A 114,039-nucleotide genomic window follows, 5' to 3' on the forward strand; every position below is an offset into this window, starting at 1 on the left:
GCTGAGGACGATTGTTTATAATAACAAACCAAACCAAAGCACCCTCGGTGTGTCCCTGGGTAGGATGTGGCTGTAGGAGGACGGGGCAGGACCCTCTCAGCTCCCTGCCACTCCCCTCCTCTTCCCCTCCCCCCCCCCCCCCCCCCGCCAGGCTCTCCCTGCGGCTCCCCCATGTCTCCCTCTTTGAGATGGTGGTGGGGGAAGACCAGCCACAGGTAGGTAAACTGAGGCCCACAGAAGGGCAGGGGCTTGTCCCCTTTGTGACTCTCGCCCACGTCCTTGAAGAAACCCTCCAAGGAGGACATACTGCTAACCTGGAGGCTCTCCTGCCTTAGGGGTCTCATCCTCTGTGGGTGCCCAGCCCAGTGTTATCTTTCTAGCTTTCTCCATCACACAGGGCACCTCCTCCTGCACTTGGATCCAGCAGGGACCTGGGCTCAAACTGAGTCTGGCATTTCCTGATAAGGTGACCCCAGGACAGACCACCTCACCTCATGAGACTTGTGTTTTCTTCTGTAAAATGGGTATCATCCTACCCAAAGTGCCCCCCTAGAAGGGAAGGGGTGAATTCATCCCTCCTATTCCGGCCTCCCAGTAGCCCCAGGCCTGGCTTCTTTTCCTACTCACACACCACTTCCTCCGGGAAGCCTTCCCTGATGCCCCCCATTCACCTCTCAGATGGGTGGGCCTCTCACAGAAGGCTGTCTGAGAGCTCCCTGGACCTGGGTCCTCCCAGTGCCCACCCCAGGGCTCTGCAGATTCATCCGCATGCAGCTAATCAGTGTTCAGGGGCTGCCCTCAGCCAGGACTAAAAGAACAGCCAAAGGTGGTGGGGTGGGGACCAGCCCCATGCAATGACAAGAACTCGGGGTCTGACGGGGTCTCCTGGCTATGCTCCCAGCAAGAGCAGGAATCCCACCACAACATCCCTGACAAGCCTCTCCTTAAATACCTCTGGGGTTGGGGGGCTCACTACCTCCAAAGACAGCTCGACCACCATTCCCATTGCTAGGGTTTGTCATGCACGAAACTCTACCATCACCCCCTTCCTGGTGGGCTCTCTGGGGGCCAAGCAGACAGGGCTAATGCCACCTCTCCACGAGGACCCTTTTCGATGTTTGAAGACCACCCGAATGGCAGTGAGAAAGGTACTGGGTTGCACTCAGAGGACCATTGTTCAAATTCTGCCTCTGACTCCCCTTGTGCTCTTGGGCAAATCCCCTTCCCTCTCTAGGCCCGTTTTGGACTCGACGGCCTCAAGTTCCCTCTGTCTCTTACACCCAGCCCTGATCCCCAGGCCCCCCATTAACCCTCAGTTCATTTTCCTCGGACACGCTCTAGCTCGCCAGCGCCATCTTGTGGCCAAATGTGCATCCTCAGTGAATGAGGTGGAAGAGAACGCGCATTTATTAAACACCTACTGTGTGCCAGGTCCTATTAGGAGAACTTTGCAAACTTGATCTCATTGGGAGGCAGGTGCTATTATCACCCCCATTTTACAGGTGAGGAAACTGAGGCAGACAGATTAAGTATCTGAGGCAGGATTTGAACTCTGGTCTCTGACTCCTAGACCAGCTGCCTCTTCACCTCACAGGCTCATTGAGCCAGGGTGGACCTCAGGGATCATGGAGCAGGACCCCAAGCCCCCTTCATGGAGATGAGAACCAGGGAAAGAAAGGCCCGAGTGAGTCTGTGGAGGCCTCAGCCCCTCAGAATCTCCCAGGCTGGGCGCTGCCCCTTGGCCTGCCCTGCCCAGCCCAGGTCCCGTGCCTCCAGCACCCACCATTCCCCGACCCCAGTCTGACACAAGACCAGGCACTGGGAGAGACCAGAGACCCCACTCTTCATTCTTCCAGGTGCAAGAACCACGGCCCAGCGGGGGGGAGGGGCTGGCCCCTTCCCCCTCTCCCATGCCTGCTATCTCCCTGCAGGGCTGGCTTGTGGGCCTCCTCCCTTTGAAGCGGTCAGCCCAGCCCTGCCCATCCTCTGTGTGACCCCCGGGCAGAGGCGCTGGCTGCCCCTTCCTGTCTCTAATCTTCCTCCTGCAGGGGCCCCCAGCCCGGACTCCTGACCCTGGCCCCAGCCATCTGGTGGGGGCCTCCATTCCCTTCCGGCCCCCACCCCACCCAGGCTCCGAGGACTGCCCACGTCCTGCGGTCAGCCTCGGCCCTTTGTCCAGAGGGCCTGGCAGCCCTCAAAGAAGGACAGTAGTGGGGCGAGGGCCCTAGCCCCAAAATGAACTAGCTCCATGCGGGGAGCCCCAGGAGAAACCTGGCCTATGAAGGAGCGGGGGGGAGAGGGACGACGGGGAGCCAGGCCGCTAGAGACTAGACTCTTTATTCTCTTAAAAATAGACATTCTCATGTCAAGGGTGGGGGGCACCTGAGACCAGCCCTGGGGGGGCAGAAGTGGGGGAGGGTCAGTTGTTACGGAGCCGGCGAGAGTGCCGATGCACAGCCTCCACAAAGGCGCCAACATGAGCAGGATCCATGTCCGGGTAGATCCCGTGGCCAAGGTTGGCGATGTGCCGCTGGGGCCCAAAGGCATCTAGCATCTGTTCCACGCACTGTCCAATCTTCTCCTGTGGGGAGCACATGGAGGTCAGGTGGGCTGGGGGAGGGGACCCAGGAGGGCACGCTGAGGGGGGCACCTGTGCCCACAGACACAGACTTGGGGGATACCTGTGCCCATGGTCACACGTTGAGGGGGCACCTGTGCCCATGGACACAAACTGAGGGGGCACCTGTGCCCATGGACACAAACTGAGGGGGCACCTGTACCCACGGACACACACTGAAGGGGCACCTGTGCCCATGGACACACTGAGGGGGCACCTGTGCCCATGGAGCCCATAGACCACCCCCCTTACTTCCCCTACCTTGGAGGCGTAGAGGGCACAGGGGTCCAGATTGCCCTGCAAGGTCACCAACTTTCCCACACGTTCCCTGAAACCAGTCATTCAATCAATAAGCATTTACCAGAAGCCAGAGTCACGAAGGCCTATTCCTGGGGGGCTCCCCTACCCCAAAAGCCACCCCCCCCCAACAAATCCACCTTTGTCAGAGGGCCTCCCACTCATACATCATTACATGTGGGGAAGCTGAGGTACAAGAGGGGAAATGACCCATGGAAGGTCACACCATCAGTCCCAAGCAGAGCCTCGAACCCAGGCCCTGGTGACGGAGGCTCCTTGCTCACCGGGCCAGGGCAGGGTTCACTTTCCAGTCAATTCCAACCACTTCGTAGCCGGCCTGGGACAGCTCTTCCAGCGCGTAGTGTCCATCCTTGGCAAAGATGATCTGGGCAGGGGGAGGGCAGAGGTGTCCGTCCCAGGCTGGGACGGACACCTCCGACTTGTGGCTAGTGTGGCCCTGACCCCCCTGGGCCAGGTCTCTCTGGACCCCCCCGCATCTCCCCAGAAGTGCTTTAAGATTAAAATATTTTCCCCATAACAGTCCCAGGGGTCAGAGCAGATGGGGAAACTGAGGCCTGGGGGGCCGATCCAACCCCTGCCACACTCCCCCTCTCCCCCACCCGCCTCCTTTCAGACCCTTGTCCAAGGCGGCCTCACCAAGGGCACCGGTGCCAGCCCCGCCTCCTGCAGCCCGGCCTTCACCCTCTTGGCCACGTCACGGATGTAGGGCAGTGCAAACTCGGAGAAGAGCTCGGGGCCCAGGTGCCCCGCATGAGACTCAAACACCTGCAGGGCCTGAGGGGGGGGGAGGTCAGAGGCTAAGAGGGGGCAGCTCGGAGCTATGGCACCATATGGTCCTGGGAGAAAGCCCACCCTGGGCCTTCCCCTCCCTCCTGCCCCCCCCAGGGACCCTCCACCTCCCTTCCCTCCTGGCCCCCTCCGGGCCCCCCACCTCCCTTCCCTCCTGGCCCCCTCTTGACCCCCCCATCTCCCCTCCCCCCCAGGGGTTCCCCTATCTCCCCTCCCTTCTGCCCCCCTCAGGGGTCTCCCCCACCTCCCCTCCCTCCTGCCCCCCCAGGGACCTCCCACCTCCCTCCCTCCTGCTCCCCTCAGGGGCTCCCCCCACCTCCCCTCCCTCCTGGCCCCTCACCTGGGCCCCTGCAGCCACCTGGCCCACAAGATAGGGGACAAGGACATCAGTGAGGAGGCCCAGTAGGCGGTGACTGGCCTTGGGCCACTGGTAGAGCCACCGTTTGGCCTGGGCCATGGTGTTTGAGCCACCCCCCTCCACCATATAGGACATCAGCGTCCACGGGGCCCCTGAGAAGCCGATGAGGGGCACACGCCCGGCGAGCCGGTGGCGGGTCAGTGTGATGGCCTGGAACACGTAGCCCAGCTCCTTGTTCACGTCTACAGGGGCTTGGAGGCGGTCCAGGTCCTCCTCGTCCCGTAGGGGCGATGGGAAGGTGGGTCCTTTGCCGGGTACCATGGTCACCTGCATGCCCAATGCCTAAAGTGGGGGGCGAGAAGGGAAACCTGAGCCTGAGGGCTGGGCCAGGAGCCAGGATGCCCCTCCCCCCAGGGCCCCCATCATACCTGGGGCACCACCAGGATGTCAGAGAAGATGATGGCAGCATCCAAGGGAAAGCGTCGGAGTGGCTGTGGGTAAACAGAGGCATGAGCCTGGTCCAGGGCACAGCTGCCCAGCATGGGGCACAGAGACGTTCCCAATGGGCTCGGAGCCCAGGGCCAGGGCCCCAGGCCCAGAGTCAAGAGGCTGACCCTCACACGAGACTGGAGGTGCCCTGGGCTCAGTTTTCTCCTCTATGCAATGGGTACCACATTGCTGGCACTCCCTTCCCCCAGGGGGTCCTGGCTCCCAGCAGCCTTGCTCGCCTGGGATCCCTTGTATGACTTGGCCGGACAGGCCTCTGTCTTTGGAACAGGGTGGTGGCTGCCTGGGGGTAAAGGAGGGGCCCTTGGGGCTGTGCCCCTGGAGGACTGAACGTTGGCATCCCCTTCAGGGCATTTGCCTGCCACCCTCATTTCCCCCCACTCTCTTCCCTGAAGCCTCCCTAGATTCCTCCCCAGGCCAGTGTTTTCTGTCTCTGAGCTCTCCACCCGAGGTCCTCCTCACACTTGGCAGCGGCTTCATCCAGGTGGGGTTCACCTGCAGGCCCCTCCCCCCAGTTCTGCAGTGACTCCTCCTCCTCCCATTTTAGAGACACCAAAACTGAGGCTTGAGGAGGAAGAGGAAGCTCTTCTTCAGCTCTAGGGTCCTGGCCTGGGATCTGAGTTCCAGTCACACTCAGGATTGGACAATTTGGAGCCCCGGGCCTGGGAATGGGCAGGCTGTGGGACTCTGGGGTCCTGGCTCGGGACCTCACCTGCAGGGTCAGCTCGCAGCAGGTCTCGGGGGAGCGGCAGGTGACGAAGAAGTCCTGTCCAGCCCGGGTGGCCATGAACTCTGGGGGGAGAGGAGAGTTAAGGGGGTCCTGCCCTGCCGGTCCCCTGCTCCCCCAGCCCCAGGCCTCTTACCTGTCAGGTAGCGGCCTGCCTGGCGCATGCACCACACCGGCGTGTAGTCCGTGGCCTCCCCCCAGGCTGCCCGCAGGAACGTGTCATTCTGCAGCTTGGGGAAGGCCTGGCGGCAGTCCCCGCCTGGGCTAGGATCCGGGCTCTGGCTAATGCTGGGGCTGCAGCTGCTGCTGCGGGAGAGGGTGTGGGAGGGGCCTCAGTCTGGGGCGCCCCACCCCCCTTATCAGCCGTGACCATGCAATGCTCCCGCCTCCCTCCCCCCAAACCTGGAGGCCCAGCACTACCCCCATCCCTCCCCCATCCCCCATCCCACCCCTGCCCTGCCAGGGCCTCCCCAGCACAGCCCCCGGGACCCCTGGGCAGCCAGCATGGAAGAGGGGAGAGGGCTCAGGGGCTGGGGGGAGTTCTGGGGGAGGAAGATGGGAGGCCCTGAGTGCCGAGGCCAGGGCTAAGGTGGGGGGGGCGTCCTGGGGGGTAGGAGGACAGGGAGCCCTGAGTGCCGAGGCCAGGACTAAGGTGGGGTCCTGCGGGGTAGGAGGACAGGGATCCCTGAGTACCGAGGCCAGGGCCAAGGTGGGGGGGGCGTCCTGGGGGTGGGAGGACAGGGAGCCCTGAGGGCCGGGAGCTGGGACGAGGCCGGACTCACCTTACCCCGGTCTCCTCCATCGTGCGGACCCCACTCTCCTCTGCGGGGTCCTGGAGCAGCCCGGGTCTCCTCCGGAAGCCCCGCCCCCAGCCCTGTCGCCCGCCCCGGGGTCCGCCCCCACGCCAGCGAGGTCCCGCCCCACGCCGCTCCTGGGCGCCGCCATGTTGGTGGTCACATGACAGTCCAGGCTTGGGCTCTGGGGAGCTGGGGCTGCCCGAGCCGATGCCTGCAGGACCCCATTACTACCGTAAAGTCCAGAGCAGAGGCGCAGCAGAAGGTCCCAGTGAGGGATGGGCGAGGTCTCGCCAGCCCTCAACTGCTGCAGGTGGCAGTAGGGAAACTGAGGCCCAGAGCGGGGACCTGCTTAGGGTCACTCAGCAAGGAAGCCTCAGAGCTTCACCATTACCCACTGTGACCTCAATTTCCTCGTCTGTAAAATAGGAATTATCAGCACCTCCTTCACATGCTTTTTTGTTGGAAATCTTAAATGAGCTGGGGTCTGCACAGATGTTTCAAACCCAGCTTTGCTGTTCAGTTGTGTCTGACCCTTCGTGACCCCATCTGGGAGTTTCTTGGCAGAGATACTGGGGTGGTTTGTCATTTCCTTCTCCAGCTCATTTTACAGATGAGGAAACTGAGGCAAGCAGGGGGAAGTGACTTGCCCAGGGTCACACAGCTAAGAAGCGCCTGAAGCTAGATTTGAACTCAGGTCTTCCTAATTCTAGGACCTGTGCTCTGTCCACTGCACCTAATGAGTCTCTGGGAACCTTTCCTTCAGACAGTGCCCTCCGTGGAAGACTCCATCGACTCTGCAGATGTGCCCCGTGTCCCAGGGGAGTAACACGGGGATCCTTAGCCCTTCTCCAGCCACGCAAGCCTGGGCTTTCCCTCTGGTTGTCCTTTCAGTGCTAAGGAAAGTGAAGGATGCATGACGAAAGTGCTGGGAGTGCAGAGGGACTCGGTTGGTGGAGGCTCCTGGGAAATACAGTCAGACGTCTGGAGCAAGTCCAGTCAACAAGCATTTATTATGCACGTTGGGTTTGCCAGGGACTGTGCTAAGAGCTGGGGATACAAACACAAGCAAAAAGAAACAGTCCTGCCCTCAAGAGGCTTACATTCCAATGGGGGTGGGGAGGGAACTGCAGAGGGAGAGGGGGGCGCCCAGGAGTGATGGGGAAGCCCAGGGGAGTGTAGGAGTGTAGCCTGATGGGAAATGAGATGGCTGTCCAGGGCTCCCTCCTTGAATAAAGAGATCGCCATTGTTCAATCAGGGGAAGGGAAGGGGTGTGAGTTCCAGGGCGGAAGTGATCTTGCAGGATGAAAAGCTTTCGGGGGTCAGGATGGAGACATCCAGAAGAGGTCAACTTAGTAGAAAACAGGAACAAAGAGAGGCAACCTCTGGGGCAGCTGGACCAGAGTCTGGACAGAAACCAAGCATTGTCCCCAAAGGCAGAGGTTTGAGGAGTGAGTGCATTCCAGGCATGGAGATCCAAGTAATGCAGTTTGACCAGGCCAGTGCACAAAGGGCAGTCCCAGACCCCACCTCTCTTTTTTTAATTAAAAATTGTTTTAGTTTTCAACATTCATTTTTATAAGATTTTGAGTTCCATATTTTTCCCCCTCCCTCTCCTCTCTGCCCAAGACAACAAGCAATTTGCTATAGGCTATATGTGTACAATCGCATCAAACATTTCCACATTAGTCATGTTGTGAAAGAAGAATCAGAAAAAAAAGGGAAAAACCACAATAAAGAAAAAAAGAGAGAAAATAGAGAGCTTCGATCTGCATTCAGACTCCATAGTGAGTCTCTCTTTGCGTGTGGATAGCATATACCATCTTGAGTCTCTTTTAATTGTCTTGGATCGTTGTATTGCTGAGAAGAGCTCAGTCTGTCCAAGTTGGTTATCACACAATGCTGCTGTTACTGTGTACAAGGTTCTCCTGGTTCTGCTCACTTCACTCTGCATCGGTTCATATTAAGTCTTTAGAGGTTTTTCTGAAGTCTGCCTGCTCATGATTTCTTATAGAACGATAGCATTCCATCACACTCATATACCACAGCTTGCTCAGCCATTCCCCCTTGATGGGCATCCCCTCGATTTCCAATTCTCTGCCACCCCAAAAAGAGCTCCTCTCAATATTTTTGTACACGGGACCCCACCTCTCCTCACACAGCCTGAGATCATTGATTTGGATCTGGGAGTGGCTAGATTGTCCACACTCCTCATTTGGCAAATGAGACAGAGAAGTGGCATGGCCAGCCTACGGTCCCACAGACTGTAAGATGCAAAGTCAGGATTCAAGCCCCGGTTGTCCGAAGCCAAATCCAGACTCTGTCGACATGTCCCTTCCTATATGATGATGATGAGCCTCCATATACATTTATCTCATCGGACCCTGCAGTGTCACTTACCTCTTTACCCAGCCTTGACTCCAAACCACTTCCACTTCAATAATTCACTCTAGAATTCTTCGTTCCTTCCTGTGCCAGTTTTTGGACCTGGACGCCCTCGTCTCTGGGATGTATTTAATGATGTATTATTATGTGTCTAATCAAGGCCTACTGGATCGGAGTAGATCAAATCAAGCCTTTTTCAAATCACTGCCAGCTCCCAAGTCTGGCTCAGCAATCCTCATACCGCCCTCCCATAGGACACGTGACAAACCTCCTCCCTCCCCTCACCTGCTGCCTCTTCCTCAAGATCAACACCATCCACCGACCATGAAGTAGGCATCATGACCCCCCTCTCCCTGTCTTTCCTCTTATAAAGGTGGGGGGTCACTTGAATCAAGCAATCAAGTCTGGTAGGAATCGTCTAAACAATTGATCAAAGGCATGCTTAAACCAGTCTTTAATCAATTTGGAAGAAATGAAAGCCATCGGATGAAATAAAATAAACCTACACAAGAAGTGCTGTGGGATTGGTTGAGGAGACTAAGTCACACCAGTGGGGCTCATTTGGAATTCAGCGTGCAAGCCGCAGGCCAGCTCGAGGCAGAAGCAGTCCTGGCCAAGCTCTTGACTGGGAATCACTTGAGGAGAATCATATGGACTCGGTAAGCTTGATCCCGCCTTCCCTGGACTCTCTGTGTATTTGTGGGAGAGTGCGTAATGTTCGGTAAATACATGTTTCTATATACTAATTAAGTCTGACTAATTACTATCAAGTGATAGTGCGTTAGGGAAAGCACACTGGTGGTGTACCATGTATCTTCTGACTCCCTAGCTCAGAGATGGGCAGGCCACACCTGCCTCTCGGTGTTCTAGGGGTAACCCTGAGGGGTTGGGGTCTCTCTTGAGTTATCAGCTCAAGTCCTCCTGCCTCACTTATATTCTCCTCCATTTGTGGGGGCCTGTGACTAGCACCCCACTTCTGTTGAAACACTTAATATTAATTGGCAGAAGACATAGCAAGATCAAGTGTGCAAAAAATCCAGCCCCCCACACCCCAGGGGTATATTCCCTTGAGGGAGAGGTTGAGGATTGGTGACAGATCAGGGCTGATAAAGAGGGCGTGAAGATGGGTACATCTCAGGAGGTCCTCCTTGGCAAGGAGAAGCCCTGCCTCTTTATTAGAGACTGGGGGAGAGAATGGGAGGTGATGACAGGAGGTTTGGGGATGAAGAATAGGGGAGAAGTGGGAACTCTTGTGTGTGGCCTCTATTTTCTTAGTAAAGTAAGAGGCAGGGTGCTTAGGTGAGAGGGAGGGAGGAGCTTGAGGAAAGAAGAACCAGTTCAGAGGTCTCCATGGGAAGTGGGACAGAGCATTCATTCAGAGACCAGGATTGCCTTGCCAAGGTGAGAGCCCAGTTGAAGTTGAATGGATAAACATGTAGTAGACCCGTTCAGCTGCGTTCTATGACTTCTTCCAGCTCTGTTCAGCAGCGTGGGAGTAGGAGCTGAGGATGTCAACGGTGAGGCTAATTCAGGTTTGGAGTTTGACTAGGAATGGTCGAGTGGGTGAGGAAGTCAAAATGACATTAAACTGTAAGCTCCTTGAGGCAGTCACTGTCTTTGCCTTCTTTTGTATCCCCAGCACACAGTAGGCACTTAATAAATGCTTGAAGCCAGAGCAAAAGCGATGTCAGGACAAAGTACTGTGGAGTGGAAGCACGGAAAACGTGGAAGGGATGAAAAATGGGCTTAGGAGTGGTGGAGAATAGAGATGGAGGAGAGTAGGTTGGTCTTACATAAGGTCAGAGGTTTTGATCGAGGAATTGTCCATTGTATCGGGGAGTACCGGTAAGCCATCGTGAGCTTTGGGGATCATGGAGGAGCTTGGGGTTTCAGGAGGCTGAGTCCAGTCCAGGGGCAGGAGCTAGGCTGGACAGGGAGACCCGGAGGCGGGTCCAGGGGCTCCCCGAGGAGGGAGGCACTGACCGCATCTGTGCCAACGGAGGGTCCGAGCAGAGCGGACTTCGAAGGCCGAGGGGCTGCGGAGTGCTGGGGGACCCTCGGACCAGGGCGATGGAAGTGGGGCTGGACCGAGGGGTGGGGCTGGCCAAGGACGCGCAGGGACCCTGGGGAAGCCAGCAGTGGGGGAGCTGGAGAGGACGAGGTCCGGATGGAAGGAAGGGGATTCATTGGGGGGCGGGAGATGCAGGAATGGACAGCAGGCATGGCGGCCTGTCGGGAGGGCGAAGGGAAGGGAGGGGAGGGGCAGGGCCAGCTGGCCACTACGTGTCAGAGCACGGTGTAGCAGAGTCCCACACTCGTGGGCAGCGAGGCACCGGAGCCGTGCTCTGGGGGCTGCGGGACTACGCGGGGCAATACGGCCGTGCTGCGGCTCTACGCGGATCATTACGGGCCGAGCTCGGAGGTCGCCGGCTTTGCGTTGTCTCCTGGCACTGGGTCGGAGGTTCGAATCCCGCCTCCGCGCTGTTGCCCCCGCCGGCTCCCCCTTCCCGCGCCCGGCCATGGCAGGGGGCTCTGCGGCCGAGTCCCCGCACGGGCTGTTGGGCCGGGTGCGCTTCCTGCAGGAAGCGGCCCGCTGCCTCCGCGCCGCCCGCCCGCTGCCGCGGCCGCTGGCCTTCGTGCCCCGTGAGGTCCGCTACAAGCTGTGCAAGGACCCCGCAGGCCCCGGGCCCCCGCGCTGCGTGTTGCCCGTGTGGGCGGTGCCGGACCCCGCCGCCGCCGGCCCCGCAGCCAGGCGTGCCGGGCGAGGCAGCCTGGGCAGCATCGAGGTGCCGCGCGGGGGCTGCGTGCGGGCCACGGGCGAGGAGCTCTGCAACAGTCACGGGCTCTGGGTCAAGCTGACCAGGGTGAGCGGCGTCCGCGGGAAGAGGGGCGGCCCCGGACACCCGGCGTCGGCCCGTGCCCTTCGCCCTCGCCGAGCCGGCACCTCTCCCTGCCCTGGGCTCGGCCGCTTCCGGCTCTGCCCCGGGACCAGCCCCAGCGGAGGGGGGAGGGGAGGGGCGACCCCCCCTCAGGTCCTAGGGGCCCCCCGAAAGACAGAGCCCAGAGCAGAAGAGGCCGCCTTAGCATGTGATGAGCCCCCCACGCCCCGAGGTCTCTCCGCAGAGGCTCCGAGACGGGAGGGAGGAGGGAGGGATGAATGAGGGATGGGTGGATGATGGATGGGTGGAGGGCCCAGCCCCCCTCCTCCATCCCCGCCCCCCCCCCATGGCCCCTAGTCCCGCCCGGGCTGGCGCCTCGGCTCTGAGCCCCTGTCCGTCGCCAGGAGCAGCTGGCCGAGCACCGGAGCAGCTGTGACCTCCCCGAAGGCTGGCTCCTGGCCTGCAAAAATGCCGAGGGCGGGGACCGCCTGGTGCCCGTGGCCTCCATCGACCGCCTGCAGAGGCAGCAGCAGCTCTTCGGGGTGGACTACAGGCCCGTGGTCAGGTCAGCCGGCCGGCCCTCCGGACTGGGCGCCGAGCCAGGACCGGCCTCCGGGACTGGCCGGACCTTTCAGTGCAGCTGGGGCGGGGGGGGGGGGGGGGGGGGGGGGAGAGAGGAAAGAAGGGAGAGAGAGAGATGGGGCAGGGAGGGGGGAGGGGAGATCTGGGCTGAGCTGGGCACTGCCGCCTCATTTAATTCTCACCGCTCTGGGAGCTGCTGTCATTAATGCCCGTTTGCCAAGGAAGCTGGGGGTTCAGTGGCTTGCCTCGTGCCTCCTGAACGTACCTCAAATTCCCCCTGGAATGGAGGGACTAGGAGGAAGGAGCTTAGAGAGGGCGGTGGGCGGCAGCTGCTGAAGGGCCTTTGCTTCTGCTCTCCTCCTCAGGCACGGGGGAGCCAGTGAAGTGTCTTGAGCTGGGGATGGACCTGGTGGGGCCTTCTCCGGGTGGGGCCAGCCTGGGCTCTGGGGCTAGTTCTAGCTTTCACACTTACCCCTCCCCCCCTTGTGCCTGTAGGTGGGAGCAAGTGGTGGACCTGAAATACTCCCTCCGCCTGGGGGCCCAGCCACAGCCCACCGAGGAAGACTCTGAGGCTGTAGAGAGGCTGCTGTAAGTGTTGGAGGAGGGGAGCTCTTTGACTGGGGTGGGGGGAGGGTCTGGGGAGGGAGGAAGCTCTTTTCCTGAATATTTTTAGTTAGATTTGTCTAACTCTGAAAGAGCTTCATTGAAGGCCCCCACTCTTAGAATTTCCTGTCTTTTTCTACTTGTCACTCTTTGCAAGTTTTCCCATCATGGAGGGAGGTCTGGGTCTTCAGGGAGGCTCCAAGGTCTGGGGAATATGGGAATCCCACCCATGTTCCCATCCTTGGCCTGATCTGAGGTGGGGGTGGGGTGGGGCGGGCAGGTATGTGCCACCAACATGGACCTACGAGTGTGACGAGGACCTGGTCCACTTCTTGTATGATCACGTGGGCAAGGAGGATGAGAATTTGGGCAGCGTGAAGCAATATGTGGAGAGTATCGACGTGTCGTCCTACACGGTGAGGTTCAGCCGGAACCCAGAGCCCACTGGGGTGCTCCCATGGTCCCCCACTGTCCCAGGTCTCAAACAACCATGTCCTGCTCCCCTGGGACACAGAGGTAGAAAATGACACCAGCCTGCCCTCAGGGAGCTCCTGCTCGATTTGGCAGCTGGCATTCACACATAGGCGAGTAGAATCACCACAAGGTAGGATATGATGAGAGGGTCCCAGAGGGGTACCTGGGGGTCTGGGGCCTCAGCAAGACTGAGGTGACCCTGAGGCTATAGATCTAAATCAGGCAGTAGAGTGGACAGGCCTGGGATTAGAGGCAGAGGCCCTGGGTTCTCATCCTGTAGTATTACCCTCCACCTATGTAACCTTGGGCAAGGCCTTTCATGACTTCACTGGGCCTTGTTTTCCAGGCAGGATTGGCCTCAATCATGTCTGATTGCTCCAAGGGCCCTCTTGACCTTTCTAGAACAGGTTGGGATGGCTGATCTGGGAATTTCTCCCATTTTCGTGGTCCCCAACTCTCCTATAAAAGGAAGGAAGTCCATCTTCCAAGTTCTACTATATGGCTGCCATGTTTAGCCATCAGAAATGCCCAGGTCTGTTTTGTCCTGGTGGACTTTCCACATATTCCATAGTGTGGTGGCCACAGTGGACACCGTCCTGGTTCTGCTGTCTTCTCTGCATCAGTTCATGTGTTTTCCCCAACTTTCATGGGCATCACTTCTTATGGAGCAGTGACGGTTGGTGGCTTCGTCCCTTCTCCTGCCATAGACACTCGCCTTGTGTCTGGTTCTGTGCTACTACCAAAGGGACTGCTTTGAATATCCTGAGGTCCATGGGGCCTTCCTTTCTGATGGCAGTGCCCCAGGCCAAAGGACTATCATCCCTTTTGTGGGATGATAGTTCCCATTCGATTTCCAGAATGCAGACCCAGGTCTTCTGGCTCTTGGTCCAGGACAGAGTTAGGAGTAGGAGTGGGGGAAGCTGCAAATAGGTTGTCTGTCAGGGAGTTTCCCCACACTGAGAGCTCTTCCAGAATGGATGGGGCTGCCTGAGAGGTGGTGAGCTCCCCATCCCTGGAGGACTTCAAGCATGACTTCTATTTGGGGTGTTCTGGAGGGCTTCCTGTTCAAGCCTGGTTGGATGAGATGCCTCAGAGGGCCCCTCCAGCTCGGGGGGCTCTGACCCTTTCTACGACTCTTTGTGGCTTTGCCAGTTTCTCTGCTCAGATGCACACATAGCTAGCTAGTGAAGAGCCCAGCTGGGATTTGATCCCACAGCTTCTTACTCTGAGGCCAGAGTCATGATGTGTGATTCCCTGAGGAGGGACCTCAGGGGTTGTTTAGCCCACCCCTTTCCTTTACAGGCCCTAAGAGGAGAAGGGTTTTGGCCAAGGTCACACTTAGCCAGGGAATAACCAGGATTGTAACCTAGGGCCCCTGACTCCAGACCAGGTGCTCCAAGTGGTGCCCTTGTGCTGGGGTGGGCTGGGAAGGGAAAGCTGCAGCCTGGCTGCCCTCACCCATCCCTTCTCCTCAGGAGGAATTCAATGTCTCCTGCCTGACAGACGGCAATGCAGACACCTACTGGGAGAGTGATGGGTCTCAATGCCAGCATTGGGTTCGCCTCACCATGAAGAAGGGCACCATTATCAAGTGAGTGCAGGCCTTTCTCCCCCCTGGGCCCAGGGGCCACCCCACTTTCCCCCAGGAGGAGGTCACCTGTGGCCCTTCCTCCCAACCTGACCCTGCCTTCTGGATGAGGGCAGCCAGCCAGTTCTGGGAGGGCCCCCAGAGGAGGGCACCTGGTCAGTTCTGGGAGGGCTCCCTGGGAAGCCCCTCTTTAGTCCTCCTGGTCTTCTGCCAGGAAGCTGTTGCTCACAGTGGACACAACGGATGATAATTTCATGCCCAAGCGAGTGGTTGTGTATGGAGGCGAAGGCGACAACCTGAAGAAGCTGAGCGATGTGAACATTGATGAGTAAGTGGTAGCCCTGGGTGGGGTAGGGGTGGGCACAGTGTTGGGGGTGGGCTGGTGTAGCCCTTCCCTGAGCATCGAATGGAACATTTTTCTCTCCTTGCCCTCTGTGTCCCAGGACCCTGATTGGGGACGTCTGTGTCCTGGAGGACATGACCACCCACCTTCCCATCGTTGAGATCCGCATCGTGGAGTGTCGAGGTGATGAGGAAGGAGCCAGTCCACAGGCGGGGGGAGGTGGAGAAGGAGGGCCAGGCTGAGGGAGGTGGGCCCTGGGCTCTGGGAGTGAGGTGCTTTGGAAGCCCCGTTCCCACCCCTGGCTGCCCATAGCTGGCCTTCTTCCCCATTTTCTTCTCTATAAAATGTAGGGGTTGGACCAGGGGACCTCTGAGGTCCGTCCTTGCAAGCTACCAGACCTTCCTGGCTCATCTGGGAAAGCCTGGGGAGGGGAGGTCAGTGAGGCTTCCATAGGGCAGGAGAAGGACCCTAAGCTCTTCCAGGGGCAGAGGACTGAAGAGGGCAGGCTGGGCCATGGGACAGAGTGGGGGGAGGAGCAGGGCAGAAACTCCCCTGGGGGTCCAGGGGGAGATGAGGGTGGAGCCTGCAGCCAGCTCAGGGAGGGCCTGGGTGGGCCTGGAAGGGGAAGGGGAGAGATGGGGAATATGGAGTCAGTGGCCAGCTGAGAGGCTTTCCCTGTGGCCAGGTCAGAGGGGATGTGGATGTGCCCCAGGGCACAGCCCCTGGCAGTGGGCAGCAGGAGATTGCTGGCTTGTATTTGAGGAGTCAGCATTTGGCTTCAGGTACTGCCTGAGTGTCAGAGAGGCACCTTCCAGCCTCCAAGTTGGAGAGGCCTCGAAGGCCACCTCCAGCCAGGCCTGCCATGAGCACAGATGTCACTCCCCACTTCCCTGCCCCCGATATGTCTGCCTGAAAGAGGTGGGCTTGGGAGGCAGAGGGACAGAGAAGCCCGGGTCAGTGGGAGATAGGAGGGCATCTGGCCTCAGCTGGAGGCTTGTGCTAAACTGTCCTGTAGATAGCTTATCTATACCTACTGTGTTAGCAGCTGGAGATCCAGAGAAAAGCAAAAACCGCCTCTGCCCTAAGGGAGCTTACAGTCCAATGGGGGACAGAACATGTGAATGACTATACCTAAAAGATGCACACAGAGCAGAGAGAAGGTGATCACAGAGGGGCTGGCCCCGGCAGCTGGGGGCTGGGCAAGGCCTCTTGCAGAGGCTGGAGTTTGAGCTGAAGTGCTAAGGAAGCCCAGGATGTGTAGGGGCAACCCCAGGGGGACAGCCAGTGACCATGCCCAGAATTGAGAGATGGAGTGTCTTGTATGAGATGTAGCATGGGGGCCAGCATCACTGCTGCATCTTGGGCTTGTGGGGAGCTGCAGGGTGCAAGGAGGCCGGAGCCACATGGGATTTTAGATTCTATCCTGGAGGCGATAGGGAGTTTATTGAGGGGGGGGTGTGACAGGGTCAGTCCTGCATTGTAGGAAAACATGTTAGTGGCCCATGTTGGGTGGTCTGGAATCGGGGAGGCTCAAGGCAGGCGGACCCCCAGCAGCTACTAAAATAGTCCAGGGATGAAGTGATGAGGGCCTGCACCAGGGGGTGGTATTAGTGTCAGAGGAGAGAAGGGGCCGTATTGGAGATGTTAGGAAGGTAGAAAGTCTTGGGAACAAGATGGGGCCAGGCTGTCAGTGTTTACTCAGTGCCTACTCTGTAGCAAATGCTGCTAAGGGCTAGAAATGAGAGGGAGGGGTCCAGCGTGGCTGGGAGGAAGTTAGGAAGAGGGGGTGGGGGGTGCAGATGGGGGCAGGGAGAAGATAATGAGTCCAGTTCTGGACGTTGAGACGTCTGCTGGATAGCCAGCTGCTGATGTCTGAGGCGGGTGGGGATGGGGGCTTGGGGGTCAGTGCAGGACGGGGATTGTGGTTTGCAGGCCTGTATGTGTGTCACGTATCTCCTGCCTTCTCGGTGGGCTGGGGAGAATGCGACACTGAAAATGAAAATATTTAAATTAAAGAGGAGAGAAGCGTCAGCCTCGAGATGGTAATTCTGCCCTTGGTGCTGGTGAGCTCCCTGAGGGAGAAGGGGGAGGAGGCTTGGTCACCAGTGGCTCCTGCTCGGGTTTCAGCAGAAGAGGCTGCATTGAAGCCGGGGGCTCGGGAAGCTTCGGGGGTCACACTCACACCATCCCTCCCTGGCAGATGATGGGATTGATGTTCGCCTTCGTGGAGTCAAGATCAAATCCTCCAGACAGCGAGACCTGGGCCTGAGCGCCAGTATGTTCCAGCCTGCCAGCCTGGTACGCTACCCACGCCTGGAGGGCACAGCGCCTGAAATCCTGTACCGCCGGGCTGTGCTGCTGCAGAGGTGCTGAGGCTTGGGCCCCCTGGGTAACCCCCGAGCTGGCTCCGTCTGGTCCAGCGGCATCACTCCCCCCATCTTGGTGCCAGCAGCCATCGGAGCCTGGGTGGCTCCCGGGAGATTCCCCTTCCCTCCTCCCCACCCCAGCTAGACTGGGTCCCTCCTGCAGCTCGAATCTCTGCCACCAGGTTTATCAAGGTCCTGGACAGTGTCCTCCACCACCTCGTGCCTGCCTGGGACTACAGCCTGGGCACCTTCAGTTACATCAAGGTGAGTGCCCAGGCCTAGAGAGGAGGCAGAGCCTGGGGGCCTGGGAGACCCCCTCAGCGAAGGCCCCCGAGGCTGGATCCAAACAGCCATGCTGTCTCTGGCATATGCTGGGATACCTCCAGTGACAGGGAGCTTACTACCTCTCTTCCTCCTCACCCCCAAGGACTTTTACAAAGATTCTCTCTTGACCCTCACAGCAACCCCGGGAGTTAGGTGCTGGTGTCACCCCCATTTTACAGATGGGGAAATTGAGATAAACAGAGCTTGCCCAGGGCTGCACAGCTAGTATGTGCCTGGGGCTGGATTTGAACTCAGGCCTCCCCTACTCCCCTGGTGTTCTGCTCACTGTGTGCCACCTAGCTGCCCCTTCCAGGTCAGGGACAGAGATGGGCAGTGAGCTCACACAGTGACTGGGTGGCAAAGCAGGGATTGAGGATTACGGAATTTACAAAGGAGAAACTGAGGCACAGAAAGAAGGGGGTTGTCCAGTGAGCAGCTGCCCATTGTGAGCTCAGGCCTGTGCCTCTGCTCCAGACTTTTCTCCCCCACCACTGTGCTTGCCCAGGAGCTTTCCGGGGGGCAGCACTGTAGGGGGGGCATGGCCAGGGGGGCCTCATGCAGCATGTCTCCCCACCCTCCCCAGCAAGTGAAGCAGTTCCTGCTGCTGTCTCGCCGGCGCCCGGCCCTGGTGTCCCAGTGTCTGCGGGACTCAGAGAGCAGCAAGCCGAGCAGCATGCCCCGTCTGTACATCAACCGCCGGCTGGCCATGGAGCACCGCGACTGCCCGGCCCGGGACCCCAGCTGCAAGAACGCAGTCTTCACCCAGGTCTGCAGCTGCCTGAGGCCGGGGGTGGGGGGGGCATGCTGGCGGGCTGGGGTGGGGGGGCCTGCCAGAGGCCCCTCATGCTCTCCTCCCCTCCCTACCCCAGGTGTACGAGGGCCTCAAACCATCTGACAAATACGAGAAGCCTCTGGACTACAGGTGTGTCGTGGCGTGGCTGCTCCTGCCCTTCTCACCCCTGTTCCAAACCTTTCTGTGGCTCTCTGCTGCCGGCCAGACAACATGCAACCACCCCTTCTGGCCTGGCATTCAAGGCCCTCTTTTGCCTCCAGGGGCGTTTGCTCACACTGCTTATTTGCCCATCCATCCATCCATCCATCCATCCATCCATCCATCCATCCATCCAGTAAACAAAGCAAGCATTTATTAAGCACCTTCTGTATGCTGACCACTGTGCTGGGCCGGGAGGAGATAGGGTTTAGGGATGGACCTGGGCCCTCCTGACCTCAGGGAGATCCCTTTTGAGGAGGGGGAGACAGGGACACAGTCATGGATGGAGGGCTGTACTCATCACCGTCACAGCATGAGGGTGTTCTAGAGGGGCTGGCCTCTGGCTCTCTGGGATTCTCTGTCATGATCAGGAGCATAGAAGGGCCCTGTCACAGTGAGGCACTGACCGGCGCATCTGAGGGTGAGGCCAATCCAGACCTGCACGGGAATCCATCTGCAGCATCTCCAGCCAGGGAGTGTCCAGTCTGTGCTTGGATACCTCCAGTGATGGGGAGCTCACTCCCTCTCATAGCAGCTCATTCCTCTCTCTCGAGGACCACTCTTGGGACCATTGATCCTGAATTGGCTTTTCTCACCCGTTGTTCTTGGTTCTGTCCACACAGAACAAGGCCGATCTCTCCTCCGTGGCTCAGCCCTTCGCGTACTTGGAGGCGGCCTCCTCTGCCTCCCAAACCTTCCCCTGTCCAGGTTAAACATCCCTATCTTTGGTCGATTCTCATGGTCTTCACTGCCCTAGTTATCCCCCTGGATACTGGCCACCTGTCCCTGTCCTTCCCCTAGAAGGCGAGCTTTCCATCTGAACTGCCCCCCTGCTGCCCAGAGCAGAGACTTTGGTCTTGGTCATCTGACTTTGAACTTGACACTGTACCCCGTGGTCTTAGTCTTACTTCCCTGGTCCAGCCCCCTCTAACAGAGGAGCACACTGAAGTACAGAGGGGAGGGGGCCTTGCCCAGACACACAGGCAGTTCAGGGATTTCCTTGGTCCTGCCCCAGGTGCCAGTTGGGGCAAGGTCTTGTGGGATATTTCGTGGCCTGGTCTGCTCTTCTGCCCCCACCCTTACCTGGTAAATTCACATCTAACAATGCCAGTTCCTTCAAAAAGGCCTCCCTCACCAGTTCTGTCTCGAACTCCCCCGCCCTCCAGTGACCTGTTGTTCCTGGCCGTCTTAGCTCTGGGTGTGTGTTTCATCCCCGCGCTGGCCCGTGAGCCCAAGGGGGCAGGATCACATCTGTCTCGGCATACAGTTGGTGTTTAATACACGTGCATGGAATGAAGTGGATGGTGCCATGCATTTACTTCCCTACCCCAGGGCAGCATGTGCGGGGGGGGCCGAGGGCAGAAATCTGGCTCTGGATAGGCCCTGATAGAACCAGGCTGGACCAGCCAGCCACGTGATTGGGACCCCTCCTCTCCTGGCAGGTGGCCCCTTCGCTATGACCAATGGTGGGAGTGCAAGTTCATTGCTGAAGGCATCATCGACCAAGGTGAGGACAGGTTGGGAGAGCTGGGCACCGGCAGGGCCAGAGGGGGCTGTCGCAGCAGGTATCAAGCAGGGAGCCCCTCCACAACACATCCAGCTCATAGTTGGGTCCCTCTGAGGAGGGATGGGGAAGTCACTACCTACCTTTGGGACAGTGGAGAGGTTTTCCTTCAGCTGAGCTTGAATTTGACCTTTTCTGATCCATCCCCCCACCCCACCCCAAACATGTCCACATTGTGCCTGGTCCTGTCTTCTGAGGCCAAGCAGACCTAAGCTAAGCCCCTTGGGACAGCCCTCGGGCATCTTAGAGTCTAAATCTGTCCCAGAACAGACAGTTGTCTGGGTCAGGGCAGGTTCCAGGATTGTAAATGTATTATTTCATTTTTTTTTCGGGGGTGTCTATGACTCCAGGGGGTGGTTTCCGGGACAGCCTGGCTGACATGTCTGAGGAGCTGTGCCCCAGTTCAGCCGACACTCCTGTTCCCTTGCCTTTCTTCGTCCGCACAGCAAACCAGGTGGGTAGGATCAAGGCACGGGGAACAGGAGAGAAAGGCCCAGGGGCAAAGAGGGGAGCAGGGTGGCCTGGGTGGGAAGGTAGAAGGCCCACCCATGTGCCAGGTGCCTGGAGACTGGTATGAGCCTGCAGTGGGAGGTTGCAGCCAGGCTGGAAGAGGCTGGCCCAGGGGGGCCTGGGCAGATGAGGATGGGTGGGGTCCTTAGGACCCGGTGATGCTGACCATGCAGATGCAGTGTGTCCTGGTTTTATTGGGCTGACAGCAGCTATGCTGGGGGGATGCAAATATTAGCAGCCCTGTTTCAGCAGAGAGGCCGAGGCCGAGGCCTAGGCAGGGGAGGTACCACGACCAGTAAGTGGGTGGAATCAGGTCTCTGTCGGGCACCTACTATGTGCCCGGCAGAGGTGGCTAGTGGTCAAGGGACGAGACAGTGGGAGGTTATGGATGGATGCTGGGGCCAGAAGTCTTTTAATTCTGGGGAGCTCTGAAAGCAGAGCTGTTGGGATAGGCTTTAGGGGCAGGGAGAGCTTGGAGGCAGGAAGGGAGGAGAGGACCCTCCAGTCTGAAGCAGGAGGCCCAGGGCTAGGTGTAGAGGGGGAGCCTCTTGGGGCTCTGCCCTGGCCTGCCCGGGTGAGGGGTGGGAGCCATAGGATGGTAGGAGAGGCCCATGTTTGGGGGCAGGGAGGCACTGTCATAGTTTGTTTGCAAAGGTCCCATCTGGCCTGGTGCCCGCCCTCATTAAACCTTGTATAAGCCACTGAGGCGTATTTGACTCTGGCATGTCAGGGAGGTGTAGGAGGCGTCTCCAGAGAGGACCTGCCGAGGTCCCTCCTGATCCAGGGTCTGGGGCAGCTTCCTGGCATCGGGCTGAGTCTATGGTGCCAGGGGGCAGCACTCCCTCACCCCCACGGGCCCTTCAGCCTGACAGCCCCCATCTCCCCTGCCAGGGCAATGGAACCGGTGAGGCCCGGGACATGTACGTCCCCAACCCTTCCTGCCGAGAGTTTGCCAAGTACGAGTGGATTGGGCAGCTGATGGGTGCTGCCCTCAGGGGCAAGGAGTTCTTGGTGAGTGGGTGGCACTGAGGGATGGTGCTCTGGCCAGGGTGGTCCCAGGGAGGGAAGGAAGGCTGGGCCCTGGCTGAGCCACAGGGGGCAGGTTGGGGGGACCCTGGCTAATTGCCTCAAAGGGGCAGTGTGGTACAGGGGGAAGTACACTGGCTTTGGCGTCAGGGGCCCCAGGTTCAAATCCTGTCTCTGTGACCCTCAGCGAGTCACTTGGTTTCTGCTGAGACTCCTGTGAAGTAGGGACTAGAATCCTCAATCATTGGTCCATGGCATCCACACAGTGTGGCCCTTGTCCTGGCAGGTGCTGGCTCTACCTGGCTTCGTGTGGAAGCAGCTCTCAGGGGAGGAGGTGAGCTGGAGCAAAGACTTCTCTGCTGTGGACTCTGTGCTGGTGAGTGGCTGCCAGGAGACCATGAGTCCGGCCAGCCATCAGGACACGTTTCCTGATGGTGGGAGCTAGGCAGAGGGGGCCCGCTTCCTTGGGTGGTGAGCTCCCCAGCCCCTCACACTGTCTTACAGCTGCCCCTCCCTCTTCCTGGGGCCAGGTGAAGCTCCTGGAGGCCATGGAAATGATGGACAAGGAGACCTTTGACTTCAAGTTTGGGCAGGAGCTGACGTACACCACAGTGCTCAGCGACCAGCGCATGGTGGAGCTTTTGCCTGGTGGGGCATCCATGGCCGTGCTCTATGAGGACCGTGGGCGCTTCATCGAGCTGGTGCAGAAAGCCAGGCTGGAAGAGAGCAAGGAGCAGGTGGGTAGCCTGGAGGTCATGGGAATGGGGCAGGCCGGGAACAGAGGGGCAGTGACTTACCCAGGACCTCCGAGGACCACCCAGCACAGCATGTGGGGCGGAGCCAAGCTGCCCACCTGGGTCCACTGCTGGAGGGGAAGGCGGGGACCCCTGTCCCCAGGGCTGAGCTGTGCTTCCCCCTCCCACCCAGGTGGCTGCCATGCAGAAGGGGCTGCTGAAGGTGGTGCCCCAAGCAGTGTTAGACCTGCTGACCTGGCAGGAGCTAGAGAAGAAGGTGTGTGGGGACCCTGAAGTCACAGTGGATGCCCTTCGTAAGCTGAGTGAGTTGTGGCCTCAGACGTCACTGGGTTGGCATGGGGAGGGGGACAGCGGAGAGGGCTCTGGGCTGGGATGTCAGCTGCTTCCCTGGGTGGGGGTGGAGATAGGAACGCAGCTGATCTCTGGGGATGCTTTTGGCTGAGAATCCTCCAGTTCCAGGGCAACACCTCACACTCCTTCCCTCTTTCTCCCCTGTCTGTCTCTTTTTGTCTCTGCCATAGCCCGATTTGAGGACTTTGAGCCATCAGACACCCGTGTGCAATATTTCTGGGAGGCCCTCAACAACTTCACTAATGGTGAGTAGATGTGGGGCCAGTCCGACCTTTACTGTCCATCCTTATGGTTACCTCTTGTGCCCAAATGGAGGGGGCTGCTTGGATGGGGAGTGAGTTCCTGATCACAGGAGGGTTTCCAGTGATGTCTGATCTGGCCTCCTTCCTCAGAGGACCGGAGCCGCTTTCTCCGCTTTGTCACTGGCCGGAGTCGCCTGCCCGCCCGCATCTACATCTATCCAGACAAGCTGGGGTGAGTGGGGTGCATGAGGGTGGGGAGGAATAGGGAGTGGCTGCCTGGAGGAGGAGGAAACTGGTTGGGAATATCCTATAGTCCTGCCCAAGATGAGGTGGACCTGATGAGAAATCAGTGTGACGTTGAGAGATGCTGGCCCGGCTCTGCCTGGGGTGACCCCTCCCTGGATGCTTACTGCCTCTTCCATATCACATGGGGTCTGGGCTTGATGGCTTCCAGGGTCCCCTCCGGCTCTCAGCCTTGCCGCTCACTGGGTGCCCAACACTCTCAGGGTCCCAGGGATGATGCTAGATGTGGATGTCTGGGGGTGGCACCCACAGAGGGTAGACTGGGAAGGGACCCCCTTTCACTGCCTTGCCCGAATGGGAGTCCCCTGCAGCTCTGAGGGTTCAGGGGGCCCTGGTTCCTGACCTCTTGGCTTCTCGCCCCCCAGCTCAGAAACAACTGATGCCCTGCCTGAGTCTTCCACCTGCTCCAGCACCCTCTTCCTGCCCCATTACATCAGGTGAGTGCTCGCCTCTCCACTTGGCCCAGAAAGCCCCCTACAGGGGTTTGAGGGGCTGGCTTGGGGAGGAGGGAGCAGCCTCTTTCTGCAGCAGTGGGAGGGAAGCAGAGAGGGACATTGAGGCCAGACAGCAGGAAAAATGACTTTGTAGTCATCAACTGACCCAGAGTGAAACAGACCACTTTGGTGGGTAATGAGCTCCCCGTCACTGGAGGTTCCCAAGCAGGAGGCTGACTGACCAGAAGTGTTGTGGAGGGGATTCCTAGAAGGGAGCTGGGCCAGGTTGGACCCGGTGGACCCCCAGGTCCCCTGAGAGCCTCATGAGTGTGTCCCTCCCAACACATTCGTTTCTGTGCTTATTGATGGAGTTCAGGGCTGGGGAGCAAGATATTTGGGTCCTCCCCCCCACTACCCCTGCCTCATTTTCCTTATACGTGGATACCATCCCCTCTCTCTTTCCCTTCCTCTCCCCACATAGTGCCAAGGTGTGTGAGGAGAAGCTGAGATATGCTGCCTACAACTGTGTAGCGATTGACACGGACATGAGCCCCTGGGAGGAGTGAGCTCCCCAGCCTGCCCCCAGGCAGGTTGGCACTGGGCTCTGGACAGCAGCGAGTGCCTTCTCTACTGTGCCTCTGCTGGGGGGGCTGATGCCCTCTGCTTCCACCTCAAGGGGGACTGGAAGGCAGCTCCTGCCCCAATAAACCACTTCACTCCTCTCTTGGGCGCTCTGTGGTTTCTTAGAGTCCTGGGGGTGCCGGGGTCAAGCCAGCCTCTGGTCTGCCTGGTCTCAAGTGCCTTTGAGGGCCTAGAAATCATCAGCCCAGGGCATCAGGGCCTGGTGCTTTCCTGAAGGAGCCTAGTATGGAGTGGGCAGGACCAGGGGCTGGGTTCTGATACTACCTGGCTTCAAGTTCCATCCCCACCACTTGGTGCCCCTGGCACCTGGGAGATTCTGTTTTCTTCTCTGACAGACAGTTCTGCCTATCCTTGCACTCCCTCCCAAGGTACATTCTTAGGAGGTTACTTTAGGAGAAACAGTCATTACTTCTTTGCAGGCCTCTTCTCTTCTTGGGTTTTTCTTGGGGTGGAGGTGGGGGCTGGAAAGAGGCCTGAAATCCTGCTTTGGGGCTGTGAGCTCTCCCCACCAGACATAGCCCTCGCAGGAACCTCGTGAGAGTGGGACCCTGGGGGACAACCAGAGAAGCCTTGTGTCTCCCTTTAAGGCCAGAGGGGCCTGACTTTCCTTGTCTCACTGACCCCTTTGGTAGGCCAGAGGGTGAAGTCTGTGGACCCCTACTCAGAGGAATGCTTTTAAATGCTATATATACAATGCAGATAATTACAAAGGAAACCAGTTATAGTAAAAGACAGTTAGCATATGTTTAAAACAAAACAAAGACAAGCTTGGCAGACCCCAAATTAAGAACCCCTCCTTAAGAGATTGTCCACTTACGGGGCTTTTGGATTCTTCCCTGAGGGCACATGTTGGGGTGAGGGCTGAGTCTATCCTCACATCCAGGTCACCTTCTCTTTTGTCCACAGCAGTGGTGGAGAAGAGAGGGCCTTGGCCACACCCTCAGAGGGTTCACTAATCCAGATGTTCAGTGTCCTTCTAAAACACAGCTCCCAGAACTGGCCAGACTCCAGAGATGTGTGGTCTAACTAGGGCCGAGTAAGGGAGGGAAGATCACTTCCTTCCTTGTTTCCTGGAGCTTGGTTTCTTCTCATGGGCTTCCTTGGTCACCCCATCATGCTGTTGGCTCCCAGTGAACTTACAGTCAATCCACTAAAACACCTCAGATCTTCTCCCCATAAACTGTTCATTATGACTCCCTTATCCTATGCTTGTGATGCTGATTGTTTGAACCCAAGTGTAAAATTTTACATTTATTCCTCTTGTGTTTTGTCTGCAAAGACCCTCATGTCGAAGTTACTTGTGTGCTCTTCCATTAGATTAGAAGCTGCTTGAGAACAGGAGCTTAATGTTTAATATGATGGTGGTCTTCGTAGACTGGGGCTCCTTTTCCCAATTCCCACCCTTGCTGATGGATCATGTCCCCCAGGGGCCTGGCTACATCTCCCCTTTATGGTTCTAGGTGTACCCCTGCAAGGTGGTGGGGTATCTTATTAGTGCTTGCCCCCATTCTGGTGGGTTTCCTTCACCATCGATCACTAGCTTTCTCTGCAATGTCTTCTAACCAGTGCCAGTTAATACTTCCTCCGTATCATTGGTACCACTAATTAGCACCCTCAATATCAATTTGGCCAATTAACATCAAGTAGCTTTTACCAAAAAAAGTTTACTCAGAAGAATTTGCTAGGTTAGAAGTACAGAAACTTCCCCCAAACGGACACACTCTCCTGTATACTGCCTCAGTCCTTGGGGAAAAATGGGCTCCAGATGAAAGCTGGAAAATGCGCTGGATTTGCAGGCACAGGATGTGGGTTCAAGTCTAGGCTTGACCATTTACTACCAGGTCACCTGGCTAGGCCTCAGTTTCCCATCTGTAAAAAGAAGCGTTTGTCCCCTTTCAGCTTTAAATCGATAATCTCTGACCTCCTGCCTTTGAGGAGATTTGGGGAGATGGCAGAAGGGAGATATCTCCTTGTGTGTTAACCTTTTTCTACCCACTTTTGCTATGTTCAGTAAACTCTGGCTACAGTATGTTGACTGAGTTCCATGACTATGGGGGGTGGTGACTTACAGAGACAAGGTTCCAGGTGTAGGGTAGCTGCTCTAGAGCCGTGTATTTAATATTCATGATATTTTGAACAATTTTCCACATCCTCCCCTGGATAAATTCTGAACTTTGTTACCATGCTTGTAGCTATGGACCATGGAGCTGGGGGAATAAACTAGCCAGTTTGTAAGCTGAGCATCCTCTTGTGGCCAAACCTGATTTATTCTCTGTCTGACTCTTTGTGACCCCATTTGGGGTTTTTGTGGCAGAGATATTGGAGTGGTTTGCTCTTTCCTTCTCTGGCTCATTTTACAGATGAGGAAACTGAGGCAAACAGGGTCACGCAACTAGTAAGTACCTGAGTTGGATTTGAACTCAGGGCTTCCTGACTCTAGGTGCTCCATCCACTGTGCCATCCAGCTGCCCAGCCAGAGGGATACTGTAGCACTTTGGGATACTATCCCACTCATGTAACAGGAAAGGTATGTGGTGATCACTTCACTGGTGGCTGAAGGAGAGTGCCACCCACCTGCCACATAACTCGGATAGCATGCCTATTTGCTGGATATTTATTACAGTGACATGCTTCCATCACGTAGACTTAAGAAGGCAGTCCAGGAGCCAATTTGTATTGCCTACATTACAGTGTCATCGTAGTGTCCCAGGTGTCACATGAGGGACACACAGGGTATCATATGAGAAAAGTACTTTGTAAACAGTAAGTGACCAAAAACATGAAACATTTTTATTTGCGGAGGCCTGCATAATACTGATATTTGGGGTGACTTAATATTTCCAGGTGACTCAATGGAGCCACCGGGATGTAGAAAACTCCAGAGTGAAGATACAAGTATATGTTGGGAAAGGTTCTGTACTCAGAGTCAGGCAACCTCTGTAAACAATTTATGACTTTGGGCCAAGTGCTGACTGCCTCTGGGCTTCCTTTTCCTTTTTGCCGCCCCCTCCCCCCCATTAGAGCTCCTTGAGGGCAGGGTCCAGGGTTTTGCCTTTCTTTGTATCCCTAGCCAGTAAGAGCTTAACAAATGTTTGTTGATCGACTAGATGACCTCCAAGGGCTGGTTTGACTCCGAGGTTGGCTCACAATATGACTTCCAGCCCAGCTGACATATGTTCTAAATTCATAGCTGGGAAAAGTCACTAAGTCCATGAAGTTGCTCTATTTAGGACAGATCTCCCGTTTCGAGATGGCAGGGGAAACCACCAGCATCAAATTCACATGTGTTTACAGATTGTTCCTCACCCAGTTGATGAAGGTTTTCTTCCCCCAGTTCTCTTGGAAGCATTAAAGAAATACCAAGAATCTAGTTACAGCTTTGTGATGAATCCCTTAGGCCATTCCTGGGCTTGGGAACAAAACTCATAAAACAACAATGTTTGAGGGCTGGCATTTGGTTGACAAATTGGGCTTTTCCTCCTCCCCCCAACCCCCACTTTTTTTTATCCTTGATCCAACAATCTGAAAACTGATTTCTTTCCCACTAACTAGTCCTCAAACAACTGGTGCTTAGGGAATTACAGTGAGACGGTAGGGTGGACTCCAGGTCATCATAAGGGGTCAGGTCCACAGCCAAGGACCCTTGGGTCTATGACAACTTTCTGGCTGCCCCGGAGGTCCCCTGGCAGGCAAAGAACACCCCCCTTCCCGGCACTCTGGGGGAATGAGGAATGTGAAATACTCATGTAAATCAGAAACCTATGGAGTCAGTTCATTAACTGCCTGGAAAAGCTAATGGGTTTCATATTCATGCTAGCAGAGGCTGGAACAGAGGCCAAGCTCAGGCCAGGTCTGTTCTGCAGGGCTGGCCAGGTGTGGAAGCAGCTGGGGACCCTCCGGGCGACCCTTGACATCACAGCTTTGGCCGCCTTTCCTAGAGTCTGTAATGTTGAAAATAAAACAAAACTGTAGTACCATGGAGAAAATTCCCAAATGAAAACCTGGCTCCTCATTTTATTTCATAGACAGGTATATTATTTCATAGGCAGTGAGGCATCATGGAGATTGCTGGAGAGTTGGCTTTGAGTCCAGCCTCTCTGATGCTGAGAGCTTAACTTATCTGGGCTTCCCTTTTCCCCTCCTGTTCTTTTCTGTGCATTTTTTCTTTCTTTGATTTTTTTTTTTTTGTCAACCCTTTCCCCTTGCCCAAGTCTTCCTCTTCTATCACCGGAAAAAGCCAACAAAAAACAAACCACATCAAACATTCAATGTTTCTTGGGAAGGAAACTTGCTAATTTGTGGAACGAGTGGAGACCTCTCATAAAAGGGAACAAATTAGATAAATAGAAATAAGTAGGATAGTGAGTCCCGTTTCTCTACTTAGATATTTTCCTTTCTGTAAAGCCATTTCTCTACTTAGATGTTTTCCCCACCATAAGCCAAGCTAGTGACCATAAGGCCCCCGAGGTTAAGAATAGGACACAGGATGCTCACATCCTGTGTATTTACCTAATGATGAGAGGCCTGAAAGAAAGAAGGGCTGAGGTGAATAAGTCAGCAACCATAAAATCCTCTGAGAGTAAGGATAGGACACAGGATGCTCACCTGTTGTGCATTGACCCCAGGATAAGGGACCCTCGGCTTGGGAGAAAAATGGATGAAAAGCCGGAAAGCCAGGTGCAATGTAGATGTGCAAGACCAATTAGGTATAAGAATGATGGGAGACAAGGTGTAAGGGTGCTGGGGATATCCGTCACAGATGTATGGGTGATGGGAAAGGCTAGTTTGCCCCAGATGTGAAGATGAGGTAACCAACAACTGACTTCTGCCTGTCACAGATAACCAAACCATTTGTTCATTGTCATTGTCATTAAGATAGATTTATCACTTCAGATTGATGAGAAAATGGGATAAGAATGGTGGGAAGGTTATGTCCATCACCTGCTTGTCAAAAATAACCATACTATTTGTTCTTTGCCATTGTGCCTGAGTAGATTTATGGCGTCCAGATTGTACCCTCAAAGCTTACCTCTGCAAGCTGAGAGGAAGGAGGTTGGGAGGGGGAATTGCGGTTAGGGACCTATATAAACACTCCAATTCTCTGTGTCCAGCACGCTCTGACGCTGAGAGGTGCCTGGAGTTGCCCTTTCCCATGGGATCGTAATACATTTTCCTTTCTACTTTCACCTTGAGACGCCTCTGTTTTTAATTCTTGGATTCGTAAATCTGTACCGCACACTAACTACCATGTTTCATTATCAAGCACTACAGAAATGGGAGGTGTCATTCTTATTTTCACATCACATATGACTCAAGATTAAGGAATAAGAGTCCTAGGGCTCTTGGGAAAAACTGAAGCCTCAGTGTTTTGTACCATGAAAAATTTCTTTAAGAAGAAAGTCCAGGTATCTATATCCATATAGAAATATATCTGCATTTAATTGTAGCCTTCTGAGGGGGGCAAAGAACAAAGTAAAAAGTGCACAGCAGAGAACAAAAGAAAATTAACAAGGAAGCAAAGATGGACAGCTCTCAACACAATGTGTAGTATTTATTATATAGGCTTTCTTGAAATGGAAATTTATTGATGGATGTTTTGAATCCTCTCCTATGTTCTGCTGTGAGTATGATATGCTTTTTTCCCCTTTTCTTATTTTGTATTTAACTTTAAATATTTAAGTTTAAAATATGTTACTTTTTTCTTATTGTATATTTAAGTTTCAGTAATAAAAATGTAATTGGGAAATATTTAACACAATAAATGAAAATGTAAAAAAAAAGAAGAAAATCGGGAGCATTAGATGTGGAGAATCGCCAAATAACATCACAAAAAATGAAATTGACTATATCCAGAAAAAAAGGAAATGACTAGTTACCAATGTGGGAACCTTCCAAATCAGCTATGTATGTGCAATCTGACTAGCCATTTGTTAGAGCCAAGATAAAAATTAACACCAACCTAGGAGAATAAAAATGAGAAGATATAGTGTGCTCAAAAATAGCTCCAACCTGACCTATTTGAATAAGCATATTGACACTGAAAAATGAGAAGGGGATAAAGTAACAGAAATTGGCATAGGTTATCAATGTTTCCTAAGGAAGTCTCATTGATTTATGTAAATCAATCAATCACCATGATGAAGAAGCTCAATGATTTGAGAAACTATCGTAGCGAGTAAACATTTGCTCTTCTCCATCAAGAGGGGGCAGCTTGACGGCACAGTGGATACAGCATTGTCCCTGGAATCAAGAAGGACTAGAGTTCAAATTTGGCGTCAGACACTTACTAGCTGTGTGACCCTGGGCAAGTCACTTAACCCTGTTTGTCTCAGTTTCCTCCTCTATAAAATGAGCTAGAGAAGCAAATGGCAAACCACTCCAGTATTTTTGCCAATAGAACCCCAAATGGGGTCAGAAAAAGTCAGATATAACTGAAAAAAAAACCCAACTGAACAACCACATCCCCATTAAAAAAATCTGGCATACAGGGATAAGACAAGTTAGAATATAAACTCACTTGAAAAATCTTATGGAGGAAGACAGGAAAAGATTATGAATCGTATCACCTAACAAAATAGTGAGAAGGGATGGAGGGAAAATGAGTTTCTTTTTTTGTTTGTTTTTTGTTTGTTTTACATATTTTGTAATTAATTAATTTGTTTATTTTTAGTTTTCAACCTTCACTTCCATAAGTTTTAAATTTTCTCCCCCTCCCTCCCCAAGACAATGTGCAATCTGATATAGGTTCTACATATACATTCCCATTAAGCATATTTTCACATTAGTCATGAAAATGAGCTTCTAGAAAGCTTAGGGAGTAACCCAGTTCAGATAATCTTCCCTGAGAACATTTGAAAACTAGAAAAGATATGTCTATATTACTATAACAAACTGTTTTCTTTGTCAGGAATTGTGGAGCCACCACATTTGGACTCATATAGTGTGTCAAATCATTGACTTGGTGTGCTCCATACATAAAAAGGTAGAAAGAGCATTACCAGACCTATTCTCTAGAGAAATCAAAGAAAGAAGAAGAAAGACTGATAAGTACAAATACATTTATATTGGCTCTTTTTGTGGTGGCAAAGAACTGGAAACTGAGTGGATGCCTATCAATTAGGGAATGGATGAAAAAGTTGTGGTATATGAATGTGATAGAATATTATTTTGCCATGAGAAATAGTGAAGGGGATGGTTTCAGAGAAACCTGGAAGGATTTGTATAAATGGAGTCAGGGAAGTGAGCAGAACCAGAAGTGATACAGTGACAACATGGTAAAGAAAAACAACTCTGAAAGACTTCAGATCAATTCCAGAACACTGATGGTAAGGTGGGCTTCTCCCAGACATAGTCCTGACAGACACTGCCATTCTGCTGACTTGTGGCTGCTTCTGCAGCCCAATCTGGGAGCAGCAAAGGCAGAATCAGGATAGGTGCTGGAGAGCCTTTGTACAGGCAGAATGGACAAGAGGGGGTGGACAAGATGAGACCAAGGCTCTGCACTGGCCAGAGAGAACAGTGAGCAGGGAGGGAGGAGGCTGGATTGCCAGCTGCTAAGAAACCTCAGCCTGGTGAGATGAAGACAGGCATTTAGGGGGCCCTCTGGTGGGCAGTGGGACTACTGTAACATGTAACATGTAACATGTGAGGAGACCCAGGCCAGGGTCCTTTTGGCTGGTGCGTTGAATGTGCTGCCACCTGGTGGATAAGTCGGTCAATTATTGGTAAAGTGACGTCTGGCACTTCTATAGTCTTGCAGACAAGACACAAGCTGCTCACACTAGGGCAGCGCCCCGATTGTCACCTGGGACAGCCACCCAGTGTCCATCCAGTGTGTCACACTTACTACCAAACAGATTATATTTGCTGTGTTGCTTACGTGGAGCGTGGCTTGTTAGATGGGCCATGCAAAGGGGGATTCTGGCTGCTGTGGAAGCCAGGGATACGAGATGGAGCAAAGATCGAGGATCCTTCTCAGTGCCTGGCACGGAGTGGGTGTTTAGTGAAGGCTGGAGGACAAGGAAAGACCTGGAGTGGGGCAAAATCCTCCTCCTTCAACCTTCTCCTCCTTCTTCTTCCATCTCCTTCCTCTTCCTCCTCCTCCTTCCATCCCTTCCTCTTCCTTCCTCCTTCCACTTCCTCCTCCCCTTCCTTCCAAAGGGTTTCCTTTGGACCGTCAGTAGGTTGGCTACCAGGCTACCTGCTTCGCCATGCTGCGGTGCTCAGCTGCCTTAGAGCACAGTGAGCTCCGCAGGCTGCCGGTCTATGCGGGCGGGTGACTGCTCGGCTGCCCCTGAAAGCAGGGAGCTTCCAGGACCGCAGTTTGGGATGCGGAGGGGCAGGCAGCGCGATGGGGGCAACCGAGCCCTTGCCTGGGAAGTCGTGAGCTCCCCGACTCTGCAACTGCTTTCCTTGGGCCTGGAATGCTTGCTGTCTCGGCTGCTCGGAAGTTAGTGAGCTCGCTGTCGCTGCAGGCTGCCCTCAGCGGCCCTGCCCAGGTTTCCAACGATCAGCTCAACGAGCCCTCCTCAGCCTCCCTCTCCAGCCATCTCCTTTTCTTCCCTCAGGGATAGGGGATGCTGTGCTCGGCGCTCGCTTAGTTTGGGCTGGTCCTCTCTCCCGGCCCCGCCCCCGGAGGATCGATGTGCGCGGAGTTGGCTCTTTGCGCAAGCGCAGTAGCCGCGTGGTCGCCATTGGGCTGTCAGTCTGGCGTGCGACTGGAGGCTGAGGTAGAGGTGAGGCTAGGGGCGGCAGCGGGAGCGGTCTGTGTGGGAGGGCCCAGGGGCTCAGAGAGCCCGAGGGGAATGTCGGGGGCGGGGGAGTCCAGGGTCTGTGAGAGAGAGTGTATGGGGAGGTCAGGTTTCTAAGGGAGGGAGGGTCTGTGTAGGGGAACCCAGAATCTCTGGCCTGGGGGGAGGGTCTGCGTGTCAGCCCCGGGGTCCCTGGCCTGGGGGGAGGGTCTGCGTGGCCGCCCCAGGGTCCCTGGCCTGGGGGGAGGGTCTGTGTAGGGGGGACCCGGAGTCTCTGACCTGGGGGGAGGGTCTGCGTGTCAGCCCCAGGGTCTCTGACCTGGGGGGAGGGTCTGCGTGTCAGCCCCGGGGTCCCTGGCCTGGGGGGAGGGTCTGCGTGGCCGCCCCAGGGTCCCTGGCCTGGGGGGAGGGTCTGTGTAGGGGGGACCCAGGGTCTCTGACCTGGGGGGAGGGTCTGCGTGTCAGCCCCAGGGTCCCTGGCCTGGGGTTAGGGTCTGTGTGGGGGGACCCGGATTCCCTGGCCTGGGGGAGGAGCTGTGTGTGGGGGACCCAGGGTCTCTGGCCTGGGGGGAGGGTCTGCGTGTCCCAGGCCAGTTCTCCGTCAGTCAGGCTTGTTTCAGTGCTGGCTGGGGTCTGTCTGCCCCGCCCCCCCTCCCCCATCTTCCCGTTGGGGCTTAGATGAGTCCATGTGGCCTCTGTAGCCCTTGGCTGGAGTTGATGGAGCTCCCTTGGACGGGCTCCACACTCTGCCAGCCTCCCCAGGACACCTCCCCTTTGGGCAGACTTGTGTTTGCAGAGGAGTCATTGGCTGCTTAAGGCTCGAGCTGCAGAGGGATCAGGAAAAGTGGCATTTTAGCTGGGATTTGAAGGAAGCCAGGGAGCCAGGAGGCAAAGTTGAGGAGGGAGAGCATTCCAGGCACGGGGGATGGATGCCAGGAGAGATACAGAGGTTTGGGAGCGTCTTGTGGGAGAAACAACCAGGAGGCCAGTGTTGCTACAGGGGAGGAGAGGGGGTTGTGGGAGGTGGGAGAAGACTGGGAAGCTAGGGGCAGGGTAGGAAGGCCTTTAAAAGCAAAACAGAGGATTTTATTTTGTGATCTTGGAGGTGACAGGGAGCCACCGCAGTTTATTGAGGCTGTCTGTGTTTTTGTGACATGGTCAGACTTGTACTTTAGGAAGATCACTTTGTTACCTGAGTAGAGGTTGGACTGGAATGGGGAATGTGGCAGGGAGACCCACCGGCAAGCTGTTGCAGCAGTAGTCCAGGCATAAGGAGATGAGGGCCTATACCTAGTGTGGGGTGGGGTGGGGTGAGGTGGGGGTGTGTGGCATTGTCAGAGGGAGGAAGGAGTGCATGTTGTTAAGAGACATTAAGAAGAGAGAATTGACAGGCCTTGGCAACTGATTGTATATGGGTGGGGGGTGTGGTGAGTGTGAGGAAACTAGGGTGGCTCCTCAGCTGAGAACCTAGGTAACTAGAAAGATGGTGATGCCCTCAACAGTAAAAGGAAACTTAGAAAGAAGGAGGAATTTGGGGGAAAATATAATGAGTTCAGTTTTGGTCGTGTTGTATTTAAGATGTTTATGGGACCTTTGCAGTTTGAGATATCCAGTAGGCAGTGGGAGATGTGAGTCTGTAGTTCAGCCAGGAGGTTAGGTCTGATTAAGTAGATTTGAGAATCATTTGCATAGAATTGAATTCATGGGAACTGATGAGATCGCTAAGTAAAGTAATACAGATGGAGAAAAGAAGAAGGATGAAGATTGAGAAAAGGCCATGGGGGAAGGGGCAGAGCCAAGATAGTGGATTTGGACATTCAGGGATTAGACAACTGGTCAGAAAGGGATTATAGGGAACCCTTTGCTGGCACTGGGTACCACTGGCACTGATTGGAAACTCTGTTGCTTATAAGCAGTTCTGCATTGCAGTTTCAGGATGATGAGGAATGCTTGTGATTGGTCACAAGGTAGCAGGAGCCCTGATCACAGTTCCAGGGCTAAGAGAAGCACTAGTACTTATGGTTGCAGGGGTAAAGACTTCCTGGGTAAAGACTAGAGTGTAGACCAGGAGAGCAATGACTACACCTCTCCTTGGATCACATCATCTTGGAAGCACCGAAAACTTGCAGACCCCCCCAGAACTAGCTCTGAAAATAGTACCACAAAAAAGCCTAAAGCTTGGCACAGTGCCTCCTCACCCCAAGGTCAGCAGAGCACATTTTTAGTATAAAGTTTAAAGAGAGGAAAGAGTCTGGGAAAATGAGCAAACAACAAGAAAGGAACTTGACCATAAAAAGCTACCTCAGTGGCAGGGAAGATCAATATAAAACAAGATATAAACTCTGAACAAGAATCTGTGAATATAAGCAAAGCTTCAAAGAAAAATGCTAATCAGACTTAAAGCCAACAAGAAGTACTGGAAGAGTTAAAGAGAGAGATAAGAGTAGTAGAGGAAGTATTGGGAAAAAGAAATGAGAGTGATAAAAGGAAAGTATGAAGAGAATTAGCAGCTTGGTTAAAGAGGCACAAAAAATATTGAAGAGAACACCTTAAAAAACATAATTGGCCTAATAGTAAAAGAAGCACAAAAATTCACTGAAGAAAAGAACTCCTTAAAAATTAGAATTGGGCAAGCAGAAGCTAACGGCTCTATGAGACTTCAAGAAACAAAAATCAAAAGAATGAAAAGATAGAAGAAAATGTGAGGTGTCTCATTGGAAAATAGATCAAATAGATCAAAGAGAGATAACTTAAGAATTATTGAACTCTGAGAGCCAGGATAAAAAAAAAGACATCATATTTCAAGAAATTATTGAGGAAAATTGCCCTGATTTCTTATATCCAGAGGGTAAAATAGAAATTGAAAGAATCCAATGATCATGTCCTGAAAAAGATCCCAAAATGAAAGCACCCAGGAATATTATAGCCAAATCCTAGAGCTCCCAGGTCAAGGAGAAAATGTTGCAAGCAGTCAGAAACAATTCGAATATTATGGAACCACAGTCAGGATTAGGCAAAATTTAATGGCTTCCACATTAAAGGAGCAGAAGGCTTGGAATATGATATTTCAGAAGGCAAAAGACCTAGGATTTCAAGCAAGAATAACCTACGTAGAAAAACTGAGTATAATCTTTGGGGGGAAATGGACATTTCATGAAATAGAGGACATCCAAGCACTCCTGTTGAAAAGACCGGAGCTAAATAAAAAATTTGACATTCAAACAGAAGACTCAGGAGAAGCATAAAAAAGTAAATGTGGAAAAATAATCATAAATTTTCACATTCCTGTAAGGGAAGATGATACATGTAACTCCTAAGAACTCCTTATTAGGGCAGTTAGAAAGAGTTGACATAGACTGAGAACATGGTTATTAGTGGATTGTGTTGGGATGATCTCCAAAAAAAAAAAAAAAAGTAGGGGTGAGAAAAAGGGTTGTCCTGGGAGAAGGGGGAAGAGAAAAATAGAATGGGGAAAATTTTCTCACATAAAAGGCTTTCGAAGAAGAGCTTTTGTAATGGAGGGGAAAGTGGGGGATGGCAAGCAGTACTTGAATCCCACTTTCATCAGAATTGTTTCAAAGAGGGAAGAATATGTATACACACTCAGTTGGGTATAGAAATCTATCTTACCCAATAGAGAAATAAAAGAAGGGACTGAGAGATATGGGGGAAGGGGAATGATAAAAGGGAGAGTGGATTAAGGGAGGCAGTCAGAAGCAAAACAGACTTTTGAGGAGGGACAGGATAAAAAGATAGAGAAGGATAAATAGAAGAAAATAGGCTGGAGGGAAATACACAGTAATTATAACTGTGAATGTGAATGGGATGAGCTAACCCATAAAATGGAAGCAGATAACAGAATGGATTAGAAACAAGAATTCAGCCATATGTTGTGTTCAAGAGAAACACTCGAAACAGAAAGATACATGTAAGAGTTAAATTAAAGAGCTGGAACAGAATCTAATAGGCTTCAGCTGAAGTAAAAAAAAAAAAAGGCAGAGGTAGTAATCATGATCTCAGACAAAGCAAAGCAATAATAGACCTAATTAAAAAAGATGATCAGAGAAACTATAGTTTTCTGAAAGATACCATAGACAATGAAGTAAAATTTTTACAGCATGTTTCTCTGCTAAAGGCCTTATATTTCGAGTACATAAGGAAATGAGTCAAATTTATAAAAATAGGAGCCATCTCCCAATTGATAAACTGTCACAGGATATGAGCAGGCAGTTTTCAGAAGAAAAAAATCAAAGTTGTCTTTAGTCATATAAAAATGCTCTAAATCACTATTAATTAGAGAAAGGCAAATTAAAACAACTGAGTGACCACCTCACATCTATTAGGAATGACAAGTGAATGCCCTTTGATTCAGCAATACCACTACTAGGTCTGTATCCCAAAGAGATCAAAGAAAAAGGAAAAGGACCTATCTGTACAAAAATATTTATAGCAGCTTTTTTTGTGGTGGCAAAGAACTGACTATCAAGGACTAGTCCTCTAATTGGGGAATGGCTGAACAGGTTGTGGCATGATTGTGATGGAGTACTATAAGAAATGACAAGGCGGGGACGGGAGTGATTTTAGAAAAACATGGCAAGATCGATATGAACTAATGCAAAGTGAAGTGAGCAGAACCAGGAGAAATTGTGCACAGTAACAGCAGTGTTGTAATGATGAGCAGTGTTAAAGACTTGGCTACCCTGATCAATACAGTGATCCAAGACAATTCCAAAGGATTCATGATGAAAAAATGCTGTCTACCTCCAGAGGATGATGAACTCTGCAAATTAAAGTATAATTTCCTTCCTTTCTTTTTTTTTTTGCTTTGTTTTGTGATATGGCTAATATGGAATTATGTTTTGCATGATATCCCACGTATAATTGATGTACTGTTTGCCTTCTCAGTGGTTGAGGGTGGTGTAGGAAGGAGGGAGAGAATTGCAACTCAGAATTTAAAAAGAAAATGCTAAAAACAAATTGTGTGTGTGTGTGTATGAGAAAAGGCCATTGAACATCATCGATGACTAGAGAGAGCAGTTTCTGTTGAATGATGAGGTTCGAAAATAGACAATAGAGTTAAGAGTGAGAGAAAAGGAAATGGAGACACCTATTGTAGACAGCCTTCTCAAGGAGTGTGGCCACAAAACAGGGAAGATATGGGGCAATAGCTAGCAGGCATGGACAGATCAAGTGTGGGGTTTTTGAGGATGGGGGAGACATGGGTGTATTTGTAGGCAATAAGGGAGCATCTGGTAGACTAGGAGAGATGGATAATCAGTGAAAGAGTGGGAGTGATGGGGCAGGCAGTCTACTGGAGAAGTAATAGAATGGAATGGAATGGGATCACTTGTACATATTTACCTTGGCCAGGAGTAAGGCCATCTCTTCATGGGAGACAGGGGTGAAGGAGAGAGTGACAGAAGGAATCTGAGTGATAGGAGATGAAGAAGAGGGGAGAGGAAGCTCATGGCAAAATATGTAAAATATGGGGCAGGTTTCTCAGCTGAGAGAGTTGGGGGAAGGAGTGAGTAGCCATGGGAAGTTGGAGGAGGGATTAGAAGGTTTAGAAGAGCTGCTGTTAAGAGTGAGTTGATTAGAGAGGTCTGGTAGGATTGCTGAGCAGCAGGGAAGGCCCAGTGAGCAGTTTTGTGATTTTTCTCCAGCTTTGTATCGTAGCACATGTGTAGGATTAAAGGCAGCAGGTGAGTGATCCAGGGCTGGGGTTTGGCCAGGCAAGATCTTTGATAGGACAAGGGGGCAAAAGATTAGAGATAAAAGCCCAGTGTAGTGTTGGACTGGTTTGACAATGGGTCAGGATGGGGAAGGGAGGAGGAGAGTATAGCCATGTAGGGGAGATAGCCTGGGAAAGTTAAGTGTGAGGTCAGAGGGTTTGGAGATGCAAGGCGTAGAGACAGGTGGAAAGACAGATTGTGATAGATAGGGGATTTCAGAATTCATGAACATGGAAATGGTACAATTGTGGGTGATGACCAAGCCTGTGACCATCTTTGTGTCTGGTGAGGAGGTCATTTGACCTAAGTAAATTGACTAACTGTAAGGTTAGGAGTTTTGAGGGAGTATCGCTCTATATGAAGCCCTCTAGAATGAATGCAGGAGTTGGGGAACTCATTGAGGAAAGAAAGGGAGTATCCTGGGGGTCTGGAGATAATAGACTCCAGGATTTTGATTGGCTGAACCTCAGTGATGGTGGTAGAGGGAGAGCCTGGAAGTGGCCGTGGGGAACAAGGGAACTCGTGAGTGGGGTTGGGGGTGAGAGAGAGTATAACCAGTACAGGAAATGCCAGGGATACAGTGTTGTGAATGGAGCTGGGACTTAGTGAGAGCCAGAATTTGGAGAAATGAGTCAAGATGAAAGCAAATTTGTTAGCCGTGGAACTGGCAGCACCGTGCAAGGGGAGCCAGTTGCAGCGACAGTGAGGACAGCCATGGGCAAAGGTCCAAAAGCATGGCCTGGCTGTAGCATTTAGGAGTGGGCCTGTCCTGATCTCTAAAGACCCTTCTTCCAGTTCTCAGGACCTCCCTTTACACTGGAAAGGGCAAGTTGTCCTTGCATCTACCTAAGATAGGGACCCTCATTCCCCTCTTGGAGCAGAGGCTGCTAAGCCTCAGAGAGGTTGAGGGACTGGCCCAGGGTCACACAGCAGACCATACTCCTCTTTAGAGACAGGATTCCAGCCCAGATCTTCTCTGACTCCTGGATGGAACTTGAGAGCCCAGTGAATTCTATGCAAAGTTCTAGCTCTTATTTCCCATACTGGGAGTTTCAGGTGGCACCTATTGATTTAATAGGTTACAAATGGCCAAAAGGAAAACTGGGTGAGTACGTTCTGGTGTGCTTCAGATTTCATTACAAACTAGCCCTGCTGACTAATTCCCTCTTTGTATTTTCAGGTTGGAAACATGGAATTCCAAGCAGTGGTGATGGCTGTGGGAGGGGGATCCCGGATGACAGACTTGACTTCCAGTGTTCCCAAACCCCTGCTCCCTGTTGGCAATAAACCTTTGATCTGGTACCCGTTGAACCTGTTGGAACGCGTCGGATTTGAAGGTAAGCTCGCTGTCTACTGTGAAATGGTGTCATCTGGCCCTACGTGCTTTGGCCCCTGTAATTTGTCAGATTTATGAAGGGCTGGTGAGCAGGGAGTGAAGGGGGAGAGTGGAGCTTCACCAGCAGCTGAGTCACAGAGGGGGAGGCTAGCCCAGATGAGGGGGCTCAGGGGCAGAGCTCCCCAAAGACACCTCAGTGGCACCTGTTAAAGAAGCATCAGGAAGGGGCTGATGGAAGCCTCTGATGGAGGGCAGAAAATGCAGTTTTATCCTTTTCAGAGACCAGCCTTAAACTTCTCTTGGCCAAAGTGACTCTCCTCTCTGCCCCAGGGGAAGGCTTGGACAGCAAATGACAGTGACCCAAGAGACTTACAAGTTGGAGGCAAAGGCAGAGTTTGAGGAATGAAGTTTCCAACTTATTGGGGGGAAGGGGATGAGGAGTGCTTCAAAGTGAGGCTTGTCCTGAGGAGCAGGATTTCTCTGGTCACAGAACGAGTGTTCAGAGGCAGCTGGGTTGTGCAGTGGTAGGAGCGCTGGGCCTGGAGTCAGCACAGGCAGACCGCAGCTCACATCTGGCCTCAGGCACCTGTTCACTCTGCGACCCCGGGCAAGGCGCTCCACCTGTCTCTGCCTCGGTGTCCTCATCTGTCATGAGGATCACATGAGATAATAATTGTAAGGCACTTCACACATAGTGAGCATTCTCTAAATATTAGCTGCTGTTGTCATGATGATTCCTGGCTATGTGTGACCTGGACAAGTCATCGCTGCCTGCCTCAGTTTGTTCAACTGTACAATGGTATGATAGCACCTACCTTGAAGGGTTGTTGTGAAGATGAAATGATAAAAATATTTTTGTATCTGCTTGGTACAGTGGGCTCCTGGTGAGGATCTTTGCCTACCCATGGAAGTGGGGACCTTCTGTACAATTTAGAATCTTAGTAGCTTGGGGCACTGAGAGTGATGTCACTTGCCCAGGGTCACACTGCCAGAAGTGTCAGAGGCAGGATTTGAACCCAGGGCTTCCTGGCTCTGATGCCAGCTCTGCACCCACAATTGCATGCTGGCATTGCCACTCCTTATGGATGGTAGTCCCTTTGTGCTCTGCCCTGGTCAGACCAAATGCTCATGGATTGGCTGGAGAGCACTCAGGGTTGATTGACCAGCATGGTGGCTGGCTTTGGGATCGTGCCATATGAGGATAGGAGTTGTATAGACAGGAAGAGACTGAGGAATGATGTGGTAGTTGTCTTCAGGGATTTGAAGGGTTGTCATGTACAAGGGATGTGACCTGTGCCCCCCAGAACTCAGGGGAGCTGCATAGGGTCAAACCGAAGCTTCAGAGAAGGCCGGCTTCCCAAAGTTCTGAGCTGTCCCAAAGTGGAATGGCTGGATCAGACAGGGAGAGTCTGTGAGATGGAAATATAAGTGAAGCATTTCTGTCAATGCTGTCATTAGGAGAGGGCCCTGCCAGAGGCCAGAGGGAGGGAGTGGGGTCAAGCTTCAAAGGATGGAGGAGAGAGTGGGTGATGATGCAGAGGCTGGACAAGACAGGGAGGGTGGGGGCTGATGTGGCTGCTCCTCCGGAAAGTGGGAAGCTGGGAGGTCAGTGGCCAGGGCAGTGTCTGTGGGGCGTGGAAGGAGAAGGCTAGAGGAGCTGAGCAGAATCTGCTGGAATAGCCGTGCTTTCTTCATGTAGGTTGAATCTAGGAGCTGTCATTCGTAGCTTCTCATCGAAGACAATTGTCATTCAGTTAGCAATACACCCTTTAAAAACACATTAAATTTGTTAACAAAAATTAATTTTTCTCTTTCTCCCGTCCCACCTTTCAACACTGGGGAAAAATCCTACCAAATAAGCATAAGTAAGCAAAACAGCTCCTCACGTTGACCATGTGTGAACATGTATGTTGTGTGCTGCCCTGAGTTCAGGAGGGGAGAAGCATGCCAGTGCCCCCTCTAATGGCCGTCTTTGGGGATGAGAAAATGGCCTTTTGGAGGTACGGATAATCAGGCCCAACCACTGTGCACCTGTGAATAGAGTTCTGACAGATGCCCCCTGTGCCTAATGGAGATTTGTGGCATTGTGGCTAGTCCTCGTTCTCTGCTTCTTTGCTTGTGGAAATGTTTGTGTTTATCAATGTTTGTCAGGTTCAGAATGACAAACAGAACTGAACAATTCTTAAAATATCCCTGCTTGTTTTGTAGGCTGAGAAAGTCAGGGTATTTGTCAGAGTGAGACCCTCACCCTCAACTCACTGATGCTTACAGTGTGGCTAAAATCTGGGAGAAATAGCTGATCTGTTGTTTGAGAAAGTGGCTACAGATTTCTTTTTCCTTTTTTGTGACAGAGGTCATCGTGGTGACATCCAAAGACGTGCAGAAGTGTTTGCCGTATACAGATTTCAAGATGAAGCTCGATGTGGTCTGTATCACGGATGAGACCGACATGGGGACAGCTGACTCCCTGCGCCACATTTCTCAGAAAATTAAGGTAGACCTTTTTTCTTTGACATTCATTCTCACTCTACTTTACAGGGCCGTTTTAAGAATTCTCTTTCTGCCTGGTGAATCTGAAGTTCTTCTGCTGCTCACCTTGTGAGTAAGAACTTTTTTTTTTTTGCTGGTGGCTAAAATCCTCATGGACAAGAAAGTCAAGAAGACCGAGTAGATCTTCTTAGCCTGCACAGGAAGTGACTCTGTAGGGGAAGAAGGGGCCAGTGGGAAAGCTGACCGTAGTTTTGGTCATTTCACAAGTTGGTCACTGGATTTAGGTCAGCCAGCAGAGTAGAATTCTGAGAAAGTTGTGAGTGGTACCTAGTAGACTTGTGGCCTCACGTCAGTCCTCTTTTTCTGTTCTCTCTTGCCAAGTCTTCTCCTTCTGAGGCAGCCTCTGATTGGGCTGAGTCTGCCTCGGTACTGTTCCCATATTTTGTTTCAAGTTCAGTCCTCAGACACAGGTGCTGGGACTTGTGTAAGCCAGGTTAGCTAGAGGGATGAGTCTGTTGTAAAGGAACATCCCCACTCATCTTTCTGGTGTGTTTCCATGACTTCTGCCTGAAAATCAGGGGTGGCCATGGGCATTGTCTACTTGAGGACACACATTGGACATACCTTGCTAAATACAGCCCATGTAAATGCTGGTGGTCCTTAGACCATCTCCCAGGCAAATCCCAAGTCTAAGGGTACTCCCCAGGAGCTGAGAGGGACTCTCTGATGGGGCTGTCTGGAATCCCACCAGTGTGTTTCCCTTCAAGATGATCAGTTGAAAATCAATTAAGTCAGCCAGCCTTAAGTAGTTTTTAGAAAAGTTGGTATGAAGCATCCCCCCAAAAGTCTATGTTCCACTCATCTGCCAGCACACGCTTAGTCCAGGGGAAAGTGGGCTCAGGCTTAGAGACCATATATGGCAAAGGGGCAACACACAGTTCATGGATGCTAGAAGGTCTTTTTTTCCATTTGTTGGAGCTCTTTCCTTTAAGTGTGGGGAGTCAAGGTCCAGTCTGTTGGCTCTTGATGCAGAATCTCCTGCTGCCACCCCAGGAGGGGGATGCTAGGGTGCTGAGGAGAGGATGGGAATTCCAACATCCTCTGGACCTTTTGAAGCTTGCAAGGTCCTTCTAGTCTAGCAGGGTGTGTGTGTCTGTGTCTGTGTGTCTCTGTGTGTGTATTAGAATTCTCATTCTCTCTTTCTCTCCCTGTCTCCACACCCATCTCTCCCTCTCCTTCCCTCTCTTCTCTCTACCCCTCCCCACCAATGTCTCTGTTTCTGTATCTCTCTTTCTCTCCTTCCCTCCCTCTTTTTCTCTCCTCTCTCTCTCTTTTCTCTCCCCCAATCTCTCCCTCTTTCTATCTCCCTCTCTCTCCCCCTCCTTGCCCTCTCCCTCTCCTTTTCCTTCCTATCCTCCTCCCCCTCCTCCCTACTGATTAGAACTCAACAATTTGAGGTAACTTGAAACTATTCTCTCCAAAGCTACCAATGATCCCTCAGTTGCCAAACCAAATGGCCTTTCCTCAGTTCTCATCCTTGACCACTCTGCACCTTTGATGATTTTGACCAACCTCTTCTTGTAGATACTCTCTCCTTTCTTGGTTTTTGTGACACTTTGTGACCCTGCTCTCTTCTGATTCTCTTCCTACTCTTAGGATTATTCTTTCTCAGTCTCTTTTGCTGGCTCTTCATCCAGGCCATGCCCACAAACCACAGGTGTACCCAGGGCTCTGCCCTGGGCCCTGTTCCCTTCTTCTATGCCAGGGATTCTTAACCTTTGTGTGTCATGGACCCCCTTTGGCATCCTTGTTGACCTATGGACCCCCTTCTCTGAGTAATGTTTTTAAATGCACAAAATAAAATATATAGGACTACAAAGGAACCCAATTATATGGGAATACAATTATCAAAATATTTTTAAAAACAAACTCAGGGACCCCAAATTGAAAACGCTTTACACCAGAGGTGTCAAACTCATGCCTGTGAGTGAATCAAATTAAAATGTAATTGGCAAATGTTTAATAAAATAAAAATATAGTACAACACAGATAATGTTAGTTTGTGGTTTTCTAAATCAGTATGCTCCCTGGGGTCAGTTTCTATTTGAATTTGATGCCGCTGCTTTATACTGTCTGCCTTGGAGATCTCATCAGCTCAGTTATCATCTCTATTCAGATGATTCAGATAGATGGTAGCTGGAACCTCTCTCGTCATCACAAACATGAGAGATTGCCACTTGGAGAGCTTGAACTGGATGTCCCATAGGCATCTCAAACCCAGTATTATCATCTTCCCCCTCCCCACCCAGACCTTCCCCTCTTCCTAGCTTTCCTGTTATAAATCAGCCAATAACCATGATCTCATCCTTGACTCTTCCATCAAACTCACTCCAAAAATCCCATCTGTTATCTTTTTATTTCTGCCTGCACAACCTCTCATATTCTCCCCTTTCTCTCCATTCACATGGCCTGAAATACCCTGATGAAGCCAGCTTTTCCTCTCTTAACCGAAGAGAGCTTTCTGGTGGGTCTCCCCACCTCCAGACTCTCCCCTCTTCAATCCATTCTTCTCTTAGCTGCCAAGAGGATTTTTTTTTTTAGCTTTTGTTTAGTATTGTATTTTTACCCAGCTACATATAAACACAATTTTTCACATTAGTTTTTAAAACTTTGAGTTCCAAATTTTCTCCCTTCCTCTCTGTCTACCCGCCATCATTGACAATTCAATGTAGGTTATACATGTGTAGTCATGCAAAACATATCCCTGATAGTCATGTTGTGAAAGAAAACATAGGCAAAGAACTCAAGAAAAAATAAAGTAAAAAAAAGTATGCTTCAATCTGTATTCAGACACCATCAGTTCTTTCTCTGGGGATGGATGGCATTTTTTATCCTAAGTCCTTCAGAGTTGTCTTAGATCATTGCATTGCTGAGAATGGCTAAGTCAGTCACAGCTGATCATTTTACAGTGTTGCTGTCACTTTGTACACAGTACATTTCACTTCACATCAGCTCGTGGAAGTCTTTCCAGGTTTTTCTGAGAGCATCCTGCTCATCATTTCCTATAATACAATGATAGTCCATCATAATTACATACTACAACTTATTTAGCCATTCCCCAATTGATGGGCTCTCTCTCAACTTCTAATTCTTTACCCCCAGAAAAGAGCTATTATGAATAGTTTTGTACATACAGGTCCTTTTCTTTTTTGTTTTTCATCTCTTTTGGGATACAGACCTACTAGTGGTATTGCTAGGTCAAAGGCTATGCATGGTTTTATAACCCTTTGGGCATAGTTCCAAATTGTTCTACAGAGTGGTTGAACCAGTTCACAACTCTGCCAACAGGGCATTAAAGTCTTCATTTTCCCCCCATCCCCTCTAACATTTGTCATTTACCTTTTCTGTTCTTTTAGCCAATCTAATAGGTATGAGGTAGTACCTCAGAATTGTTTCAATTTGCATTTCTCTAATCAATAGCGAGTTAGAATATTTTTCCATATGGTTCTAGATAGCTTTGATTACTTCATCTAAAAAATGATTATATTTTTTGATCATTTATCAATTGGGGAATGGCTCTTATTTTTGTAAATTTGACTCATTTCTCTATATGTTTGAGAAATAAGACCTTTATCAGAGAAACTTGCTTCAAAATTTTTTCACAGTTACTATTGCTAACTATTTCCCTCCATACTATATCCTCCTCCCATTTATTCTATTCTCTCTCTCCTTTCACCCTGTCCCTCCTCAAAAGTGTTCTGCTTCTGACTACCCCCTCCCCCAATCTGTCCTCCCTTCTTCACACCCCTCTTCTCTTATCTCCTTCCCCTCCTACTTTCCTATAGGGTAAAATAGATTTCTATACTCAATTGAATGTGTATCTTTGAGCCAGTTCTAATGAGAGTAAGGTTCACTCACTCTCCCTCACCTCCCCCCTCTTCCACTCCACTGTAAAAGCTTTTTCTTGCTTCTTTCATGTGAGATAATTTACCTCATTCTACCTCTCCCTTTCTCTTTCTCCCAGTACATTCCTCTCTCACCCCTTAATTTTATTTTTTAGATATAATCCCTTCATATTCAACTCATACTTGTGCCCTCTGTCTATATGTGCTCCTTCTAACTACCCTAATAATAAGAAAGGTCTTATGAGTTACAGATATCATCTTCCTGGCTATTCCTCACACATTTCCTGGTCTGGGGCATCTTATCACTTAATTTAAATGGGTAAAAGAAGAGGGAAGGGGTATGTGTCACTTGACTAAGTAACTTCCAACCAGCTATATCCTTCCCTTTGCCTACTAAATGGAGGCTGCTCCTCTGCCTTGGTTGGCTCAGGGATGGGTCCAGGGCTGGTCCAACAGACACCCAAGCCCCTTGTTCTCCTCTGACACTCCCAGTCTGTTTCCCCATCGCCATCTCCCCTCCCTCACATCCCCATCTAAACTCGGCTCCATTTAGGTTCCTGTGACCTGTTCCCTATCTTTAAGGCTGTTTCTTTATCAATCAGTAAATGTTTGTTAATGTCTGCTAGGTGTCAGGCACTGAGCGAGGAAGTGCTGAGGAGGCCAGGAAAGAAATGAAATTGTCTCCTCCCCCAAAGAGCTGTGGACTGTTGGGGACGTAATTATGTAAAGTTAACACAGACTATACTTGTGGGGACCTGTGCTTTCTTTGGAGAGCTTCTGCTACCTTCTGTGTGGCCTCGAGCTGCTCAGAAGGTCAGAGGGTCTTGCCCTGGATGTGACAAAGGCAGCACTTGAACCTGTGTCTTCCTGGTCCTGAGGCAAGCCTCCATCTCATATGCTGCCTCTCCTACAAAATAAGATAAGGTAATAGAGTCAGGTGTGGGGAGAGGGAGAAATCAGGAAGGGTCTTCTGTAGAGGATGGGGCTTCAGCTGATTTGTGAAGGACACAGATTCTCAGATGGAGAGGTAAGAAAGAAGGGCATTCCAGGCATGGGGGCAGCCAGTACAAAAACATGGAGGTGGGAAAAAGTGCATCATATATGAGAAACAGCAAAAAAGTCCAGTTAGGCTGGGTCAGAGGTCCTTGATCTGGGGTCCATGGATTGGGAAAGGTTTCAGTGGGTCCGTGAACTTAGATGGGGAAAAAAAATACATCTTAATTATTAATCTCTAACTGATGGTTAGAATGTCCTGCAGTTATGAATTTCAGGAAACAAAGCGTTTTTCTGAGAAGGGATCCCTAGGCTTCAACAGACAGGATGCTATGGGGTCTGTGACCCCATGCTAGGCCATAAGGTGGGGGTCAGGAAGCTGTGGAAGAGGTCAGAGCCAGGCTGTGAAGTACCTTCAGTGTCAGACTTCCTTCTGGGCCGTTGTCCCAACTTTCTCAGTAACTTCAGGACCAGACTTGGGGGTCTTCTTGACCCTCCATTTTCTCCCTCTCACTCCCTGTACTCCCACCAGTTTCCAGGACTTTAGCATTTGTGTTGACTCCTCTCCTCACCCCTTCTCACCCTCCTTCTCTGCCTTTGCTTCAGCCACCTCTGCCCCCTCCCCCCAGCCCAAAGCCCACCTCAGATATCCCCCTTCCCTGGAATTACAGCTCCAACCACACATCAAGTGCTTCTTTCTGCCCATGGCTCCCTGCCCTTTCTCTTCCCACCCCCCTTACAGGAACTGTCTTTTTTTTCTTGCTGTGACCTTCGGCCCCTTGACCTCTCCCTCTGTGCCCCAGCCCCCAGACCTTTCCTTGACCCCCTCTTCTTCATTCATTTTAATGCTTCACTAACCGTACAAGCCTTTGTTCTCCTGCCCTTCTGTTTCTCACCTGAAAATCCTCATCCTTGAGTGACCACCAACCACACGTCTGTTTCCTGCTCCAGACTGCCAAGCTCAAGTCTGTTGCTGATCACCTCTCCGCACTTAGAGCTGTCCCATCCTGGATGCATGTGATGCCATTTAAAAGAGGGGTTAGTAAATGTCCTCTGGCAAGGCTTTTGTGGAGCCAAGCTTCGGGGTGTCTAGTGTATCCCCTTCTTTTGGCGATTTTGTGAACTATTTAAAAAAAGAAGAAATGGGGTGTTGGGGGGCAGGTATTGTTTGCCCATGTGATGCTCTTCATTCCTTCAGGTTCTCCTAACAGATAAGTGATTTGTTCTACTTTCGGAAATGATTCTTTGTCATTTTAAAAAATGCAAGCTTTTAAAAAAATTCTATTAATTACATTTTGGATTTCTTTCATATATTCTGTTTCTGAAGTTTGTTTCCCTTGCAGAATGTCAGCTTTCTGAAGGCAGACAGATAGGCAGGGACTCTTCCATTTCTGTCTCTGTGTCCCGACCCTGCAGTGCCTGCCCAGAACCAGGGCTTTGTAAGTGCTTCAGGGTGGATTGATTGATGGATTGCTTGCTCTGGGTCTGAGAGCAGCCAGTCCCTGGTGCCTGAGCCTCAGCTGGCAGCACCTCTGGCACTTGGCTTGGCCAGTGTGAATGAAGGCCCTGCCTCAGCCCCCACCCACTGTCACTCCAGCTGAAGCCCTTGACCCTTTGGGCCCCAGAGCACCAGGTGCTAACTGTGGATTTGCTGCCACCCATTGGTGGTCCTGGGCACCTGTCCCTGGTGTGCCAGTGCCAGATTGTTGGTGTTACATTCTAATTCTTCAAGTGGAGGGTCTGTTTCTGTTTCACTGGCTTTTTCTAGCTCATACTTTAGTGCTGCACAAAGACAGATAACCTCATAAATACTTGGAATAATGTACCAAGGACCTTTTGGACTGCTCAGGGACTGTTGGTGTCATGTAAGGGTTGAATGTCTTCAGGCACCCAGACTCATGGCTTCCTGGTGTGGCTGAGGACTTCCTGGACAGTGAGACTCACCTCTCAGGACTCAGTCCTGCCATTCCCCTGAGCCTGACAGCAGGCCCAGAATCAGTTGGCTATTTTAATCTGCTTAGTATTGGGGGGAATTTTCCTTGTTTTTCTTCATTTTGGAAGGACTCCTGTTTTGTGTCCTGGTGCTAGAGGCCATAACTTAGCCCGAGCTCCCTGATGTTTCTGATTGTAACGCAAGGGGAAGTTGGTCCCTTTTGTCGTGTGTTTCCACTGACTCTTCATCTCCTTGGGGGCTTGGTGCTCCTTGGCCCTTTCTCCTTTCTCTGTGGTGCCTGAAATTGTTAATGTGCAGAAGGAACTGGAGAAGAGGAAAATGCTTGCCTATCCTAGGAGCATTTTCCCAAACACCTGCACAGATTCCACACAAATAGGAGAAAGGAGCCTGGACTCTTACTTATCTTTGGTGTAGGATGCTCCTTTGTTGAAGGTGAGGATTATTAGTACCACAAGTGAAGGTGGAAATGGGCATTGAGCAGTCATTGGGGATTAGGGCTGCTTTCTCCTGACCAAAAGCCAGTATTTGTAAACAGAACTTTGCATTTCAGGGCTTGGTCCTGTGCCTGGCTGAGATCACATGTCGTGGGGCAGGGACATTCTGCCAGCCTCAGTGTTGTGGCAGGGGTTTTAGCCTCAGCTCCACTACCAGTTTGCTCTGGGCCTTTCCCTTCTCCTCTCCTCATATGTAAAACGGACAAGATTGATTAGATGAGCTCTGAGCTGCCCCCTCCGTGAAGCCTTCCCTGAACCCCTCAGATTCCTCCTCCTTCATAGTGATCCCACTTAACCTTTGTTTCACAGATTTCTTCCCCAACCACTCTGATTCTGTAGAATCTTTGGGGAGTGGGGGATGGGGGGCACGGGGCGTCCCCCACCGTTATCTCACATCTGCTGCCTTCTCCCCACCACTCAACATATGTAGCCAGCCACGGGATAACCCTGATGAGGGCTGGGGAGCCTCTGGACCACCAGGGGGCAGCATGAGAAGGGCCAGCAAAGATGACAAGCACAGGCTTCCTCTCATTCCTTTGTAATTTGGCGTTCAGTGGCAGTGATCTCTGATGTGTCATAGAAGGGTCTAGTTTGTGCTTGACCTCTGGGTCAAGCCTCGGCTAAGGTGGCAGGACTAACCAGGGTGGCTGTAATCCCAGACTCCCTCAATACAGCTTAGACCAGGGGAGTCCAGTTCACACCAGTGTTTCCCCTGCCTATTCTTCTGATGGCAGGGAGGGAAAGGGTAGCAAGAGAAAGGGACTCATAGTACAGGGAAAGAACTCTGGATTTAAAGTGAGTACAGCTGGGTTCAGATCCTGGCTCCGCTGCTTACACATGGTGTGACCTTAGGTGGGTCACTTTACCTCTTTGGGACTAAATGTCCTCATGTATATAGTAGGAGGCATTGGACTAGATGCCTTCTAAACTTCCCTTCCAGTTCTAAGTGCCATGGTGCTGTGAAGAACAGAGAAATGCCTCTGCTCCCATCGCCCCTCTCTCTTTGTTATGGCTAGACCCCAGACCCTGGCCCCAGAATGTCAGGGACCTGTCGAGATGACCTCTCACTCCTCTCACCCCTCTCACCTTTGCTTTCATTGGTCTCAGGTTGCTGCCCTTGTTGGCTCCTGACCATTGGCCCAGAGAAGGGAAATGGGATATTGTTTCCGAGGAGCAGGGAGAAGGCTGATTGGTCTGGATTGTCAGGTGTGGGAGGGTGGGAAGAGGAGATGAGGGCCAGGTGGAGAAGAGCTTCTAACATCAAACAGAGGAGGTTCTGTTGGCCCCCAGAGGCCATAGATGGGGGGATGACACACACAACCCTGGAAGGGGTCTTCAGAGCTCATCTGGGTGGGCTCACCATTTCTCCAGTTGGAGAAGACTTGAAGTTGTTTTCCCCCAGGCCCTCTTGACTCTCTTCACCATCTGCCTCCCTTGGTGGCATGTTCTCAGTTCCCACCCCATGATTCTCTGGGCCTCACCCTGGCCCTTTTCCAGCTACTTCCCTTTCTCTTTATTTTGCTCATCCTCTGAAATGCACCAAATCTGCGAGAAATATTTCATTACTGGTCTGCAGCCTGAGAACCTTAAGACACACAGATTTTATGAAGAAGTGGCTTAAACCCCGAGCAGTTTAAGAGCCTACTATGTGAGGCTGGCTGCCCGTCCTAGCACTGGTTTTCTTTTCACTCATGCCCCCTTCTCACTCCTGAGGCCCTGCTTCTACCACCTTCACTCAGTAACCATTCCTCCTTTGAGATTCAACCACTCAGAATTTGGGTAGCTGTTGCACATAGACCTCCAGAGCACTCTCTTTTCTTCTGTAACCGGTTAAGTGCCTGGCTCACAGACTTTCTTTCCTCTCCAGCTTCTGCCTTCTTACTCTCGGGCACCAATATATTGATAACTACCTCAAAAACTTCAGTCTCCCAGTTTGGCAGCTTATTAATTTCCCTTGATTGTGACCCTTCTACCACAGCTATTCACAGAGATGCTCGCACCCTGGATCTTGCTGGCTCCCGCAAGTGCTCACTTCCATGTCCATGAACTCTGAAACTCCTTTATTGGATCACAACCTGTTGCTTTCTTTTCTCCCTCGGTCTTGCAGCCCCTTGCTGCGACCATTAATTCCTCTTCCCCTCGGTTTTTTCCAAGGCCATCACCGTTATGTTGGTTGCTTTCTCTTCCCTTTCCTATTTTGTCCCCTTGGTAAACCAGTTCAACTTTACACTCACCTCTTGAGTCTCTTTCCCCCTTATCCTGTCCTGTCCCGCTACATCCCAGTCTTGGATTATTCTCACCATCCACTGCCTTTGCTTCTTTTCACATGCCTCTGAACAAAGCTGAAGAAAACTGCAAAGCCATGTGGAATGGGCCCACTACAAATTTATGGTACACAATCTCAACTGGGCCCTCTTTGCAGCAGGGCAGACCTCTTACAGCTCCCTGATTTAGTTTTTTTGGGGGGGGCAGGGCAGCTGGGGTTAAGTGACTTGCCCAAGGTCACACAGCTAGTAATGCATCAAGTGTCTGAGGCTGGATTTGAACTCAGGTCCTCCTGACTTCAGGGCCAGTGCTCTACTCACTGCACCACCTAGCTGCCCCTCAGGTCCCTGATTTAGTTCACCATCCCACTCACCACAGTGGCTCTTTCAGACCTTTCCGTCATCCCTCAAACCCCCCATGGCTCCCTCTTCCCCAGCCCAGTCAGCTGAGAACGTTGTGTCACAATTCACAGGAAAAATTGATGCATTTGACATGAGCTCCCTCTTCTCTGCACCTCTTTATCTCACATCCCTCAGACTCCCTCTGTCACCTTCTCCTCCTTCACCCTGTCTCATATGAAGAGGGAGCCCTTCTCCTTGCCAAGGTAAACGAGGGATTCTATTCTGTTCCATCTTCTCCGGCAGATTTCCCCCTCTATTATCCCTGCTTTCTCACTCATCTTCAATCTGTTCCTGACTACCAGCTGCTTCCCCACATATCCCCTGCCCTCAGAAAGCCTTTACTTGATTTGTACATCCCCTCTAGTCATTGTTTTAAATCTCTTCTCCTTTTATGGCAAACTTCTAGAGAAGGTTATCTACAATATGATTTCTGGCTTCCAACTTCAAAATTCCACAAAAGCTACTCTTTTCCAAGTCTCTGACAGTCTCTTAATTGTCAAATGGTCTTTCCTGAGTTCTCAACCTTCTTGAACTCTGTAGCCTTTGACACTGTCAGTCACCCACTTCTGATTTTCTCTTCTCTCTCTGGTTTTTGTGACTCTACTCTCTCCTGGTTCTACTCCTTTCTCTCCTTTACTGGATTTTCATTCAGGCCACACCTTGTAACTGGGGCATCCCCCAGAGCTCTGGGCCCTTCTCTCGTCTCTATACTATTTCACTTGGTGATCTCAGCTCCCTGGATTCAATGTTCTCTGTGTGGATGACTCTCAGGTTTGCTTAGCAGCCCGACCCTCTGTGCTGCTCTCCAGTCTTGCATTCCCAACTACCTATTGAATGCTCCAAATTGGGTGACGCATAGACATCTTAAACTCAGTATGTCTAACACGGAACTCATTGTTTCCCCCTAAAATCTCTCCCTTTTCCTGACTTCTTTATGCTGTGGAGGCTACCATCATTCTTCCTGCTCACCCAGGTTTTATCCTTGACTTCTTACTCTTTCTCATCCCCCATATCCAATCTCCTACCAATAACGGTCAATTTTACCTTTGTTAAATCTCTTGCATGTGCCCCCTTCTCTCTTTGGCATCTCTACCACCTCGATGCAGGTTCTTATCGCCTTCTCCCTGGACTATGGCAATACCTGCTGGTGGGTCTGCTTGCCCTGTCTCTTCCCTGCTCCAGACCAATCTCCTCCATTCAGCTGTCAAGTCTGAGAATCCTCTCCCCCCCCCCCCCCCCCGCCCCAAACCCTGTCCAAACTCCAGTGGCTCCCTATCATCTCCAGGATCAATATAAAATCCTCTTTTGGTTTTTAAAGCTCTTTGTAATCTGCCTTACAACCCTTCCTGTACCTTGGTCTGGTTTTGTTTTGGTCTGGCTAATTAATCATTTTATTAATTGTTGCCAGCAGATAGTTAATAGAAGAGGTTAGTAGGGGGCAGCTAGGTGGCGAAGTGAACAGAGCACCAGCCCTGGAGTCAGGAGGACCTGAGTTCCAATTGGGCCTCAGACACTTGACATACTTACCAGCTGTGTGACCTTAGGCAAGTCACTTAACCCCATTTGCCCTGCCTTCCCCCCTCAAAAAAAAAGAAGGGGTTGGTAGTACTCTTTAATGCTTGAGACCCCTCGTCCTTCCTGTACATTGTGATCCAGTAACCTTGGCATCCTGGTGGTTCTTTGCGCAAGACACTCCCTCTCCTGACTGATATTTTCATTGACTAACTGCCTAGACAGCTCTCTCCCCTCTTCTCTGCCTCCTGGCTTCCCTGGCTTTCTTCAGGTCTCAGCTAAGATCCCACCTTCTACAGGAAGCCTCTCTTAGCTCTCCTTACTCCATTTATCCTAACTTGTTTGTCTCTCCATCAGGCTACGAATTCCTTGAGGGCAAGGGCTGCCCTTTGCTTTTCTTTGTCTGTCTAGGACTTAGCATAGGACCTGGCACATAGTAGGCACCTCAGAATGCTAATCGACTGATTAAGTAAGCATTACAGTTGGGATTTGGACCCAGGTCTTCCTGATGCCTCTGTGCAATAGGCTGCCTGTGATTTGGCTCTTGTAATCAGAACATTCAATGCATGAAGGAGAATGGTATGAAAAGATCCAGGAAAGGTAGGTTGGAGTCTGACTGTGGAAGGCCTTTCCCAGGAGGAAATGGCATCACCAAAGTCTTTGTTGTTATAGATTGCATTAAATGAGCCATCAATGAGCTCCCTAAGAAAAATCCCCTGGGCCTGATGGATTCACAGGCAAACTCTACCAAACATTTAAAGAACAATTAATCCCAGTGCTCTATAAACTATTTAGAAAAATGGGCCAAAGGAGTCCTACCAAATTCCTTTTCGTACACAAATATGGTGCTGACACCTAAACCAGGAAGAGCAGAAAACAGAAACAGATTGCATTAAAAGTATAATTCCTACCTTTCCAGACTGTTTTCCTGTGGCCATCCTTCACACACACACACACACACATACACACACACACACACACACACTCTCTCTCTCTCTCTCTCTCTCTCTCTCTCTCTCTCTCTCTCTCCCTCTCTCTCACACTGCTGGCCCACTTCTTGTTCTCTGTGCATAACATTCCACCCTCCACCTACGTATGTTTGCACAGGCGTTTCTGGCTCCCCCTTTCCTTTCCTTGGAGTCCTTCATTCTTTTCAGGATTCCACACAAATGTAATCTTCACAGGACCTTTCCTGATCTCCCTGGGTTTTGGTGTTCTTTCCCACTCCCCCACCTCAAATTACTTTGTAGAAATGTTTTATGTGCATGTGTTTACTCCCAGGAGAAATGTAAGCTTCTTTCCCCAAGTCCTAGGTCTATTTTATTTTTTCCTTCGTATACCCACTGATTAGGACCTCGCTTGTTGAAAGTGTCTTAAGAAATGGTGGTTGAATGGAATTAAGCCACCCAACTTTCTAGAGTTTGGGCCAGAGTTTAGGAAGTGTTCATAGATTAACTAGTACAAACTGTGACATAAAGCTCTGAGGAGGAGGCTGCCTGTTTCAGACTCCATGGCACCAGTGTTTCTGGGGACCATGCTAACACAGTCTAATCAATCACACAGTTTTGTGCCCTGTCCAGGTACCAGATTTCAGTGAAATCTGTTAAAAATTACAGAAGATCCGCCTATTTAAATATGCATTGACTGTTGTTTTGTTTCAACCTGGCAGACAGAACCACAAAACAAAATTAAGATGTAACTTGATAGCCCTTAGGAATGTTTCAAGTTTCTTCAAAATTGGTCAATTCTTCAGAAAGTGATTGTGGGAAAAACAGAGAGAATGTGAAATGGAACTTGATTCCAGTGACAGGCCTTATTTCCTATGGTAGCAATCCAAGTGTTGATACATTCAGAACTCTGAAAATCAAATAGGGAATGAGTTTTACCTAAGCGAGGTTATAGATGGCATTTAGAACTAGAAGGGACAGAAATCATCTAGCCGACTGCCCTCTCCCTCTTTTCCCCAGTTCTGGGGACTGCATTTTACTTACACTGGGTACATTTTTGTGGATGTCTTTTATTTTTACATCATCTATAATTCCCAATATGTCCTGTCCTCCCACCCCCACCCCCTCACCACTCCTTATTTGAAAAAAAATAAAAGAGGGCAAAAATAGCAGTTCAGCAAAACTAACCAGTGCATCAGAAGAGTCTGACGTCTACTGGGTTTCATACTCACCGCCCCTCCCATCTGCAAAAAAAAAGGGAAGGGAGGTGCCTACTCATCCTTCTTTTGGGGGTCTGATTTTTGTCATTGTAATTTCGCGTCATTCGGTTTTGGTGGGCTTTTCATGTGCGTTGTTTTCATTGGTTATACTGTTCTCCAGGTTCTACTGACTTCATTTGGCATCAGTTCATACAAGACTTCGCATGCTTCTCTGCTTTACTGTTTCACACTTGTTTTAGCCATTCCCCGATGATTGGGTATCTACTTTGTTTCCAGTTCTTTGCCACAACAAAAGGTGTAGCTATGAATATTCTGGTTATTATGCCTGATGGGTGGCACCCACCCCTTTAGTTTAGCTTAATTTAGGTTTATTAGTGGACAGTCATTTCCAGATGTGCCCTGCTTCCCCCCAGCATTCCCCCAGTGTCAGTTCATACAGGGCTACCCATATTTTTCTGAATTTCTCATCGTTGTTGTTTCTTACTGTGCAATGATAGTCCACAGTTTGTTTAGCTCTTCCTCAATTGATGGTAAAAATTCTGGTGTAAATATTTTGGCCTGGGTGGGACCTTTCCTTTCTGTTGTTAATCTCCTTAGGTACATGCCTAGCTATCAACCGAGATGCAGATAGTTGAAACATCATGCCCAGGGTCACATTGATAATGTTCAGAGGGCACTCTAGTTGGGGAGAACTTTAAGGCCTAGAATGTCTGAGCTCTCAGGACCCTTTGAGATTTGATTTCAATCCCTTCATTTTGCCAAGGAGAAGTTGAGCCTCCAGGTGAGGCCAGGATGCTCTGAAGGTCTGGAAGGTGACAGGGCACAGAGCTGCCACCAGAACCTAGCTGGGCTCTGGGGCTGTGTGCTGCCATGCCTGCCTCTTCTCTTCAGTCTGATGATTTATTTGGAAACTTCGTTTTTAGAAGTCCTGTTTCGGGAAACTCATTAAATTTGGGACTTATTTTATCAGCTGATTATTAATGTTGTATCAGTTTTGTTCCTGAATTTACTTAGTTCTTTTCTTGAGATTTGAAGGAAGCCAGGAGGCTAAAAATGTAATAAACTTCACAAGTACAAAGTGGGAGAGGTGTGGTTAGACAGCAGTTCGTGTGAAAAAGATCTGGAGGTTTCAGCAGACCCCCAAGCTCACACGAGTCAAAGAGTACATTAAGAGATGCAGGCTTAAGAACGTGAGGCGCCCTGGTTCAGATGCCTGCAGTCATGTCTTTCAGCTCTCAAAATCTGTACTTTTGAAGCTCTTGAAGTATAAGGAAAGAGAGGAAAAAATTGAAAAATACTTAAGTGCCCACTGTGGGCCAGGCCCTGTGGGTGCAAATTGGAATAGCCCTCATACTTAAGGAGCCTGCATTGTATTGAGAGAGATAACACCCTATAGAAATAGAAACCCACTACATGCCACCCAAATGCCAGGGTGATGGGGGTGGGGGTGGAGTCGAGCTTTGAAGCAAAGGAGGGATTCTACGAGGCAGAGTTGAGGAGAGAGGGAGGGGAGCAGCTTGGGCACTGAGACAGGAGACGGAATGTCCTGTGTATGGAATAGCTCGAAGGCTCGTTTAGTTGACTGTCTGTGGAAGGGGGTGCTGTGGGGTAGGCTGGCAAGGTAGGCTGGAGCCAGGGCTCAGAGTGCTAGACAGGATTTTCTCTTTGACCTTGGGCAAATCGCACTTAGTCCTTCCCTAGGCCTCAGTCTTACAATTAGGAAAATGGGGATAATCACCCTAACGTCTGAGTTATTAGAGGCCCACTTATTTGAGCGTTTTGAAGTTCAGAGAATAGTTGTATTCTATAAAGCTGCAGACATGCTGTAGCCTGGTCTGGGGGTGGGGGGGCGCAGGGACTCTTCATTACATGAGAGGTGGGGCGGGACAGTGGATAGGATGGCAAGAGTGTGGGGGGACCACTGTACACCCCCCAACGGCCCCCCCATGCCTCAGAGGGGTTGCAGTGAGGAGGCCTACATGCCGAGGCTGGGAGGGAACCGCCCATGGTCACATGGGCTATTTCCCGTTCCCCAGGATCCTTGTTGTGTCCCTACAGACAAGTACAAGTTGCCCCGTCTTTGAGCACCTTGAGAAGTTTTCTGGTGAGGATAGCATTGTTTTCAGCAGGCAGGGAGTGTCCTCCTTGTGTGCTAAGGTCTGTCATCCATTGAGTGGAGCAGATGGGATGCTGTCCAGAGCCTGGGTGCCTGCTGTCAGGGTGCTCACGGCCACCCTTGGGCCCCCTGCCCTGAGCCCATGGTTGGTTGCACATGGAAATTCCCTCTTTCTCACAACTTCCCAACTTTTCTGCCTGAGTGGGTTTTTTGTTTTTCTTTTCAAAATGTGTAATTTAATAAGTATTAATGAGAACAACCAGACAAACAAATGACACATAAAACCTACTTCTGCCCACAGTTTGTTGAAGGTAACCGAGTCCTAGCCTGAACATCTTACATATTTTCTTCTGTGTCTTCATCCCTGCTCTTTTCCTTTGGAGGGGGGAGTGTTTTGCTCCTCCCCCCCCCCACCTCAGTGAATCCATGGGTGTGTTTGTGTCTCCCCTGCTCATAAAGGTTTGGAAGGGACCTACCCGAAGTCAGACCCGATTACTTTCTGTTACCCAGAACATATTTTCTGTTTTTATTGATAAATTTTGTTTAAAAACATTTGATATCTCATTTAGTCAAACCACAAAGTATCCTCCCCGTCAAATGGAATTGCAAATAGGTACCTGGTGGGGATGTATCAGCATTTGAGTGGAATTAGGAGAGGTGTAACAGATGTGGCTGGAGACTTCCTCAGTGGAGGGGGAACACCAGATTTGTTCCAGTTGGGGTTGATGAGATTGAGTTATTTCTAAAATTATCAGGAGGTGGGTTTTGTTTTTTTTTTTTTTCGGGGAAAGGACTCCTGCTTTGGCCTTTTCTGTTCCTCGTTTGACCTTTGACCAGACTGACATTTGCTGGTCTTGTAGAAAGGCTCTTCTGGCCTGAAGGGGGGAGGGGTTGTCTGCCTGGCGGGTGGGCTTGGCCTGTCTTTGCCTCCCCCCCCCCCCCCCCGCCCTTGCCCCGGCTCTTTGCCACCCAAGTGGTTTGTCCTGCACATGCCCACCTCGTTCTGTCATCAGACAGGCAGGCCTCCCACCCTGTCCCCTGCTGTTCGTGGGGCAGGCAGCCTGCCGTTCCTGGGTAGCCGCTTTGTTGCTGAGGCCCCAGGAATATCCTCAGGCCTCACAGGGCTCCTCTCCTGTATTTCTCTTTTATACCTCAAACAAAAAGCTGCCTCAGGATTTGCACAATGCTCACTGTCAGTGTCTTGGATGATTTTGTGGGGCTGCAAGTGTCTCACTTCCCAGCACATGCCAAGTTAGGCTCAGTGGCTCTGTGGGATTATTAGAGTCTTTATCGCATAGATTGTGGGATTTTTCCCAAGCTTACAAAGTCATTCTATATCCCAAGGGCTGCCTCCCTCTATGTGGGCTCTGGACCTGCTTGCTCAGGAAGGTGTCTGCTGGATTTATGACCTAACCAAAGACTTTTGTAGAAGGAGAAGCTAAGCTGGAGTGGCCAGTGTTTCTGGGGCAGCCACAGGACAGCCAAAAGCAAAGAGGACTTGGGGCTTCCTAGTATCTTCTTGACTGTTAAACTTGGGGAGAACTGATGCCTCCAGGGAGGGAGAGAAGGAGGAAAGAAAGCTCAGTTTGTGCCAGAGTTTCCCCAAATGGGCTGGCTAAGCCCCTGCATGCTCCTGGGCTGGCTGGGGGGATGCAGGCTCTGTGCAGAGCCAGGGCTGATGGGGAGAGCCCTGGATGCAAGGCCTTTGGTGGGGAGGTTCCGCCTGCCTTTGCCAGGGCTGATTATTTACATATTGGGAGAGTGAAAGAAAACAGATGGCAGGCAGACGAGCAGGGGTTCCCTGGCCTTGTGGCCTCCGGGCTCTCGCATTCACTCTGCTAAGAATGTGCCTACATATACAAGAAAAGAATGGGCACACAGCCTGGCCCAGAGCTGGGGAGGGGGGATGCAGGAAGGCATTCGGGGAGCACCTCCAGCATCTGTTGGCCCGATGCTCTGTATGTGGCAGCTGCCAGCTGCTGGGTGGGGGGTGACTCTGGGGCTTGGAATCCTCGAATTTTAGGATGCATGCTTGGAAGTGGACACCCAGCTTCTGGCTGCCGAGACAACTTCCCCTTTGGGGCAGCCCTCGGTGTAAAGAAGTGTTTCCTGACAGCCAGCCTGTCCACCTCATTGTTCTTGATTCTGCCCTCTGGGGCTCAGCCAAGCAGTTCTGATTTCTGGTGCAGTAGTACATTGGGAAGGAAAAGAGGATCCTCCTCAAATGAGGGGCTTGGGCTTATGGCTTCAGAGACCCCTGCTAGCTTGAGGGCTGGCCTGCCTATCGTCTCCCTCCTCCCGAAGGCTAACCCTGTCTTACTTCAGCCCCGGACAATACAGTGGGCAGGAGCAGCCAGGCAGCACCTGGGATCTCTGGCACCTTTGCTTCTTTGCCTAAGAATTTGTAACTTTTCGATGGCTCCTTGAAATGTCCTCTGTACCCAGGTGAATTACCAGGACAAGCAGGTTAATCTCCTTCTCCCTCTCAGCACTGCCCACCCCTTCTCTCCCCCATTCCTCTCTCTCAGCTGACCTTTCCCTGTCAGTCCATGATTTCACTACAGTCACAGTACTTGGGGAAGATATTGATTGTCCTTTTCGCCACAGTTCCTGAGCCCCCATGAGTCGGGGGGCGGGGGGGGGGGGGGAGAGGGAGAGAGGCAGAGGCAGAGGCAGAGTTTGTAACTTGGTGGTTCTGATGCCCCCTTTTCCTACCTGCCAGACAGATGTGTTGGTGCTAAGCTGTGATCTGATAACAGACGTCGCGCTCCATGAGGTTGTGGACCTATTCCGAGCACATGATGCTTCACTTTCTATGTTGATGAAGAAAGGCCGGGAGTCCGTAGAACCAGTCCCAGGACAGAAAGGGAAAAAGAAGCCAGGTAAGGAACTCCTGAGGCGTTGTTCTTCCAGGAGGAGAATGCTAGGGTTCAAGGTGATGTTGTTTCAGCCTCTCATTCTCAAAATCCAACCAAGACATTTTCATAAAGCACTGACTGCAACCCATCTGTACCTTTCCATCTTCAGCAGTCATGTCCATGTTCTTCCCTAAGTCGCAGGCTCTCAGAGTTGGAAAAGACCTGGTAGGCCTCAAGATTGGATCCTTGTCACCAAGACAACCCCAATATCTACCATATCCTGGACTTGAAAGTCTCCCCGAGTAGGGTCCTGCCTGCTACTGTTAATGAACAGTGCTTCCTGTTTTGCCCTCCAGGCTTCAAAAGAACAGATCTTGCCTCTTCCCCGTGGTTGTCATGGCCTTTGTTTCCTGCCTGGTATGACAGATAAAAGAAAAGCCACCTTGTCCCCTCAAGGGTGGCCTGCCTGCCCCTCTGGGAGCCATCTGCCCACAGCAGCCCAGCATCCTGGGGCCTTTCCCCTCATGAGCCCAGGGCCTTCTGGGGACAGATTTGCCAGCAAAGACAGCCTTTTAGATTGCAGTAGAGGAGTGGGGGGCCATTGAAGAGGGGGGACCACTGTCCTCTCACTGCCTCCATTCCTCCAAGCTTTGCAGTGGTATCATCCTCTTTCTTCTCTTTCCCTCCAGCTAGACAGGTATCAATCTGAAGAGCAAATGAGATCTGTGGTAGCAGCCTCTGTAGATTCTGGGTGCTGCTAGTGTTGTCATCGGACTCCTCATGGAGGCCTTTTCCCTCTCTTCCCCCCATCCCACCTCCACCTCTCACCCCTATCGCTCAGCCATCTTTTTTAAATTTAATTTTCCAATTAATACCGCCCCCGCCATTGAAAAGAAAAAAGAAAAGCAACAGTCAAGCAGAATGGATTCCCACATGGACTGTGGCCACAAAAGTACATCGGAGCTCTTAAGCCTTTCAGAGCCTCCTGCAGTCTTGACTTTATGTTGGTCCAGGAAGAGGAGCTCACAGTGGCTTCTGGGGAGCCTCCCTTCTTTGTCTCTGCTGTCTCTGAACACAGACCCCTCCAAATCTTTGGCCAGTCTGGTCAAAGCGAGAGGCTGCTGGCTTTTTGGGCAGCATCCTTTCCTCTTGCCTACGGGCTACCAGCCAACTTTTTGGGAAGTTCCGGTGTGGAAGAAGTCACTTTGGGTAATTTCTCCCATATTACTCAGCCTGTTGTAATGTGTTTAGGTTTTTACAGGAGGAGGTGGAGTGGATCCTCCTGTCCCCATTCAGGTGGCCGTCTTGAATGGCATCTGGACGTCTAGTACAATCCCTTCTTTGTAAAGTTTAAGAAACAGACCCAAAGAAAGGGGATGACTTGGCAAAAGTCCCACAAGAAGTAAGTAGCAGAACCAGAATTGAAGCCAGGCCCTCGACGCTGTATCTAGTGCTCTTTTCTCACGTGTCCTGTGCCTAGATTTAAGAAACCACCTTTACGAGCTGAGGAGGGGGGAGGCTTGGCTAAGTGACAGTTCAGGTGGGAAAGATTGGGGGGCTTTTAGCAGACTACTGCTAGTAATGAGAGTCAGCCAGATGGCACTCAGCAAACCCTCATGCCAGAGGTGCTAATTCTCATGAACACACTATATACCCCTTTTGAGTTCCCCATCACTGGTGGTCTTCTGGTCCCTTTGGGTGTCATGGAGAGGATTCTTGTTTTGAATATTTATTGGGCTGGACCTCAGAGGTCCCTTCTTTGAAATTCTGACTCTTTTAACCAGAAGTTGTAATGGTGGGAAGAGAAAGTGGGGTAAGGAATTTCAGCAAAGAAAGAGGCATCTGACATGGTGACAGAATTGAAGAGACAAGGGACAAAGTTTAGAGTTGGCATTAGGACAGGAATGCTGTTTTTATCATGTAGAAAGCTGGAGCCATTCCATGCACAGGGATCAGGGTTCACACTGTTGGAATGGATGCTCATCCTGAGGGAGGAAGTGTGGTGACCTGAAGACGGAGCCTTGGGGACCCAACACTGATGGAACTAAGAGGAGCTGGTGCTTGCAGGAAAGGGGTGGCCTTGCACCTTCAACTTCACAATGGGGTTCAGAGGCAGGCTTTGAAGGGAGCTCATTTACCTCCAAAGCAAAGTTGGGCTTTGCCAGAACCAAGCTGCGTAGGAGGCTAGGATTTCAACTTCACTGAGATCGTGGTTATTCTGTCAGCTGTAAGGGAGCAAATATAATTGAAGACCAAGGGGAGTAGGGAAAGGGTTAAAAATACAACTTAGCTGAAAAATTATCTGTAAACTGTTGGTTCCAGGCCCTTCCTCTCGTAATGTGGTTTTGTGAGCCCCAAGGAGTTGGGCAGGGCCAGAATATTCCAGGATTTATCCAAAAATAACATCCTAAGTTTTTCTTTGCATGTTTGAATCAGAGTCATAGCACCAGGGGCTGGACTGTGTAGTCCAGTGTCAGTATGATGGAGCCCTTCGTAGGTGGGCTTGGGGTATGGGGAGCACTGGCCTATGAACTGGGAGATCTGAACTCCAGTTTTCCTTTTGCCATTGACCAGCTGGCTGGCTACATGCAAGTTCCTTGATCCCACTGGGCCTTAGTTCCCTCATCTTTAAACTGAGGGAGCCAGGCTCTATGATTCACAGGGTCATTTCTAGCTCTAGATTCGAGCAGGGGTTCTTAACTGGGGCCCATGGGTCCAGAGGTTTCAGGTGGTCCATCATCTTGGGTAGAACTTTATTTTCACTAATCCCTAATTGAAATCTAGCATGTCCTTTAATTATTAATGCAGGCCATAAACCACAGTAGTTTTAGGCTTTTGACCAAAGGGTCCATGGCCCCCAGATGATGAAGAGTCTGTATTCTTCCTGCCACTCCACAAGCTGTGCATGCCTTTTCAAACCCTGGCTTCTATTTGGTGCATTCCCCTCCCAGGACCATGGCTTCAGTTAAGGCCTAGTCCATGCCCCACACTTCACAGGCAAAGATGCTCAGGCCCAGTTTTTAGTGTTAAAGACACAGCTAACTTTTGTACAGGGCTGCTTGAAATGCTTCTTTCCATATGTTATCTCATTTGGGAACTGCAAGGATCACATAGACAGAACCTTGAATTAACTCCATAGCTGGGGGCATGGCACCCCTGGATGTGGATCCTCTCCAGACTCCTTCTGGAGCCTCCCTAAATGAGATGCAGAAAAGTTAAGTCACCTGCCCAAGGTCATCAGGCTAGTGAACGTCAGACACCCAGTAAACCCAGGGCTCTTGACTCCAAGCCCACCACACCACACTTCCCTTTCTCAAAATGTTTGGTGCCTGAGACTTCCTCGTCCCGGTGGCACAGTCCATCTGTGAAATGGGGATATTAACAGCACCTACCTCCCAGGGTTGTTTTGAGGATCAGATGAGATAGTATCTGTAAGTGCCCTGCCAACCTTAAAATGCCCCACAAATGCTCACTCTTCTTGGTTGGATCAGTTCACAACTCCACCAACAATAATGCTCACTATCCTTAAAGCAGAGGGAGAGCAGAGGGAGCTGGTCAGGAAGCTGAGGCAGAATGTAAGTGCCTTGAAGGCATCGATGGTTTTGTATCTTCCCCTGCTGGCACTCAGTGAACATGAAATACTTGCTTGAGGAATTGAATGGAATCAGATTAAGAATGGCTAGTCTTGACCTTGGAGTTTGCGTTCAGTTCCTGCCTCTGATAGCAGCTAGGAGGCTGTGTGACCTTAGTGCAGTCATTGAACTGAGCCTGGTTTTCCCTAGGTAGAGTAGGAGTAATAATAAGCCTGGTACTGTTTCTCTAGAAGGGCTGTTGTGAGACCCACATGCAAACACACTTGTACAGGATGTGACATTGTTTGGATGTTAGTTATTATTAGCAATTTAGGGGAAACAGGAAACAATCATGAAGAGTCAGGCACAGCCTAAGTGACTGAATGACAACAGTGACAGCTGGCGTCTAGCAGGCATTTAATAAATGTTTATTAATTGAGTGACTGTTTCTGCCAGTACTTAGAAAATGGTTCTGTAGGAGCCAGTCATGGATCACTCAAAACCAGTCCTGACCAGTAACCCCATTTCCCTTTTTGTTGGGGTGAGAGGGCCAGCTCAGAAGGATGCCCACAGAGTGCTGATGCCCTGGCTCCAGCTGACATGCAGCCTTGTTTCCTTCTGTTCTTCTCCTAGCGTATACAGGACAGTCCAGCTGGGTTCCTCCTGGTTCCCAGAACATAACGCTCACCTTTTCCACATTGCTCAAGTCTTTGCCTGAAATTCCCTTCTCTTTTCCTTGACCGTGCGCTCACTCCAGTTCCTCTGGCTGCCTAGCAGAAGCATACCCATCCTTTGAGGACTAACTAGAGAACAGCCCCAGACACCCTGTGATGCCATTTTGGCAGACACGTTGCCCCCAAGGGCGCCCTTGACATTGGAGCCAGGCAGCTGTTCCACAGGCCCCTGGCTGAGCCACATGGGCACTAGCCTTGCACCCATCTTTTCCTGGGGTCTATGAATGTGTCCTCAGTACCATGTAATGTGGATCAAGGTTCCAGCTGGGTGGTTAGGGTTTGGGCTCCAAGGACGGGGAGCAGCTCACCTTGGTCCTTAGCGAGCCAAGGCCCTGGTAGCCAGTGCACGTGTCTGATGATCTGCTTCTTGTGACTCAGTGGAGCAGCGGGACTTTGTTGGTGTGGACAGCACAGGAAAGAGGCTCCTCTTCATGGCTAACGAGGCCGACTTGGACGAAGAACTCGTCATTAAGGCGTCGATCCTGCAGAGGTAAGCCTGGGGCTTACCTGGTGGTGCTTCTCACCCTTAAACGACAGTGACTCAAATTGGCATAAAGTGGATGGGGAGGACAGTGATGTGAGCTCAGCAGATCTGTATGAAATGGCCCCTGGTGCCCAAGCCTGTCCCGAAGATGGCAATCATTAGGAAAACTTTGCCTTCTTGTCACCCTTTTCAGCCAGGGGAAACCCTCAAAGAGGGAGGATTGGGAAACTCTGGGTTTGTTTGGGAGTACGTCCCATTGGTCCTTTTGGGGCCTGATTCTCTTAGGAGAAGGGTGTGTGTGTGTGTGTGTGTGTGTGTGTGTGTGTGTGTGTGTATGTACATACATGTGTGTGTGCACATGCATGCATTTGGGGAGGGGGTGTCCAGACCTTTCTGTAGGCACAAAATCTAGGTGCTTGTCTTTTGCTTTATCTGTGCCTAGGGCCATAAGGCAGACGGAATATTTTATGTGACATTGTAATTGACAAAAATAAAGATAAAAGTCAGTTTTCAATTGGCCCAGTGATTCCCTTCCCCAGAGGCCTCTCTCCAACCATAACACACGAATATGAAAAGGGCATTGGTCAGACTTTTTGCCATCCACGCGCTTCCCTCTGTGCCTGTCAGGATGTGGCCTTGCCATCTGCCAGGGCAGGTTGGGCACCATGATAAGCACTTCACAGTTACCTCGTTTGATGTGCTTGTGTCTGGTGCCTCTGCCTGGGCACTATCGGTCTGGTCTGTGGCTGTTAGAACACAGCCAGACTGAGCAAAAATGAGGTCAGAAATCTCAGGGAAATAGTGGGAAAGAATTGGGGGATGGGGGCCTCAAAGCACCAGACCTTCTGTGTTCCGTGAAGCAGGAAGAACCCAAGCTTTGGCTGATCTGGGGGTACAGACCAGTAAGCAAGACCTTGAGCTGTCGGGGCCTGCCCAGCGTTCAGCGCATCCAAGGACACCAACGACTGCTGACCCAGACTCCTGGGAAAACGGAAGGCAGGTAGCAGAAAGGAGGCCCCATGTAAACTGGGACCTCAGCTTAAAAAAGTCGCATTGGTCCCAAACCAGAGGAGAGTGGCACAGAGGCCCCTGGTACAACCAATGCTGGGCAGGCAGGACTTCATAAGTGCAAGTCCCTGAGCTCTGCCTTATGGCTAGAGGGAAGACGGGAAAGTCCCAGCCTTGAGGAGGTCACGCTGTGATGGGGGAAGCCAGGACAGGGGCATGGGGGGAGAGAGGGCACATACAGACACACCACCAGTAACTATAAGGCCATCATGGTGGGGGTGGCACTGATGGCTGGGGGCATTTTAGTGGCAGATCTGGGCTGGAAGTACTGCTCTTGGGAGTCTGGATCAAGGGCTCTTCCCATCATTTGGGATTGGTTTTTTGCTCTAAGTATTATTTTCCTCCATTTCCTGGCTCTTGGTCCTCGATGCTCTGTGGGAGTTTCCTTTGTTGATTAGATGAGGCAGTTGTCTGAAGAAGGGAGCAGGGAATGCCTCTGGAGCTAACTGTTGGGGTGCTTTCTGCCTCAGCTGTGTGATGGATGGGGTAAGCCTGCCCTGGACTTCTAGGCCTTCTGTTGTGGTGCAGCACAGTCTTTCCAGTTTTTTCATTTCTTTACTTCATTTCAGATCCAGAGACCTTGGTTGGTATGTATGAAAAACAAGAGAGTCTTAGGAAAGCAATATATAAAGTGGTTAGGCAGCACTTGTTCTGAACAGGATCTGGGAGTTTGGATGGCCTGACATCTCAGAATGAACCTGCAGGGGGTGTGGTGGCCCCTAGACTAATTGGGATCTTGGACTGCATTGAGGGAGGCAGAGCTTCCAGGAATGTGAAGGTGAGAGTCCCACTGTGCTCTGGCCTCCTGAAGCCCCCAGGGTAGAACCTGGAACACTGGGGGGTGGGGGAGGGGAGTTTAAAGGTGGCCAGTTTAGGCTTGATGTCAGGAAGAACTGCCCAATAGAGAGTGTTTCAGAGTGGAACAGCGTGCTGGAGAGGGGCTGACTGCCCCTCCTGGGAGCTGTCCAGGGCATGCTAGATGAGTCCTTGTTAGGGTTACTCTCATTGCTGGGTGGGGCTAGGCTGGCCCTGCTCTCCTCCTGGGCCTTAGACTCTGGCCTTCAGAAGTTTCAGAGTGGGCCTAGCCCCTACTTCTTTGATCTCTGCACCTTTTTCTGGTTTGGGGGGAATGGGACCTTATAAGGGAGGCAGAGTCCTGGGCTACCTGCTCAGACCCCACATGAATGGTTCAGTGAGGACACTTCCACTCGAGCCTCAAGATGTTTGCCCACTGTATGAGCAGGATTGGCAGGCTGGGATTTTGGAGTCTTCTCCATCTCAGCCTTTGGCAGCTTTTAGCCTGGAGAGAGCATGAGCGTTCTGCAAGCTTTGTTTGCTTCCCTTCTTAGAAAGAGAGCTCGAGCAGTTGTTTTCCTGCTGGGGGGCAGTTAGACAGCTCCGCCTCCATCCCTCAGAGGGAGATAGCCAGAGACACCTGCTGGGGAGGGCCACCCATGGCAGCAGGCAGCCGTCCCTCTCTGTGGGTGTTCCTTGTGTCCAGATGCAGGTGCTGCTCCAGGCCTGGCAGCCGCCCCACTCCTCATTACCTCATCTGGCTTGGCCACAATAGAATCCTTCCTTTACTACATGTGGACAAGAGGAGTGGGAACTCAGTCACTTTCAGGGAACGCTAGCCTTGGAAAAAGGTAGAGGAATTCAGGACTGCACGGTTTTGTCTGGGGATAAAAATGTCCTTTCAGAGCAATAGATGGAAATCGCAAAGAGACAAGGAAAAACTTGCACTAAATTGAGCAATGGGGGCTGTCCAGAAGGGGGATGGGCTGCTCCTGGTGGTGGTAGGTCCCCCTCACTGCTGCCTTAGATGTATTGTGGAGTGAATCTTTCTTGTTCAGTGCCCAGAGACCCTGGGATGTTGTGATCCCTCCGGCCTTTCCTAAGCTCACTGTCCTCATAAACCTGGTCTGGCTGCTGGGATCCTGCTGTTGCTGCTGCTGCCCCAAGGTGTAGAGATCATGCTGGTTAGCTTGGGCCACCAGCTCCTCCTGGAACCTTAGTCAAGGATATTTATTAAATGGCTGCCCTAGGCCAGGTCCTGTGCTAAGCATTGGGGATGCAAAGAAAGGCAAAAGATGGTCCCTGCCCTCAAGGAGCTTACAGGCTAATGGGGGTGACAACATGGGCACAACCAGGTACAAATAAGCTTTGGATAAATATGGAAGTAATAGAGAGAAGGCACTAGAATGAAGGGGAATCTAGAAAGGCTTCCTATAGCAGGTAGGATTCTAGTTGGGACCTGAAAGAAGCCAGGGAAACCAAGAGGCAGAAATGAGGAGGGAGGGCATTCCAGGCATGAGGCACAGCTAGAGAAAATGTCCAGAGTTGGGAGATGAAGCATCTTCTTCATGGAACAGTGAGGAGGACAGTGTCGGTAGATCATAGAGTATGTGAAGGAGTATAAGGTGTAAGAAGACTGGAAAGCTAAGGGAGGGCAGGGCAGGTTAGGAAGGGCTTTGAATGTCAAACAGAGAATTTTATATTTGATCTTGGAAGTGATAGGGAGTCATTGGAATTTCAGTGGGAGGTGGGGGCAGGGTGACATGCATTAGGAAGATGGGCAAGAGTGGGGAGAGAAACCAGTCAGGAAGACCAACCAATAGGTGACTGCAATAGAGCCTGTTTAGGTCAGTGTCAGAGGAGAGCTCTTGTATGCAAGAGATACTAGAAAGGTTCAATTGACGGGCCTTGGCAACAAATTGGGTATGGAGAGGGGGAGCGTTAGGGAAGCCTGGGTGACTAGGAGGTTGAGGACTCTCCACAGAAGGAGTAGATTTAGGAAGAGGAGAGGGTTGGAGTGGGGGGAGATGACGAGTTCAATTTGGGGCATATTGTGTTTAAGATGTCTACACAACATCTGTTTTGTGATATCTGGTAGGCCTTTGGAAATATAAGACCAGAAGCCAGGAGAGAAGTGAAGGTTGGCTAAGTAGATTTGAGAAGCATCAGCAGAGAGGTGATCACTAAATCCTTAGGACCTGCCGAGATCCTCAAGTGAAGTAAGAGAGAAGGAAGAGAAGAAGGCCTGGGGGACACCCACAGTTATTGAATGTGCCCTGGATGGAGATCCAGGGGAAGAGATGGAGGAGGAGAACCAGGAGAGAGCAGTGTCAGAAGACCCCAGGGAAGAGAGGAGGAAAGAGAAGAGGGTGATGGACGGTGTCAGAGGCTGCAGAGAAGGATGAGGGCGAGGAAAAAAGCCACCCGCTTCAGTCCTTAAGAGGTGGCTACTAGCTGGTTACCTTGGAGAGTCCTTTCAGTCGAATGATAAAGTTGGAAGCCAGACTCCAGAGTTCAGAAGAGAGTGAGGGGTGAGGAAGTGGAAAAGGGATGGGCTGATAGCTATGAGAGAGGGGTGGTACAAGTGGATGGGGGCCCTAGGGTAAGATTTCTTCTGTCATTAATTTCCGAGCTTCCTTTATCATTGAATACTAATTCCAAGCACTGTGGTCCCCATGTGGGCTTGACTCCCTGGGCTCCAAATCTGCTGCATCCATTTGTTAATGAATCGCCCCTGGCTGGTGGCCCCCCTTCCCGAAGACCTCATTTTCTCCATTGCTTCTTTTCATTCTCCACTCTGGCTCTCCACCCCGCAGACCACGATTGTGCTATCCTAAAAGTTATTTTCAAGGGAAAATACACCATAGCACACAAAAAAGCGACCTGCCTCGGCCCTGAGGGTTGCTTAATGTGTGGGCTTTCTCCCTTGCTTCCGTTTACTGACCCCACCATGATGGGGCCCTGGCTGGGCATCGCTGCCTGCAGCAGCACCTGGGCCAGGAGCGCTGCCACTTGGCATTCGTTCCCCTGGCCACGTGGGGTTGAGTTTTTTAGTAACGTGAGGTTCATTTTCTCTTAACCAAAAACTAGGTGCTGCTCCTTCATTCCTTACAGTCGCTGCTTACTGAACTTCCTCGTGTACTTAGGCTGGGAGCTCCTTGAGAGCAGAGGCTATTTTTTGCCCTTCTTTATGTTCCCAGCAATTAATATAGTGCCTGGCACATAATAGGCACTTAATAAAATGCTTGTTGTCTTGGCTGCACTATGAGGAAAAGCTAGGAAATACAAACAGATCAAGTGTCCTTCTAGCCAAGCAGCACTGCCATGACATTCCACAAACAAGCCCGTCAGCCCTCCCCCCCACCCCAACTTTGCCTGAGTCTGCTTACTCCCCCTTGGCCCCAAATCGACCTTCTTTGGAAAGGCTGTGGATCAGGCTCTCAGGACCTGCCCCTTCTTGCCCCATTCAGTACCCTCCCAGCTTCCTTCACACAGATCTGGGAAGGATGAGAATATTCCCCACTGAAGGGAAATTCCTAGTCTTTTGTGAGCTCCAAGACCTCCTGTTTTTCCTGCTCCTTCTCCCACTGCCTTAATGCACTGCAGGAAGAAAATAGATCAGACCACATTTGGCTCTGAAAGCACTTTTTCACGTAGCTTGTTTAATACATTCATTCGGGTTCTGGACTTGGAGCGTGGCTCTTCAATCCAAAGCAGATTTGTTGAGTGCTGCTGACTATCTCGGTCTGTTGCCTAGGTCCAATTTTTAAAGCTCTTTGGGGAAGGAATTTCTACAGCCTTCCTGGTTCCAGTTGTAAACTGTCTTCTCTGCTGCCTTTTGTGCTGAAGGCCCCTCCTGTCTTCTAAACCATTTCCCTCTGGTCCATCTATAGATGAAAGTAATGCCTTCATACCCTGAATGCCCTTTTTTCAGCTGTAGAGCCCAGTGATTTTTCTGAACAAAAATTTTTAACTACTTTAGCTTTTCTGGTGGGGCCTTGGTTTCCATCTCCTTGTTTTTGTGATATTTCTGACCCCTCCATCACACACCTCAAAATCTGAAATGTTCCTTAGGACCAAGTCTTTTAAGAAAACAAATGCCTGGCAAGCGCCAAGTGTACCCAGATGCTCTGAGGGCTTTGGTTGACCACACTGTGAACTGACAGTGCAGTGCAGCCACCCAGGAAGACTCGAGTCATCCTTCTTATTTCAGGACTTCGAGGATCCAAGTAAGTCACATGAATAAATACTCCAGGAAAACAAGCTGACTCGGGGCCCAGGAGACTCAGTGCTTTGAGGTGATGGTCAGCAATGAGCAACACATTTAATGAGAGTTTGGATTTTTAAAATATCTCAGCACCGACCAAACTAAATCAAATAAGATGACGTTATTAGAGATGGATGTAAAATCTCCCCCTTGGGTCCAAAAAACCATCTTTACAAATCCAAGATGGGGGGCAGGAATGGCTAGATAGCAGTACATCTGAAAAAGCTCTTGAAGTCTGAATGGACCAATAGGATTCAGTAGGAGGCAGCCCAGTAGTGTGACAGCCCTAAGAGTGAATTGCATCTGACACTATAGGAAGAGAGGCCTCGAATTGGTCTCAGCTGTAGTCAGACTGCCTACCATTGCATATTGAGAGTGGCATTTTTCTGGGCCGTATAGCTTTAGAGAGCAGATTAGAGCTCTGGGAGGGTCACAGGAGTTAGGACTTGAACTCAGGTTTCCCCAACTTTGAGACCGGCTCTTTATCTACTGTGCCATACTGGGCCAGTGGTTTTTAAATTTAACATTTAAATTTTTTTTTTCATTTTTTAAAATGAAATTAATTTATTTTTAGTTTTCAGCATTCACTTTTATAAGATTGTGAGTTCTAAATTTTTCCACCTCTCCCCTGATATAGTCTATACATGTACAATCATATTAAACATATTTCCACATTAGTCATGTTGTGAAAGAAGAATTAGAACAAAAGGGGAGAACCACAAGAAAGAAAAGAAAAGAAAATAGTCTGCTTCAATCTGCGTTCAGACTACACAGTTCTTTCTCTGGATGTGGATGGCATTTTCCACCATGAGTCCTCTGGAATTGGGTTACATCATTGTATTGCTGAAAAGAGCTAAGTCTGTCAGAGGTGGTCATCGAACAATATTGCTGTTATGATGTACCATGTTCTCCTGGTTCTGCTCACTTCACTCAGCATCAGTTTATGTAAATCTTTCCAGGTTTTTCTGAAATCTGCCTGCTCATCATTTCTTATCGAACAGTAGTATCCCATTACATTCATACATCATAACTTGTTCAGCGATTCCCCAATTGATGGGCATCCCCTCTATTTCTTTGCCACCATAAGAAGAGCTGCTGTAAATATGTTTGTACATATGGGTCCTTTTCTCTTTTTTATGATCTCTTTGGGATACAGATGCCAGTGGTTTTTTTAAAGGCTTATTTAAGATTAGGGGAAAACTTCCAAACAATTGGAACTAGCCAAACATGGAATGGAGGTCTTCAGGAAAAGACTGGATGACATCCTTCAGGGTAAGGCACAGAGGAGTCTTACTCAGGTGTGGTCAGGACTTGAGGTCTACTCCTCAGAGGCCTCTCCCAGCTCAGAGACTCTGTGGTCCTGGATGTTGTTGGTGCTTGAGGCTGCTCCTGGGCTTTGGTGAGTGGGCCTCACCTGCTGTATCAGCCAGTAGGTCTTGACTTCTCAGGTCCTTTGTTTTCTCATCTCTAAAGTGGGGAGGGGAAGGGGTTGAACTAGATGAGCTCTTAAGGCCCTTTCCAGCTCCAGGTCTAGAGTCTGATGAACCTGCAGACTTCTAGTGGCTTGTCTTTAGACCAGGGCCCCATCCTGCTTCTGAGCTGTGTGACCTTGGACAAATCACCCCATCCTCCATTTCCACATCTATAAAACTTCCCTGGCCACTTTGGAAGGCTTCTATGATTCTCAAATGAGCTCATTCTTGGATAACATCCCACAGTAGACAGGTCAGTGAGTGCTACAAAGGCGCAGGTGGCATGCTTGTCAGATTTGTAGGTGACACAGAGGGATAGCTAACACATTGGGTGATGGCAGACATTTCGAACTGGCCCAGGCCCACCCTTCTTCACTTTGCTGTTTCTCTCAAGGGCACCACCATCCTTCCCGCTGCTTCAGTGTCTTCCTGAGCTCCTCACTCTCCCTCACACCCTCATCCAGCCAATTCCCAAGTCTTGTCTCTCTTAGTCTCATGAACCCTTCCGATTCAGTTCACCTGGTGCAGTCCTTCAGCACCTACTTTACAGCTGTGCACCTGGCTTCCCTAAAGCACAAGGCTAACCGTGACTTATCCTTGGCTTCCAAAACCTCCTCTTTCAACTGCAGTCCAATCCAGTCATTGATAAAAATGTTAAACTGCACTGGAGACCCTCTGCCCAGGTGACATTGTGCCTTTAGGGGAATGGACTTTGCAGTGGGTGTGTGACCCCACCCCCTCCTAAAACATTAGACATTTAAGCCAGTAGAGCCTAGGGGAGGAAGAGGGGCCTTCCTGTTCCATAGCTCTCTGAATCTGGATGTGGGCATTCAGATGGGGTGGGGGGGGTGGCGTTTTTAAAGTCCTCTTGAAGCCTTCCCCACATCACTATCAGATTCTCCCCTCTCTTCCCAATAGAGTTGTCCATAAGCACAGTCAAGCAAAGTCAGTGTGTTGGCCATGTCTGAAAATGTGTGTGTCTTGTGACATAGCAGCTCTCTTCTGAGAAGCAGGTGATAATGGCTTCTGCAGGCATGATTGGGCATTGCCTTGATCCATTGATCAAGATTCAGAGGACTCTTTATGAAGACTCAGAGCTCACTTGGTGCTTGCTGACTGCATTGCTGAGACCACTTTCCTAGTTTGCGCCTTAGAATTAGGAAGCTTGTTGGCACAGGCCATTGCCCCGCCAGCCAGTCTGCAGATACCAAATAAGTACCTCCTACTCCTCAGGTGCTGGGGATACTGAGGGAAATTTGAAACAGCGCCTGCTTTCAGAGAACTTACAGTTAGTCTAGGAGAGGAGATAGCACGGACCCACTGGGATAGATAATGTAGGAACTAGGAGGTCTCACTTCTGTCACCTCAGAGACCAGCAAGTTTGGTTGTGGGCAGAGATGTGTAAGAAGAGGATCCCTTTCCTGCCTGGAGGAACTAACTGCCTTTCTACAAACCAGCCCCCTGGGAATCTCAGGCTAGTGAGGGCACTTGCTCAGAAATTGGGTTCATTGCATTCCTTCTGGTTACTAAGCGGTTTTCTGGATTATTCCTGAAAACTTCAGCCATGTCAGTCTTCCTCCTGAGCCCAGGCTCCTTTGGACAGGGAAGATCCTCAAGCTTGCTGGCTGGGCTCACAGCAGCCTCAGAGAATCAGGAGCTTAGCCTTTTCCATAAGAATAATAACAGCTAGCACTTATACGGAGGCACTGTGCTAAGCATTTTACAATTCCTATCTCATTTGAGCCTCACAATGAGGGGTGGTTATTATCCCCATTTTACAGGTGAGGAAACTGAGGCTGACACAGGTTAAGTGCCCTGCCCAGGGTCACACAGCTAGCAAGTATCAGAGGTTGGATTTGAACTCAGGTCTTCCTGACTCTAGGCCCAGCACTCTATCCACTGCACCCGCTAGCATTCGAGAGGGCCCAGGGAACTGCTCTCAGATGGTCAGAGGAAGTAGAAAGGCCAGGTGACAGGCGCTTAGCATTCCAGGGCAGGCTGTCCTTGAAGATTTGTCTCTGGGTAGAGGAAGGATCTCTGAGCTGGACAGCCAGAATGTTTTCTCAGCCATCCCAGGTGGTGTCATTATCAGTCAGGGCTTCAGTTGCTGCTGCTGTTGGGCCTGCGTGTGTGGATGGGGAAATGGGGTCAGGGCTTCCTTCTTGAGCCCTCCTTCTGCTCCCGAATCGTTCCTCTTTCCCATTCCCTTGTTCCACACACAGCCTTTGGCAATTGTTCTGTTTGGGAAAGACCATTTTGTGCCACTGAGGAAATGTCATCCGGCTGGATAAGTGAAATCCTCCTTCTTTCCTTCAGTGCTGCCCCTGGGCTAGCACACCCACTGAGCACCCATAACACTCTGTTAATTACTATAGATGAGGCTGACACACCAGGCAGGTAGTCTTACTGGTATCAGAAATCTGCAAAGCAGGGCCAGGGACATCTTTTCAAGATGAATTTCAGTGCTCTTCCCTATTTAGTAAAAGCCTGGGCCCTTTGGACTGAGCTTTGAGCCCACCCAACTGTAGTGTGTGCCCCAGGGCAGCTGCATCCTGGCCTCCAGCCCACTTCTGTGCAGCCCCTGGAGAGGACTCAGATGGCCTGGGTCAGTGGCTGGTTAACTTAGGGTCTAGTTAGAAAGGAATGGAAGTTGAGAGAAGGCTTTGGAAATTTTACAATATGGGTAAATTGTTTTAACCAGAGCAGAGGAGGTGGGGGCGGGGAGGCGGCGGGAGTGGTCTTAACCACAGTAATTACTTATTTGGAAAAACCTTTCTGTGGCCTCCCCTGAGGTCTCTGGTACTCTGTGGGTGGGGCTTTCCAGTGCTGCTTTTATCCCTGGCTCCATGCTTCTTTAGGATGTTTTGTTTTGTCCAATGTTGGTGCTGCAAATATTTATACATTGCATTCTCTTTGAACTAAAGCAAAGCTGAGGCCATCTTAATGCATTGCAGCCTCATTAGATAGTGAAGGCCAGAGTCGATGACCTCACAGGCCTGTGGAGCATTATCCCCCAGCTTGTCACATTCTCAGCTCTTGCTGTTTATGTGGGTGGGAAGGCAGAAGCCTGTGCCTACCACCCAGCCCCCAACTGCCAGCGATTTCTGAAGTTAGTGCTTTCAGGGATGTCACTAGCCAAGCATTTTCTTCTCAACAAGTTCCCAACAGCCAGTAGGCTTTAAATCTGCCAAGCTTTTCTTGGTTTGGAAGAGCAGGAAAAGGAGGAAGATGAAGGACGTGAGGACTGCCCCTGCAGACGCCTGCCTGGATGGCGACTCCCCCAGAAGACTGTGAGCTCCTGGGGAGCAGGGGTACAACTACTTTTTCCTGTGTCCCCAGAGCTTTGCACAGGGCTTCTTCACATGTAGCAAGTGGTTTAACAAAGGCTTCATTCATCCATGTAGTCAGTTAGTCACAGGTAGTCACCTCCGGGAATTGGGTGTTATGTGAGAATGTCGTCTCTTTAAGTGGCTAGGACTGAGCTCACAGAAGGTTTAGACCAAACAAAGCCACTCTCTAACAGCAGAGAGAAGCCTCTGTCGACAGTCCACCTGCATTTCCACCTCCCAATCCTTGGAGCAAGCCACAAGAATGGGGCAAGGCATTGGCAGCCTTGAATGGTTAGAGTAGAAAATTCCATAACAATAAACATGTATGTGTATATATGATGTATGTGTGTGTATGTGGATATATGATGTATGTGTGTATGATGTATGTGTATGTATGATGTATGTGTGTATGTGGATATACACACACATACACACATGCATATATACGGGTGTGCATGTATATGAGCACTTAAAGTTTGCAAAGTGCTTAACATATGTTATCTTGTCACTTTATCATTGTGCCTGCACTGTGCTCAAGACTGTTGATATAAAGGCAAAAACAAGCCAGTTCACCTTCTCCCAGGAGAGTGTCCAAATAAGTAGAGGATGAAGTAAATTGTCAGCAAGCACCATGAGCTGTGCCCGAGGAGCCCCAGGCCTGGAGCTGAGAGAGGCCTTGTCCATTCCAGCCTCTTGTTTTACAGATGAGGAAACTGAGGCCCAAGAAGGCCGAGCGACTTGTCCAAGGTCAACAAACAAACAAACTAGGGTTTTAAAAAAGAGGGCTGATTTCCAAGAAAATCTGAAACCACAATTGGAGAATCCCTCTTTTCCAGGCTGAGACTGATCCCAGATTTGGCCACACATTATGCTGGTTTCTGTGTGTGCCTGGTTTGGGCAGCACTTAAGGGAGTCAGGCTGTCTGGGGGCAGAGTGGTCATGTGCAGCACCCAGGGCAGTCCCAAGGATGGGGGCGTCCTTCTGGGGCCTGCTGCTGGAATGCTTGTTGAGGCCCTTCCCTAGGCCGGCAAAGCTCCCCCATGCAGGCCTGTGCCCCTGGTAGCCCCTAGGAGCCCAGCAGGGGCGGCGACCATTTCTAAGACTTCTCTTTGCTGCTTGTTTTCTCCTAGGCAGCCTAGAATACGTTTTCAAACAGGTCTTGTGGATGCCCATCTCTACTGCCTGAAGAAATATGTTGTCGATTTCCTGGTTGAAAACAGGTAAGATTGGGGGAGGGAAGTGGAGAGAGTGTCAGATTTTGAGTTTTTAGTAATGGTTAATAGCTTGTTAAAATTTTAATTGCAAAGTGCTTTACAAATATTTTCACATTTGATCCTCACAATAACCCTAGGAGGGAGGTGCTGTTATCATCATCCCCATTTTACAGGTGAAGAAACTGAGGCAGACAGTAGTCAGTTGACTTGCTCAGAGTTATACGGCTGGGTGTGTCTGAGGTCAGATCTGAACTCAGATCTTCCTGTCCTCAGTCCCCAAGCTGTCTCCCCTGCACTGACTTCTAGACTCCAAAATGCTATTTAGATGAAGCTCGGAAGTGAATGGTTTGGGCTCAGTTTATGGAAAGTAAAATTCGTGCTTGTCTTAGAACCTCCTGTTAGCCATCACTCAGACACTGTGACTGTGAAACGCATGAAGTCTTCACCAGATTAGGCTATAAACCTCTGAGGTATCTGTCAGGGTGTGCCTCACTCGTCCTCCTCCACCCCCCCTAGCAATTAACCAGCAAGCAGGTATTAATGTTAGGTGGCTGTGCGCCCCACACTCGGATACGGAGACCAGAACAAGGCCATCCCCGTCCTCCGGGACAATCGATCATTAGATCAAATTAGATCAGGAAGAATCCTGGGGACCTCCAGTTCCTCCCCACAGCAAATACAAAGTAATTTGGAGGGGCAGTAGGGAGGAGGAAATGCTTTGGCTACCAGGAGGCCCCCAAGCTGATCTTCCAAGGGAGCTGGGGATTCCCTAAGAAGTGAGTGGGGACAGCCTGGAGGCAGGGGAGGGAGGGGCAGCAAGGGAGCTGGTTCTGCTTTTCTTTTGTACCCCCAGGACTTGGCACAACTGCCTAATAAATGCTTGTTGATTGATTAAGTCCGTTTGGCCCAACCATAGATTATGTAAAGGGGAGGTGTGTGTAATAAGCTTGGAAAGTCAGCTGGAGCCAGGGCTTTAAATACCAGAGGAGTATCATTGGGAGCCATGAGATCTCCTTGAGCTGGTAGTGAGTGACAGGGTCAGACCTGGCCTCTGCTTGGAGAATGGGCTGCCCAGGGCAGAGCCTGGCAGCCGAGGCCTTCCAGGAGGCCCTTATAATAGAACGGTGCTCAAGGGGCTAATAGGCTCACAGGAGGGTTTGTCAGAGATTGAAGAATGGAGCCCCATCTTTCCCTTGTGTCTCCTTGTAGTGAAGCTTGTGCTCTTTGCTGCTCCCCAGGATTCCATGGTACCTTGGGGGTTTCTGCTGTTGGGACCCTTTTCTGTCCTTTAACCCGCTCAGCCTCGGGGTCTCATCATTATCTCCACAAATGTAGAGCCATCAGGAGTAGGGTGTGAGAGAGAAGGAAGATTTCAGATGATACCTTGTGGGCTCAGCAGAGAATATTTCAGGGATGGGGGAGATCTCAGAGTGCTTGTGGGCAGCTGGAAAGGAATGTCGAAACAGGTGGAAGATTAGAGAGAGGGGAGGTAGTTAAGTTAAGGAGTAGGAATAGGAGGAGTGGGATCGAGGGTATATTGAGAGGAGTTGGCCTTGGCAAAGAGAAGGCTGCCTCCTCATCAGATGAGTAAAAGAAGAGAGAATGGCATCAGGGGGTTGACATGTAGAGAAAGTTAGGAGAGAGTTCATAGTGAACGGTTTCTTTCAAGTTTCGTTGTTGTGATTTTTTATTCATTTTAAACTTAAATACAAAATGAGAAAGGAAAAAAATATATTGCCACGTACACAAGAGAACATGAGAGGATTCAATATAAAACAATACATTTCAATTTCAAGAAAACCTATATAATAAACGCTACCCAATGTTTTCAGATCTTGATTTTCTTAGTAGATTAAGAAGCGGAGTTCTCTGCTCAAAGGGTGATGGGAAGGGAAAGGAGTGAGAAGCTTGGAACAGCCGCTAGGAGAATGAGAGAATGAGGCATGAGGGAGGAATAAGAGGATTGTCTTACTGTAGAGAAGATCCAGTGGATAAGAGATAACAATTTGTAGAACCAGTCAGCAACACGGGAGTAGGAACAGAGTGGGGAGACAGTGGGAGTGATCTGGCATGGGGCTTTTATGAGCCACTAACCACTTGCCATAGGACAAGAGAGAGGGATTCTAGAATCTAGGATGTTGTACTATTGATCTGATTAACTGCAGCGTTCAGATGGACAAGGAAGGAAAGTGAAGCCGGGTTAGGGGGAGCTGGGAGAAGAGGGAGGGAAAGGAAGAGGGGCCGGGGGCCTCAGGGCGCTGAGAGAACACAGACCAGGTCTAGAGGAAAAGGGGGAGGAAAGGAGGTCATTGGATAAAGGGTTCCCAGAAGGCTGGATCATGTGAGTGGGACGCTCAGGGTTGGCAGTGCTGAGGTTGAGTGAAGGAGTCGGGATAGAGGCATCATCCTAGTCTGATATAAGGGCAGGGGTTGGGGTGAAGAAAGGAGATGTCCTGGGAATCTATCGATAACGGGCCACCAGGATATGGACAGGCTGATAAATCTCTATAGAGTGACTCTCAGAGAAGAAAAGGCTGCTGAGTGATGCCCATAGAGTCTAGAAGTGACTGTGGGGAGCAAGAAGTAGGCAGACACTTCCCTTGCCCCCCTCCCAAGACTAGTGTCAGTGTTTTTCAGGAGGAGGGGGCAGTGTTGGGAGAAGGTACAACTGGTAAAGGAAAGGATGGACAGGATTTCAGTGTCTTCTGGTCCCTCCCCAGTGAGGCTGAGAGAAGCAGCTTTAAATGGGAGGGCAGTTGGTTAATGACAGAGCAGGAATTCCAGGGGACATGATGGAAGGGGCAAGGGGGAACTGGCAGGGCTAGGGCTGGGGTGGACAGGGAAGAGAGGGTATGAAGTAGGAAGGAGAGTCAGTGTCCCTGAGATTGGGAGAGCCAAAGTGAGGAGAGGGGAAAGGGAAAGGACTCTGAAGATCCACTGGTGATAACAGCTGAGTGGAATGCGCCCAGACTTGGCCCCACTTTGTGACAATGTTTTCAGACATTAAAGTGATGTGAAAACAAACCACAGCAGTGAAAATGAGAGTAAAAAAAAAAAAGGGAAGTGAGGCTAGGGAACAGTGTCTTGGTGGGGACAGCCATGCCCTGCCCCCAGCCACCTAGTACTGCTAATAGAGCCAGCAGGTGGCTGAGAGGACTGGGGGTCTTCCTCAGGGGGAGCATTTCTGATGTGCTCATGCTGTCAGCACCCAATATACCAGTTTGATGCATCACAGGTTAAGTTCATGAGCACAAGCAGATTCCCTCTAGTCTCTAGTACTTGGATGCCTGATTTCATCCATGTGAGTTGCTCCTTCCACTGACACAGACTGAAACTCCTTAGGAAATGGTTTTCTTGAGCTATGTCAGCTAAAAGAATGCATGGCCTGGAGGCTAGCCTCCCTTGAGGGTCCCGTGTCCAGCCTGGGACATGCTCTTCTAGCCAGGCAGCACCTTCGTGAGTTTGCCTTCTGGGGTGATTTCCATCCTGTGAGGGCAGATGATCAATCTGAGCCTGGTGGCTGATAACCAGAGGAGCAGCTCTCAGATGAGGAGGGGTGGCCTGCTCCCCTGCAGCTGCCCCCCACCAGCAGCAGTTGAAAAGGGAGGGAGGCCACACTTGGCAAATTTCCAAGCAGGGTAGGAGGGAACTCCAAGGGAAAATGTGGGGAATTTCTGAAGGGATACTCCTGTGTGAATTTCCCTCCAGAGGGAAAGGGACCATTGTGGAAGCAGTGGAGGCCAGAGCTTTGCCCAAGGCTGTCCCTCCTCTATTCCCTGGGCAGCAGCATTGCACTGAACGCAACTAAGTGAGGGGCAGTATTCTGAGAACCAAAACGAGATGATCACAACTTTCTTAAGTCAGTGCTTGCCCTTAGAAATGTGACTGCATCTCCAGGGCAGTTTTATTTAATGTCTTGTGGCTGCCCGCCTGTCTAAGTCAAAGCAGAAAACATTGAGAAGTAGGATCTACTGTTGTTATGGTGGGTTATGGTGTGAGCTTGGGAGATTGTTTGTTGAATGAATGGATGAACTCATGGATAAGTACCTGCACATTCTGCCTATTTATCGAGGGTCTGCTCCTGTGTCCAGAAGGGCCAACAAGCTGTGGTACAAACTCATGGCCCACAAGGAGCCTGCAGTCGGCCCAGAGGACAGAAACCCACAGAGGGCAGGATCAGTCAGTGTGTTATAGGGTGCACAGGACTCTGGAGGTCACATGGCTATCAGCATTTGAGGCCCTCCCTGAGCAAAGGAGCCTCTGTGGGGCAGAGACCCAGCTGTACAGGAGGAGAGGTTGGGAGGTTGGGAGGCTTCAGGGGAGTGGGGGCCAGGCTCCTGAGAAGCCTAAAAGGCAGGCTGAGGAGTTGGGCTCCTTCCCTGTCGGCCTTGGGCTCCCAGAGAGCAGTCTGGGGCAGGAGAAAGAACTGTGGGAAGCACACGGCAGGAAGCCTGGGGGCTGGGAGCTGCCTGGGGCTGAGCCTTCCTGTGGGTTAGCATTAGAGAGCTCTTCTCTGTGCCCCTTGCTGAAGGGTCTTTCTGGACCCCTGAATGCTGATGTCATGTTCCTTCACCAAGGAATCAGCATGGACCACGGATGGACCATGTGACATGGGGCTGATCTCTCTCTCTCTCTTCCTGGCCTCAGTTCCCTGTTCTGTAAAATGTAGAACTTCAGCACCATCCCTGACAGTCCCTGACTGTCACCTTCCTTGAGACCTGGCATCTTGGTACAGTGGAAAAAGGCCTGGGCCCAAAGGCAGAGAACCTGAGTTCAAATCCCATGTCTGACACTTCCTACCCAAGTGACCTGAGCACCTCATTTAATCTTTAATCTTTAAGGGCTGCCATTTCCCTCATCTGGAAAATGAGATTGGACTAATGGCCCCTGAGATCCCTCCCAGTCCTTGAGCTGCAATCCTCCAATTCAGGACGACCTTTGAAATGCTATGATGGCTCGGGAGATTGGGCCCAGACAGGGGTGATGAGCCCTTGTGTCTCGGCTTCCCTTCTGGGCCTCCTCTCCCCATCCATTCCCTCAGGACCGTTGAGCCAGTGAGAGAGCAAACCCTTCCTAAGTTCACAAGGCAGGGGAGCGGGAGGAGTTTAGAGCCCACACACCCACCCCCTTTCAGGCTGCTCTTTTTAGCCCTGACCCCAGCTGGGGGTCCAAGTGCATTGCTGTTCCTTCTCTGCTTCCAGCAGTCAGCCTCAACACTAACACTGACTGTATCCTTAGAGAGTCCTTGAAGAGTTTGCCAGAAAGAAAAACCCAGAGGGGGAGAAGAGGCTATTATAGAATACTGTAGCCCAAATACTTAGCTTTTAAGTCGGTGCCTTGTAATCTAAATTTCCTGTTTACCACACCAGATTAAATCTGTTTTCTTTGAAGGCAAAAAAAAAAGTTATTGAGAAGAAAGATGAGGGTGTGGCCCCATGTTCCCATTCCCTTTCTCTTTATTGTCCCGTTGGGAAGGGGTCTGTCTCTAAAGGAAACTCTCTGTGTGGGCCAGGCCTCAGTGCCCCCACTGGGGCTGGAGGAAGAGGGCTCGCAGCTGGCCAGGGAGGGGAGTTTGCCAGGCCCAAGCCCCTTTGCCTTGGGGCAGATCTTTGGTAGACCAAATCAAGTATCTGAACCAGGGTGGAAAGTTTGGGGTTTCATTTGCATCATTTAATTCTCAGAAGAGACCAGATTAATGAGGTACTGATGCTTCCAGTGGAGGGTCACCCTGAGGATGGGAGTGAGTCAGGAAGCAGGGGCCAGTTCTCAGATCAAGCATGAGAAACAATGAAAATATTAGAGATTGAAACAATCAGATGATTTTCCAGATGTTTCTGAGAAATGTTAGTGGGCAATTAACTCAAGACATCCATACGTGGAGAAAAAATGCTTTCTGACTCCCCAAGCCTTACTTAGAATAAGATATTTCTGAGATGAGTCCATGTTATCCAATGCCAGAGAAACAGATTAGCTCAGATCCAACCATCCATTCTCTTGCCAAGGGGGCCAGAAGCTGTGGGTCCATCCTCACCTTCTGCATCCCTCTAACCCAGGCTTTGCCAGGCTTCCTTAGAAATATTCTGGGTGGCTCAGAGTCTATCAGGCCTTCTAGAAAGCCTCTTCCAAGAGGGTGAGACCCAGGCTGGCTACAACTCAGACCTTGCCTCCCCCCCTCCCCCAGTCTTGCTCATTGCCTTTGGGCCCAAGGTCTGGGATTCTCTCCCTGTCTTTACCTCCTCAGCCAGGCTTTGCAATTCCTGCCCTTTTGCTCTGGCTTAGTGAGAAGAAACATCCCCCACTGGGCCCCCCCCTCACTGAAGGCTATGGCAGGGAGGCAGGGAGAGGGGGAAATGAGGTTCCCAGGTCTATAAGAAACAAGGTGAGGGGCAGCCAGACCTGAGTGCCTGTCTCTGGCACTGGCATTTTAATTTACTGTGGCTGTAAATGTCATTTCCCCCAGGACTGGTTCATTTGTTCTTCAAAGGGAGTTGACATTTCTTTCTCTTTTTTAAATGGAGGGGAGGAGAAGAGGGGAGAGACAGACAGACAGAGGATAGCTGTGCTGATTTAAGGTAAACTGGTAAGGAAACAGAGAGGAACTAGGTCTTTCTAGGTATTCATCCCCATGGAATATTGATCCCTCCTGGAAGAGAAGCAAGAGAGACTGCCCTTTACATGTAACCCCAGGAGCTCTGGGGATTGTCCCGTGTACTTAGCATAATCTGACACCATACAGCATCCTGAGCTATGCCCCAAGTTCCAGAACGGCCTTCCAAGCCTGTAACAACAGCAGCAGCTTTTGGGTCCTGTGGTTGCTCTGCCCCCCAGGAAGCAGGGACACCAGGGAACCATCAGAAGGAGCTTGTTGGGGAGCTGCTGCTTCTGTACACACAGCCCCCATCCACCCTTGGGCTTCAGCTCAGGCTAGGGAGCTAAAGAGAGGCCCAATGTGAAATGTCCTTCACTTGGAAGAGCCTCTGGCCTCAACCCCATCATATCCCCAGCAGGACTAACTCCAGGCTTTGCTTGCTCTCTGCTGCAGCCCCCAACAGAAGAGGGAGGAACCCTGGACAGTGACCCCCCCCCCCATTTCATGTTTTATCACTGGTTGATTAAATAAGACACAAGAACAGAAAATTAGAACTGGCCCCTTGCTGCCCCAACTCGCACCCCATCTTTCCATTGGAGGATGCCAGACATTAAACATGTCCATGAGGTGTGGTGGGAGCCCAAGCTGAAGAGGGAACCAAAGCAGTGGCCTCCTGGTCTTCTGCTCCAGATGCCCTTGTTGGCTGGGGCCCTTAGGCCTGGAGCCGGGCAAGGAGGTTGCCCATGAGCTTTCCCCAGGTTATTAGAACCACAGCTCTCCCTTCCCTGGAGATGTGAAGAATTTCTGTTCATGTAGTTGCAAGGTTCGATGGGTCCTAAATGGCCTTCTTATCCAGCAGCAGCAAACTTGCTGATTAAAACATAATTGAGGAATGTTTAGCAAAATAAATACCAATAGGCTACACCAGAGATCATGTTCATTGGTGGCTTTTCAAGTCATCTGCTGCCCCAGGCAGGGGTCTGTTTCTTTGGGAGTCAGGCCCTGCTGCTGCCTTCCCCTATAACAAGCAGCACCCTGTGGGCCTGCAGGCTCAGACACTCAGGACCTCACAACACTGCCCATTCTATTTTTGAACAGCTTTCTGTCTTCAGAAACACTGACCCCCAGTCAGTCCTTTTGTAACTTCCATTCTTTGGCCTTAATTTCATCCCCTGGAGGCAAACAAGCCCGTTCCCTTTTCAGGTCAGTTGGAGTTCTCTTTCCCAGATGGAATGTCCATTACCTCCACCAAGGCAGGGATGGTTTACTTTGGGGGTTTGTGGTCCTAGCACCTGCCCCCAGGCCTGGTGCAGTCAGCACTTGATAACTGCTTGTGGGTTGATTGGTTAATAATGTCTGCCTGTTTTCAAGACACACACACACACACACACACACACACACACAGGTCCTGCCTTATAGAGGGGCAGGTATGAAGTAATGGGATGGGGCGTAAGACAGAAGTGGTGGCTTCCCCACCACCAGCCCTGGGCTTTCAAAGCAGAGGCCAAGTGGCCTTCGTCTGGCCTGTCAAAGCAATGTCGGCAATTATAAATTCTGTGAAATCCTCAAAAAACTCTAGGTGAAATTGAGGAAGAAGCTATCAGTCAGTAAACATTTATTAAACACCTACTGTGTGCCAGGCACTCGGGGAATATAAAGAAAGGCCAGAGTCCCTGTCTTCTGGGAGCTCACAATCTAATGAGAGAGACAACATGCAGACAACTATGTACAAATAAGATGTACACAGGATAAATAGTCATCAGAGGGAAGGTGCCAGCATTAAGAGAGCTTCCCAAAGAGGGAGAATTTTAGCTAGGATTTGAAGGAAGCCAGGAGGTGGAGACGAGGAGGAACAAAGGACCTGGACTGGACCCGGAGGAAAAAGGATTTCAACAATTGAAGATGGGGAGGGCTGTGGCCAAAGCATGGGTGACAGTCTACACTGAATTTATGAATCTGCGGTGCCCCTAATAGAAACAGTGAGATCAGAAAGTGGGTGGGTTGAAGGAGGAAGATAGAGAGTTCTGTTGTAGACATTTCAAATTTGAGATGCCAGTGGACCATCCAGTTTGAGGTGCCCAAAAGGCAGTGATGTGGGCCTGGAGGTCAGGAGAGAGGTTAGGGCTAGACATGTGGAATCAGGAGTCATCTGCACAGGAATTGGCAGGGTCTCCAAGTGAGAAGATGGGCCAGGACAGATCCCTGGAGGACACCACACACTATGGGCCTGCCTGACCTGGCTAAAGATCCAGCAAGGGAGGCTGAGAAGGAGGAAAAGAACCAAGAGAGACCCAGAGAGCAGAGAAACCAGGAGAAGAAGGTGATCGAGGGTGTCAGATGCTGCAGAAGAGTCAGGAAGGATGTGGACTGAGAAAAGATTTGGCAATTAAGTTCATTGGCAATTTTGGAGCAGTTGGTGAAATCAGAGGGTTTAGAAGAGAGTGAAGGGAGAGGTGAGAAGTAGGGACCACTTTTTGAAGAAATGTAGCCAAGAATGCAGAGAGACATAGAGGATGATAAGGGGGGAAGGGGAGGATGCAGTGAGGATTTTCCAAGGAAGGGAGAGACTTGGCCGTGTTTGTAGGCTGCATGGAACTAACTGTGATGTAAGAAGAGACTGAAGATTCGTGAGGGATTGAGGAGGATGGTGGGGGGTAGGCTTCTGGAGCAGAGAGAATGGGATGGGATGTGGGCAGGCATAAGGCCAAGGTTTGGCCTTGGTGAGGAGAAGGGTCATGATGATAGGGGATGTGAGACGGGGAGAAGAGCAGCAGAAAGAGGGACCCCACAGCAAGTGGCCTTGATGGCTTGCTCCAGTATGAGGCAGGGTGGGGGAGAGGAGAGAACGTGGTAAGACTTGACTTTTGACCCACCAAGTCAATATTCCTAAAGCGCAGGCCTGACCCTGCTGTCAAGGAAGTTCTCCTGGTAGAAGAAGCATTATAGGGTTGGCCTCTACAGACACAGGGAACTCCCTCCTCCACTCTGACCCCTCCAGTTTAGTCTTGACCCTGCTGCTGTCCAATTTTTATGCTTAAATCTGAGGTGCACACAGGCCTCTGGCTCACTCCTCCTACCCCATCATGCCCTGGCTTCCCCTCCCCTCTATGGTCAGCGGAATAAGGCCTCTTTTGTGGTCTTAAGGAGCTTCTCAGAACATTTTAAAAGGATGTTTCCTGGGGATCCATTTCTCTCACTCTATGGCTGCCCCTGCCCAGCCTCACCTGGCAGATGGCTGGGGACAAGGCGAGCCAGGATTCCCTGTACATACCTGGGTGTCTTTCCCTCTGGAGCATGGGCCTCCTGGGGAACAGTTTGAGTTGGCTGGTGTTGTCTGGTGTGTGGCAGGTGGAGCTTTCCTCATGATGCCATTTCCTGCTCTGGCGGGCTTTTCTCCACAAAAGCCTCACCCCAATCCCTGCTGAAGCCTGCCTTCTGCTGCCAGAAACAGGGTACCCAAATGCCTGGGGCAGCCCCATGGGGAACATGTGCTTGTCAGTTTGGGAGGGAATATCAAACCTTGCAGAAAGTCTCTACTCGTGGGCCGTAACTGGGCTGCCTCCACCCAGCTTAGCAGCCAGCTCCCGGGCAGAGCTGGCACCCAGTGTGAGGGTGGTCCCAGCACTGGCCATACTTCCCTGTCACCACCCAGTCGAAGGCTGGCCTGAGAGAAAGCAGCTGGTGCCATTGGCTCTGGTGTCTGAGCAGCAGATGGTAGATCCCCCTTTGGCCTGGAAGAGGCAGCTGGGAGAGCTGTCAGCTGGACTGGCCCAGGACCTGCAGCAGAACAAGCTGCCTGCTGTGCACCCTAGCAACATGGGCCTGCGCAGGACTCCGTGCTGGCCAGCTCCCATCTCCACGGGTGGCATCCTTGCAGTGAAGAGCCTTGGCACAAGCGCGCGTTGTTGGAGTGACTGAGTGTGACACCACTCACTTCCATGGTGCAGGTGTTCCTGAATCAGACTTGTGTTTTTAAGCATCAGTGTTTCAGAATTGTGAAGCAAACTGGGTAGGTTGTATAATCAGAGGCCTGGGCCTTCTGACCAACCAGAACCTGCTGCCTTTCAAAGGTTAAAATAGGGAGTGGCCGGGGCAGGGGCGGGGAGGCAGTGGGGCCCACCCCAGTGTGAGATTTGAGATACGGCGAATGTCCAGGGGTGCTTCATGCCTGGCTCTTGTTTCTTCCTAGGTCAATCACATCCATCCGGAGTGAGCTGATTCCATACTTAGTTAGGAAACAGTTCTCCTCGCCATCATCACTGCAGGGACGAATTGAAAAAGAGCAGACCCCAGAGAAGAAGGACCAAAAGTGTGTAGGTCAGTTCAGGAGCCAAGAAGCAGTGGCCACTATGGGGCTGAGGCCAGCTCTGCTGCTGAGCCCCTAGCTGAGAGGGACCCAGAATTTGCTGTCCTGGTTTTTATTTGTTTTTTATTTAGTTTTTTGTAATTTTTAAATTTATTTTTAGTTTCCAGCACTCACTTCCATAAGCTTTTGTTAAATTTTATCCCTCTCCTTCCCTTCCCCTCTCCCCAAGACAGTGTGCAGTCTGATATAGGCTCTATATATACACTCATGTTAAACATATTTTCACATTAGTCATGTTGTAAAGAAGAATTAGGACCAATGGGAGGAACCCTGGGAAGGAAGAAATAAAACAAAACAACGACAACAAAAAGAGAGAGCAAATAGTCTGCTGCGATCCACAGTCAGATGCCAGAGCTTTTTGTCTCAATGTGGATGAGTCTTTTGGAGGTGTCTTAGATCCTTGCATTGCTGAGAAGAGCCAAGTCATTCACAACTGATCGTCATACAGTGCTGCTGTTACTGTGTACGATGTTCTCCTGGTTCTGCTCACTTCTCTCAGCATCAGTTTGTATAAGTCTTTCCAGGTTTTTCTCAAATCTGCCTGCTCATTATTTCTTATGGAACAATAGTGTTCATTACCTTCATGTACCATGCCTTGTTCAGCCATTCTGTAGCTGATGGCTGCCCTGGTTTTTAAATGTGCTCCCCTGCTTCTGGGGCTCTCCCATAGGGTTTGGGCCATTGCCTGCATTCTTATAGGCTGCGTTGGTTATGGACGGGGCTTGCTGGGGCTGGGGGCTCAGGGTGCAGCCAGAGCCCTAGGAAGCCTTTCTCCCAGCCCCAGAGACAAAGCCTAGAAAATGGTCCACCCTGGGACCACTGGATCCATTTTCCTTGCTGCCACTTCTTATAGTCCAGCCTTTGCTCTCAGGGCTCTGGGGCCTTCCTAAGTTTAATAGGGGAGGGAAAATCCTTGTCAGGAGTGAAGAAGCTTGCAGTCTTCCAGGAGGCAGCTACACACATATATCAGATAGGGCCTGTTAGTGGTCAAGTTGCCTGCTGCATTTTCCCACCTTGGGACTTGCTTTATTTCTTTTAATGAATCTTCACCCACATGACAGTTGATTTTGTAACCTCCCTTCCTTATAAAGGTGGAAGGTGAAGCTTTACTTGGAGGCAGGGTGGTATAATGGACAGGGCATAGGACTTGGCATTGGGTGATGTGGGTTCAAATCCTGCCCCAGACACCTTCTGTCTGAGTGGCCATGGACACATCACTTGTGCTGACTACCTTACAGTGATGCGGGAAGGCTTCTTGTCCCTGTTTCCTTCCAGGAGGGGGGGCTTGTGGGCAGTCTGCCTGTTTGGAGGGACAAGGGAAGGAGCTCTCAGCTCTTCCCTGCTCTCCCAGCTGATGCCTTCTCTTCCCTCTGCCCTGTCTCCTGTAGATATTTATAGCTTCATCAAGGATAATGACCTTTTGGCTGTGGAGCCCCACAATACCTACTGGAAGGACTGTCACGGGGATGGGCAGGAAGCCTTTGCTCAAGGCCGAGTCAGCTGCTATGTCCATGTCATGAAAGGGGGGGTCTGCTCTCGAGTGAACACCCTGGGGCTCTACATCGAAGCCAACAAGCAGGTAAGAGGATGAGTCATCGGCCCTCCTGAGGAGGGAGACGTGTTTGCCCGGCTTCCTCTCCTGCTGCGCTGGCATGTCAGGGCAGGAGGGGAGACCACCAGGGAGGGCCAGGGGCCAGCTGGGGCAAGGGGGAGGGCTGTCAAATGTGCCTAAGCGCCAAGCTATAGCCTGCCGGTGGCCTCCATGGAGGGGCCTCATCTACCTGGCATGGCCGGGGCCCCTCTACCATGGACACTTACTACGAGCAGTCAGGTTTAGCCCAGGTCTGTGAAAATGCTCTAGCGGGGCACAGTGAGCTGCCTTAGGACAGAGGTCCCCATCGCTCTCCTGGCTCCAGGGTCCCCACAGGCTGCCTCGGGCCGTTGCCCACAGAAGGCTCTGACTCTTGGTAGAATTGTAGGATTTAGAGCTAGAAGGCACCTAGCAGAGCGTCGGTCCAACCCCTTCGTTTGACAGATGAGGGAGCTGGGTATCGTGAGGCGTCTGAGGTGTTTCCAGTTCTGACACTCCTGCCTCCTTAGGAGTCCACAGCTCTGCCTGTCCATGCCCATTCCCACTTCCTTAGGAGTCCATAGCTCCACTTGTCCATGCCCACATAGACCTCAGCTCATGGCCTGGGTGGACTCAGGGCCCAGGAAGCGCGTAAGGTGGTGCCACAGAAAACAATCCTGAATGTCACCCCATGATGAGAAGCTCAGGGTGGCACCACGCCAGTGTGTCTGCAGGAGGGCTGTGGGGGAAGGATAGTCTTCCCAAGGAGAGGGCATGCAGCCTTCACACAGCTAGTTTTGTTCTTCCAAGGGCTGCACCAGTGCCCCTGTAGTCAGAGAACCAAGGAAGACGGCCTTTTCTGGGGGGGGAAATCCCCCTTCTCATCCTGGGAGCTTCACAGTGACAGGGCATGTCTGTGCAGGGAGTGTCCACCACTGGGCAATCCCAGGTCTGCCCTGTCTCTTACAAACTCAGCTGCCTGCTCGAGGCTCAACAACAAGAGGCCTTTGATGTAGAGGTGGGGATGTTAGTCAACAAGCATTTATTAAGCACCTGCTGTATGCTAGGTATGGTACTGTGCTAAGCACTGGGTATACAAAAAAAGTCCTCAGTGTGGTCCCTGCCCTCCAGGAGCTCGCAGCCTTCTCAGCAGATGCTACAATGTGTAAATCATGAGTTCTCTACATGCTCTGTACTGAGTAGCTGGGAGGGCAGTTGATGGCCTGGGGTCCAAGCCCAGCCAGATCTGGACTTTGGGCCAGTCATCACCAAACCTCTCTAGGGCCCAGTGACAAGAGAGCTGGGTTAGATGCCTGACCTCCAAGAGCCTTCATCTGTCTTTAAATCCTGTAAGTCTGATGAGCCAACACAGAAGCAGATGAGAAATGTGGAGGGAAAGGTCTAGGGGGCTTCCAGCCTAGCAGCTGCTCTCCTCATGAGTCACAAGGTACTCCTTTTCCTTCTTCAGATCCCCAGATTGCTGCCTGTTCTCTGCCCTGAGGAAGCCTTGCTTCATCCGTCTGCACAGATCTCTGACCAGGCCCTGGTGAGAGCAGTGGGACCCTCACCCCACCCCAGAGCAAGGGGCTGTCCCTGGTATGGAAGACCTCAAGCCTGGGACCCAGCTGGGTCCCAGGCATAATTAAGCTGTTGTGGAAATCATCTATCACTTACCAACCCTGGCCCTGAAGTTAAGTGGGTACTGAGGCCTGCTTGGGGAGTCTGGGGGAAGCCAGGCGCAACCCTGGACCTGTCCCTTCCTTTTCTGTCCTGGCTGTGGGGCCAGTGGCCGGCAAACACAGAGAGTATGGTAGCTGCCGCCCGCTGAGGTTTTCTGCTTAGCTCTTAGTCACTCTCACAAATGTGATCCTAGCGAGTGGGGGGCCGTGGCAGATCCAAACCCTGACCCTGCCCCCTGCTCAGGAAAGGGTGCACCAGGCCCTAGCTTGAAGATCTGGGCAGGGGAGGAGGGGTTGGGGAAGATGGAAAAGGGGAAATGGGGGGGAGTGTGGTCTGGAAGCTCTGGGCCAGGGACTTCACTGGCTCATCCTTTGTTCTTCTCTTCAGGTCGGGCCTGACAGCATCATTGGACCATCTGTGCAGGTGGGTGAGAAGACCTCCATTAAACACTCCATCCTTGGGTCCAGCTGCCTCATAAGAGACAGAGTGAAAATCACCAACTCTGTGCTCATGAACTCTGTTACCATTGAGGAAGGGTAGGTCCTGTCCCCACCCCAGCGCAGCCTCACTCAGGGCTGGGCACTGGGCTGCCCTTATCCACAGGCCCTGGAAGCAGCAAACAGAACCCCTTGTCTCCCCCTTCCCTTGCCAGTTTTCTTGGTCTAGAGCCCTTCCTGGGGCCAGTAGCACCAGCATGGGCCAGGGCAGGTTGGGGCTGGGCTTTGGAGGCCTGTGCCTTCAGAAAGGATTGTCTTGACTTCTTGGCATCCTCTTTGGTGCGATGCTGACAAACTGAACACAAACGGGCATGACCCAGACGAGCAGGGGCTTAGAGGGAAGGTGGCCATTGGCCTCAAGGCTCTGAGAGTCTGTTGGGGAAGGCACCAGCTCCGCTCACCTCCAGGGAGCAGAGGCAGAAGAGGGTCAGGGGCTGGAGTTGGCACTGAGGAGGCGCATCAAATGGGGAGCTCCCACTGGAGGCCCAGGCTGAAGGCCTCTGGCTGTACCCTGGGTCTCTCCATCCCTTCAAGGTCACAGCTGGCTCTGGTTCCGCTGCCTGTGAGGAGCCCATTGTCTATCCAGAGGCAGCTAGGAGCTCTGGGCCTGAAAGTTAGGAGACCTGAGTTCAGATCCTGCCTGAGATCGTTACCTAGCTGTGTGACTGAGGACAAGTCACTTCACCTCCACCTCCGATCCTTCATCTGTAAAACAGAGACAGTAATAGCACTGGCCTCCCAGGCTGGCTGTGAGGGTCACACTTGTGCTGATATTTGTGAAGAGCTTTGCAAACCTCAGAGTTCTCGATAAATGTGGGTTGTCCTCATCCTCGGTTTTCTCCCAGGGATGTTGCATGGGCATGAACCATGCAACACTACCCTCTGAAAGGATTAACATGGGGGGTGGCTCGAGATCTTGTTGGGGCAGTGTGTGATCAGAGAGAAGGGTGTGGATCGCACATGGGGAGCCCAAATGTGCACTTGCCACAGGAGCCCCTCCAGGGGCTTGGCAGATGTTCTGGGAGGGCTGGGTGGTCGTGATGCAGGCCTGACTGCGGACATGGGAACAAAATGGGACACTCGTGGGTCATTCAGGGGGAGCCGCAGCAGTGCATCTCATGATTCAGCGGAGCACAGCCTCCTGCTCCTGGTCAGGCTCAGTCCAGGTCAGAAGCCCTTTGTGGCATGCTTTCCTCAGGTGAACAGGAAGCCGTGGCAGCAACCTCAGCCAAACAAGGCTCAAGGAAAGTTTCAGTTCCTTTTAAAGAAAAACACCAGCCTACCCTGCCTGGGGCTAGGCCTTAAGAAAAGCTATAGTGGCCTAGATGGCTGGGGCATGGGGAAGGCAGCATTGTGTGCATACGCTGCGGTCTGCCCCCCCTGGAGACAGATGCCTCCATCCGTGCCGTCAGAGAGCCACTGGAGTGTAGAATGAGGAAGGTGGTCATCCTGCTGTCCTGGCCTCCCCGAGAAGATTGTGTTCTGTTCTGGGCACCCTTTGCAAGCCGGAGGGCATCCAGAGCAGTCTGTGCCATGAGAGTCTCACTTGAAGGAACTGGGAGCTTTAGCCTAGAGAAGGGGGGGCAGGGAGCGCAGATGATAGCTGCCTGCAGCTGTTTGAAGGGCTGCCATGGAAGACAGAGATTAGACCAGGAGTGGGGGGGTTAGATTGCAGCTCCAGATAAAGAATGTTTATGAACTGTTGGAACTGTCATAAACTATAATTAGTTAGTTGCCTTGGGAAGTAGTGAGTTCCCCATTACTGGAGGTCTTTGAGCAGAGAGTGAATGAGTACTTTTGCTCCCTCCTCATTTCAGCCTCTTAGAAGGCTCAGCTCTGGGGCCACCTCCCACAAGAGACCTCTCCAGTCCCAGTTGTTAGTCCTTCCTCTCCCCAAACTGAATTGCTCTGTATTTGCTCCGAGAGCTTATTTATGCAAGGTTCTCCTCCCCAATAGCAAGCCAGCTCCTACCCTTGGCAAGGGTCCTAGAGGAGAGAAGGGGACATAACATTTTTGGACATGGCCGGTGGATGGGATTTTGTGATTTGATTATTCTTGCTGGTTACAAGGGATGGTTTGGTCTGAGTTTGTTTGTTTGTTTCTCTTTGGGGAGTAAAGGAGATCTAGTGATAGTGATGCCAAAATAAAGAAGAGAGTGTATGGGAACAAAAGGGAGTTAGTTCAGCAGGAAACTCAGACAAGCAGGACAGCTCCGAAACTCAGGTTAGATTTAGTTCAAACTTAAAAACAGAACTAATGGGGCAGCTAGGTGGCTCAGTGAGTAGAGCACTAGCCCTGGAGTCAGGAGGACCTGAGTTCAAATGTGGCCTCAGACACTTGACACGTGCTAGCTGTGTGACCTTGGGCAAGTCACTTGACCACAATTGCCCCGCCTTCCCCCCTCCAAAAAAAAAATTAAAAAAAAAAAACAAACCCACAGAACTAAGTAGGCCAGTCCAACTTGAACAGGAGTCTCTTCCTCACGTCCCCTACAAGGGGGTGTCCAGCCTTTGCTTGAAGACCTCTCATGAGGAGGAACCCCCCCTTCCCAAGCAGCCCCTTCCCATTTGAGACAGCATTTGATGGGTAAGAAGTTTCACTTATAGGTGAAGCCTAAGTCGACCTCTGCAACTTATACCCAGTGTCCTTTGGGACCAAGCTGAAGAAATCTATTGCTTCTTCCACAGGACAACCCTTCAAACAGTCCCTTCCAGGTCTTCTGAACATGTCAGCAAGCATTTATTAAGCACCTACTGTGTGCCAGACATCATTTTAAGAGATACAAAGAAAGACAAAAACCATGTCACTGCCCTCAAAGAGCTCAGTAACAACTATGTACAAATGAGTGATAGCCAGGATATATTGGAGACAGTCCCCAAGGAAGGCACCAGAGTGTCCTCATGGCCTCTCACCATCCTGGATTCCTTTTCGGATCCTCCAGCTTCTCAATGTTCTTCCTAAGTGATGGCCCCCAGAACTCAACACCATCTTCGAGGTGTGGCTTGACCAGAGGAGAAGACAGCGGTGTTGTCTGTCTAATCCTGGGCCCAGTGCCTCATTGTGCAGCTTGCTGGCTGCCATCTCATTGGTGGCTCCCTGTCCATCCAGGCCATCCTCATCTCGCACTTAGGAAACTGAACTCCTGTGTACAGAACTTCCCACTTATTTCCATGGAGGGTCATCGCCTTCCACTTGCCCCAATATTCTAGCCTGGGAGATCTTTTGGCTTGCATACTGACTGTCAGCTAGTGCAGCAGCCCTCCCTCCCGAGTGCGTGTCATCCACACACTTGATGAGCCTGCCTCTGTGACTTGGTGCCAGACTCGTGCTTGAGATATTCAGGTTGAATCTGAGTTTGTATGACTAATCTTTAGAGCTAAGTATCCAGCCATCTCTGAAAGCTGCTGGCATACAACAGCTGGAATCTGACCATGGCACAATATGACATCAGACCTGTATTGGCCAGTCATTGTTCCGCCTGGTCCTTGATGGCCTTGTCTGTGCCCTGAAGGGCTGTCCCTAGATGGCTCTGTGCAGTGTTCCATAACAGGGCAGCCCCGACTGCTCTTATTCCCACTGGCTGCCATGTGGCTGGGGTCGGCCTGGACCTTTCATGAACAGCAATGAAAAGCAAACCATTTGGAAGCTAGGCCACTTCTTTAGCTCTTCTCCATGTTTTTGTCATGGTGAGTCTTCTCCACTCCAGATGGCACAGGCCCCAAGCTTTGTGAGGGCCTTATTGGGGGCTCTGCCTACTCTCACCTCAGGCACTGCCCTGTCCCAAAGCCTTGCATGAGAATGCCCAATGTACCCCACGGCCCATTCCTTGCCCTGTTGGATGTAACTCAATGTAGCCTTCCCTGCCAGGCCAGAACAGGCTAAGACCAGGAAAGTAAGGGGAATGTCAGCTGACTACTGTCTTTGGGCCTAAAAGGCTACCCACAGCCCACTTAGCTAATGACTGGGATACCCATTAGAAATTACCCATTTGTGCAGGGTGATAAGATCAGGCGTCCTGTAGCACCCAGTGGGCTTCACTCAATTATTGGGTGTCATTTGAATTTTAATTACTCATGGTAATTCTTGTATGGCTCAAGTAATTTTGGAAAAAGTAATTAAAATGTAGTCATCTGAAGACTAATCACCCCTCAGCTATTAAATCTGGGCTAAGCATTAGAGGGAGAGGGTCTGGATTTGCAGAGAAGTGTGGTTCCCATAGCCTGTGCTTCCTTGTCTCGTTTCCAAGCTGTTCCATTGACTCTCAAATGGAAAAGCTTACTGAGTTTTGAAACCAAAACTGGAGAAAGGAATCAGTAGTGAATTCCCCCAGAAGATGCGCAAGCATCCAGACTGGGCCCCATTGACCTTCTTTACAGCATCGTGGAAGTTTGTGGAATGGAAGGGGAGAGAGTCCAATGTGAAGGGCTTCAGTGACACCAAGATGATCATTCCCTCTTAGAGCTGGGAGGAGCCACACTAAAGAGTGGGCCAATTCCAGGTATGCCATGCCATTTTCTCCCCCATCCATGTAAGGCTGCTGCAGAGCAGAGGCTGGTGCCCATGACACCAAGCCTGCCCCTACAGTCAGTAGTCACTGCCTCTGCTTGGGGTTCAGGACAGCAGAGGCCACTGAAGCCCTTCCCACATAGGCCAGCATAGAGAGCTGGGTAAATGTGGGCTCTGAGCATGGCTGAGTACAGTCTGCAGAGCCAGACAGGATGACGCTGTTTGTGATTCCAGTGCATCCGTGAGCTGCCAGGGCACGTTCAGACTTTGTCTCATCGTCTCTTATCTAGACAACAGCAGCGGCCTCCTAACACCTCTCCACTCCAGTCTATCCTGCCAAAAGTAATCTTCCTGATGTACTACTGAGCGTGTTGCTGCCTTGCTCAAGTACCCTTAATGGCTCCCCATTGCCTCTTGAGCAAAATGTAAACACCTGATTCCAGTATTTAAGCCCCATCATAGTCTGGATCCAACCAGAGTTTTTTTTGTTTTTTTTTGCCTTAACTCCTGCTATACTGCCCCAAGTTGTGTCCAAACTTTTTATCCTCCCTTTGACATATTTTGAACAAAGGTTCAGACTTTTCCCTCTTCCTGGAATGTCCTCCTCCCCTTCCCTCCTTGACCATCATTGTTACTCAGCTCAGAGAATACCAGTGTGTCTCCTGGTCCAGGACCAGTCTCCTGGAAGTGGGCCTCCTTCCCCAGAACTCCAGAGCACTTTGTTCCTACTTGTCCTGTGTTCCTTCTAAGCTGGCTAGAATAGATGTTTGTGTTTACTAATGCCCTTCTCTGCTGAGCCCAGGGCTTCTGCCTTAGAACCAGCCACACTATGGGCAGAAGCCCCTTTGCACACAGAAGCGAACCTAATTTTCTTCTAACAGCCCCTCCTTCCTTTGGATGCCCACATGCCCATCAAGCATTTGGGTGACTCTAGGATGCATTGCAGTACTCCAAATGGGAGGCCTCTACCTAGCAGCCAGGGAGCAAACCAAACCAAATTGCCACCGACCCTAAATAAGAGAAGACAAAAGGAAGTGGTGGTTAGCGTCCAAGTCACCGTATCGCTGGTTCTTCTCCAGGAGGCAAATGAAGGAGTTGGATGAGCACAGTAAGTGTGGCACAGGCACGTGATTTTCTCTGATGCCATGACCTTGGCTTGCAGTTCCCATGAACATATTTGCATGGCATGCACCAGCATCTGTTGTAGAAAATGACAGAGCAACATTCTACAAGGTACTAACAAGACCTTCCAGCTGATTCAGCAGCACAGATCTTAATAGTCCAGGATTCTGGGAGAAGGTAGACCCAGAGCAAGACAGAGGAGATAGGTTCTAGGTTAAGGGAGGAAAGGGATCATTGAATGAGGGCCTGGGATAGGCCAGGCCCTGTGCTAAGTGCTGAGGCTACAAAGACAAGGGAGGAACAGTCTAGGGCCTAGACTCTAGGCCCTCGTGTAGTTTACGTTTCTCACAGGGGAGAAAGCTTGTCCATACCTAAGTATATGTGTCATATATACAAACTTAATTCCAAGCTTTGGGAGGGAGAGCATGAGCAGTTTGGGGACCAGGAGAGGCTTCATGTGGAAGGTGGCACACGCTGAGGCTTGAAGGAAATTCCAGGCATTCCAATGGGCAGAGGAAAGAGGACCAGCATTCCAGGCCTGGAGGAACACTGGTGCCAAAGCAAGCACGCAGGCCATAGTGGCTAGATTGCAGAGAGCATTGACAGACTAATGTCTAAGAAGGCCAGGAAGGAAAGGAGAGCTTGTAACCTACTGAGAAGCCTTGTGCTTATATCCCTCAAGAAAAGGGGCAGAAGATAATGGACAGATGGACTGGTAGTGCAGAAAGTCACCAAAAATGAAATTGCCTGTTTATCAACAGACAAAAAACGATGGTTACTGGGCTAGAACTACTTCAGAATAAGCATCTGGGTGAAGGCAGATCATTGGCTGCTTAGAGCAGGACTGTCCAACCTTAGGTTTTTATTGAAACAATAGACTATATATTTTGATTTGCCATTTTAGTGAGAGCTCTGCGGTAGCTAAGGCATTTGTGTAAATTTCTATGCTTGTAGGAGGGCCACATTTAGAGCAATATCGATTGAGGTTAAGAGAGTAAAGACAAGAAGACACTATCTGCATTTATGGTACATCCAGCTTAATCTGGTCAAACAAACTGCTGACCCTGAAAAATGAGAAATAAAAGTAAAGACATTGTATATGGAGATCTCCATTCCACAAAGGAGTTCCTTCAGGATCCTCAGTCGGCAGAGAACATTCTCTCCAGGGGTGCAGAGCACAGCCCATTTGGGCCATCCCAAGGAGATGTTGTATATTGAGATGTTGTGAAGATTGAAAAGACAAGATTTGGGAACTGATTAATCTTCAGCCCCTCCTCACTGCCTCCAAATAGGCCCATTAATCATCCATCTTTGAAAAACTCTTAGTTGATCAAACCATCCTCACTAGCTCATCTTCCTTTCCTCTCTTGAGACTTGAGAACACAGTCTTTCTTCATTTCTGCTCCTGTCACACTCTTACATCTGGCTTCCAAATTCATCATTCCACTGAAACAAACAGCTCTCTCCAAAGTTACCAGTTAGTTCTTAATGGACAAATCTAGTGAGTTTTTCTCCCCAACCTTGTCCTTCCTGACCTCTCTACAGCCTTTATGCCTACTAGTCATATTTTCATCATTTTCTTCTCTTGGTTTTTGTGATCCTGCTCTCTCCGGGTTCTCCTCCTACCTGTCTGACCACACCTCTGTCTCCTTTGCCAGATTTTCATCCACACCATGACCACTAACCATGGATGTTCCTGCAGGGTTCTACCCTAGGCCCTCTTCTCTTCTCCCTATATACTGTTTCGCTTGGCGATCTCATCAGTTCCCACGGATTCACTTATTTCTATGCAGATGACTTCCAGATTTCTATATCCAGTCCTAATCTCTCTTGAGCTCGTCCTGAGTCAGCAAGTGCCTTTCGTCCTGTAGGCATCTCACACTCAGTATTTCCAACACAGAGCTCCTCATCATTCTCCTCAAAGTCTCTCCTTTTCCCGGCTGTCCACCATCATCTGGTAACCCAGACTTACTGCTTTGTCCTCCTCAAGTCCTCGCTCATACTTACTCCACGTGTTGTCAGATTTTGTCATTTCTGACTTAACCGCGCCTCCAGGTGCACAGCCACCGCCGTTGTCACTTCTCACCCAGATTATTTCAATAACCTTCTCATTGAACTCTCTTCCCACTATAATTCTTGCTCCCACTCAGTAACAAAAATGATTTTCCTGAAGCCCAGGTCTGACCATCATATGTTTGGTATATCTTTGTGACTTCTTGTCTAATCTATAAATTTCTGTCATTTCTTGCTCCTGAACCATGTTTTCCAATATATTTTTCATCATCTTCATAGGATGACATGAGCCATCAGTCATCAAGTATTTCTTAAGTGCCTACTATGTTAGTCACTGTTAAGTGCTGAGGATTCGAAGAAAAGCAAAAAAACCAGCCACTGCCTTCAGGGAACTCACATTCCAGTGGAAGAAACAACATGGAAATAAGTATGTAAAATATGTATCTCTACAGTGTAATTGAAGGATAATCTCAGAAAGAAGGGACTAGTGGAGAGGAGAGGAAGAAGGGAGACCTGGAAAGGCCTCCCCAGAAAGTGGTGCTTAAACTGAGTCTTGAAGAAAGTCAAGAGGTGAGGTGAGGCAGAGGTGAAGGAGAAGGGCATTCCAGGCAGAAGGACAGCCAGTTCAAAGGCCTGGAGATGGTGGATGGCGTGTTGTGTTCAGGAATAACAACAAAGCCAAACGTAGCTGGTTCATAATAGTGTGTGTGGAGGGGAAGGGGTCCTATTGTAGAGAGCTGCAGACTTTATACTTGATTCCAGGGGCAATAGGTAGCCCCTGAAGTTTATTGAATGAGAGTGATATGGGGGGGACCAACCAGAGTGCTGTTTTAGATAGATATGTATGTATATGTTATATAGTTATAGAGTTGTAGTTATACATAGTTACATTTATAGTCCACATAAGAGGTGTGATCACTTTGTGAGTGAAAGGAAAGAAACAAATAGAAGAGATGTTGTGAAGGCAGAAGGTAGAAATAACAGGATCTGACAGCAGATTGGGAAGATGGGGGAATTAGGAATTCATCTTAAGACATCAGGTATCCAATTTATGTTCAAAGGGCAGTTGGTCATGTGGGAAGGGAGGTCGGGAAAGAGGTTAGGGCTGGCAATATATACACATCTGGGAATCATCTGCTTTGAGATGATAATTAAATCCACGGGAATTGTTAAGGTCAGTAAGTGTGAGTATGGAGGGAAAGAGAAGAGGGCCTAGGACAGAGCCTTGGGAGATACCCAGTGTTAACAGGCATGACCTGGACAAAGATCCAGCAAAGCAGACAGAAGGAGCCATCAGACAAGTAGGAGGAGAACCAGGAGAGTGGAAGGGGCTTGAGAGTTTGTCTAGTCTAACATCATCATTTAGAGTAAATGGAAGAGCCAAGGTTTGAGCCCAGATCCAGGGGTCTTTCCCCTGTGCCATGTTGTCCCTCCAGGCCTGTCTTACACACAGTAGGCGCTTTTTAAAGTGTTTGCTGGATGTCGTTGAACCCGACGTTCTTTCGAGAGGGTCTTGTTGCTAGTCTGAGGTTGACTTTCTTCTAGGCATTCATTGATGGCTACTCAAGGTTTTTAATCAGAATAGTACTTCCATTTATTCAATATGAATTAAATGCCTGCTGTGGACAAGGCACTGGACTGCCGTTGGGTGCCCAAAGAAAGCTTATTCTACTGAGGAAAACATCAGGGACACAGATGTCAATATGAAATATGCACAAAGTAATTGGAATAGGGGAAGGGTGCTAATGACTAGGAGGTGGGACTTGACCAGAATCTTGAAAGAAGCTGTGGATTCCAAGAGGAGGAGGTGAAGGAGGGATGCATTCCAGGCTTGGGGATCAGCCTGTACAAAGACATGAAGTAGAAGACAGAATGTCCTGTATGGGGCAACAGTGAGGAGCCCAGTTTGATGGAATATTGAGGGAGGGAATGTGGCATCGTGGGAGCCAGGTTGTGAAGATTTGTAAGTGCCAAAAAGAGGAGTGTGTATTTGGGTCTGGAGGTGATAGGGAGCCACTGAAGTTTCTGGAATAGGAGAGTGACAGATCTATGCTTGTGGAATATCAGTTTGGGAAAAGCTTTTGTACCAACAAAATCAATGCAGCAAGGATAAGAAGGGAAGGTGTTAATTGGGGGGTGGGGGAGGGGGGAATCTTTGCAACAGATGTCTCAGATAAGGGTCTGATAGCTAGTAGCTTATCTAAGGAACTAACCCAAACATCCTGAGACCAAGTACCATTCTCCAGTGGACAAGTAATCCAGAAAAAGAATTTCAAACTACTAACCATATGAAAGATGGCACCAATAAGAGAAATGTAAATCAGATAAACTCTAAAGTTTCATCACATACCCAGCAAATTGGCCAAAAAAATAGAAATGATCGGTGTTGGAAGGCTTATGAAAAGAAGCACATACGAACACCCTGTTGTTGGTGGAACTGTGAATGGGCCCGACTGCTCTGAAAAACAGTTTGAAATTGTATTTAAAAAGTGACTGAAATGTCCAAAGCCTTTGACTCTCACCACACAGTCTGTCCCATCCAAAGGCCACACATACAACCAAATATTTATAACAGTACTTTTTGTGGCAGCAAAGAACTGGAAACAAAGTAATTAATCCATCGATTGTTGTGGTTCATAAATGGAATGGAATTTCCTACTAAACTGTTAGAATTTATAAATATAAAAATTCCTAGATGCATGGGAAGTCCCAAGAACTGATGAGGAGGGAAATGTGCAGAGTCGGGCAGTGACCGCAAACATAGTGCCCATGAAAGGAACAAATTCTTCCGCTTGAAGAAGGGCTGAGAGAGGAAAACTGCCTTCTCTCCAGCCAGGGGCGTACAATGCCACAAGCCATGCCTTGATCTGGGTCAATAGCCTTTTCCTCTTTTTGATCCTTTGTTTCAAGGGACGGTGAGCTTGAGGAAGAGGAAGGACATTCAGAAATGGAGGGGATATTTTAAAAAGAGATTTAAAAAAAGACAGACAGTAATACCACTACCCAAAGTCCCAAAATATGGGGCTTTGACTTTGGCAGCTGTGTGGACTGGAGTGGAAAGAGGAGAGATTTGAGGCAGGGAAACCAAGGAGGAGGCTCTTGTAGTTGTTCAGGGGAGATGATGAGGGCCTGGACTAGGGGGTAACTGTGTCATGGAGGCAGTGCTTAGTGTAGTACCTGGCACGTAGTAGGAGCTTAGTAAATGTCGAATTCACCTGGAAACAAGACTGGGCAACGCTTTGGCTATGGGGAGGGAGAACGAGGAAAGAGTCGAGAATGACACCAATATTGAGAGCCCAGGTGGCACACCATTATTTTGTGTTTCTATTGGCCCTCCTTTGGGCTTCAGGACCTCTCCCAAGGGTCAGTATGAGTTAAGACCAGGGGGCATGTGTATAACCAGCCCAACTTCCAGTCTCAGCTGGCTTACATTTTTCCCACTGGCTGGCTGTGGGTCTCTGGGTCTGCCTAGTCTCCCATTAGGTGACTCACTCATTCCTGTGCCCCCAAGGTGGGGTGATGGGTAGATAATTGCTTAACTGGATGGAACAAGCAGTGTATACCCAGCCCTCAGGACCTCCATTCGTACAAGGTCTGCCCTGTAGCCAGCTTGGCACCCAAGGCACCCCCAAACTTGTCTTTCCTGGGTCTGAGCAGCCTTAAGGCCTGGACCTCAGTTATTTGAGCCCCTCTGTCCAGAAATGCTCCTTGTTTTCATTGTAGAGCCTCAAACCAACATGAGGAGGATGTAATTAGGGATTGGGTTTGGAATTCCTGCTGGCGCTGCACATGTGGGCGCCACAGTCCCTTCTTCCCATCTCCGCTCTGCACACATAGCTTGCGCAGAATTTCCAGCCTCTGCTTTCCAGGGTGGTCCTGCCCTGCCGTTGGCCAGGCTGGTTACTGGCCCTTGAGTCAGAGTGAGCCAGGCCTTGGAAGAACGGTGCAGGCTGTTCTCAGTTGGGAAGTTCATCCTTCTGCTTCCTGGACTCCAGCTGCCTCAGCTGGGAATTTCCCAGGTCCTGTACTGCATCCTTCCCCATGCTTTCTGTGGCCTTTGCTTTTTAGCTCTGCTGCTTTGCCATGGGGAGGAGGCAGGATAGGGTTTGGAGGCCTTCCCTCCAAGCCCCAGCTTGTGTGTCCTGGGATGGAGGCTTCTTAGCTGGGCCTCCCCCCAAGAACAGGCCAGGCACACCCAGCCCACACAAGAACAAGACTGTTGGGGCTCTGCAATCTCTGACCTTTTAGAAAAACAAAACAGCGATAAAGAAGGGCCTGGAATGTTACAGACTGTGTACATTTGTCTCTGGGTTTCTTTTGAGGTTTGTTGTTTACAATGGTGGGGGGTGGGGAAGTGACCGTCCAGCCAGGCTGGCCAGCAAGCTAGGCTTTCCTGAGAGTGGGGCCATTTGGGAGGGGGGGGCTCCTTCGGTGGTCTGCACCTTTAGTCCTGTAAACCTCCCCTGGCCTCCTTGGCCAGAAGGCCTGTTTGCCAGTGTCCTCCCTTCCTTTTCTTCACTCCCTCCATTACCAATGCCCATTCCCCCTTTTCCCCCTCTCTGTCTTATATCTGCACTCCTGGTGCAACACCCCATCCAGAGCTCTCTTCTCCTTTTGGAATACACAGGATCCTCAGAGGTCATCTGGTCTGACCCCTTCATTTTATAGAGGAGAAAATAGGTCCAGAGAGGTGGTATGTGACTTGCCCCAGATTGCAGAGGTGTCTGAGCTGGGATTTGAGCCCAAGTTGTCTGGCTGTTGATAATAGCTCGCGTTTATATAGCTCTTTATGGTTTAAAAAGGGCTTTGCATCTCATTATCTCACAACCCTGTGAGGCAGGTCCTATTATATCCCCATTTTACAGATGGAGAAACTGAGGCTGAGAGAGATTCCATGACTTGCCCAGCATCACAGAATCAGTAGGTGTCTGAGGCCAGAAGAGAACTTGGGTCTTCCTGAGTCCAGTCTGGCAGTCCTAAAACACCACACTGCCTCCTGCCCACCTTAGATGTACCACAGGAGGGCTGCTGCCCAGACCCAGCCAAGGACAGCCAACACATCCAGAGCTCCGAGTTCCACCCTCAGCTTTAGAGGCACAGACAGTGTCAGTGTGTGCTCTTTGCTAAATGAAGGTGGCTCCTGTTAGGAGTCAGACATTTGAGGGTCTAGTGGATGTGTTCCCAGATGCACACACAAGTTAGGATTGGGAGGGAACCTTAGCCCTGCTCATCTGAGAATTGTGCTCTGGGTCCCTTCTGTGCCTGGCAGAGCCTTAGGGTACAGAGATGTTGGGATGAGGTTTTGGGAAGTGACGTTGACTCACACATGATAAAGGTCATTTCTCCTCCTGAAAGCTGCTCTTCAATGCCAGCAGCCTCTCCTGAAGTGGCTTATGACAGTACAATTCAGGGAGCTCTCACTGACTGGATCAAATACGGGGAGACTGGGTTTGGCCCACATGTAAAAGTCTATCTCCCTATTGCTACATATAGACAAGGCTAGATTGTAGGCCTGGTCTAGTTAGAGGGTAAGCATCTGTTGGGTAGAAGTTAGAATCCATCCCATTCCCTCAGCCTGCTCGTTCCTGGGGAATGTGCCAGCTGGAAATCCAGGGCCTACCTGGTCCTAAGTTGGGCCCTCTTCCCACTCAGGCTTTGCCCATTCTTTATACTGGTCAACTGGATTTAGCCCTTTGCTAACTGGACCTGACCCCCATGTGTGTGTGTGAGCATACCCACATGGATACACACACATGCACACATATAGAGGGCTTGTTTGGGTCTCCCCAAGGGGAGGTGGCAGAACTAATCCTGAGTCTGGTCCAGTCCTGCTGGTGCCTCAGGCTTCTCCCAGGTGACAAGGAGTCTTTATTACAGGTGCAACATCCATGGTAGTGTGATCTGTAACAACGCCGTTATCGAAAAAGGTGCAGATGTCAAGGATTGCCTCGTTGGGAGCGGTCAACGGATAGAAGCCAAAGGTGAGGCCTGGGAGCAGCCTGGAAGGGCTGGAGCCAGGGGTCGGGGTGGGGACCGAGTCCGTAGGACATGGTGGGAATTCCGAGCCACACAGTCGGGTGCAGTGTTAGCATCAGAGGGAAAGGAGAATGGGGGCCAGGCAGGAAGGCAGGGTCTGAAGTGAGGGAGATTCTGTTGGCAGCAGACCTGCCTGACCTTCCCTAGACTCATTTGGAAAGTCCTCCAGGAATGTGGCTGGAGCAGTGTCAGAGATATGTGGCCAAGGGGCTGGTGGCTGCCAGGGAGGCAGTGAGGTGCATGACCCCTAACTCCTGCCCCCCCAGAAGAGGGAACGTGCCCAGGAAAGAATCCCAGGAATGCTAGCGTATTCCTTCTGGAGCTCCCCAGACCCTTCGAGAATTTCAGAGTCAGGACCTCCGAGGTCCAGTCCACCCCGCACCTCCCCAGGAATCCCCCCACCACATCCTTATCATCCTTCCCTGGAGTGCTTAGGCTGTTTGTGCACAGGGAGGGAGGACTAGATGACCTCAGAGACCCCTTCTGGCCCTCTGGGTCTAGGAGGAAGGTTCCCAGAGGCCACCCCTCAGCACGGAGCCAGCCAGGGAGAAGGAGGAGGAGCTTTGGTGGGCTCTCTTGAAACCAGCAGTAGCAGTTTTTAAAAATATAACTGGGAGTCCCCACATTCCAGCTGTGGTTCCTCTACCTCTCATCCTTGGCCTTTAGAGATGGGGTTTCTGATGCTCCCAGAAATAAAGAGCATCATAGCTTGTGTTAGGGCCAAAGCATCCCTGGCCTGCCCTCCCCCACAGCCTTTTCTCTCCCCTTCCAGCTTGGTTTGTCTCTTGCTTTCTCCGCCAGCATTGAGTTGGAGACCTCCTTCTTCATCCCTTGTATTTGTATTGAAATGCTCCACACTTTGAAAAGCACAGCCACACAGCCCCGCCTTCCCAGAGGCAGCAGCTTCCTCCTAGTCTAACAGAGCAGCAGCTCTGGGGCAGCCAAGGACTGTTTCCCATTTGGTATAAAGGGTTTCTAAATTAGGGGATGTAATGGAGTGAGTAAACACTGCTGCCTCTTAGGGCCCCAGCTCCCTGGTGGGCCAGTGCCTGGGGCCTGGGCCACCCTCCCTTCCTCAGCCTCCTGTGCTGCCCAGAGCCCAGCAGCTGCCTGCCTGGGTTTACTTTCAGCATGCCAGAGCTATGGGGGGGAATGGGAGGCCAAGCCTTCCCTTTTCTAGCCTGGGGCTGACCCCTCTGCTGACCTGTCTCCCTGTCCTGCTGCCTCTCAGACATCTAGAACTGGACATCCTGTACACATCTTCAACTGAACTTGTCCAAAGCAGACTTCATTAGCTGCCCCCCTACTTCTTTTCCTTCCCAATAACTGTAGGAAACCCCACCCTCATCCCATCCCTCAGGCTCACACCCCACGAGCTGTCCTCGATTCTTCCTCACCCCCACATCCAAGCTGTTGCCGAGGCCTATCGGTTTTACCTCTGCAGAGTCTCTCGAACACACCTCCTTCCCTCCTCTGACACCGCCCCCACCCTAGTGCAGGCCTTCATCACCTCATGCCTGGGTTATTGCAGTAGCTGCCAGGGGTCCGCTGCCTTGAGTCTCTCCCCACTCCAATCCATTCAGCTGCTAAAGCGATTTTCCTAAATTCCAGCTTTGGCCTGCATTTCACCCCTCTCAATAAACTCCAGTGGCTCCCTATCCAGGATCAAATACAAAATCCTGTTTGTCATTCAAGGCTCTTCATTTCTTAACCTGTCTCCCCACATACCTTTCCAGTCTTCTTATACCTTACACGCCCCACCACACACACACACACACACACACACACACACACTCTTACACACACTCACACATTCACATTTTCTGTGACCCTGAGACACTCTCTGGCTTCCTTCCTGTTGCTCCTGCGAGACACTTCACGACTCCAGGCATTTCTACAGGCTGTGCCGCAGGACTGGAGAGTCTCCCTCCTCATCTCTACCTCCTGGCTTCCTTTCAGTCCCAGCCAAAGTCCCTCCTACAGGAAGTCCCAGTCTCCATACTGCTACTGTCTTCCCTGTTGATTATCTCCCACCTCTCCCGTGTCAGTCTTGCTGTTTGCATACTGTCTTTGTTGTCTGTCCTTGGATTCCCCAGGGGCCCTTAGCCCAGAGAGGTGCACATAGCCGAAGGCCCCTCAGTCCCCTCTTCAGTTCCCGCTCCTGGGAGAGTCCTGGCCATGACACTGGTTGCTGAGCTAGGAGGCACAGCGCTTTAATGTCCTTCATGTCCCTTTTCCTTCCTTCGGCCCCCTGAGAGCAGCAGTACAGAGATCACCCCAACATACACACACAGGAATCAGTGGCCCACATTATCACAGGCAGACAGTCACAGAGCAGAGATTTCCACAGAGGGCCAATGACTCCAGATTCAGGCCATCAACAAGCATCTATTAAACACCCACTATGTGCCCAGGCACTATGGATACAGAGTCGTAAATGAACCAGCGCTCAAGAAGCTTCCATTCCATCAAGGGAGATAGCATGTGCATGAAGAGACAAGGTTATGCGGGGCTGGGGGAGGCTGAGGAAGGGCTCCTTATAGAAGGCAGAGTTTGCAGCAGACTTTGGAAGGAAGCCTGGGATGTGGAGATGAGGAGGAGGAGCATTCCAGCAGCCATACAGCCACTGTATTCTGGGTGCCCACCTTGGAGCCCTGTCTGCTTGCGGGCAATTGGCTTGAGAATGCAGCCTCTGCTTGGTCTGCCATCTCTGCCTCTCACATTTCACTTGCCTGGAGTTGAACCTTGAAATTCCCTGGTAGAATCTTGAATCTGTCTGGTGCCTTCAGAACCAGATTAGCCAGTCTTTGGTCTCCCTTGCCACGTCTGCCTCAGTTTGTTAGGCACCTGTGGAGTACAGAGAACAGTGCTTAGCCATGGGAGAGGTTCACAGTTTTGAGAAGATGTGGTCCCTGTCTTGGAGTTCCTCCAGGAAATCAGTCAGTCCTCAAGCATTTATTCAGCTACAGTATATACATAAGCAGTCGGTATACATAAAAGTATGTGTGTTTATACACACTTATAGTCTCATAGTCTGACAGGAGACAGCAGAGACACAGAAAAGTACACGAAGAAGCACAGCATGAAGATGCAGGGTTTGGAGGGACCTAGTGTAAGAGGTGATGGTGTTTAAGCTGAATCTGAAAGAAAGCCTAGGAATTCCCAGAGGAGAAGATGAGGAAAGAGGCATTTTGGGCATGGGGGCCAGCCAGTGGGGAGGCAGGAAGCAGGAGGCAAGTGTGGTGGGCCTTGAGAGTGCATGGAGGGGAGGGTTGTGTCACACACACACACACACACACACAATAGGGAATGGAGTGGGATTGGGGTATGTCCACCTGGGGAGGAGAAGATGCAGGAGTCAGTGTCTTCAAGTATTTGAAGGGCTGTTGTATGGAAAAGGGCCTAGATTTGTTATCTTGGTCCTCAGGGGCACAACTAGGAGCAGTGGGGGACGGTCCAGGCAGGGCAACTTGGGCTTGAGGTACAGAAAGTCTTCCTCATCAGAGGTAGCCAGAGGGGAGCAGGCTCCCTCACTCAACTGTCACTGAAAGTCACTGAGCCATAAAGTGGGGACTGATGGCCAGGTTCCAATGAATGCCAATAACCAATCCTGTGGTGGGGCTTCGGCATTCAAATTTTGGTACTTGAAATTATAATTAAATATGAGATATGGCCATTGTTTCCAGCCTAATAAAAATATGCAATGAAAAAATTTGAGGGATAAAGCTACTTCATGGGATTCATTATTTACACCAGTCAGGACCTTGCTGTGTTCTTGATCAGGTAGGGGTCCCTCTTCTACCTGAGCTGCTGTCATTTTGAGACTGGTCTGTAAAAACTGGGTAGGAATTCTGCTGGCAACAAGGAAGGGGCGGAGAGAGCATTACAGATGTGCAGGAGAGCCAAGTGGGATTGTGGGAGTGCTGCCTTCAAGCTTATTGTGGGGGCAAGAGTGAGAGAAGTGATGAGAGATGAGGCTGCAGACAGGTTGTGGCTAGCCAGGCTTTGGGAGCTACTGAAGGTTTTGGAGCAAAGGAGAAGTATAGCCAGATCATTCTGGCAGCATGTGAAGGCTGGACTAGAGGGAGCACAGAAGAACAGCCTTCTTCAGAGTCCCGGAGTGACTGGAGAGGAAGACATAGCTGTCAGGAATGGATGGATGGGGTGGGGGGTGAGATGGAGGGGTGGATGGATGGATGGACAGATAGGTGGATGGATGGGTGGATGGATGGATTGAAAGGTGTTCATTAGGTGTTCATTATGTAAACAATAGTGCTGTGTAAGTGCTAGGCATACAAAAGGAAAAGGTAGACAGCTCCTGCTCTCAAGGAGCTCCCACTCTCATTGGGGGAGGTGACACTAATGGAAAGCGTTAGCTTCAAGTCAGATGGAAAGACCCAGTGGTCCTTGAAATGCAAGGCAGACAGATGCATTACATCCTCTTTCCTATCATTTCCATGGCAAGTAAAACGTCAGTTCCTAATGCTGAGCTGTTGACCAGGGCCAGGGACGTTGGGGGAAGAACTTTCTTTTTCTAGTGATCAAGAAGAGGCAGGGAGTTCATCCATGTGGGAGAGGTGCAAGGGAGGGCTTGGGCAGAAGTGGAATGGATAGTATTTGGAAGGCCACAAGGGCACAAAGAGCAGCCTGGGGGCTGGGAAGGATGAGCCTCTGACTGGACAGGTGGAACACCCAGCTGGAGAATTCAGGCCAGAGGGAAGGACTAGAGAAGGGGATAGGGCCGGTCCTCATCATCTGCATGAAGGTGACGGAGAGGGGAGGCCTTGAGACCCAACAACGAAGAGTGCTCCTCAGGGGATGTCCATGTTGGGGTCGAGGAGGGAGGAAGTGGAGAGGTCACTTTTCATCATCAGCCCTGCTGACTTGGCCAGAGAAGGAGGCAGAAGTAGCTTTCCCCCTCCCATGCCCCACTAACAAGGCAGCCCCTTTGGGATCTTTTGGAGATGCCTGGGGAGGGGGGAGGAGCCAGCAGCTCACCCACCTGGAACAAGCCACCCCCCACTGGCAAGCTGCACCTGGAACAGCTGGAGGTGCTGCAAGTCAGGGCTAAGTCCTGTTGGCAGCTGTCTCCAGTGCTCAGCTAGGTGGTTGGAGGCCTTCTCTCTGTGCATTTGGGCTCCAGGCTCCCTCCTCTGGCTCTCACCTGAGAGGCCATTGGCCTTCAGTTGGATTCCTCTTTATCTCCTGGCCACCCTGCTCTTCTCTCCGGTTGGTTACACCCTCCAGGGTCCCTGTTGGGCTTCTTTTCAGCCCAGACCCAGCCATCTTTGCCAGAACCATCTCCAGGCCTCAAAGTCAGGCTTCTCTTGAAACCTTCTTCCTGAGCCCCCAGTGTGGTCTCTGCAGTCTTAGGAACTTAGGCCATCCCCAGGATATGGGTGGTGCACTGCCCTTCCATCTCCCCATCCTCCACTGCCTCTTCTCTCTGCTTTGTTCCCCTTCCTCCAAGCTCCCCATGAAAGTGACCCATGGCCTTGTGAGGCAGACATGACCTGAGCTCACTCCCAAGGGGATAAGCCTGAGCAGGACAGGTCTGAATCCCTCAAGCCTCTCCCCCAAAGCCCCAATGCTAGCTTCCTGGGCAGTCTCCAAGGTCCCTCCCAACCACATCTCCCCACCCTCCTCCCTATTCTAAATGTTCAGGACGCTTGGTCATTCCCAGAGGTTCAGTGATGCTTGGAGCATCAGAGCCTCCTCCTTGGCCAGGCTCATTGAGGGGCCAGTAGCAGGCCTTGGATAGGAACAGTGTCCTTGGGAGGGGCAGACATGAGATTTCACAAGTCAGAGATGGAAGGGGAAAGGATGCTTCTTGAACCTTTCCTACAGCTGTTGACTGAACCCAGTCAGGCTACAAAAGAACTAATGGGGCTAGCTCTCAACAAGCCTTTTCCCTTCCTTTTCTAGCCAAGAGAATGAATGAGGTGATAGTGGGGAATGACCAGCTCATGGAGATCTGAGGTTGCCAGTGTCTGCATCCCTCCTCCGAAGTCTCCCAAAGGCCCTGCCTTTGCCAACCACAACTACTTTCCTGTCTGGCTTGGTTTGTATTGATCTCCCAATAAAGACATGTCTCCAGTGGGCTCCATTGACTCCTGGGGCTATCCTGTCCTCAGGCACATGACCCTCGGCCAATAGGACTTCACCATGAGGACCACACAGAGTCTGCTGTTGAGCAGTGACACAGACCATCTGTGCTGATCTAAACAGAGGTTCTCCCACTGCCTGGGGCCTGCTCAGGACCCAGCAGCTTCCAGGTCGCATTTCCTGCCTGCTAGCCTAGGACAGAGCACTCTCAGGGATTAGCTCTTAGCTTTCCTTCTTCCTTAGCCAAGAGAAACTCTGACCCTGTGATTTTGGGGTGGGGCCCCCCAGATCAGTTGTACTGTTCCCGCTGGTGCCTTCTTGAGTCCCATCACCCCCAGAGGCTGCAGTTCAACAGTGACTGGCTAAACTGGTTGGGATCCAAGGTCAGGCTCTCACAGGGCTTGCTGCTGTTGGAGCCAAGTTAGAAAGGTCCACAGGGGTTGCCTAGTGCCCTGAAATGCCCTATTATTCACTAGCTCCATCCACTGTATCTCACAGAAGGCAGGTAGACAGGGGACCCTCCCTTCTTTCTTCCTCTCCCCCTTTCTTCCTGCACAAGATGGGAATACAGGGAGGTTTCTTCTCCATTTTTATGACCTGCAGGTGTTTGGTGGGAGATAAAAGTAGGTCCTGGGGTGAGATTTCATAGCCCAGAATTATCAAAGTGAAGGTCCTCCTAGTGGGTGGCAGTAATTAAGAAAAATAATTTGAAATAATAGTTTATACATTACTGCAAAAATCCCAAGGCCTGGGGAGTTAACTCTTGCTAATCCAGCTTGAAACTGATGCTGGTTGTGCCTTCCCCGGAGGATTGGGGGGGGCGGGGTGAGCTGCCTCTCCACCTGACCCAGAAGGGGCCACCCCTTATTTCTTTCTCTCAGTTCCCAGGGGCTACCCCAGCCAGTCGAGGGGGGTGGGGTATTTTCCTGAGCTAAATTGGAGCACAACATATGGGATCTGGGAAGGAGTGGTGGGGGCAGCCTTGTTCCTGCCCCCTGGGGAGAAGGGACCTCAGAGGGCATCTAGCCCAACAGCTAGCCATTTTACAGAGAGTGAAAATGAGCTACCCAAGGACAGCTTGCCACACTAGTCAGACCACATTTTCTGCATTTCAGAATTCAGTTCTGGGAACCATATTTTAGGAAGAGATAAGCTTTAGGCCATCCAGAACAG

The 114,039-nt window shown here is 50.9% G+C and overlaps 3 protein-coding genes across 6 annotated transcripts; 2 read left to right on the forward strand and 1 right to left on the reverse strand.

Moving 5' to 3' along the window:
- Positions 1-2,318: 2,318 nt before the first annotated feature.
- On the reverse strand, positions 2,319-6,216 carry UROD (uroporphyrinogen decarboxylase). Of its 2 annotated transcripts, none has more exons than XM_036756364.1 (9): positions 6,099-6,216; positions 5,453-5,622; positions 5,302-5,381; positions 4,511-4,573; positions 4,065-4,424; positions 3,572-3,709; positions 3,199-3,299; positions 2,879-2,945; positions 2,319-2,581 (listed from the first exon to the last, which is right to left on the reverse strand). In XM_036756364.1, the coding sequence occupies exons 1-9, from the start codon at positions 6,116-6,118 to the stop codon at positions 2,420-2,422; spliced, it is 1,161 nt and encodes a 386-aa protein (XP_036612259.1). In that variant the 5' UTR covers positions 6,119-6,216; the 3' UTR covers positions 2,319-2,419. The 2 variants fall into 2 exon arrangements, with proteins under 2 accessions (XP_036612259.1, XP_036612260.1); XM_036756365.1 differs by having other exon boundaries at positions 2,323-2,581; positions 5,453-5,619; positions 6,099-6,186.
- A 4,700-nt stretch (positions 6,217-10,916) lies between these two features.
- On the forward strand, positions 10,917-24,558 carry HECTD3 (HECT domain E3 ubiquitin protein ligase 3). 3 transcript variants are annotated; one of them, XM_036756732.1, is made up of 21 exons: positions 10,917-11,360; positions 11,780-11,940; positions 12,453-12,545; positions 12,841-12,976; positions 14,510-14,625; positions 14,837-14,950; positions 15,066-15,148; positions 17,166-17,331; positions 17,514-17,595; positions 18,239-18,421; positions 18,525-18,577; positions 20,089-20,153; positions 20,561-20,664; positions 21,612-21,731; positions 22,033-22,122; positions 22,277-22,483; positions 22,674-22,803; positions 23,023-23,097; positions 23,245-23,326; positions 23,763-23,834; positions 24,313-24,558. In XM_036756732.1, exons 1-21 carry the CDS (start codon positions 11,016-11,018, stop codon positions 24,395-24,397), a joined length of 2,562 nt encoding a protein of 853 aa, XP_036612627.1. In that variant the 5' UTR covers positions 10,917-11,015; the 3' UTR covers positions 24,398-24,558. The 3 variants fall into 3 exon arrangements, with proteins under 3 accessions (XP_036612627.1, XP_036612628.1, XP_036612629.1); XM_036756733.1 differs by having other exon boundaries at positions 11,786-11,940; XM_036756734.1 differs by lacking the exon at positions 10,917-11,360 and adding an exon at positions 11,550-11,607.
- An 8,571-nt stretch (positions 24,559-33,129) lies between these two features.
- On the forward strand, positions 33,130-112,871 carry EIF2B3 (eukaryotic translation initiation factor 2B subunit gamma). The gene is made up of 12 exons (XM_036755885.1): positions 33,130-33,208; positions 40,136-40,292; positions 42,643-42,785; positions 61,311-61,470; positions 66,131-66,242; positions 78,298-78,387; positions 89,160-89,287; positions 90,725-90,915; positions 92,375-92,452; positions 92,974-93,122; positions 106,603-106,706; positions 112,687-112,871. Exons 2-12 carry the CDS (start codon positions 40,145-40,147, stop codon positions 112,737-112,739), a joined length of 1,356 nt encoding a protein of 451 aa, XP_036611780.1. The 5' UTR covers positions 33,130-33,208; positions 40,136-40,144; the 3' UTR covers positions 112,740-112,871.
- The last annotated feature ends 1,168 nt before the right edge of the window (positions 112,872-114,039 follow it).

This window comes from Trichosurus vulpecula, chromosome 4, assembly GCF_011100635.1.
Source record: "Trichosurus vulpecula isolate mTriVul1 chromosome 4, mTriVul1.pri, whole genome shotgun sequence".
In the NCBI taxonomy this organism is placed as follows: Eukaryota; Metazoa; Chordata; class Mammalia; order Diprotodontia; family Phalangeridae; genus Trichosurus; species Trichosurus vulpecula.

Bases quoted from the DNA above. Each gene is read 5' to 3' on its own strand.
- HECTD3 (XM_036756732.1), top strand. From the start codon at position 11,016: ATGGCAGGGGGCTCTGCGGCCGAGTCCCCGCACGGGCTGTTGGGCCGG. The intron at 17,596-18,238 runs GTGAGTGCCCAG...CACCCTCCCCAG, and splicing joins GCACCTTCAGTTACATCAAG to CAAGTGAAGCAGTTCCTGCT. The intron at 18,422-18,524 runs GTCTGCAGCTGC...TCCCTACCCCAG, and splicing joins AGAACGCAGTCTTCACCCAG to GTGTACGAGGGCCTCAAACC.
- UROD (XM_036756364.1), bottom strand. From the start codon at position 6,118: ATGGAGGAGACCGGGGTAAG. The intron at 4,574-5,301 runs GTGAGGTCCCGA...GTTTACCCACAG, and splicing joins GCTGCGAGCTGACCCTGCAG to CCACTCCGACGCTTTCCCTT. The intron at 2,946-3,198 runs GTGAGCAAGGAG...GACTGGTTTCAG, and splicing joins GTGAACCCTGCCCTGGCCCG to GGAACGTGTGGGAAAGTTGG.
- EIF2B3 (XM_036755885.1), top strand. From the start codon at position 40,145: ATGGAATTCCAAGCAGTGGTGATGGCTGTGGGAGGGGGATCCCGGATG. The intron at 89,288-90,724 runs GTCAGTTCAGGA...TGTCTCCTGTAG, and splicing joins GAAGGACCAAAAGTGTGTAG to ATATTTATAGCTTCATCAAG. The intron at 92,453-92,973 runs GTGAGAGCAGTG...TCTTCTCTTCAG, and splicing joins AGATCTCTGACCAGGCCCTG to GTCGGGCCTGACAGCATCAT.